Source organism: Ranitomeya imitator, chromosome 3 (assembly GCF_032444005.1).
Source record: "Ranitomeya imitator isolate aRanImi1 chromosome 3, aRanImi1.pri, whole genome shotgun sequence".
NCBI classification, from domain to species: domain Eukaryota; kingdom Metazoa; phylum Chordata; class Amphibia; order Anura; family Dendrobatidae; genus Ranitomeya; species Ranitomeya imitator.
In genome coordinates, this window is record NC_091284.1 from 10,594,389 (window position 1) to 10,738,567 (window position 144,179).

The window sequence follows — 144,179 nt, forward strand, 5'->3', positions numbered from 1 at the left end:
CAACATATTACCACCACGTTGTGACTGAATAGTACCAGACTGATCATTAATAAAAAAAAAACAATACCATCACCATAAGTTCCATTATACACAGGAGATCTGTACTTAGTATGCAGTGTCTGTGTACAGGTAATACAGTGATCACCAGTGACATTATACACAGGTCTATATATAGTGCCAGTGTACAGGTAAATACAGTGATCACTGGTGACAATATACACAGGAGCTCTGTATATAATGTATAGGTAATACAGTGATCACTGGTGACATACACAGGAACTCTGTATATAATGTACAGGTAATACAGTGATCACTGGTGACATACACAGGAACTCTGTATATAATGTACAGGTAATACAGTGATCACTGGTGACATTATACACAGGAGCTCTGTATATAGTGTACAGATAATATAGTGATCACCAGTGACATTATACACAGGAGCTCATAGTAACATAGTTAGTAAGGCCGAAAAAAGACATTTGTCCATCCAGTTCAGCCTATATTCCATCATAATAAATCCCAGATCTACGTCCTTCTACAGAACCTAATAATTGTATGATACAATATTGTTCTGCTCCAGGAAGACATCCAGGCCTCTCTTGAACCCCTCGACTGAGTTCGCCATCACCACCTCCTCAGGCAAGCAATTCCAGATTCTCACCGCCCTAACAGTAAAGAATCCTCTTCTATGTTGGTGGAAAAACCTTCTCTCCTCCAGACGCAAAGAATGCCCCCTTGTGCCCGTCACCTTCCTTGGTATAAACAGATCCTCAGCGAGATATTTGTATTGTCCCCTTATATACTTATACATGGTTATTAGATCGCCCCTCAGTCGTCTTTTTTCTAGACTAAGTAATCCTAATTTCGCTAATCTATCTGGGTATTGTAGTTCTCCCATCCCTTTTATTAATTTTGTTGCCCTCCTTTGTACTCTCTCTATATTACATACAGTGCATGGTGTCAGTGTATAGGTAACATACTGACTCACCAGTGACGTCTCTAGCTGAAGTCCTTCATATTTGCGTTTCTTTTTAATCCAGCGCAGACCGCCATCACTTATTTCAGCCAGGACTCGTCTCTGCATAAAATAGTTATCTAGAGCACCGCTTCCAGAGCACATTCCCCACTTTTTCCCTTTCTCCTACACATCTGACTACAGACGTTCACCCACCATTAATATATAATTGGTTATTATGCAACCCACCATTCCAAATATAAATTATAATCCGCCGCTGTGCCCCCACTATCTTTATATAGCCACTTTCCCCATTTAATATATAAATTAATTAGCACCTGTACTCTTTCCCCCAATTTACGAGTATTACCAGTCGCTTTATCCTCACCAACTCCACTATGTACCTCCCGCTCTAACCCTTACCCCGATTCATTAGTTACATGCCCCTTCTGCCCCAATTCATTGTCATGTCTTCTCTCTCTCCCACCCTCTATTCATTATCAACTGCTCTTCCCCACCCTCAAAATTCATTTGCTCTCCTCACCCCCACCTTCAATTCAATTGCTGTCCGCTGTCCCTCTCACTTGATGTGCAGTCCCCATCACCCCCACTTCATCATTTGCAGTCCACCTTGTTTCATTATTTAGTCCCCTATCCCTTCACTTCATCTGCAGTCCCCCTTACTTCATTTGCAGCCCCCTATCATTTCATCATGTGCAGTGCCCCCTCAAACACACTCCATCATCTGCAGTCTCACTCCCCCCCCCCACCTCACCCATTTAAAAAAAACAAAAATGTTTTTTTTATACTTACCTCAGTCGTTCCCGGGGCTTCTAGTGTTTTGAGCAGTGAGCAGCAGCTGGAATGTATGGGCTGTAGTCAGGACCTGCAGGGAGCCCACACATTCTAGCACATTCACTACTGAGACTGCTGGAATGTATGGGCTGTAGCCAGGACCTGCAGGGAGCCCACACATTCTAGCACATTCACTACTGAGACTGCTGGAATGTATGGGCTGTAGTCAGGACCTGACAGGGGCCCCTACATTCTAGCACATTCACTACTGAGACGGCTCGAATGTATGGGCTGTAGCCAGGACCTGCAGGGAGCCCACACATTCTAGCACATTCACTACTGAGACTGCTGCAATGTATGGGCTGTAGTCAGGACCTACAGGGAGCCAAAACATTCTAGCACATTCACTGAGACTGCTGCAATGTATGGGCTGTAGTCAGGACCTGCAGGGAGCCCACACATTCTAGCACATTCACTGAGACTGCTGGAATGTGTGGGCTGTAGTCAGGACCTGCAGGGAGCCCACACATTCTAGCACATTCACTGAGACTGCTGCAATGTATGGGCTGTAGTCAGGACCTGCAGGGAGCCCACACATTCTAGCACATTCACTGAGACTGCTGGAATGTATGGGCTGTAGTCAGGACCTGCAGGGAGATCATACATTCTAGCTACAGCCGAGCAGGAGCTGCGCAGCCGACTAGGAGCTGCGCAGCCGACTAGGTGAGACGGCCATGCACAGCTCCAAAAAGGCTTCCGGGCCTCAGAGCCGACGTGTGCGCCGCAGTGCACAGTATTTTAGTGCACAATGGGGCCCGATCAATAGAAGCACAACAGTGGGGCCCCGGATCTGCGGGCCCCTCTGTGTACTGCTGATGACTGGGCCCCATACAGCAGTAAGGGCTGTAATGCCCTCATGGCGGCCCTGTCAGATTTGCGATTCATCACTGAATATGACTTTCATCCAGTCATCCACAGGCCACAATTGCTTTTCCTTAGCCCATTGTAACCTTGTTTTTTTCTGTTTAGGTGTTAATGATGGCTTTTGTTTAGCTTTTCTGTATGTAAATCCCATTTCCTTTAGGCAGTTTCTTGCAGTTCGATCACAGACGTTGACTGCAGTTTCCTCCCATTCGTTCCTCATTTGTTTTGTTGTGCATTTCCTGTTTTGGAGACATATTGCTTTAAGTTTCTGGTCTTGATGCTTTGATGTCTTCCTTGGTCTACCAGTATGTTTGCCTTTAACAACCTTCCCATGTTGTTTGTATTTGGTCCAGATTTTAGACACAGCTGACTGTGAACAACCAACATCTTTTGCAACATTGCGTCATGATTTACCCTCTTTTAAAAGTTTGATAATCCTCTCCTTTGTTTCAATTGACATCTCTCGTGTTGGAGCCACAATTCATGTCAGTCCACTTGGTGCAGCAGCTCTCCAAGGTGTGATCACTCTTTTTTAGATGTAGACTAATGAGCAGATCTAATTTGATGCAGGTGTTCGTTTTGGGAATGAAAATTTACAGGGCGATTCCATAACTTTTTCCTCAGAATTGAGTGTTTTCATAATTTTTTCCACTATGCTTGGTTACAAAAAGTAACCATTACTGACTACCACATTTTTTGTTCTTGATTTCTTTTAGTGTTTCTTTAAGCCAGAAAGTTGGCATTTGAAATGACTTTAGTTTTGTGCCATGTCTGTGATCTGCTTTATTTCTACAAAATTAAACAACTGAATGAACATTGTCCAAGGCCGGTGATTCCAGAATTTTTGCCAGGGGTTGTAGATCAGCTGCTCACTGACTTGTTGCTGGTTCTCACCATTGCGAGTTGTAGTGTTTATAGCAGAAAGCTGCATTATCCGATATGTCATCAGATTTGTTCGGGATCACAAAACGTTACTGATGTGCATGCAGTGTGAATGCAGCTCTGGATGTGAGTGGAGCATAGAAGATAGAATGCAGCGATTGTTACAGCACTCGTTAATGGTCTGGAGACCCCCATGAACTTTGTTTTTTTTCCCTTCAAGTAAGGGGAGAGCAATTTTCTACAATTTGGCGTTTTCTGGATACGACCACACAGAAGCTGAGAAGTCAGAACTGATCTCAAGCAATGGGCACAGACAAATCTGCAAGGCTTTCTGTACCCCTCACTGTGCTTTTCCACATCCATTAGTTGTATGATAGCATTGACACAAGTCACAATACAAGCTGCAACCAGTGCGTGCACACACACACCTGACACGCGCACTGCAACCAGCACACACACCTGACACACACACACACCGCAACCAGCACACACCTGACACACACCGCAACAAGCACACACACCTGACACACACACACCTGACACACACACACCTGACACACACACACCGCAACCAGCACACACCTGACACACACACCGCAACAAGCACACACACCTGACACACACACCGCAACCAGCACACACCTGACACACACACACCGCAACAAGCACACACACCTGACACACACACCGCAACCAGCACACACCTGACACACACACCGCAACAAGCACACACACCTGACACACACACCGCAACCAGCACACACCTGACACACACACCGCAACAAGCACACACACCTGACACACACACCGCAACCAGCACACACCTGACACACACACACCGCAACAAGCACACACCTGACACACACACACCGCAACCAGCACACACACCTGACACACACACACCGCAACCAGCACACACACCGCAACCAGCACACACCTGACACACACACCGCAACAAGCACACACACCTGACACACACACCGCAACAAGCACACACACCTGACACACACACCGCAACAAGCACACACACCTGACACACACACCGCAACCAGCACACACACCTGACACACACACACCGCAACCAGCACACACCTGACACACACACACCGCAACAAGCACACACCTGACACACACACACCGCAACCAGCACACACACCTGACACACACACACCGCAACAAGCACACACACCTGACACACACACCGCAACCAGCACACACCTGACACACACACCGCAACCAGCACACACACCTGACACACACACACACACCGCAACCAGCACACACACCGCAACCAGCACACACACCTGACACACACACATACCTGACACATACACCGCAACAAGCACACACCTGACACACACGCCGCAACCAGCACACACACACGCCGCAACCAGCACACACACACGCCGCAACCAGCACACACACACGCCGCAACCAGCACACACACACGCCGCAACCAGCACACACACGCCGCAACCAGCACACACCTGACACACGCAGCAACCAGCACACACACACCTGACATACGCACTGCAACCAGCGCGCACACCTGACACACACGCCCCAACTAGCACACACCGCAACCAGCACACACACCTGACACACACACACACACCGCAACCAGCACACACACCGCAACCAGCACACACACCTGACACACACACATACCTGACACATACACCGCAACAAGCACACACCTGACACACACGCCGCAACCAGCACACACACACGCCGCAACCAGCACACACACACGCCGCAACCAGCACACACACACGCCGCAACCAGCACACACACACGCCGCAACCAGCACACACACGCCGCAACCAGCACACACCTGACACACGCAGCAACCAGCACACACACACCTGACATACGCACTGCAACCAGCGCGCACACCTGACACACACGCCCCAACTAGCACACACCGCAACCAGCACACACCTGACAAACACACCGCAACAAGCACACACACCTGACACATGCCGCAATCAGCACACACACCTGACACACACACTGCAACAAGCACACACACCTGACACACATGCCGCAAACAGTACACACACCTGACACGCCGCAACCAGCGCGCGCACACACACCTGACACACGTCGCCGGAATTGCACACACCTCACACACACGCCGCAACTAGCACACACACACACCTGACACACGCTGCAAGCATTGCACTAGTTTTTCTCTTCTTTCCTTTTTTTTGGCATTTCAGTTTTTTTTATTTCATTTCCAGACTAATCCTACTTTTCTTTTTTTATTTAATGCAAATTACAGAGACCAGGTAACTATTTCTGGAATTGTGTCACACAGAACAAAATGTATTTACAAAGAGGGAAAGAAGGGGCCGGGGGGCTGCAGAGGCGGCGCTGGACAAGAGGCATCAGAAGTGACAGAAAATAAAAAAAATTATATATATATATATTATAGAGCGTCACCGTGCCGCCGGGGCCGGGATACAGGGGTGGGGGGGGGGGGGGGCTGTTTTCAGTCATGAAGGCATTCAAGTAGTAATAATATCTCTGGCGGTGAGCGCAGGCACGGGGGCCACAGCTGGGGGGGGGAGGGGGACGTTTAGCTTTTCTTTTTGCGCACCCGGATGACGGGTGGACTTTTCCCGGCTGATTTAGGGCCATTCTCAGAGTCGCCCATCAGAAAACACATGCGGCAGCGATATTACAGGCAAAGCAAAATAAAAATCCACGCTGCAGGCGACATTCTGAGCATGTGCCGGCCGCCCCTTACCTCCCCGCACCGGCCGCCCCTTCCCACCATGCGCCGGCCGCCCCTTCCCTCCCCGCACCGGTCGCCCATTTCCACCATGCGCCGGCCGCCCCTTCCCTCCCCACACCGGCCGCCCCTTTCCACCATGCGCCGGCCGCCCCTTTCCTCCCCGCACCGGCCGCCCCTTTCCACCATGCGCCGGCCGCCCCTTTCCTCCCCGCACCGGCCGCCCCTTCCTCACCTCACAGCACATAAGACTTTGTCGTCATAAAAATTTAAAAAATAATATTATTGCATTTTTGCACGTGACAAAAAGAAACAAAACAAAATAAAAGACAAAGCAGCGACCACCGCGGCAGACCCCCAACTCCCCTCCCCCGTGCTGCCTGTGACCGTCCATTACATGCACTGTGCTTTTATCTGGGAGATGTCGCCCCTGCGGCACGGAGAAGAGTAGCGGAGAAGGGGCCGATCCAGAAAGTGTTAAAAACAAAAACATATATATATATATAGATGCGTATAACGGCAGACGGTGGGGTGAGAGGCGGCACAGTGCAGGCGGATGGGACAGCGGTGCCAGAAGCCAAGCTCTCCAACAACACGATATAGCATACAATGCAGTCTCGCACTCCAATCACATCCAAAGCTGCGGCAATCCCATAATGCATAACTAGAGCAGTCGCACTGCAGCTTTGGCTGTGACTAGAGAATAGGATATGACAGAAATACAGACGATTGCGGGATCGGACAGTTAATACTTTATCAATCGCTTGAAGGTCAAGGACTGAGACAAGGAGCAACAAGCCCCCCAAGCAGCTGAGCCCCCCGAGCAGCCGCACTACCGCCGAGGACTGGACGCGCAGAGCACACGCTGCTCCGCCGCTCACAAATGTACCGTAGTGTCAGGAACAGAGCGCCCCCGGGGGGAGGGTAAAACACCTGATGAGCGGCCCCCAGCGCGGCCTCTGGTGCCTCAGACCCCGGAGCATAAAGAACATGGAGGAGCGATCAGGCGGCTCCAGAATCTGCCACCAGCCGTCACATGTGCGTAATATAGGAGCTGCCCCTTTAAGAGAGAATTTGCTCGGATACATAGAAATGACCCTGGAGACCCTCGGGTTTACGGTCAGTGCCCCTTTATGGCAGCGGGTACATCAATGCAGGGCTGGGGGGCTTATCTCTAGATTCTGGGGTCACCCCCATAGTGGTGTGAGGCTCCAACCCTGACAAGCCCCGAATATCGGGATGGGGCCGCCCCATGGTAAATGGCCATTGTTCTCTATCCGAGTGCTACAGAACACGACATGGGGGCAATAATAGTCCAACAAAGAGTTAATGCCCGAGTGAGCTGCTCAGGGGTGGAGAAGAGCGGCCACGTTACATAATGAACCAATCAGAGCCAACCTTCTCTATGAGCAAGCCAATCAGAGAAGCCAGGAGAGCAGCCAATGAAAAGTCACATTCCCCACCCAGTCCTTCCCCCGCAGAACATTTGGCAAAATTAACAGGAAAACATAAAAACTGAGACGAGTCTGCGATCAATGGAGGGAAAACGAAGAAAAAATATAAAAAACAAAACTAGGCCGGACAGGCGGAGGAGCACCGGACAGGCGGAGGAGCACCGGACAGTCGGTGTGTGCAGCGAGGCGGGGCGGTCACGGGTCTCATAATAAGGCACTCCGAGATTCTATCCGGTGTGATGATGGAGGAGCCGAACCCGCTGAGGGCACAATGTACAGCAAAATGACAGACGGGGGCAGCGGCCAATCAGCAAGCCGTCCTCTGCTGCGGCCAATCAGCAAGCCGTCCTCTGCTGCGGCCAATCAGCAAGCCGTCCACTGCTGCGGCCAATCAGCAAGCCGTCCACTGCTGCGGCCAATCAGCAAGCCGTCCTCTGCTGCGGCCCGAGTGGAGGGGAGGGGGGAAGGGGGGAGAGCGGACCCCTCCCCTCGCACAAGAACACTCCTATGGAGTGAGAGTAAAAGCAAAAAAAAAAAAAAAAAAAGGAAAAAAAAAAAAGGGAAAAAAAAAATCTGAATCCTGCGGTATTTATAGATATTTTACAAGGTTAAATAACAATAATAATAATAATAAAAAACTGAACCACTAAAATCCGCGTGGGTGGCGCTTCCTTTACAGTTTATGTATATATATATATATTTTCTTTTTTTCTTGATAAATGTGGCCAGTGTTTGGTGGAAGAGTCCGGGGACAAGAGGGCGAGCGCGGCCCCTCTCTCCTTCCCCACCCTCTTGCTACTTTGCCCGTTTCCTTCTCGTCCGTGCGCAGAACATGCTTCAGGTATCGGCTCAGGTGGAGTTGGAGGCGGAGGCCGCGGCGGAGGTGTTGGTCGGCCCGCGGTCCCCGGGGTTCGAGTCTAAATGACAAAACAGAGAAATCAAAACAAATCACGTCCAGAAGACAGAGGGCCGAGCGAGACCCTCCCGGACCTGCACGTCCTCATGTTGGGGGGCCTCCACCACCCCACCGGGGCCGCACACTTCAGGGGAGTAACCGATTTCACACATTTATGGCAGATCCATAGGACAATGTGAAGAACGGGGTACGGCGGGGGTCTCATCGGTCTGAACAGGCTGCAATGATGACTCCTGTACTGCCCTAGACCACCAGGGCTGCGGAAAGTTAACCCCTCACGAGACCACACAACCAGGGATGTCGGCCCCCAGACCCTCACCGCCCTGCTGACTCCACATTGGTTTGGGAGCTGCATTCTCATTATGTTCAATGAAGACCACTGCAGCCAATCACACCTGGGGGCCCCCAACATCATGTCCGTGTTTACACCGTGCCCTCAGGGGCCACACAATGGCCATAGCTGAATAGCAACGCAGGGCTGGCATCTCACCTGATGTCGCCGTGGAACTCGTGGGGGTGGACACGGAGGCCTGGTTCCGGGCGTGGGCCGGGATTAGGATAGAGGATAGCGAGGGGTTACTGGACAGCTCTGGAAAAAAGAAAGACGGGTCAAAGGACGACGGAATGATAACATGGCGGGAAACGATACAGAACAGTGAGGGGAAGAAATAACCTCCAACCATCAGGGGTACAGAGATCCGGGACAGGAGTAAGGACTGTCAGCAGAATCATGAGCGCAGCTCTGGGGTATAAACCAGGAGGTAACTCAGGATCAGTAATGTAATGTATGTACACAGTGACTGCACCAGCAGAATAGTGAGTGCAGCTCTGGAGTATAATACAGGATGTAACTCAGGATCAGTAATGTAATGTATGTACACAGTGACTGCACCAGCAGAATAGTGAGTGCAGCTCTGGGTTATAAACCAGGAGGTAACTCAGGATCAGTAATGTAATGTATGTACACTGACTGCACCAGCAGAATAGTGAGTGCAGCTCTGGAGTATAATACAGGATGTAACTCAGGATCAGTAATATTATGTATGTACACAGTGATTGCACCAGCATAATAGTGAGTGCAGCTCTGGGTTATAAACCAGGAGGTAACTCAGGATCAGTAATGTAATGTATGTACACAGTGACTGCACCAGCAGAATAGTGAGTGCAGCTCTGGGGTATAATACAGGAGGTAACTCAGGATCAGTAATGTAATGTATGTACACAGTGACTGCACCAGCAGAATAGTGAGTGCAGCTCTGGGGTATAATACAGGAGGTAACTCAGGATCAGTAATGTAATGTATGTACACAGTGACTGCACCAGCAGAATAGTGAGTGCAGCTCTGGGGTATAATACAGGATGTAACTCAGGATCAGTAATGTAATGTATGTACACAGTGACTGCACCAGCAGAATAGTGAGTGCAGCTCTGGAGTATAATACAGGATGTAACTCAGGATCAGTAATGTAATATATGTACACAGTGCCTGCACCAGCAGAATAGTGAGTGCAGCTCTGGAGTATAATACAGGAGGTAACTCAGGATCAGTAATGTATGTACACAGTGACTGCACCAGCAGAATAGTGAGTGCAGCTCTGGAGGATAATACAGGATGTAACTCAGGATCAGTAATGTAATGTATGTACACAGTGACTGCTCCAGCAGAATAGTGAGTGCAGCTCTGGGGTATAATACAGGATGTAACTCAGGATCAGTAATGTAATGTATGTACACAGTGACTGCACCAGCAGAATAGTGAGTGCAGCTCTGGAGTATAATACAGGAGGTAACTCAGGATCAGTAATGTAATGTAATGTACACAGTGACTGCACCAGCAGAATAGTGAGTGCAGCTCTGGAGTATAATACAGGATGTAACTCAGAATCAGTAATGTAATGTATGTACACAGTGACTGCACCAGCAGAATAGTGAGCACAGCTCTGGAGTATAATACAGGATGTAACTCAGAATCAGTAATGTAATGTATGTACACAGTGACTGCACCAGCAGAATAGTGAGTGCAGCTCTGGGGAATAATACAGGATGTAACTCAGGATCAGTAATGTAATGTATGTACACAGTGACTGCACCAGCAGAATAGTGAGCACAGCTCTGGGGAATAATACAGGATGTAACTCAGGATCAGTAATGTAATGTATGTACACAGTGACTGCACCAGCAGAATAGTGAGTGCAGCTCTGGGGTATAATACAGGATGGGGGGAGGGTGGAGGTATTGGGGGGACGGTGCCGCCCGCTCCCTGTAGTTTGCACCCGGCACAGTCTCCACGACGCGGCGTCGCCGGTATCTACCTTGAGTGGTAAAGTTAAACAGTGCAGGCAATTCACGGCCATTGGGGAGCTTGAGGTTGGGGTCTCGCAGCTCGTCAAAGAAAGAATGTGCGCAGGCATCCAGCGGGGTGAGGCGGGCGGTGGGGGTATACTCCAGCAGCCGGCTGCACAGCGCTATGGCCTCCGGGGGAGTCCGGGCTCTGAACACCTGCAAAAAGACATAACCCTTTAAAAATAAAAAAAATAAATAAAAAAATAGATCTGACTGAGTGTGCGGCTTGTGATTCTTTGTCATGGAGCAGATGAGATGGAAAGGGGGCCGGGAACTGGTGGGGAGGTCAATGAGATGGAGCAAGGTGACAAACCCCCCCGCATTACCCAATAGTGGGGGTCCGAGGCTCCCTGCTGTATCTCACACGCCCACCCAGCGGCACCATGTGCAGCAGCCCCTACATGGGGTCTCGTCACACTCACCTACAGGGGGTCAGGCCCCCAGGAGCGCCATGCACAGGGGTCTGATGTATCACACAGGGGTTAAAGGACACCCAGAATTGCACCAGGGCCGTCAGCTGTCCCCTCCCGGACACAGTGCCCCCCACCTCTGGACAGCGTGCTCCCCCTCCTCTGGGCACCGAGCCCCCCAGACACCGTGCGCCTCACCCCCCGGACAACGTGCCCCCCCAGACACCATGCCCTCCCCCGGACACCGTGCCCCTCCTCTCCCCACACCGGGAGGCAGAGGTCAGACCCACCCCTACAGTCAGCGGTCAGGGAGGTCGGGGGTGGCTCGTCCGAGGGTCTCACCTTAGTCCAGGGGTGCGCCTTTATCTGGGGGAACTTGAACTCTGTGTAGTTGGGGTTCATTTCTCTGATCTGCTCCCGCGTTGGGGTACCCAGGACCTGCAAGAAAACACCATGAGATTAGACAGCAGCGGCCCAAGGTCCCATGGCAGGGTGCCCAGAACATGGGGGTGATCCCCCCACCAGAATTCATCAGAATACATGGCGGCGGCTGGAGGCCGTAACCTGATACCTAAGTGTCCAATATTTAGGTGACCCTCCTATGTGCAGACGGGCTGCGCTCACAGCAGCGTACACGGCCCATCATCCTAGAATGTGACCAGACCACCACATGGACCCCCACCCACCGCTCACTGGCACCAGAGAAGCCCACATCGCTGCCATGTGTTCTCCCGGCATGTCAGAGGACACAAGCCACAGTGTAGATCGGAGTCACTGCGGGGGATCTGAGATGTGCGCCAGTCACCGGGAAACCACAAAGGGGTCCGAAAACGCCGTCGCAGGGCACAGTATAGCCGTACCCCTACTAGTGTATCTCAGCTCGCACCTCAACTGCATGAGATACCGACCGAGACCGCACACAGTCCGGCTCTGCTACATCACGTCGCTCCTAGTGTATTAGTGCCCGACCCAGGCGAGACGTACACCAATATACCCCTACATGACGGTGTCTGTGCCCAGGGGGACATCTGCCCTACAGATAAGCCCCCAAAGGACGATGCTGAGAGAAGAGCGAGGCCCGAAAGAGGCCGACTGTGAGGAGAATAAAGTGGGATCACAGCAGGTTCAAGACCACCAGGGAGGAAGCGGCAGCCCCCTATGTGTTGCCTCACTGCCAGCAGAAGCATTGCAATACCGAAATGTGACACTAGAGGGCAGCACGGATAACTGTCCAGATATCAACAGGGAGCAATGGCCACCATCATACGGACCGGTGGCGGTGGCCCAGCGCGGGAAGGCGGAGGCCAGGAAATGACACCCTGGGAGGTCGCAGCGCTCACCTTGATAATTTCCACCAGCTGATCAACGCCGCTGTCACCGGGGAAGATGGGCTGACCCAGGAGAAGCTCTGCCAGCACGCAGCCCGCTGACCACACATCTAAGGAAGGAAAGAACAGTCGTCAGGTCTGACTGGTAGCAGCGCCACCATCTTGGAGTACCGCTTCCAATAAATGCCCGGGTGACGCATTGTGCCGTAGACTCCCAGCCTGCAGAGCTGTACTGAACTGCGGCGGTGTGTGCAGGATGAGGCGTTAGGGCGCCAGTGTACAGGCCTCCATGCTGTCGGCCCCCCTCTATCTGAACCAGCTGCGGCCTGGACAGGTGTAAAGAGTATGGATGCCGCAGGCAGGCGGGTGACTTCCATTATACGGGGTCAGCGATGTACAGGCTGCAGTGCCGGAGATGAGGAGTGGTCAGCAGCCATCACACAGGCGTCTCGCGGTACCCGCACCTCGTCCTGACCATCCTCCGATCAGGAACGCAGGGGCCCCGCTGTACAGGGAGCATCCCAACACCCACCCGCTATCAGTCACAATGAAGCCGAAATATCAGCGCACCCCAGATATGGCCCCTGCCTTACCTATGCTGGAGGTGTAGTCAGTGGCCCCAAAGATCAACTCTGGGGCCCTATAGTACCGAGAGCAAATGTACGACACGTTGGGCTCCCCGCGGACGAGCTGCTTCGCACTGAAAACAAAGAGAAAACGGTGATATTTAACCCCTTCGTGACAGACAATTTTTACAATTCTGACCACTGTCATTTTATGAGGTTTTAACTCTGGAACGCCCCAACGTATCCCATTGATTCTAAGAAAGTTTTCTCGTGACGTGACATATTGTACTTCATGATCGTGGTAAAAATTCTTCAATAGAACTTGCATTTATTTATGAAAAAAAATGAAAATTTGACAAAATTTTACAAACTTTTGCAATTTCCTAGCTTTTTATTTTTGTGCCCTTAAATCAGAGAGATAGGTCACACAAAATAGTTAATAAATAACATTTCCCACATGTCTACTTTACATCAGCACAATTTTGGATACAATTTTTTTTTGTTAGGACGTTATAAGGGTTAAAAGTTGACCAGTGATTTCTCATTTTTACAACAAAATCATTTTTTCTTTAGGGACCACATCACTTTTGAAGTCACTTTGAGGGGTCTATATGATAGAAAATACCCAAAAGTGACAGCATTCTAAAATCTGCACCCCTCAAGGTGCTCAAAACCACATTCAAGAAGTTTATTAACCCTTCAGGTGCTTGATGAGAACTAAAGCAATGTGGAAGGAAAAAATAAACATTTAACTTTTTAAATTTTTTTTTACTTAAGACCCAAGCTTTTTTATTTTCACAAATGTGTCAGGAGAAAAATGTACTCCAAAATATGTTGTGCAATTTCTCCTCAGTGCACCGATACCCCGTATGTGGGGGAAAGCCACTGTTTGGGTGCATGGCAGAGCTCGGAAGAGAAGGAGCACTGTTTGACTTTTTGAATGCAAAATTGTCTGGAATAGATGGCAGGCATGATGTTGCATTTAGAGACCCCCTGATGTGCCTAAACAGTGAAAAAAAAAACAATTCTAACTCCAACCCCAACACAGCCCTAAACCCAACACAGCCCTAACCCAAACACAGCCCTATACCCTTTCCTAACCCCAACACAGCCCTAACACCTACCCTAACCCCAACCCTAACCCCAACACAGCCCTAAACCCTTCCCTAACCCCAACACAGCCCTAAACCCTTCCCTAACCCCAACACAGCCCTAAACCACACCCTAACCCCAACACAGCCCTATATCCTTCCCTAACCCCAACACAGCCCTAAACCTTTCCCTAACCCCAACACAGCCCTAAACACTACCCTAACCCCAACACAGCCCTATACCCTTTCCTAACCCCAACACAGCCCTATACCCTTTCCTAGCCCCAACACAGCCCTAACACCTACCCTAACCCCAACACAGCCCTAAACCCTTCCCTAACCCCAACCCTAAACCCAACACAGCCCCAAACAGTACCCTAACCCCAACACAGCCCTAAACCACACCCTAACCCCAACACAGCCCTAAACCCTTCCCTAACCCCAACCCCAACACAGCCCTAAACGACACCCTAACCCCAACACAGCCCTAAACCCTTCCCTAACCCTAAACCCAAAACAGCCCCAAACAGTACCCTAAACCCAACACAGCCCTAAACCACACCCTAACCCCAACACAGCCCTAAACACTACCCTAACCCCAACACAGCCCTAAACCCTTCCCTAACCCCAACCCTAAACCCAACACAGCCCCAAACAGTATCCTAAACCCAACACAGCCCTAAACCACACCCTAACCCCAACACAGCCCTAAACCCAACACAGCCCTAAACCACACCCTAACCCCAACACAGCCCTAAACCCTAACCTAACCCCAACACAGCCCTAAACCCTTTCCTAACCCCAACACAGCTCTAACACCTACCCTAACCCCAACACAGCCCTAAACGCTTCCCTAAACCCAACACAGCCCCAAACAGTACCCTAAACCCAACACAGCCCTAACCCCTACCCTAGCACAGCCCTAACCCCTACCCTAACCCCGACACAGCCCTACACACTACCCTAAACCCAACACAACCCTAAACCACACCCTAACCCCAACACAGCCCTAACCCCTTCCCTAACCCCAACACAGCCCTAAACACTACCCTAACCACAACACAGCCCTAAACCCTTCCCTAACCCCAACAACACAGCCCTAAACACTACCCTAACCCCAACACAGCCCTACATTCCAAAAACCTGACCGGCACATCCAAACAGACTCAGTGTGAACAGATGCTGAACCTAGAGTCGCCAACTCGTATATAGTTAAGTAAATAAGGCAGTACACTGCAGCGCTAAAACATACAAACGTGAAAAACGAAATTTGAACTGCATTACTGCACTAGAAATATGAAAAATGAGAGCTTTTAGCGCATAAAAATGGCGATATACTATATACGAGTTGGCGACTCTAGGTTCAGCACCTGTTCACACTGAGTCTATGTTTGGATGTGCCGGTCAGGTTTTTGGAATGTATTCTTTAGCCTTCTGATCGTGCACTCCGCCTCCTAGCTTCAGGGGTTTTAATTACAGCAGGTCCAATACCCCTCCACAGAGAGAGAGAATTTTAGTCTAGTAAGAGGTTTTCACATGTACCCATTCAGATGGAGACGTTTATTCTCAGCGAGGTAAGGCAAGTTTAGGACCTGGTATAAGAGAGATGCCGAAAAGGGGCTACCAGGTACACATAAAATTGGCCATTTTTACGCGCTAAAAGCTCTCATTTTACATATTTCTAGTGCAGTAATGCAGTTCAAATTTCGTTTTTCAAGTTTGTATGTTCTAGCGCTGCAGTGTGCTGCCTTATTAACCCAACACAGCCCTAAACCACACCCTAACCCCAACACAGCCCTAAACCACCCCCTAACCCCAACACAGCCCTAAACACTACCCTAACCCCAACACAGCCCTAAACACTACCCTAACCCCAACACAGCCCTAAACACTACCCTAACCCCAACACAGCCCTAAACACTACCCTAACCACAACACAGCCCTAAACCCAACATAGCCCTAAACCACACCCTAACCCCAACACAGCCCTAACCCCTACCCTAAACCCAACAAAGCCCTAAACACTACCCTAAACCCAACAAAGCCCTAAACCATACCCTAACCAACACAGCCCTAAACACTACCCTAACGCCAACACAGCCCTAAAACCTTCCCTAACCAACACAGCCCTAACTGTTATGAAAGGTAATTCAGTACCACAATGGACATAGAGGTCAGCGCACATACAGTGACCTGGCAATAACCCAAAAAACAAGGACGAGCTCTGAGACGTGGGAACTCTGTTGACCGCAATCCCTAATCCTCTCCAACCACACTAAAGGCAGCCGTGGATTGCGCCTAACGCTCCCTAAGCAACTCGGCACGGCCTGAGAAACTAGCTAGCCTGAAGATAGAAAAAAAGCCTACCTTGCCTCAGAGAAATACCCCAAAGGAAAAGGCAGCCCCCACATATAATGACTGTGAGTTAAGATGAAAAGACAAACGTAGAGATGAAATAGATTTAGCAAAGTGAGGCCCAACTTTCTGAACAGAGCGAGGATAGGAAAGGTAACTTTGTGGTCAACACAAAACCCTACAAAAACCACGCAAAGGGGGCAAAAAGACCCTCTGTACCGAACTAACGGCACGGAGGTACACCCTCTGCGTCCCAGAGCTTCCAGCAAGCAGAAAAAAACAAATTGACAAGCTGGACAGAAAAAAACAGCAAACAAATAGCAAAGAGGAACTTAGCTATGCAGAGCAACAGGCCACAGGAACGATCCAGGAGGAAACAGGTCCAATACTAGAACACTGACTGGAGGCCAGGATCAAAGCACTAGGTGGAGTTAAATAGAGCAGCACCTAACGACTTCACCACATCACCTGAGGAAGGAAACTCAGAAGCCACAGTACCACTTTCCTCCACCAACGGAAGCTCACAGAGAGAACCAGCCGAAGTACCACTTGTGACCACAGGAGGGAGCTCTGCCACAGAATTCACAACACCTAACCCCTACCCCAAACCCAACACAGCCCTAAACCCTACCCTAACCCCAACACAGCCCTAAACCCTACCCTAAACCCAACACAGCCCTAAACCTAACCCTAACCTCAACACGATCCTAAACCCAACACTAACACAGCCCCTAACCTCAACACATCCCCTACCCCCAACACATCCCCAACCCAACCCTAACCACAGCTCTAAACCCAACACGAACAGCAAGCAATGGAAAGGATTTTTTAAAATTTTTATTATTTTTATCTAACTAATGGAGTGATAAACGGGGGATTGATTTACTATTTTTTTATTTTGATCAAAACGAACCAAGAGGAAAAATCTCCTATTGTTGCCTGGCATTGGCCATAAGATCCCGGCAGTGCACTACGCATGCGCATTCCATTTTCATTCCAGGAAGATACGTCAAGGGTCGGGAGAAGGCGAAGGTAGCGGGGGGGGGGCTCGGGGGACCCCATCTCTCTCTCCTCGGATATGCTAGATCATATCAGGGTGGAGTAAAATGAACTGAAAATCAGTGACGGGACAGTACAATCCGACCTGAATTATTTACTTTGAGGTCTCAGCTTCCCCCCAGTAGCTTAGACCCCGGAGATTTTCCAACAATGGTGGGCGCTATAACCATATTTCTCAGTGCTGACGAATAATTACCCTTAACTGCTGCTGTTAAAAGGTGCATCGGCGGTCATTAAGGGGTTAAAGAATATACCGGTCACATATCTCCTGTATATAACCCCTGACATCTGTACACATAGTATATACCGGTCACATATCCCCTGTATATAACCCCTGATATCTGTACACACTGTATATACCGGTCACATATCCCCTGTATATAACCCCTGATATCTGCACACACTGTATATACCAATCACATATCCCCTGTATATAACCCCTGATATCTGTACACACTGTATATACCGGTCACATATCCCCTGTATATAACCCCTGATATCTGTACACACTGTATATACCAGTCACATATCCCCTGTATATAACCCCTGATATCTGTACACACTGTATATACCGGTCACATATCTCCTGTATATAACCCCTGATATCTGTACACTGTATATACCGGTCACATATCCCCTGTATATAACCCCTGATATCTGTACACACTGTATATACCGGTCACATATCCCCTGTATATAACCCCTGATATCTGTACACACTGTATATACCGGTCACATATCCCCTGTATATAACCCCTGATATCTGTACACATAGTATATACCAGTCACATATCCCCTGTATATAACCCCTGATATCTGTACACACGGTATATACCGGTCACATATCCCCTGTATATAACCCCTGATATCTGTACACACTGTATATACCGGTCACATATCCCCTGTATATAACCCCTGATATCTGTACACATAGTATATACCAGTCACATATCCCCTGTATATAACCCCTGATATCTGTACACACGGTATATACCGGTCACATATCTCCTGTATATAACCCCTGATATCTGTACACACGGTATATACCGGTCACATATCCCCTGTATATAACCCCTGATATCTGTACACACTGTATATACCGGTCACATATCCCCTGTATATAACCCCTGATATCTGTACACTGTATATACCGGTCACATATCCCCTGTATATAACCCCTGATATCTGTACACACTGTATATACCGGTCACATATCTCCTGTATATAACCCCTGATATCTGTACACACTGTATATACCGGTCACATATCCCCTGTATATAACCCCTGATATCTGTACACACTGTATATACCAGTCACATATCTCCTGTATATAACCCCTGATATCTGTACACACGGTATATACCGGTCACATATCCCCTGTATATAACCCCTGATATCTGTACACACTGTATATACCGGTCACATATCCCCTGTATATAACCCCTGATATCTGTACACACTGTATATACCGGTCACATATCCCCTGTATATAACCCCTGATATCTGTACACACGGTATATACCGGTCACATATCCCCTGTATATAACCCCTGATATCTGTACACTGTATATACCGGTCACATATCCCCTGTATATAACCCCTGATATCTGTACACACTGTATATACCGGTCACATATCTCCTGTATATAACCCCTGATATCTGTACACACGGTATATACCGGTCACATATCTCCTGTATATAACCCCTGATATCTGTACACACGGTATATACCGGTCACATATCTCCTGTATATAACCCCTGATATCTGTACACACGGTATATACCGGTCACATATCTCCTGTATATAACCCCTGATATCTGTACACACTGTATATACCGGTCACATATCCCCTGTATATAACCCCTGATATCTGTACACACTGTATATACCGGTCACATATCCCCTGTATATAACCCCTGATATCTGTACACACTGTATATACCGGTCACATATCTCCTGTATATAACCCCTGATATCTGTACACACTGTATATACCAGTCACATATCTCCTGTATATAACCCCTGATATCTGTACACACTGTATATACCAGTCACATATCTCCTGTATATAACCCCTGATATCTGTACACACGGTATATACCGGTCACATATCTCCTGTATATAACCCCTGATATCTGTACACACGGTATATACCGGTCACATATCTCCTGTATATAACCCCTGATATCTGTACACACGGTATATACCGGTCACATATCCCCTGTATATAACCCCTGATATCTGTACACACTGTATATACCAGTCACATATCTCCTGTATATAACCCCTGATATCTGTACACACGGTATATACCGGTCACATATCTCCTGTATATAACCCCTGATATCTGTACACACGGTATATACCGGTCACATATCTCCTGTATATAACCCCTGATATCTGTACACACGGTATATACCGGTCACATATCTCCTGTATATAACCCCTGATATCTGTACACACGGTATATACCGGTCACATATCTCCTGTATATAACCCCTGATATCTGTACACACTGTATATACCGGTCACATATCTCCTGTATATAACCCCTGATATCTGTACACACGGTATATACCGGTCACATATCTCCTGTATATAACCCCTGACATCTGTACACTCTGTATATACCGGTCACATATCTCCTGTATATAACCCCTGATATCTGTACACTGTATATACCGGTCACATATCTCCTGTATATAACCCCTGACATCTGTACACACTGTATATACCGGTCACATATCTCCTGTATATAACCCCTGATATCTGTACACTGTATATACCGGTCACATATCCCCTGTATATAACCCCTGATATCTGTACACACGGTATATACCGGTCACATATCCCCTGTATATAACCCCTGATATCTGTACACATAGTATATACCGGTCACATATCCCCTGTATATAACCCCTGATATCTGTACACACTGTATATACCAGTCACATATCCCCTGTATATAACCCCTGATATCTGTACACACTGTATATACCGGTCACATATCCCCTGTATATAACCCCTGATATCTGTACACACGGTATATACCGGTCACATATCTCCTGTATATAACCCCTGATATCTGTACACACGGTATATACCGGTCACATATCTCCTGTATATAACCCCTGACATCTGTACACTGTATATACCGGTCACATATCCCCTGTATATAACCCCTGATATCTGTACACACGGTATATACCGGTCACATATCCCCTGTATATAACCCCTGATATCTGTACACACGGTATATACCGGTCACATATCTCCTGTATATAACCCCTGACATCTGTACACTGTATATACCAGTCACATATCTCCTGTATATAACCCCTGACATCTGTACACTGTATATACCAGTCACATATCTCCTGTATATAACCCCTGATATCTGTACACATAGTATATACCGGTCACATATCCCCTGTATATAACCCCTGATATCTGTACACACGGTATATACCGGTCACATATCCCCTGTATATAACCCCTGATATCTGTACACTGTATATACCGGTCACATATCCCCTGTATATAACCCCTGACATCTGTACACACTGTATATACCGGTCACATATCTCCTGTATATAACCCCTGATATCTGTACACTGTATATACCGGTCACATATCTCCTGTATATAACCCCTGACATCTGTACACACTGTATATACCGGTCACATATCCCCTGTATATAACCCCTGACATCTGTACACACGGTATATACCGGTCACATATCCCCTGTATATAACCCCTGATATCTGTACACACGGTATATACCGGTCACATATCTCCTGTATATAACCCCTGATATCTGTACACACTGTATATACCGGTCACATATCCCCTGTATATAACCCCTGATATCTGTACACACTGTATATACCGGTCACATATCTCCTGTATATAACCCCTGATATCTGTACACTGTATATACCGGTCACATATCCCCTGTATATAACCCCTGATATCTGTACACACGGTATATACCGGTCACATATCCCCTGTATATAACCCCTGATATCTGTACACACGGTATATACCGGTCACATATCTCCTGTATATAACCCCTGATATCTGTACACACTGTATATACCGGTCACATATCCCCTGTATATAACCCCTGATATCTGTACACACTGTATATACCGGTCACATATCTCCTGTATATAACCCCTGATATCTGTACACTGTATATACCGGTCACATATCCCCTGTATATAACCCCTGATATCTGTATACACGGTATATACCGGTCACATATCCCCTGTATATAACCCCTGATATCTGTACACATAGTATATACCGGTCACATATCCCCTGTATATAACCCCTGATATCTGTACACACTGTATATACCAGTCACATATCCCCTGTATATAACCCCTGATATCTGTACACACTGTATATACCGGTCACATATCCCCTGTATATAACCCCTGATATCTGTACACACGGTATATACCGGTCACATATCCCCTGTATATAACCCCTGATATCTGTACACTGTATATACCGGTCACATATCTCCTGTATATAACCCCTGATATCTGTACACACTGTATATACCGGTCACATATCTCCTGTATATAACCCCTGATATCTGTACACACTGTATATACCGGTCACATATCTCCTGTATATAACCCCTGATATCTGTACACTGTATATACCGGTCACATATCCCCTGTATATAACCCCTGATATCTGTACACACGGTATATACCGGTCACATATCCCCTGTATATAACCCCTGATATCTGTACACTGTATATACCGGTCACATATCCCCTGTATATAACCCCTGATATCTGTACACACTGTATATACCGGTCACATATCTCCTGTATATAACCCCTGATATCTGTACACACTGTATATACCGGTCACATATCTCCTGTATATAACCCCTGATATCTGTACACTGTATATACCAGTCACATATCTCCTGTATATAACCCCTGATATCTGTACACTGTATATACCGGTCACATATCCCCTGTATATAACCCCTGATATCTGTACACACTGTATATACCGGTCACATATCCCCTGTATATAACCCCTGATATCTGTACACACGGTATATACCAGTCACATATCTCCTGTATATAACCCCTGATATCTGTACACACTGTATATACCGGTCACATATCCCCTGTATATAACCCCTGATATCTGTACACACGGTATATACCAGTCACATATCTCCTGTATATAACCCCTGATATCTGTACACACTGTATATACCAGTCACATATCTCCTGTATATAACCCCTGATATCTGTACACACTGTATATACCGGTCACATATCCCCTGTATATAACCCCTGATATCTGTACACACTGTATATACCGGTCACATATCCCCTGTATATAACCCCTGATATCTGTACACACGGTATATACCGGTCACATATCTCCTGTATATAACCCCTGATATCTGTACACTGTATATACCAGTCACATATCTCCTGTATATAACCCCTGATATCTGTACACACTGTATATACCAGTCACATATCCCCTGTATATAACCCCTGATATCTGTACACACTGTATATACCGGTCACATATCTCCTGTATATAACCCCTGATATCTGTACACACGGTATATACCGGTCACATATCTCCTGTATATAACCCCTGACATCTGTACACACTGTATATACCGGTCACATATCCCCTGTATATAACCCCTGATATCTGTACACACTGTATATACCGGTCACATATCCCCTGTATATAACCCCTGATATCTGTACACACGGTATATACCGGTCACATATCTCCTGTATATAACCCCTGATATCTGTACACTGTATATACCAGTCACATATCTCCTGTATATAACCCCTGATATCTGTACACACTGTATATACCAGTCACATATCCCCTGTATATAACCCCTGATATCTGTACACACTGTATATACCGGTCACATATCTCCTGTATATAACCCCTGATATCTGTACACACGGTATATACCGGTCACATATCTCCTGTATATAACCCCTGATATCTGTACACACGGTATATACCGGTCACATATCTCCTGTATATAACCCCTGATATCTGTACACTGTATATACCGGTCACATATCCCCTGTATATAACCCCTGATATCTGTACACATAGTATATACCGGTCACATATCCCCTGTATATAACCCCTGATATCTGTACACATAGTATATACCGGTCACATATCCCCTGTATATAACCCCTGATATCTGTACACTGTATATACCAGTCACATATCTCCTGTATATAACCCCTGATATCTGTACACACTGTATATACCGGTCACATATCCCCTGTATATAACCCCTGATATCTGCACACATAGTATATACCGGTCACATATCCCCTGTATATAACCCCTGATATCTGTACACATAGTATATACCGGTCACATATCCCCTGTATATAACCCCTGATATCTGTACACTGTATATACCAGTCACATATCTCCTGTATATAACCCCTGATATCTGTACACACTGTATATACCGGTCACATATCCCCTGTATATAACCCCTGATATCTGTACACTGTATATACCGGTCACATATCCCCTGTATATAACCCCTGATATCTGTACACACTGTATATACCGGTCACATATCCCCTGTATATAACCCCTGATATCTGTACACACTGTATATACCGGTCACATATCTCCTGTATATAACCCCTGATATCTGTACACACGGTATATACCGGTCACATATCCCCTGTATATAACCCCTGATATCTGTACACACTGTATATACCGGTCACATATCTCCTGTATATAACCCCTGATATCTGTACACACGGTATATACCGGTCACATATCCCCTGTATATACCGTGTGTAGGATAGCATATAATCATGTATAATCGCACAGTAGAGCCGGTTATCACGTGTTGTGTGCTGTATCTTCGGCTCGGGTGCATCCTGGTACAACCCCCAACATCCTGTACTACATTGGGATTATAGTGATGAAAACATCTGAGAGTCAAAGTGACAAAGGCAAACTGCAGATTGGGGAGTATCAAGAGGATTTTGTAGTGCCTCCCCCATATCTGACACACGGGGCGGGGGGAGGGGTGGAGAAGGCCTCAGGCACAAAGGGGGGAGGGGGGGGGGGGGAGGCCTCAGGCACAAAGGGGGGAGGGGGGGGGGGGGAGGCCTCAGGCACACGGGGGAGGGGAGGGAGGCCTCAGGCACACGAGGGGGGGGGGGTGGAGAAGGCCTCAGGCACAAAGGGGGGAGGGGGGGGGGGAGGCCTCAGGCACAAAGGGGGGAGGGGGGGGGAGGCCTCAGGCACAAAGAGGGGAGGGGGGGGGCCTCAGGCACACGGGAGGGGAGGTCTCAGGCACAAGGGGGGGGGAGGCCTCAGGCACAAGGGGGGGAGGCCTCAGGCACACGGGAGGGGAGGTCTCAGGCACACGGGGGGGAGGCCTCAGGCACAAGGGGGGGGGAGGCCTCAGGCACATGGGGGGGAGACCTCAGGCACATGGGGGGGGAGACCTCAGGCACATGGGGGGGGAGGTCTCAGGCACAAAGGGGGGAGGCCTCAGGCACATGGGAGGGGGGAGGAGGTCTCAGGCACACGGGGGGGGAGGTCTCAAGCACACGGGAGGGGGAGGCCTCAGGCACATGGGGGGGAGGCCTCAGGCACACGGGAGGGGAGGCCTCAGGCACACGGGAGGGGGAGGTCTCAGGCACACGGGAGGGGGAGGCCTCAGGCACACGGGAGGGGGAGGCCTCAGGCACACGGGAGGGGGAGGCCTCAGGCACACGGGAGGGGGAGGTCTCAGGCACACGGGAGGGGGAGGTCTCAGGCACACGGGAGGGGGAGGCCTCAGGCACACGGGAGGGGGAGGCCTCAGGCACACGGGAGGGGGAGGCCTCAGGCACACGGGAGGGGAGGCCTCAGGCACACGGGAGGGGGAGGTCTCAGGCACACGGGAGGGGGAGGCCTCAGGCACACGGGAGGGGGAGGTCTCAGGCACACGGGAGGGGGAGGTCTCAGGCACACGGGAGGGGGAGGTCTCAGGCACACGGGAGGGGGAGGTCTCAGGCACACGGGAGGGGGAGGCCTCAGGCACACGGGAGGGGGAGGTCTCAGGCACACTGGAGGGGAGGTCTCAGGCACACGGGAGGGGGAGGTCTCAGGCACACGGGAGGGGGAGGTCTCAGGCACACGGGAGGGGGAGGTCTCAGGCACACGGGAGGGGGAGGTCTCAGGCACACGGGAGGGGGAGGTCTCAGGCACACGGGAGGGGGAGGTCTCAGGCACACGGGAGGGGGAGGCCTCAAGCACACGGGAGGGGGAGGCCTCAGGCACACGGGAGGGGGAGGTCTCAGGCACACGGGAGGGGGAGGTCTCAGGCACACGGGAGGGGAGGCCTCAGGCACACGGGAGGGGAGGCCTCAGGCACATTGGGGGGAGGCCTCAGGCACACGGGAGGGGAGGCCTCATGCACACTGGGGTTCCCTGGACACAGGGTTCTCATAGACCCCACATGTTCTGGTGACATCTCTGCTTGCTGTCTGTTACTTGGAGCACCACGTCCTGATCTCATGTCTCCGATCACAATCATGCCCTTAGATGACACAATGTATAACTCCCATTATCCGTGTCCTCAGGAGCGCACCGTCACATTCCCCAGACGACATACAAACTCCCATCATCCATCGCCTTCTGTCCATCTCTCTTACACCCGTTCCTGGATACAGGACTGCTGGCGCCCTGCGGTCACATTACAGGTGGGTACGGGGCGAGGTACAAGCGTCTTCTTACCTGCCAAAGTCACAAAGCTTCAGCACCGCAGTATCGGGGTCCAGCAGCAGGTTCTGTGGCTTTATGTCCCGATGGCAGATCCCAAAGGAATGGATGTAGGCTAAACTGCGGAACAGCTGATACATGTACAACTGCGGAGAAAAGACGACACGGACCAGCGTTACTGTAGGGTACGCACCACCCCCGCAATACTGCCGAGCGCCATCCTCGCCAGCCAAACCCCCCACAGTACTGCCAAGCGCCATCCTCGCCAACCGAACCCCCAATACTGCCGAGCGCCATTCTCGCCAACCGAACCCCCAATACTGCCGAGCGCCATCCTCACCAACCGAACCCCCCACAATACTGCCGAGCGCCATCCTCGCCAACTCAACCCCCCACAATACTGCCGAGCGCCATCCTCGCCAACCGAACACCCCCACAGTACTGCCGAGCGCCATCCTCGCCAACTGAACCCCCCACAATACTGCCGAGCGCCATTCTCGCCAACCGAACCCCTAATACTGCCGAGCGCCATCCTCACCAACCGAACCCCCACAATACTGCCGAGCGCCATCCTCGCCAACTCAACCCCCCACAATACTGCCGAGCGTTATCCTCGCCAACCGAACACCCCCACAGTACTGCCGAGTGCCATCCTCGCCAACTGAACCCCCAATACTGCCGAGCGCCATCCTCGCCAACCCAACCCCCCACAGTACTGCCGAGTGTCATTCTCACAACAGAACCCCTCCAAAATACAGCCGAGTGCCATCCTCACCAACCCAACCCCCCACAGTACTGCCGGATGCCATCCTCCTCCCAAACCGAACCCCCCACAATACTGCCGAGCGCCATCCTCGCCAACTCAACCCCCCACAATACTGCCGAGCGCCATCCTCGCCAACCGAACACCCCCACAGTACTGCCGAGCGCCATCCTCGCCAACTGAACCCCCCACAACACTGCCGAGCGCCATCCTCGCCAACTGAACCCCCCACAGTACTGCCGAGTGTCATTCTCACAACAGAACCCCTCCAAAATACAGCCGAGCGCCATCCTCACCAACCCCCCACAGTACTGCCGGGTGCCATCCTCCTCCCAAATGCCCCCCCCCCCCCCCCCACAGTACTGCCGGGCGCCATCCTCCCCCCAACCCCCCACAGTACTGCCGAGCGCCATCCTCCCCAACCACCCATAGTACTGCCTTGCGTCATGCTCCTCCCAGACCCCCCCCACCACAGTACTGCCAGGCGCCATCCTCCTCCCAACCCCCCCCCACAGTACTGCCGTGCGTCGTCATCCTCCCAACCCCCCACAGTACTGCCAGGCGCCATCCTCCTCCCAACCCCCCCACAGTACTGCCGTGCGTCGTCATCCTCCCAACCCCCCACAGTACTGCCAGGCGCCATCCTCCTCCCAACCCCCCCACAGTACTGCCGTGCGTCGTCATCCTCCCAACCCCCCACAGTACTGCCAGGCGCCATCCTCCTCCCAACCCCCCCACAGTACTGCCGTGCGTCGTCATCCTCCCAACCCCCCACAGTACTGCCAGGCGCCATCCTCCTCCCAACCCCCCCATAGCACTGCCGAGTGCCATTCTCACCAACCCAACTTCCCACAATACTACCACACATCATCCTCCCCAACCCCCCACAGCACAACCGAACACTCTCCACAATACTCCCAACCTCCATCCCAACAACTCACAATACATACTGCCAAGCGCCACCCTAACCCTCCCCATCCACTCCACCCCCATACTGCAGGCTGTCATTCTCATCCATTCAACCCTCTACAATATTGCCAAATGCCATCCTCACCCACCCAACCCTCTGAAATCCCTCAACACAGTCACTCTCACCCTCCTGACCCCAGAACCTTTTAAGTCTCTGCATATTTCCATTCAGCAAAAACAAGCAGAGATCTTAGAAATGGTGAAGAAACGAAACAAAGGTTAACCATTACCACCATTAAGCCTAATTTACATAAAATAACAGAAACTAGTTTAACAAGCTGTGAAAGAGACAAAAAAAAGCCAGCCTCCCAGTCCCCAGGCACCGAGGACAGCCTCCCAGTCCCCAGGACAGCCTCACAGTCCCCAGGCACCGAGGACAGCCTCCCAGTCCCCAGGCACCGAGGACAGCCTCCCAGTCCCCGGGCACCGAGGACAGCCTCCCAGTCCCCGGGCACCGAGGACAGCCTCCCAGTCCCCGGGCACCGAGGACAGCCTCCCAGTCCCCGGGCACCGGGGACAGCCTCCCAGTCCCCGGGCACCCGGGACAGCCTCCCAGTCCCCGGGCACCCGGGACAGCCTCCCAGTCCCCGGGCACCCAGGACAGCCTCCCAGTCCCCGGGCACCCAGGACAGCCTCCCAGTCCCCGGGCACCCAGGACAGCCTCCCAGTCCCCGGGCACCCAGGACAGCCTCCCAGTCCCCGGGCACCCAGGACAGCCTCCCAGTCCCCGGGCACCCAGGACAGCCTCCCAGTCCCCGGGCACCCAGGACAGCCTCCCAGTCCCCGGGCACCCAGGACAGCCTCCCAGTCCCCCAGGACAGCCTCCCAGTCCCCGGGCACCCAGGACAGCCTCCCAGTCCCCGGGCACCCAGGACAGCCTCCCAGTCCCCGGGCACCCAGGACAGCCTCCCAGTCCCCGGGCACCCAGGACAGCCTCCCAGTCCCCGGGCACCCAGGACAGCCTCCCAGTCCCCGGGCACCCAGGACAGCCTCCCAGTCCCTTTCAGGACAGTTCTGATGAGCGCTCCTGCAGATCCTGTGATGGCGAGTGTCACGATGTTCAGGGGCAGACTTTCCCCTTATCCTTCACCCGTCCCCTGTGAGGGCGCACACTCTGCGCCACATAAATCACCTTGACGTAGATCATGGGCAGCGCCTGCTTGGCTCGGCTGTAATGTCTGGCCACTCTGTACACAGTCTCCGGAACGTAGTCCAGCACCAGATTCAGGTACACCTCGTCCTTCTAGAAAGAGCAAGAAAAGCATCAACATAATGATTCTCACCTGAAGGGAGATCTGATGATCCAGAAAGTCTGATAATCAGGAGCGCAGAAATGTAGCGTAATGAGACCAGGAGCAGAACAAAGGCGGGTCAGAGATGGCAGCAAATATCAAAACATGGACGGAAATGTGGGCACTAATCCCAACAGCCTCCAGTCACCTCCTGGGATGGCCTCCAGTCACCTCCCCATGTGACACGGCCACCAGTCACCTCCTGGAACGGCCTCCAGTATCCCCCCCGTGGCATGGCCTCGACAGCTCCACCCCCCTGTGGTACGGCCTCCATACGACTCCCCCTCGCGGCACGGCCTCCCGTCTCCTCTCCTCCCCCCGTGGTTCGGCCTCCAGTCACCTCCCAGCACGGCCTCCAGTCACCTCCCCCTCGCGGCACGGCCTCCAGTCACCTCCCGGCACGCGGCACGGCCTCCAGTCACCTCCCAGCACGCGGCACGGCCTCCCGTCTCCTCCCCCCGTGGTACGGCCTCCAGTCACCTCCCGGCACTCACCTTCTCTCCACTGGAATAGAAGAAGTAGCGGAGCCGCACGATGTTGCAGTGATCCAGTTTCCTCATTATCTGAAGCTCTCGGTTCTGAAATATAAGAACATTGTCATTAATAATTTGTCATCTTAAAATGACCTGATGATGGGAGATGAGACCCCCGCCCGATATTATCTGCTACAATGTATCAGGAGCCAACAGAAGAAACAATGTCATCGAGCCGACATCAATGACCCAGCAGAGGTGACCGCACTACAGAAAGTAGCATCACCGCGGAGGAGTGCGGGAGGACCAGGACCCTAATGTGGCCCCATCACCGCGGAGGAGTGCGGGAGGACCAGGACCCTAATGTGGCCCCATCACCGCGGAGGAGTGCGGGAGGACCAGGACCCTAATGTGGCCCCATCACCGCGGAGGAGTGCGGGAGGACCAGGACCCTAATGTGGCCCCATCACCGCGGATGAGTGCTGGAGGACCAGGACCCTAATGTCGCCCCATCACCGCGGAGGAGTGCGGGAGGACCAGTACCCTAATGTGGCCCCATCACCGCACATGAGTCTGGAAGGACCAGGACCCTAATGTGGCCCCATGACCGTGGAGGAGTGCGGCAGGACCAGGACCCTAATGTGGCCCCATGACCGTGGAGGAGTGCGGCAGGACCAGGACCCCAATGTGGCCCCATGACCGTGGAGGAGTGCGGCAGGACCAGGACCCTAATGTGGCCCCATCACCGTGGAGGAGTGCGGGAGGACCAGGACCCTAATGTGGCCCCATCACCGTGGAGGAGTGCGGGAGGACCAGGACCCTAATGTGGCTCCATCACCGCACATGAGTCTGGAAGGACCAGGACCCTAATGTGGCCCCATCACCGTGGAGGAGTGCGGGAGGACCAGGACCCTAAAGTGGCCCCATCACTGCGGAGGAGTGCGGGAGGACCAGGACCCTAATGTGGCCCCATCACCGCGGAGGAGTGCGGGAGGACCAGGACCCTAATGTGGCCCCATCACCGCGGAGGAGTGCGGGAGGACCAGGACCCTAATGTGGCCCCATCACCGCGGAGGAGTGCGGGAGGACCAGGACCCTAATGTGGCCCCATGACCGTGGAGGAGTGCGGCAGGACCAGGACCCTAATGTGGCCCCATGACCGTGGAGGAGTGCGGCAGGACCAGGACCCTAATGTGGCCCCATGACCGTGGAGGAGTGCGGCAGGACCAGGACCCTAATGTGGCCCCATGACCGTGGAGGAGTGCGGCAGGACCAGGACCCTAATGTGGCCCCATGACCGTGGAGGAGTGCGGCAGGACCAGGACCCTAATGTGGCCCCATCACCGCGGAGGAGTGCGGGAGGACCAGGACCCTAATGTGGCCCCATCACCGCGGTTCGGGCTACAATTATGGTAATCGTGTCGTTGGAGAAGCTCATCTGGTTCTCGGCTTCAAGATGTAAAAGAAACTATTCACTGACAGCAAAGAGGACTTTTTTCAGGATTAATGAATGTTTCCAGGCTGCGCTGTCCGGTCTGATGCCCCGTCCTGAGGTCTGGAGCCGCTCACATCCTGCAGACATTATTAGCAGGCAACTAATTCAGAACGCGGACCCCCGTCAATGAATCATCAGATAACGACTCTCAGCCCCTGACTGCAGCCGCTAGCAGAAGACGACACCTTCATTCTGAAGGAAATTGGAAAAACAGAGGGAAGAAATGAAATGACAGAATTCCCAGCGCAGCGCTCATGTCATGGCTGCGGCGGGGCGGGGGTCTGCATCCTACGCACCGTCATCCTCCTACTATTTTAGGCCGATGACTCTGCCAAACCTATAAAAAGGCATTACAGCTGATAATGAGATACAAAGATAAAACTGAACCGACCGGAAAAGGCGGAATGGAGGAAAGGCCAGAACACGGCTCATGCCGGGGGCAACTGGGGCGATACAGTGCCTCGCCAGCAGAGGGCAGCAACACAGGAAGGGTTCCCAGACCCAGTGGCCGCCTCCACTACCTCCTGTCCTCTCCTGTCACCTCCACTACCTCCTGTCCTGCCGCTTCCACTACCTCCTGTCCTCTCCTGCCGCCTCCAACTCCTGCCGCCTCCACTACCTCCTGTCCTCTCCTGCTGCCTCCACTACCTCCTCTCCTGCCGCTTCCACTACCTCCTGTCCTCTCATGCTGCCTCCACTACCTCCTCTCCTGCCGCTTCCACTACCTCCTGTCCTCTCATGCCGCCTCCACCTCCTGCCGCCTCCACTGCCTCCTGTCCTCTCCTGCCGCCTCCACTACCTCCTGTCCTACCGCCTCCACTACCTCCTGTCCTCTCATGCCGCCTCCACTACCTACTGTCCTGCAGCCTCCACTACCTCCTGTCCTGTAGCCTCCACTAACTCTTGTCCTGCAGCCTCCACTAACTCCTGTCCTGCAGCCTCCACTACCTCCTGTCCTGCAGCCTCCACTAACTCCTGTCCTCTCATGCCGCCTCCACTACCTCCTGTCCTGCAGCCTCCACTACCTCCTGTCCTGTAGCCTCCACTAACTCCTGTCCTGCAGCCTCCACTAACTCCTGTCCTGCAGCCTCCACTAACTCCTGTCCTGCAGCCTCCACTACCTCCTGTCCTGCAGCCTCCACTACCTCCTGTCCTGCAGCCTCCACTAACTCCTGTCCTGCAGCCTCCACTAACTCCTGTCCTCTCATGCCGCCTCCACTACCTCCTGTCCTGCAGCCTCCACTAACTCCTGTCCTGCAGCCTCCACTACCTCCTGTCCTGCAGCCTCCACTACCTCCTGTCCTCTCATGCCGCCTCCACTACCTCCTGTCCTGCAGCCTCCACTACCTCCTGTCCTCTCATGCCGCCTCCACTACCTCCTGTCCTGCAGCCTCCACTACCTCCTGTCCTGTAGCCTCCACTACCTCCTGTCCTGCAGCCTCCACTACCTCCTGTCCTGCAGCCTCCACTACCTCCTGTCCTGTAGCCTCCACTAACTCCTGTCCTGCAGCCTCCACTACCTCCTGTCCTCTCCTGCTGCCTCCACTACCTCCTCTCCTGCTACCTCCACTACCTCCTGTCCTCTCCTGCCGCCTCCACTACTTCCTGTCCTCTCCTGCCGCCTCCACTACCTCCTGTCCTCTCCTGCCGCCTCCACTACCTCCTGTCCTCTCCTGCCGCCTCCACTACCTCCTGTCCTCTCCTGCTGCCTCCACTACCTCCTCTCCTGCCGCCTCCACTACCTCCTGTCCTCTCCTGCCGCCTCCACTACCTCCTGTCCTCTCCTGCCGCCTCCACTACCTCCTCTCCTGCCGCCTCCACTACCTCCTCTCCTCTCCTGCCGCCTCCACTACCTCCTGTCCTCTCCTGCCGCCTCCACTACCTCCTGTCCTCTACTGCAGCCTCCACTATGTCTGTCTCCAATACCTTCCTCCTTTATTTTCCTGTCCCGTGGCCTCTGCTACCTCCCTCTGTTCTCCTGTAATGCGGCCTCCACTACCTCCCTAAGGTTTCTGGTGTTGTGATCAAACGATTTATGGCTGCACTTCAGACAATGAGGGGCCGCAGATTCCTGGCTGCTTTGAAGTATAATCTATTTGGAGGAGCGGTAGCCGCTGTAGCCGGCTGTGGATTCCTGAATCACCTGCCAGAAAGCACATGTAAGGAGACCGGTTTAAGGGGGTCCGACACCCAAAAAATAACCCAGAACTTAGATAACATAGGCGCGAAACAGATATGAGCAACGTGTAATAACCCGGCACCGAGAATACAGAGAGCGAGTAATAACCCCGCACCGAGGATACAGAGAGCAAGTAATAACCCGTTACCGAGGATACAGAGAGCGAGTAATAACCCGTTACCGAGGATACAGAGAGCGAGTAATAACCCGGCACCGAGGATACAGAGAGCGAGTAATAACCCCGTTACCAAGGATACAGAGAGCGAGTAATAACCCCGCACCGAGGATACAGAGAGCGAGTAATAACCCGTTACCGCGGATACAGAGCGAGTAATAACCCCATTACCGTGGATACAGAGAGCGAGTAATAACCCGTTACCGAGGATACAGAGAGCGAGTAATAACCCGTTACCGCGGATACAGAGAGCGAGTAATAACCCGTTACCGCGGATACAGAGAGCGAGTAATAACCCGTTACCGAGGATACAGAGAGCGAGAAATAACCCCGCACCGAGGATACAGAGAGCGAGTAATAACCCGTTACCGAGGATACAGAGAGCGAGTAATGACCCCGCACCGAGGATACAGAGAGCAAGTAATAACCCGTTACCGAGGATACAGAGAGCGAGTAATAACCCGTTACCGAGGATACAGAGAGCGAGTAATAACCCGGCACCGAGGATACAGAGAGCGAGTAATAACCCGTTACCGAGGATACAGAGAGCGAGTAATAACCCGGCACCGAGGATACAGAGAGCGAGTAATAACCCGTTACCGAGGATACAGAGAGCGAGTAATAACCCGGCACCGAGAATACAGAGAGCGAGTAATAACCCCGCACCGAGGATACAGAGAGCAAGTAATAACCCGTTACCGAGGATACAGAGAGCGAGTAATAACCCGTTACCGAGGATACAGAGAGCGAGTAATAACCCGGCACCGAGGATACAGAGAGCGAGTAATAACCCCGTTACCAAGGATACAGAGAGCGAGTAATAACCCCGCACCGAGGATACAGAGAGCGAGTAATAACCCGTTACCGCGGATACAGAGCGAGTAATAACCCCATTACCGTGGATACAGAGAGCGAGTAATAACCCGTTACCGAGGATACAGAGAGCGAGTAATGACCCCGCACCGAGGATACAGAGAGCGAGTAATAACCCGTTACCGCGGATACAGAGAGCGAGTAATAACCCGTTACCGAGGATACAGAGAGCGAGAAATAACCCCGCACCGAGGATACAGAGAGCGAGTAATAACCCGTTACCGAGGATACAGAGAGCGAGTAATGACCCCGCACCGAGGATACAGAGAGCGAGTAATAACCCCGCACCGAGGATACAGAGAGCGAGTAATAACCCCGCACCGAGGATACAGAGAGCGAGTAATGACCCCGCACCGAGGATACAGAGAGCGAGTAATAACCCGTTACCGCGGATACAGAGAGCGAGTAATAACCCGGCACCGAGGATACAGAGAGCGAGTAATAACCCGTTACCGAGGATACAGAGAGCGAGTAATAACCCGTTACCGAGGATACAGAGAGCGAGAAATAACCCCGCACCGAGGATACAGAGAGCGAGTAATAACCCGTTACCGCGGATACAGAGAGCGAGAAATAACCCCGCACCGAGGATACAGAGAGCGAGTAATAACCCGTTACCGAGGATACAGAGAGCGAGTAATAACCCGTTACCGAGGATACAGAGAGCGAGTAGTAACCCGTTACCGAGGATACAGAGAGCGAGTAATAACCCCGTTACCGAGGATACAGAGAGCGAGTAATGACCCCGCACCGAGGATACAGAGAGCGAGTAATAACCCCGCACCGAGGATACAGAGAGCGAGTAATAACCCGTTACCGCGGATACAGAGAGCGAGTAATAACCCGTTACCGAGGATACAGAGAGCGAGAAATAACCCCGCACCGAGGATACAGAGAGCGAGTAATAACCCGTTACCGAGGATACAGAGAGCGAGTAATGACCCCGCACCGAGGATACAGAGAGCGAGTAATAACCTCGCACCGAGGATACAGAGAGCGAGTAATAACCTCGCACCGAGGATACAGAGAGCGAGTAATAACCTCGCACCGAGGATACAGAGAGCGAGTAATAACCCGGCACCGAGGACACGAACAGAGAACATTGCACGGATCTCAGCGCATTCATGTAATGTATGGACATACCAGGTTCTCCAGAGTTAGAGCTGCTCTGTGTAGGTGGTCTCTACACTGCACTTAGCAGCCCCTCTATTAAAGAGACAGTATCCTGAACACAACGCCTGCACCCGTGCCCTACTAGGGCAAATGGACTCTGTACAAGCAACTAAAAGTCGTCGATTCCTTTGTTTGGCGCCTGTAGTGCAGCATTGTACCTGCCGCATCCCCTGCAGATGAACCACGTGGCTGGCCACGGATGTCCTGGCTAATCAGGTGCTTGTCCATGTGTCAGGACCTGGGGTCATGTTCTGAAATGGGTCGTCAATGGCTCCTCAAGCAACAGAGCACCCGGGGTCGAGGCCCCTCAAGCGATAGAGCACCCGGGGGCCGAGGCCCCTCAAGCCATAGAGCACCCGGGGGCCAAGGCTCCTCAAGCCATAGAGCACCCGGGGGCCGAGGCCCCTCAAGCCATAGAGCACCCGGGGGCCGAGGCCCCTCAAGCCATAGAGCACACGGGGGCCAAGGCTCCTCAAGCCATAGAGCACCCGGGGGTCAAGGCTCCTCAAGTGACAGAGCACCTGGGGGCCAAGGCCCCTCAAGCCATAGAGCACCCGGGGCCGAGGCCCCTCAAGCCATAGAGCACCCGGGGGCCAAGGCTCCTCAAGCCATAGAGCACCCGGGGGCCAAGGCTCCTCAAGCCATAGAGCACCCGGGGGCCAAGGCTCCTCAAGCCATAGAGCACCCGGGGGCCGAGGCTCCTCAAGCCATAGAGCGTCCAGGGGCCAAGGCTCCTCAAGCCATAGAGCACCCGAGGGCCGAGGCTCCTCAAGCCATAGAGCACCCGGGGGCCGAGGCTCCTCAAGCCATAGAGTACCCGAGGGCCGAGGCTCCTCAAGCCATAGAGCACCCGGGGGCCGAGGCTCCTCAAGCCATAGAGCACCCGGGGGCCGGGGCTCCTCAAGCCATAGAGCACCCGGGGGTCGAGGCCCCTCAAGCCATAGAGCACCCGGGGGTCGAGGCCCCTCAAGCCATAGAGCACCTGAGGGCCGAGGCTCCTCAAGCCATAGAGCACCTGGGGGCCGAGGCTCCTCAAGCCATAGAGCACCCGGGGGTCGAGGCCCCTCAAGCCATAGAGCACCCGAGGGCCGAGGCTCCTCAAGCCATAGAGCACCCGGGGGTCGAGGCCCCTCAAGCCATAGAGCACCCGAGGGCCGAGGCTCCTCAAGCCATAGAGCACCTGGGGGTCGAGGCCCCTCAAGCCATAGAGCACCCGGGGGTCGAGGCCCCTCAAGCCATAGAGCACCCGGGGGCCGAGGCTCCTCAAGCCAAAGAGCACCCGGGGGCCAAGGCCCAGAAAATGACAATGACTACAACCAAGGGCCGCCACTGTCCGGGTCTTGCTGCAGCTATAAGGACGAGGGAAGATGTCTCCCACAATTGTAGTAACTGGAAGCAGGAGAGGAGAGGTCTGCAGCCCATCGACACTGTGGCCATTTTCCAGTCTGAACAGGAGCTGTGGACCAGTGGAGGAAGGGTCCTTTAGACATCAGTGATGGGGAAGGAGGCCACAGGGGCTATAAACAGAGGTATGAGTGCAGGGACCCCCACTGTGACATCTGCTCTATCCACATCAATCACCATAATGTGAGTACACAGCACCCGCCATATAGATGGTAACAATTCCTTTCATTGTACGGTCCGGCCATAATGTAATAAATCAGGTGTTCATGTAATGCTGCATGAAAAGGTCACCAACCAGTATATGTATGAGTACAGAGAGCTAGTAAATGCATAAAGGGTGTGAACAGATGATACGAGGGCACTGAAGAAATGCGTTTTTAGGGCACGCTTAAAACTGGATATTGGGGATTTAAAGAATTGTCCAGGGTAGTGCATTCCAAAGAATTGTCGCAGCACGTGAGAAGTATTTGAGACGGGAGTGGGTGGTTCAGATTATTGAGGATGTTAATCTTAAATCATTAGAAGAACGGAGGGCACGGGTAGGGAGGTAGACAGACGAGGGAGATGTAGGGTGGTGCTGAGCCGTGGAGAGGATGGGTAGGTGGTAGACTGAGGTGAGAGATGTAGGGTGGTTCTGAGTCGTGGAGGACACGGGAAGGGTGGTAGACAGAAGATGGAGGAGATGCAGGGTGGTGAGAGCCATGGAGGGCACGGGTAGGGTGGTAGACCGAGATGAGGGAGGAGATGTAGGGTGGTGCAGATCCATGGAGGGCACGGGTAGGGTGGTAGACCGAGATGAGGGAGGAGATGTAGGGTGGTGCCGAGCCATGGAGGGCACAGAAAGGGTGGTAGACAAGGGAGGAGATGTAGAGTAGTGCAGAGCCGTGGAGGGCACAGGAAGGGTGGAAGAAGGAGACGAAGGAGGAGAGGTAGGGTGGTGCTGAGCCATATAGAAGATGGGTAGGGTGGTAGACTGTGACATGGAAGGAGATGTAGGGTGGTGCAGAGCCATGGAGGGCACGGGTAGGGTGGTAGACAGACGAGGGAGGAGATGTAGGGTGGTGCTGAGCCATGAACAGGATGGGTAGGTGGTAGACCGAGGCGAGGGAAGAGAGGTAGGGTGGTGCTGAGCCATGGAGGGCACGGAAAGGGTGGTAGACAGACACGGGAGGAGATGTAGGGTAGTGCAGAGCCGTGGAGGGCACAGGAAGGGTGGTAGAAGGAGACGAAGGAGGAGAGGTAGGGTGGTGCTGAGCCATGGAGAAGATGGGTAGGGTGGTAGACTGTGACATGGAAGGAGATGTAGGGTGGTGCTGTAGAGCTTTGTGGGCAACTGCGATTAGTTTATATTGGACTTTATAGGATGGGTAACCAGTGTAATGACTGGCACAAGGTAGAGGCGTCGGTGTAACGGTTGGTGAGGAATATGATCCTGGATGCAGCATTCAGGACAGATTCGAGCGGGGAGAGTTTAGTAAGAGGGAGACCGATGAGTAGAGAGTTACAATAGTCCAGATGAGAATGAATAAATCCTGTATATACCTAGAGTTAATTTCCAAACCAGTCGCTAGCCTTCACAAGCTACTACTCTACGTTATCAGCCATTTCAGGAAGCGTCTGCAGGCTCTTTTCTGGGACAGAGGCCTCCCCTCCTGCTTGATCACAGAATGATTATCACTAGCGCTTCAACCATTGCTAAACACAATGGAGTGACCCCGAAATTCCTCTGTGACCAGCGGTCTCCATGGAACAGCGCCCCCTCAGGTGCGAGAAGTTATACGTCAGGGATCTATACCTTAGGAGTCACGTGACTGTGCCCGGGCAAGGAAGGGTTAATGTGTTCTGTGCCTGACATGTGACCTGAAATCCTTTGTCCCAGCTCCAGATCTGGGGGGATGTGGGGGCTTTGTCTGTCCTGACAGCTGTTCCCCTGCTACAATGTGTCTGATCCCAGCTGCTGCCACCTGGACCTCACCATGGCCTCTGGGCCATCATTAGGTGTGAGGCCTGGGAGAAAAAGGGAGGCCGCTGCGAGGCCTGGGAGAAAAAGGAGAGGCCGCTGAGGGGGCAAGGGAGAAAAAAGGGAGTCCACTGAGGGGCCTGGGAGAAAAAGGAGAGGCTGCTGAGGGGGCAAGGGAGAAAAAAGGGAGGCCACTGAGGGGCCTGGGGGGGGGGGGAAGGGAGGCCGCTGCGGGGCCTTGGAGAAATGGGAGGCCGCCGCGAGGCCTGGGAGAAAAAGGGAGTCTGCTGAAGGGCAAGGGAGAAAAAAGGGAGGCCACTGAAGGGCCTGAGGGGGGAAAAAAGGGAGGCCGCTGCGAAGCCTGGGAGAAATGGGAGGCCGCTGAGGGGCAAGGGAGAAAAAAGGGAGGCCACTGAGGGGCCTGGGGGGAAAAAAAGGGAGGCCGCTGCGAAGCCTGGGAGAAATGGGAGGCCGCTGCGAGGCCTGGGAGAAAAAGGAGACGCCGCTGAGGGGCAAGGGAGAAAAAAGGGAGGCCGCTGCGGGGCCTGGGAGAAATGGGAGGCCGCTGATGGGCAAGGGAGAAAAAGGGAGGCCGCTACGAGGCCTGGGAGAAAAAGGAGAGGCCGCTGAGGGGCATGGGAGAAAAAAGGGAGGCCGCTGCGAGGCCTGGGGGAAAAAGGGAGGCCGCTGCGAGGCCTGGGAGAAAAAGGAGAGGCCGCTGAGGGGCAAGGGAGAAAAAAGGGAGGTTGCTGCAAGGCCTGGGGGAAAAAGGGAGGCCGCTGCGAGGGCTGGGAGAAAAAGGGAGGCCGCTGTGAGGCCTGGGAGAAAAAGGGAGGCCGCTGTGAGGCCTGGGAGAAAAAGGGAGGCCGCTGTGAGGCCTGGGAGAAAAAGGGAGGCCGCTGTGAGGCCTGGGAGAAAAAGGGAGGCCGCTGTGAGGCCTGGGAGAAAAAGGGAGGCCGCTGTGAGGCCTGGGAGGAAAAGGGAGGCCGCTGTGAGGCCTGGGAGGAAAAGGGAGGCCGCTGAGAGTCTCAGGATCCTTGGGTGTTGCTGGATGGACCTGCTAACTAACTATGTTACTATGTTACTATGTTGCTTGGAGGAAATAGTCAAACCTTTACGGTGATTCCACAGAAATTGGTTTCGGTCAGCATGGAGAAGGAGATCACCCACATGGAGCTGCAGTGTGCGCTGTATGTCTACAGACCTGTCAGAGGAAAAGGAACTCTACTGCCAGGAACGTAGATTGTGACTCTGCTAGAGGAAAAGTCTGCAGGAGAGAAGATCTGCACTGACGCTCATCACAGAAGATGAGGATTTCCTGACAGAATCTCGTCAGAATGTTCCAAGAGAAGAACGTCTCAGTGTTCCTGCAGAAGAAGACAACTGGAAGCCTGTGACCCAAAGCAGAAGGGGGACTGACTTCCACCCTAGGCTTGTGCAGCGGGTTCGGGCGCTTTACTGACATTTTGTTAAAGTCTGGAGCCCTGGCACATGCAATGCTGTAATGCAGTGGACTCCGGGAAAATGGCTGCCGGAGGCGGTGCATGTGCAGATTGAGATCTCGGGCTTTCACAAAATGTCGGCGGAGCCCTCGCACCGCCGAACCTGCCGCACTAGCCTGGGATGAGAGTCAGATCATCGCCAGACCACCAAACTCCTCCTGCGACCCAGCTCCACCAGCGCTCCCAATCACACAATCCCCCCCGTAAGCTGAATTCGGACTGTAAGACGGACCCCCACTTGACGCACTCATTTTTTTTTCCTATTTTCCTTCTGAAAATTTGGGATGTATCTCATCATACGGTGCGTCTTAGGGTAAGTTCGCATAGGACGTTTTTGCTCCTTTTTTTTCTGCAGCAAAACCTGATCATCTTGGCAGGAAAGAAGATGCGTCAAAAACGCAGGTTTAGGTGTGTTTTTTGTGCTTTTTTCATGCGTTTTTCTTCTTTTTGTCCATGCTAATGTCCGCGGATTTTCAGCAGCAAAAATGCAGCAAATAATACCTGCGTTTTTGCTGCGTTTTTTTTCAACACCCGTTCAAGTCAATGGGTGAAAAAACGCAGCAAAAACGCTGAAAGCAGTGACATGCTCTATGTCCAAAAAAACGCAGCAAAGCACAAAATACTGATCACACAAACAACCAATGTGTGTGCATGAGATTTCTGAAATCTCATAGGCTTTGCTGGTATTGTAAAAAGCAGCTGAAAATTAGCATTAAAAAACCGCAGCAAAAATGCCCTGTGTGAATTTACCCTTATAGTCTGAAAAATTTGGTATGGAAGTACTTGGATAAGAATACAGTAATTAATTGTACCAAACAAGTCATGTCAGACTAATCTAATTTTATTCTATGATGGAATCACTGACTGGGTGGATCAGGGAAATGCAGTAGATATTGTATATCTCGACTTCAGAAAAGCATTTGATAAAGTATCTCACACCATCCTTATTGAAAATATTACCAAGTATGTGATTGACAAGGCTACGGTTCGGTGGATTTATAATTGGTTCAGTGGTCGTATTTAAAGAGTAGTAATAAATCGCTGCACATCCAGTTGAAAGTGTTTCAGGTGGTGACCACAAGGCTCTGTCCTGGGCCCAGTGTTGTTCAATATTTTATAAATGATCTAGATAAGTGAACTGAAGGTAAACTGATCAAATGTGCAGATGATGCAAAGCTAGGAGGGATAGCTAACACTAGAGAAGAACGAGAAAGGATTCAGAAGGATCTACATAAGCTTGATCAGCATGGTGGCTCAGTGGTTAACACTGCAGCCATGGGTTCAAATCTCACCAAGGACAACATCTGCAAGGAGTTTGTATGTTCTCCCCGTGTTTGTGTGCGTTTCCTCTCCAAACACAGTTCTAGGATGTAGTAGGAGAAGCAGAGAGTCTAGATCACGTGAAGTAATAATCTCCTCTACTCCTCCTTGGTCAGGCCTCATCTGGAATATTGTGTCCAGTTCTGGGCTCCATATTATATAAAAGACATTGAAAAACTGGAGCAAGTTCAGAAGAGAGCGACCAGGATGGTGAGCTGACTGCAAATTATGTCCTACGAGGAACGGTTACAGGATTTTGGAATGTTTAGCTGCAAAAAAGCGAAGAGGAGACTTAATAGCTGTCTACAAATATCTGAAGGGCCGTCACAGTGTAGAAGGATCATCATTATTCTCATTTACACAAGGAAAGACTAGAACATAGTAACATATAGTAACATAGTTAGTAAGGCCGAAAAAAGACATTTGTCCATCCAGTTCAGCCTATATTCCATCATAATAAATACCCAGATCTACGTCCTTCTACAGAACCTAATAATTGTATGATACAATATTGTTCTGCTCCAGGAAGACATCCAGGCCTCTCTTGAACCCCTCGACTGAGTTCGCCATCACCACCTCCTCAGGCAAGCAATTCCAGATTCTCACTGCCCTAACAGTAAAGAATCCTCTTCTATGTTGGTGGAAAAACCTTCTCTCCTCCAGACGCAAAGAATGCCCCCTTGTGCCCGTCACCTTCCTTGGTATAAACAGATCCTCAGCGAGATATTTGTATTGTCCCCTTATATACTTATACATGGTTATTAGATCGCCCCTCAGTCGTCTTTTTTCTAGACTAAATAATCCTAATTTCGCTAATCTATCTGGGTATTGTAGTTCTCCCATCCCCTTTATTAATTTTGTTGCCCTCCTTTGTACTCTCTCTAGTTCCATTATATCCTTCCTGAGCACCGGTGCCCAAAACTGGACACAGTACTCCATGTGCGGTCTAACTAGGGATTTGTACAGAGGCAGTATAATGCTCTCATCATGTGTATCCAGACCTCTTTTAATGCACCCCATGATCCTGTTTGCCTTGGCAGCTGCTGCCTGGCACTGGCTGCTCCAGGTAAGTTTATCATTAACTAGGATCCCCAAGTCCTTCTCCCTGTCAGATTTACCCAGTGGTTTCCCATTCAGTGTGTAATGGTGATATTGATTCCTTCTTCCCATGTGTATAACCTTACATTTATCATTGTTAAACCTCATCTGCCACTTTTCAGCCCAAGTTTCCAACTTATCCAGATCCATCTGTAGCAGAATACTATCTTCTCTTGTATTAACTGCTTTACATAGTTTTGTATCATCTGCAAATATCGATATTTTACTGTGTAAACCTTCTACCAGATCATTAATGAATATGTTGAAGAGAACAGGTCCCAATACTTACCCCTGCGGTACCCCACTGGTCACAGCGACCCAGTTAGAGACTATACCATTTATAACCACCCTCTGCTTTCTATCACTAAGCCAGTTACTAACCCATTTACACACATTTTCCCCCAGACCAAGCATTCTCATTTTGTGTACCAACCTCTTGTGCGGCACGGTATCAAACGCTTTGGAAAAATCGAGATATACCACGTCCAATGACTCACCGTGGTCCAGCCTATAGCTTACCTCTTCATAAAAACTGATTAGATTGGTTTGACAGGAGCGATTTCTCATAAACCCATGCTGATATGGAGTTAAACAGTTATTCTCATTGAGATAATCCAGAATAACATCCCTCAGAAACCCTTCAAATATTTTACCAACAATAGAGGTTAGACTTACTGGCCTATAATTTCCAGGTTCACTTTTAGAGCCCTTTTTGAATATTGGCACCACATTTGCTATGCGCCAATCCTGCGGAACAGACCCTGTCGCTATAGAGTCCCTAAAAATAAGAAATAATGGTTTATCTATTACATTACTTAGTTCTCTTAGTACTCGTGGGTGTATGCCATCCGGACCCGGAGATTTATCTATTTTAATCTTATTTAGCCGGTTTCGCACCTCTTCTTGGGTTAGATTGGTGACCCTTAATATAGGGTTTTCATTGTTTCTTGGGATTTCACCTAGCATTTCATTTTCCACCGTGAATACCGTGGAGAAGAAGGTGTTTAATATGTTAGAAGAAATGGAAGGAAACTGAATGGGAGGAGACACAGATTAGATATTAGAAAAAACTTTTTGACAGTGAGGGCGATCAATGAGTCTAACAGGCGGTCACGAGAGGTGGTGAGTTCTCCTTCAATGGAAGTCTTCAAACAAAGGTTAGACGGACATCTGTCTGAGATGGTTTAGTGAATCCTGCATTGAGCCGGGTGTTGGACAAGATGACCCCGGAGGTCCCTACCAGCTCTAACACTTTAGGATTCTATGGGAAAAAAAGGAGGCGGCTGCGAGGCCTGCGAGAAAAAGGAGGCGGCTGCGAGGCCTGCGAGAAAAAGGAGGCGGCTGCAAGGCCTGCGAGAAAAAGGAGGCGGCTGCGAGGCCTGCGAGAAAAAGGAGGCGGCTGCGAGGCCTGCGAGAAAAAGGAGGCGGCTGCGAGGCCTGCGAGAAAAAGGAGGCGGCTGCGAGGCCTGCGAGAAAAAGGAGGCGGCTGCGAGGCCTGCGAGAAAAAGGAGGCGGCGGCGAGGCCTGCGAGAAAAAGGAGGCGGCGGCGAGGCCTGCGAGAAAAAGGAGGCGGCGGCGAGGCCTGCGAGAAAAAGGAGGCGGCTGCGAGGCCTGCGAGAAAAAGGAGGCCACTGTGAGTCCTGGAAGAAAGGAGGTGGCTGCACCTCTCCCCTCCTGCTGTAAATCTGACGCCACCATCACCAGGGGCGGCCATGGTACTCGCATGAGCAGAGCGGTGTCGGCGGTCCGTCTGCTGCTTGCACGGTGACTTCTCCCGCGGTGTCGTGTCTCCGCTCAGGATCTGCACCTCCGGCTGTGATCACAGGTCACACGTCCTGGAAGGAGGAGCTGCATACTAAGAATCAGATGTCACCCAGCTTTCCTAAACCCCTGAAAGGCAAGTTACCTCAGCTCTGCAGGACTCAGAACAGGGAGAAGGGAAGAGGAGCAGAGACAAGAAAGCCATCACCCAGGATTACCAGCCCCTCAAGGAGCTGCGGCAACTCCCTGCAATAGTGAGGACAACGGCAGCCGAGATCCAGGCCGGACCAGCTCCGATGATGCTGGTGACGTACAGGGGCCCCGACAGAACGTCACCGGCCCGGAGCTAAAACGTGGCCATGGGGGAGCAGATTATAAGGAGCCACTGAGCAGATTCTGCCCTCCGCAGAGCTTCACCAGGGTCATAGCATGCCTGGAACACAAGCTTGAGACACTGAGCCCTCTCTGCTACAAGGAAAGACAAAGCTGCGGAGGAGGGAAGAGAGTCTGGGCCAATTCCGGCACGTCACAAATCACACAACGCCTATTGCACAACGTTTATATAAATAGCAGCGTCGCAGCCACCCACGCCAGCGCTGCAGCCAGACCATATCTCCAGAGATCACAAGCGCTGCAGCCAGTCCACATCTCCTGAGATCACCAGCGCTGCAATCAGTCCACGTCTCCTGAGATCACCAGCGCTGCAGCCAGACCACATCTCCTGAGATCACCAGCGCTGCAATCAGTCCAGGTCTCCTGAGATCGCCAAGGCTGCAATCAGTCCACGTCTCCTGAGATCACAAGCGCTGCAATCAGTCCCTGTCTCCAGAGATCACAAGCGCTGCAATCAGTCCACGTCTCCTGAGATCACAAGCGCTGCAATCAGTCCACGTCTCCTGAGATCACAAGCGCTGCAATCAGTCCCTGTCTCCAGAGATCACAAGCGCTGCAATCAGTCCAGGTCTCCGGAGATCGCCAGCGCTGCAATCAGTCCACATCTCCTGAGATCACCAGCGCTGCAATCAGTCCAGGTCTCCTGAGATCGCCAAGGCTGCAATCAGTCCACGTCTCCTGAGATCACAAGCGCTGCAATCAGTCCCTGTCTCCAGAGATCACAAGCGCTGCAATCAGTCCACGTCTCCTGAGATCACAAGCGCTGCAATCAGTCCCTGTCTCCAGAGATCACAAGCGCTGCAGCCAGACCACATCTCCAGAGATCACCAGCGCTGCAATCAGTCCCCGTCTCCTGAGATCACCAAGGCTGCAATCAGTCCACGTCTCCTGAGATCACAAGCGCTGCAATCAGTCCCTGTCTCCAGAGATCACAAGCGCTGCAATCAGTCCACGTCTCCTGAGATCACCAGCGCTGCAATCAGTCCCCGTCTCCTGAGATCACCAGCGCTGCAATCAGTCCAGGTCTCTGGAGATCGCCAGCGCTGCAATCAGTCCACATCTCCTGAGATCACCAGCGCTGCAGCCAGACCACATCTCCAGAGATCACAAGCGCTGCAGCCAGTCCACATCTCCTGAGATCGCCAAGGCTGCAATCAGTCCACGTCTCCAGAGATCACAAGCGCTGCAGCCAGTCCACATCTCCTGAGATCGCCAGCGCTGCAATCAGTCCATGTCTCCTGAGATCACAAGCGCTGCAATCAGTCCCCGTCTCCAGAGATCACAAGCGCTGCAGCCAGTCCACATCTCCTGAGATCGCCAGCGCTGCAATCAGTCCACGTCTCCTGAGATCACAAGCGCTGCAGCCAGTCCACATCTCCTGAGATCGCCAGCACTGCAATCAGTCCACGTCTCCTGAGATCACAAGCGCTGCAGCCAGTCCACATCTCCTGAGATCACCAGCGCTGCAATCAGTTCAGGTCTCCTGAGATCGCCAGCGCTGCAATCAGTCCACATCTCCTGAGATCACCAGCGCTGCAGTCAGTCCAGGTCTCCTGAGATCACCAGCGCTGCAATCAGTCCCCGTCTCCTGAGATCACAAGCGCTGCAGCCAGTCCACATCTCCTGAGATCGCCAGCGCTGCAGTCAGTCCACGTCTCCTGAGATCACCAGCGCTGCAATCAGTCCTCGTCTCCTGAGATCACAAGCGCTGCAGCCAGTCCACATCTCCTGAGATCGCCAGCGCTGCAGTCAGTCCACATCTCCTGAGATCGCCAGTGCTGCAATCAGTCCACGTCTCCTGAGATCACAAGTGCTGCAATCAGTCCATGTCTCCTGAGATCACAAGCGCTGCAATCAGTCCTCGTCTCCTGAGATAGCCAGCGCTGCAATCAGTCCCCGTCTCCTGAGATCACAAGCGCTGCAGCCAGACCACATCTCCTGAGATCACCAACGCTGCAATCAGTCCACGTCTCCTGAGATAGCCAGCGCTGCAGCCAGACCACATCTCCTGAGAGCACCAGAGCTGCAATCAGTCCACGTCTCCTGAGATCACAAGCGCTGCAGCCAGACCACATCTCCCGAGATCACCAGCGCTGCAATCAGTCCAGGTCTCATGAGATCACCAGTGCTGCAATCAGTCCAGGTCTCCTGAGATCACAAGCGCTGCAGCCAGACCAGATCTCCAGAGATCACAAGCGCTGCAGCCAGACCACATCTCCTGAGATCACCAGCGCTGCAATCAGTCCCCGTCTCCTGAGATCACCAGCGCTGCAATCAGTCCCCATCTCCAGAGATCACCAGCGCTGCAATCAGTCCCCGTCTCCAGAGATCACCAGCGCTGCAATCAGTCCCTGTCTCCTGAGATCACAAGCGCTGCAATCAGTCCACGTCTCCCGAGATCACCAGTGCTGCAGTCAGTCCAGGTCTCCTGAGATCACCAGTGCTGCAATCAGTCCAGTTCTGAGATCGCCAGTGCTGCAGTCAGTCCAGGTCTCCTGAGATCACCAGTGCTGCAATCAGTTCAGTTCTCCTGAGATCACCAGTGCTGTAGTCAGTCCAGTTCTCCCGAGATCACCAGTGCTGCAGTCAGTCCAGGTCTCCCGAGATCACCAGTGCTGCAGTCAGTCCAGTTCTCCTGAGATCGCCAGTGCTGCAGTCAGTCCAGGTCTCCTGAGATCACCAGTGCTGCAGTCAGTCCAGTTCTCCTGAGATCGCCAGTGCTGCAATCAGTCCATGTCTCCTGAGATCACAAGTGCTGCAATCAGTCCATGTCTCCTGAGATCACAAGTGCTGCAATCAGTCCATGTCTCCTGAGATCACAAGTGCTGCAATCAGTCCACGTCTCCTGAGATCACAAGTGCTGCAATCAGTCCATGTCTCCTGAGATCACAAGCGCTGCAATCAGTCCTCGTCTCCTGAGATAGCCAGCGCTGCAGCCAGACCACATCTCCTGAGAGCACCAGAGCTGCAATCAGTCCCCGTCTCCAGAGATCACAAGTGCTGCAATCAGTCCATGTCTCCTGAGATCACAAGCGCTGCAATCAGTCCTCGTCTCCTGAGATAGCCAGCGCTGCAGCCAGACCACATCTCCCGAGATCACCAGCGCTGCAATCAGTCCACGTCTCCTGAGATCACAAGCGCTGCAATCAGACCACATCTCCAGAGATCACCAGTGCTGCAATCAGTCCAGGTCTCCTGAGATCCCCAGCGCTGCAGCCAGACCACATCTCCTGAGATCACCAGCGCTGCAATCAGTCCCCGTCTCCTGAGATCACAAGCGCTGCAGCCAGACCACATCTCCTGAGATAACCAGCGCTGCAATCAGTCCCCGTCTCCTGAGATCACCAGCGCTGCAATCAGTCCCCATCTCCAGAGATCACCAGCGCTGCAATCAGTCCCCGTCTCCAGAGATCACCAGCGCTGCAATCAGTCCCCGTCTCCCGAGATCACAAGCGCTGCAATCAGTCCACGTCTCCCGAGATCACCAGTGCTGCAGTCAGTCCAGGTCTCCTGAGATCACCAGTGCTGCAATCAGTCCAGTTCTCCTGAGATCACCAGTGCTGCAGTCAGTCCAGGTCTCCTGAGATCACCAGTGCTGCAGTCAGTCCAGTTCTCCTGAGATCACCAGTGCTGCAATCAGTCCAGTTCTCCTGAGATCACCAGTACTGCAGTCAGTCCAGGTCTCCTGAGATCACCAGTGCTGCAGTCAGTCCAGGTCTCCCGAGATCACCAGTGCTGCAATCAGTCCAGTTCTCCTGAGATCACCAGTACTGCAGTCAGTCCAGGTCTCCTGAGATCACCAGTGCTGCAGTCAGTCCAGTTCTCCTGAGATCACCAGTGCTGCAGTCAGTCCAGGTCTCCTGAGATCACCAGTGCTGCAGTCAGTCCAGTTCTCCCGAGATCACCAGTGCTGCAGTCAGTCCAGTTCTCCTGATATCACCAGCGCTGCAGTCAGTCCAGGTCTCCCGAGAACGCCAGCGCTGAAGTTAGTCCAGGTCTCCTGAGATTGACACTCAGCATCGAGCACAACCAGCGTCTGCTCAGCCGAGCACTGCCCCCGCTTCACCCCACCGAGGTGCAGGCCCCAGAGCCGGACATAACAGGCAGGTATATGGTGGAATTTACACAGTTGCTTTTAGGAGCTGCAGCGAAAAATGCAAAAGCCACTCATTGTTTTACAATGCGAAGTTAAATATCTCTACTTGTAAAATTTAAGGAAAAAACCTATCACGAGGCAGGTAATGATGGCGGGCAGCTCTGGAGCACAGAGCATTTCATGAGAACTATGCAACGATTTTGGGGCGTAGCAGCATGTTCAGCAATCAATGAGGAGTCACACAGATCTGAATGAGATGGGTCCTGCGATCCGGTGCGGACATTTCACATCCCGCCCCCTACCCCCATGAAATCACACTAGTAGTGCCAGTAACACTGCGCACTAAGAGGCGGTGTGAAGCCCCCACCCAATGTGTGACACCGGACCCCAGAGTAACAGCGTGACCTGCCGGCCGCACTCACCTTGAACCTCTTGTCCTGTAGAACCTTTTTAATGGCCACCAGCTCGCCTGAGTCGCAGAGTTTGGCCTGGTAGACGACACCGAAGGAGCCATTGCCGATCACCTTGGTGTCCGTGTAGCTAACCTCCTGCTGCCGGTCCGGACCCTGCCCCGGGGTGGCCACCACAGTGGTGACCTTGCTGCCATCTTTGTCTCCTGGAAAAAACAAAATGACACAAGGTGGTTAGTGCCAACGTCAGGAAATAAAGAGCATGAAAGATTACTGCGGGACCCGGCCAAACCCCCCCCCCCCCCCCCCCCCCTGCCCAGGGTCCGACACCCCGTCTCCCGCCCAGGGCCCGGCCCCCCCCCCCCCCCCCCAATCTCCCGCCCAGGGCCCGGCACCCCCGTCTCCCGCCCAGGGCCAGCCCCCCCATCTCCCGCCCAGGGCCAGCCCCCCCCATCTCCCGCCCAGGGCCAGCCCCCCCCATCTCCCGCCCAGGGCCCGACACTCCCGTCCCCCGCCCAGGGCCAGCCCCCCCATCAAAACGCCGCCCCCCCCCCCCCCCATCTCCCGCCAAGGGCCCGGACCCCCGTCTCCCGCCTAGGGCCCGGCACCGTACTTCTGTGTGCATGGTGACCCTGACGCAGAAGTGACATGGTAACACGTAGTCCCAGTGATCGGTCCTCAGACCCCATCAGCCTGCAGAGGAGGTGCAGACGCTGACTGCCAGGGTACAGCGCGCTCCATGGGCACGGTCAATCACAGTGACTGACCGCCGTCTTGCCCAGCTTGGTGCTAATTAGCTGCATATCTGTTTCTTGGCACAGCTGGAAAATACCACAGCACCGCGCCCACCGCTAACCACAATCCCTGATTTATGTAAGGGGGCGAATCTGTCCACAGGACGAATAAGTCGTATATCTACAAATCTACCCTTTATGGAAGAGCAGCAAGATGAAAGACATATTTGAAATTCATAAGAAGTCCCATGTAGAGGACATAGCAAGCTGGTGGAAGATGAGACCAAAGGAAAAGTTAGGGGTGATATACAAAATGCTATGCGTGACGGAAAATGAACACAGCACATCACCCTGAAAAACACCGTTCCCACCGTCACACATGGTGGAGGCAGCATCCTGCTGTGGGGAGGCTTTTCTTCAGCAGGGGCAGAGAAAATTGTCAGATGTGATGGGAAGATGGATGGCGCTAAATACAGGACAATCCTGGAGGAAAACCTGTTAGATACTGCAGGAGACGTGAGACTGGGGCGTAGGTTCATCCTCCAGCAGGACAACGACCCTCAACATCCTGCCAGAGCTACAATGGAGGGTGCAGATCAGAGCAGATTCCTGTGTGTGATCGGCGCAGTCACCGTCCAGAGACAAATCTCAGAGAATCTGAGACAAGAGGTGAAAATCACTGATCACAGACGTCTCCATCCAATGTCACTGAGCGAGACGGGGAAAGAGGAAGGGAGAATGTCACCTGTAGATGAGCAAAGCTGGAGAGACAGACCCCAAAAGACTGCAGAGAAAGGAGGAGAGACAGACCCCAAAAGACTGCAGAGAAAGGTGGAGAGACAGACCCAAAAAGACTGCAGAGAAAGGAGGAGAGACAGACCCCAAAAGACTGCAGAGAAAGGAGGAGAGACAGACCCCAAAAGACTGCAGAGAAAGGTGGAGAGACAGACCCCAAAAGACTGCAGAGAAAGGAGGAGAGAGACCTCAAAAGACTGCAGAGAAAGGAGGAGAGACAGACCCCAAAAGACTGCAGAGAAAGGAGAAGAGAGACCTCAAAAGACTGCAGAGAAAGGAGGAGAGAGACCTCAAAAGACTGCAGAGAAAGGAGGAGAGACAGACCCCAAAAGACTGCAGAGAAAGGGGGAGAGACAGACCCCAAAAGACTGCAGAGAAAGGGGGAGAGACAGACCCCAAAAGACTGCAGAGAAAGGGGGAGAGACAGACCCCAAAAGACTGCAGAGAAAGGGGGAGAGACAAACCCCAAAAGACTGCAGAGAAAGGAGGAGAGAGACCCCAAAAGACTGCAGAGAAAGCTGGAGAGACAGACCCCAAAAGACTGCAGAGAAAGGGGGAGAGACAGACCCCAAAAGACTGCAGAGAAAGGGGGAGAGACAGACCCCAAAAGACTGCAGAGAAAGGGGGAGAGACAAACCCCAAAAGACTGCAGAGAAAGGAGGAGAGAGACCCCAAAAGACTGCAGAGAAAGGAGGAGAGACAGACCCCAAAAGACTGCAGAGAAAAGTGGAGAGACAGACCCCAAAAGACTGCAGAGAAAGGAGGAGAGAGACCCCAAAAGACTGCAGAGAAAGGAGGAGAGACAGACCCCAAAAGACTGCAGAGAAAGGGGGAGAGACAGACCCCAAAAGACTGCAGAGAAAGGGGGAGAGACAGACCCCAAAAGACTGCAGAGAAAGGGGGAGAGACAAACCCCAAAAGACTGCAGAGAAAGGAGGAGAGAGACCCCAAAAGACTGCAGAGAAAGGAGGAGAGACAGACCCCAAAAGACTGCAGAGAAAAGTGGAGAGACAGACCCCAAAAGACTGCAGAGAAAGGAGGAGAGACAGACCCCAAAAGACTGCAGAGAAAGGAGGGAGAGACAGACCCCAAAAGACTGCAGAGAAAGGAGGAGACACAGACCCCAAAAGACTGCAGAGAAAGGAGGAGAGACAGACCCCAAAAGACCAGAGAAAGGGGGAGAGACAGACCCCAAAAGACTGCAGAGAAAGGAGGAGAGAGACCTCAAAAGACTGCAGAGAAAGGAAGGAGAGACAGACCCCAAAAGACTGCAGAGAAAGGGGGAGAGACAGACCCCAAAAGACTGCAGAGAAAGGAGGAGAGAGACCTCAAAAGACTGCAGAGAAAGGAGGAGAGAGACCTCAAAAAACTGCAGAGAAAGGGGGAGAGACAGACCCCAAAAGACTGCAGAGAAAGGGGGAGAGACAGACCCCAAAAGACTGCAGAGAAAGGAGGGAGAGACAGACCCCAAAAGACTGCAGAGAAAGGAAGGAGAGACAGACCCCAAAAGACTGCAGAGAAAGGAGGAGAGACAGACCCCAAAAGACTGCAGAGAAAGGAGACAGACCCCAAAAGACTGCAGAGAAAGGAGACAGACCCCAAAAGACTGCAGAGAAAGGTGGAGGGACAGACCCAAAAGACTGCAGAGAAAGGAGGCAGACCCCAAAAGACTGCAGAGAAAGGGGGAGAGACAGACCCCAAAAGACTGCAGAGAAAGGGGGAGAGACAGACCCCAAAAGACTGCAGAGAAAGGGGGAGAGACAGACCCCAAAAGACTGCAGAGAAAGGGGGAGAGACAGACCCCAAAAGACTGCAGAGAAAGGAGGAGAGACAGACCCCAAAAGAATGCAGAGAAAGGTGGAGAGACAGACCCCAAAAGAATGCAGAGAAAGGAGGAGAGACAGACCCCAAAAGACTGCAGAGAAAGGGGGAGAGACAGACCCCAAAAGACTGCAGAGAAAGGGGGAGAGACAGACCCCAAAAGACTGCAGAGAAAGGAGGAGAGACAGACCCCAAAAGACTGCAGAGAAAGGGGGAGAGACAGACCCCAAAAGACTGCAGAGAAAGGGGGAGAGACAGACCCCAAAAGACTGCAGAGAAAGGAGGAGAGACAGACCCCAAAAGACTGCAGAGAAAGGAGAGACAGACCCCAAAAGACTGCAGAGAAAGGAGGAGAGACAGACCCCAAAAGACTGCAGAGAAAGGGGGAGAGACAGACCCCAAAAGACTGCAGAGAAAGGGGGAGAGACAGACCCCAAAAGACTGCAGAGAAAGGGGGAGAGACAGACCCCAAAAGACTGCAGAGAAAGGAGGAGAGACAGACCCCAAAAGACTGCAGAGAAAGGAGAGACAGACCCCAAAAGACTGGAGAGAAAGGGGGAGAGACAGACCCCAAAAGACTGGAGAGAAAGGGGGAGAGACAGACCCCAAAAGACTGCAGAGAAAGGGGGAGAGACAGACCCCAAAAGACTGCAGAGAAAGGAGGAGAGACAGACCCCAAAAGACTGCAGAGAAAGGAGAGACAGACCCCAAAAGACTGGAGAGAAAGGGGGAGAGACAGACCCCAAAAGACTGGAGAGAAAGGGGGAGAGACAGACCCCAAAAGACTGCAGAGAAAGGGGGAGAGACAGACCCCAAAAGACTGCAGAGAAAGGGGGAGAGACAGACCCCAAAAGACTGCAGAGAAAGGAGGAGAGACAGACCCCAAAAGACTGCAGAGAAAGGAGAGACAGACCCCAAAAGACTGCAGAGAAAGGAGGAGAGACAGACCCCAAAAGACTGGAGAGAAAGGGGGAGAGACAGACCCCAAAAGACTGGAGAGAAAGGGGGAGAGACAGACCCCAAAAGACTGCAGAGAAAGGGGGAGAGACAGACCCCAAAAGACTGCAGAGAAAGGGGGAGAGACAGACCCCAAAAGACTGTAGAGAAAGGGGGAGAGACAGACCCCAAAAGACTGCAGAGAAAGGGGGAGAGACAGACCCCAAAAGACTGCAGAGAAAGGAGGTCTTACAAAGTACTGACTATGGGGGGGCTGAATATTAACACACGGTAAATTGTCAGATTTATGTTTATAAAACACTTAGTAACATTGTATCATTTCCTTACACGTCACTAACATTTGATACTTTCCGTTATCACAAAAAAACAATAAAATAGATTCAAGTTTGTGGTGCAATGAGAGAAAATGTGAAAAGTTCACAGGGTACGGAGAGTTCTTCAAGCCACTGTGCATTGTTCCTGGAGGAAGGTATTTACTGAGACACAAGCGGATTTCCAATCAGCCTGAGAAGCGCTCGATGTCTGCAGAGGTCCCGGACCACCAGCTCTAACAGATCAGTGAATGAGAACATTCTCCTTTACATCTAGAGACTGAAATCCAGTATCTAAACCATAAATTACCATTGACTGACAGCAAGCAATGGTTGTGAAAATGGTGACCCGCAGAAACTGCTTAACTCCTGGACAAATCACCTGTGACCCCGGGAGCCTGCGACCTAATCTCCCTTCTACAGGGGCTTATTCACCTATAATATGAGACTGCTGGAGGGAAGCGAGAGAACACATGAAAACCATGGAAAAGCCGCGCTGATGTGGCCGCAGGAGGGGTGTGGAAGAGACCCCACTGCAGGGGTGTAATCAGACTCGTATGTGGACCGTGCCCATCCCCCAACCCAGGCTCCAGCGGTGTCTACACAATCTGTGAAGTCAGAGCAAAAGACCATAAACTGGAACCTGGAGTGAGGATGGGAACACATCGGTAGGGCTGAGAGCTGCGTACACCGAGAAATACCACCTGCACCCGGGCGTACATGCTGGCAGCCACCCCTGCACCGGGGCGTGCATGCTGGCAGCCACCCCTGCACCCGGGCGTACATGCTGGCAGCCACCCCTGCACCCGAACGTGCATGCTGGCAGCCACCCCTGCACCCGGGCGTGCATGCTGGCAGCCACCCCTGCACCGGGGCGTGCATGCTGGCAGCCACCCCTGCACCCGGGCGTGCATGCTGGCAGCCACCCCTGCACCCGGGCGTGCATGCTGGCAGCCACCCCTGCACCCGGGCGTGCATGCTGGCAGCCACCCCTGCACCCGGGCGTGCATGCTGGCAGCCACCCCTGCACCCGGGCGTGCATGCTGGCAGCCACCCCTGCACCCGGGCGTGCATGCTGGCAGCCACCCCTGCACCCGGGCGTGCATGCTGGCAGCCACCCCTGCACCCGGGCGTGCATGCTGGCAGCCACCCCTGCACCCGGGCGTGCATGCTGGCAGCCACCCCTGCACCCGGGCGTGCATGCTGGCAGCCACCCCTGCACCCGGGCGTGCATGCTGGCAGCCACCCCTGCACCCGGGCGTGCATGCTGGCAGCCACCCCTGCACCCGGGCGTGCATGCTGGCAGCCACCCCTGCACCCGGGCGTGCATGCTGGCAGCCACCCCTGCACCCGGGCGTGCATGCTGGCAGCCACCCCTGCACCCGGGCGTGCATGCTGGCAGCCACCCCTGCACCCGGGCGTGCATGCTGGCAGCCACCCCTGCACCCGGGCGTGCATGCTGGCAGCCACCCCTGCACCCGGGCGTGCATGCTGGCAGCCACCCCTGCACCCGGGCGTGCATGCTGGCAGCCACCCCTGCACCCGGGCGTGCATGCTGGCAGCCACCCCTGCACCCGGGCGTGCATGCTGGCAGCCACCCCTGCACCCGGGCGTGCATGCTGGCAGCCACCCCTGCACCCGGGCGTGCATGCTGGCAGCCACCCCTGCACCCGGGCGTACATGCTGGCAGCCACCCCCGCACCCGGGCGTACATGCTGGCAGCCACCCCCGCACCCGGGCGTACATGCTGGCAGCCACCCCCGCACCCGGGCGTACATGCTGGCAGCCACCCCCGCACCCGGGCGTGCATGCTGGCAGCCACCCCTGCACCCGGGCGTACATGCTGGCAGCCACCCCTGCACCCGGGCGTGCATGCTGGCAGCCACCCCTGCACCCGGGCGTACATGCTGGCAGCCACCCCTGCACCCGGGCGTACATGCTGGCAGCCACCCCTGCACCCGGGCGTACATGCTGGCAGCCGCCCCTCCTTCCCTCTGCCAGGACATTAAAAATGGGTTGTGCCTGGGTCATCCCGCAAGACAATGACCCAAAACATACAGCCAAGGCAACAAAGGAGTGGCTCAAAAAGAAGAACATTAAGGTGATGGAGTGGCCTAGCCAGTCTCCAGACCTTCATCCCATAGAAAACTTATGGAGGGAGTTGCCAAGCGACGGCCTCAAAATCTTAATGATTTAGAGATTATCTGCAAAGAGGAGTGGAGCAAAATTCCTCCTAAAAAGTGCGCAAACCTCATCATCAACTACAGAAAACGTCTGACTGCTGGGCCTGCCAACAAGGGTTTTACCACCAAGTATTAAGTCTTGTTTGTCAGAGGGATCAATACTTCTTTCTCACTGCAAAATGCAAATAAATGTATATAATTTACAATGTGATTTTCTGGATTTTATTTCTGATATTCTACCTCTCAATGTTAAAATTAAAATTATAGACTCTTCATGTCTATCAGTGGGCAAACATACAAAATCAGCAAGGGATCAAATACTTATTTCCTGCACTGTATGAGACTGACATACAACGGTCGGCAGCTGTGGATCAGTGACATCATCTGCAGATCATCTCACCACATTATAAATCCTCAGACAAATCTGCTCAAGAACAAAGCGTCTGCTGTCCGGCCACATTCCTGAGACATCAAACAAGCGGCGGTCCTGTGTACTCAAAACAGGAAGGAGAGCGGAGGGTCCGTGTGCGCTGCCAGGACGCCCCGGACCAGGACCAGTGTCCTACCATAGAGGTGCACATGGTGATAAGGGCCCCATAACCTGCCACGTGGAGTATGTGGCCCCTTCCTGCAGGAGAAGCGTTATCGGACTCCACCAAGAAGGTCCAGGGCAAACCTAAACTCTGCTGAGATCACCTGCGCCCCACGTGTAACACCCACGTGAGGCTCAGAGGCCCCGACATTGTGGGGTGATGGTCAGCGGCCATACTAAACCCTGGTATGGAGCCGTACAGACGATGCTACATGGGAAGAGCATGCAGTCACCATCCTCTGAAGACCAGAGAGTCTCCAGTCATGGAGGCAGCCTCCAGTCAGGTTGTCCTACCTATAGAGGAGCCCTACAAGATGTCTAGGGACCAGCGAGGAGACCCAGCTGCAGCACGGTGACCTCAGGGACCCGTGAGGAGAATCGGCTGCAGCACGGTGACCTCAGGGACCAGCGAGGAGACCCGGCTACAGCAAGGTGACCTCAGGGACCAGCGAGGAGACCCAGCTGCAGCACGGTGACCTCAGGGACCAGCGAGGAGACACGGCTGCAGCACGGTGACCTCAGGGACCAGCGAGGAGACCCGGCTGCAGCAAGGTGACCTCAGGGACCAACGAGGAGACCCGGCTGCAGCACCGTGACCTCAGGGACCAGCGAGGAGACCCGGCTGCAGCACGCTGACCTCAGGGACCAGCGAGGAGACCCGGCTGCAGCACGCTGACCTCAGGGACCAGCGAGGAGACAGGGCTGCAGCACGGTGACCTCAGGGACCAGAGAGGAGACACGGCTGCAGCACGGTGACCTCAGGGACCAGCGAGGAGACCCAGATGCAGCACGGTGACCTCAGGGACCAGCGAGGAGACCCAGCTGCAGCACGGTGACCTCAGGGACCAGCGAGGAGACACGGCTGCAGCAAGGTGACCTCAGGGACCAGCGAGGAGACCCAGCTGCAGCACGGTGACCTCAGGGACCAGCGAGGAGACACGGCTGCAGCACGGTGACCTCAGGGACCAGCGAGGAGACCCGGCTGCAGCAAGGTGACCTCAGGGACCAACGAGGAGACCCGGCTGCAGCACCGTGACCTCAGGGACCAGCGAGGAGACCCGGCTGCAGCACGCTGACCTCAGGGACCAGCGAGGAGACCCGGCTGCAGCACGCTGACCTCAGGGACCAGCGAGGAGACAGGGCTGCAGCACGGTGACCTCAGGGACCAGAGAGGAGACACGGCTGCAGCACGGTGACCTCAGGGACCAGCGAGGAGACCCAGATGCAGCACGGTGACCTCAGGGACCAGCGAGGAGACCCAGCTGCAGCACGGTGACCTCAGGGACCAGCGAGGAGACACGGCTGCAGCACGCTGACCTCAGGGACCAGCGAGGAGACAGGGCTGCAGCACGCTGACCTCAGGGACCAGCGAGGAGACACGGCTGCAGCACGGTGACCTCAGGGACCAGCGAGGAGACCCGGCTGCAGCACGCTGACCTCAGGGACCAGCGAGGAGACAGGGCTGCAGCACGGTGACCTCAGGGACCAGAGAGGAGACACGGCTGCAGCACGGTGACCTCAGGGACCAGCGAGGAGACCCAGCTGCAGCACGGTGACCTCAGGGACCAGCGAGGAGACCCAGCTGCAGCACGGTGACCTCAGGGACCAGCGAGGAGACACGGCTGCAGCACGTTGACCTCAGGGACCAGCGAGGAGACAGGGCTGCAGCACGGTGACCTCAGGGACCAGCGAGGAGACCCAGCTGCAGCACGGTGACCTCAGGGACCAGCGAGGAGACCCAGCTGCAGCATGGTGACCTCAAAGACCAGCGAGGAGAACCGGCTGCAGCACGGTGACCTCAGGGACCAGCGAGGAGACCCGGCTGCAGCAAGGTGACCTCAGGGACCAACGAGGAGACCCGGCTGCAGCACCGTGACCTCAGGGACCAGCGAGGAGACACGGCTGCAGCACGGTGACCTCAGAGACCAGCGACGAGACCCGGCTGCAGCACGGTGACCTCAGGGACCAGCGAGGAGACCCGGCTGCAGCACGGTGACCTCAGGGACCAGCGAGGAGACCCAGCTGCAGCACGCTGACCTCAGGGACCAGCGAGGAGACAGGGCTGCAGCACGGTGACCTCAGGGACCAGAGAGGAGACACGGCTGCAGCACGGTGACCTCAGGGACCAGCGAGGAGACCCAGCTGCAGCATGCTGACCTCAGGGACCAGCGAGGAGACCCAGCTGCAGCACGGTGACCTCAGGGACCAGCGAGGAGACACGGCTGCAGCACGCTGACCTCAGGGACCAGCGAGGAGACCCGGCTGCAGCACGCTGACCTCAGGGATCAGCGAGGAGAACCAGCTGCAGCACGCTGACCTCAGGGACCAGCGAGGAGACACGGCTGCAGCACGCTGACCTCAGGGACCAGCAAGGAGACCCGGCTGCAGCACGGTGACCTCAGGGATCAGCGAGGAGAACCAGCTGCAGCACGCTGACCTCAGGGACCAGCGAGGAGACACGGCTGCAGCACGGTGACCTCAGGGACCAGAGAGGAGACACGGCTGCAGCACGCTGACCTCAGGGACCAGCGAGGAGAACCGGCTGCAGCACGGTGACCTCAGGGACCAGCGAGGAGACACGGCTGCAGCACGCTGACCTCAGGGACCAGCGAGGAGACACGGCTGCAGCACGGTGACCTCAGGGATCAGCGAGGAGAACCAGCTGCAGCACGCTGACCTCAGGGACCAGCGAGGAGACACGGCTGCAGCACGGTGACCTCAGGGATCAGCGAGGAGAACCAGCTGCAGCACGCTGACCTCAGGGACCAGCGAGGAGACACGGCTGCAGCACGGTGACCTCAGGGACCAGCGAGGAGACACGGCTGCAGCACGGTGACCTCAGGGACCAGCAAGGAGACCCGGCTGCAGCACGGTGACCTCAGGGACCAGCGAGGAGACACGGCTGCATTACGGTGACCTCAGGGACCAGCGAGGAGACACGGCTGCATTACAGTGACCTCAGGGACCAGCGAGGAGAACCAGCTGCAGCACGCTGACCTCAGGGCACAGCCGCCAGATGGGGCACACAGCATACAGTACTGCACGGAGGAAAAGCCCTCAGCACCCATTTTACAAGACACAATGCCCCAAGCTGTCCCACGGATACTGCTGGAAACAGTCAGCAAGACTGCACACCCTCACCCACCTAGCAGTCGGAGCTCCTAGAATGGTGACAGTCTAGAGCCCGGTGCGAAGAAACCAAGACACTGATCAAGCAGGGAGTACAGGGGCAAGACAGCCAGGGTTGGTATCGCCCGGATGTCCGGACCTGACACGGGGCAGGCGGGGGAGACGCTCCGCTACATGACTGATCGTATACGACTGACTCCACTGATATCATCTCGGCAGGCACAGACACTCGCTTACAGCCAGACGTCACACACCCTGAAGCTTAGTGCAAGCTACTGCTCCTTGTTATCAGCCATTCCTGGCTGGGTGGCTGCAGCACTTCTCAGCCCTCTCCTGTTGCATTGCTCAAGGTTGCGCCCTGGACCCGGTGGAGGCTCCATCCTTGACCCCAGAGCTATAGCCGCAGATTACTGGGTAATTTTTAACTGAATTAGTGGAATGATTACCAGTGGGTGAGAGGGAACATATGGGGGTGGGCATTATAAACCACCTCACATGCCCGGGGCTACGCAGGGTCAGGCAGGAGTGGGACGTGCCGTGACGGAGCAGGACGGAAATCCCAAAAAATCTCACCACAGCAGTGACAGATGCAACTATTATTCCCATCATTATCATCTCTCTGCTCACGGGCTTGTGACAGTGCGCGGCCGTCTGCACTGATACAATGTAAAGGATTTCATTACTAAGCTTCACTTATATCATGAGACGAGCAGGATACCCCCTTTACCCTCCACACACAGACCCCACACTGCACAGGGGGGTCTGCCATCCTCACATTCACTGGTACAGCTGCAGTATACATATATACCCCCTCTGGCACAAGATCCAGTCCTAGATTATCAGCCGGATAACAGGGATCTGTGCAGAGGAAGGCTGTAGGGCAGGGGGACACAACCTGTTCTCTTATCAGCCATTTCAGGTGCAGGAGAGGCTGACAGCAATATTTACTGATAGAATAAAGCCTCCCTGCTAGGGGCGCTGGGGAATGAAGCCCACATCTGGGCTCTGGGCATCACATGCTCTACAAATACCCCTCCTGGACCTTCAGAAACGCCACTTTCCTTGGAGTCATCAACTCTGCCCGGCACAGAGAATTCCAAGAAATGAGTCCAATCCCTAACAGAAAACATCTGCGGAGGAGAGAGCGAGGCTTCAACCGCCTGTGAGAGCGAGCCAGTCAGCCAGCAGGGCTTCACCCGCCTGCGAGAGCGAGCCAGCCAGCAGGGCTTCACCCGCCTGCGAGAGGGAGCCAGCCAGCAGGGCTTCACCGGCCTGTGAGAGGGAGCCAGCCAGCAGGGCTTCACCCGCCTGCGAGAGGGAGCCAGCCAGCAGGGCTTCACCGGCCTGTGAGAGGGAGCCAGCCAGCAGGGCTTCACCCGCCTGTGAGAGGGAGCCAGCCAGCAGGGCTTCAACCGCCTGCGAGAGCGAGCCAGTCAGCCAGCAGGGCTTCACCCGCCTGCGAGAGCGAGCCAGTCAGCCAGCAGGGCTTCACCCGTCTGCGAGAGCGAGCCAGTCAGCCAGCAGGGCTTCACCCGCCTGCGAGAGCGAGCCAGTCAGCCAGCAGGGCTTCAACCACCTGCGAGAGCGAGCCAGTCAGCCAGCAGGGCTTCACCCGCCTGCGAGAGCGAGCCAGCCAGCCAGCAGGGCTTCACCCGCAGTCAGCCAGCAGGGCTTCACCCGTCTGCGAGAGCGAGCCAGTCAGCCAGCAGGGCTTCACCCGCCTGCGAGAGCGAGCCAGTCAGCCAGCAGGGCTTCAACCACCTGCGAGAGCGAGCCAGTCAGCCAGCAGGGCTTCACCCGCCTGCGAGAGCGAGCCAGCCAGCCAGCAGGGCTTCACCCGCAGTCAGCCAGCAGGGCTTCACCCGCCTGCGAGAGCGAGCCAGTCAGCCAGCAGGGCTTCACCCGCCTGCGAGAGCGAGCCAGCCAGCCAGCAGGGCTTCACCTGCCCGCAAGAGCGAGCTAGCCAGCTAGCAGGACTTCAGCCGCCTGCGAGAGCGAGCCAGCCAGCAGGGTTTCACTCGCCTGCGAGAGCGAGCCAGCCAGCAGGGTTTCACCCGCCTGCGAGAGCCAGCCAGCCAGCAGGGCTTCACCCGCCTGCGAGAGCCAGCCAGCCAGCAGGGCTTCACCCGCCTGCGAGAGCGAGCCAGCCAGCAGGGCTTCACCCGCCTGCGAGAGGGAGCAGCCAGCAGGGCTTCACCCGCCTGCAAGAGGGAGCCAGCCAGCAGGGCTTCACCCGCCTGGAAGAGGGAGCCAGCAGGGCTTCACTCGCCTGCGAGAGCCTGCCAACCAGGCTTCACTAGTCTGTCTGCTAGGGCGCCAATAAAACCCTGGCCCGTCAGCACAATACAGTCCAATCACACAGTCAGACTGCACCCGGTGATGAAGTGGTTTCTGCCCTCTAACTACATCCCAGACTGGCGCATTGGGAATGGTGGGATACATGGCCTTGAACCGCGGAACCTAACCGTATTACTCCACCTGCATGGCAGCGCGCCCCACCGCCCCAATCCACAACAGCCTCAGAGATGGGGGGGGGGGGGGGGCGGGAGCATGGGACCTCCAATAAGAAGGAGTCACCCCAGCAACTGGCGGCTCAGTATAACATCACCCACATGAGGCATCTGCTGCGTGGCTGCCATCTCCCAATCTCCTGTCTGGTTGCTAGGGACTGATACATTGTAACAGCTGGATGTTTCTATGGTGTTGTCAGGCAGCGAGTGTTATCACATGGTATATAAACCTCAGACAGGTTCCCGCCTGTTGTGGAGCGGCTGCCATATTTGTGACAAGCAGTAAAGCGCTGCCGCAATGTTAGGGGGGCAGAGGAGAAGGTGCCCATCTGTAAACCCACAAATACTGCTTACAGAGAGGAACAGGATCCAACTCCACAGGAGTCATCCCATCCTACCCCGAGGATCATCACTTCATGTACATCTGACCTTCATTTGCAAGTATAAGAGGGGAAAAAAAAAGGATCAGGCATGCTGAATTTCAATATGCCCGATCCATTCTTCTCATCAAGGAAGATAAGCCGCCTCCGACCTATTTCCCTCTCCCCATTGAAAACATTCAGCCGAATCAAGCATGCATGTGTATGCCGAGGATGGAGGGAATCATGGTGGACTGCGACTATCACAAGCTAAAGGCTGGTTTTGGCGAAACTATGTGGCCGATAACAACAAGTCACATGCAGTGGGAAACCATTGTGGATTTTATGAAGGGGCTTCTCAGAAGTTGCACCTTGTGGACGCATTCCTCGGTTTTCCCAACAAAATGGCGCCCCAAGCCGACCAACGGTGAGGAGGACTGCGTTCACATGGACAGATCTGTGCCGCAGCTTCCCGGTAGGGGAAGAACCCGAGTGCAGGGAAAAGTAAAGAAGACAAGAAGAGTGCAGGCTGCGGCCCCTTTATTCTCAAGATCGATAGTGTTTACACCACCACTGTTCATGAAGTGATGGCGAGTCCTATCCACTGGAGCCTTCCCTTCTGCTTACCATGGACCATAATGGAAGCAGTCACATGCAAGCCGTACTACAGGACAATGAGCTCATACACCGCTCTTGCATTTGTCTACAATTTTCAATACTGTGCATCACTTGTTCATCAAAACGGTTCTTCCCGTCCTCCTCTGACCCCTTCCGGCAGAACAGATCTTCCCATCCTCCTCTGACCCCTTCCGGCATAACTGTTCTTCCCGTCCTCCTCTGACCCCTTCCGGCATAACGGTTCTTCCCATCCTCCTTTGACCCCTTTCAGCAGAACGGTTTTTCCCATCCTCCTCTGACCCCTTCCGGCATAACTGTTCTTCCCGTCCTCCTCTGACCCCTTCCGGCATAACGGTTCTTCCCGTCCCCCTCTGACCCTTTCCGGCAGAACAGATCTTCCCATCCTCCTCTGACCCCTTCCAGCATAACTGTTCTTCCCGTCCTCCTCTGACCCCTTCCGGCATAACGGTTCTTCCCATCCTCCTTTGACCCCCTTCAGCAGAACGGTTTTTCCCATCCTCCTCTGACCCCTTTCGGCAGAACAGTTCTTCCCGTCCTCCTCTGACACCTTCCGGCATAACGGTTCTTCCCATCCTCTTCTGACCCGTTTCACCAGAATAGTTTTTCCATCTTTCAGAAGATTCTTCATTCCCTACTCTGATTTTTTTTTTTATATATATATTACCGTAATTCTTCAATTTCTAATTCTTCACATCATAGAGCTCACACCAATTTTTGTGACAGTGAAGTCCTGTGAATTGAACCACAAAAATGCAGCTCTACAAATCTGCAGCATAGCCCAGGCCTGATGTACCTGGAGAAATGCACCTGTACTGGCAACATGTGCTGCGTACCCACTGAACCTGCTGGTGCACATGTCACAATGATCCCCTTGTTTACAGCCTGACTCACTGCTCAGTGACTGGGTGTAATGTGGTGCACATGGGTTACGGATCATCCCGGCTGAGGTCACAGCACTTCACACATTCTTCTGACAGATCGCAGGAGAAGAACGCCACCCAGTCATTGTGTGCCGACAAGTGGCATCCAGCTCAGATGCCGAACCAGGAGCACCATGCGGTGACCATCACCGGCCTCAGTCTACGCTCCACAACCACCCCCAAAAGCCTCCAGGAGGGACACATTCACATAATGTCAAATACTGGAGGCAATAAGATCGGAAACTCCACGTAAATCACATACCAGGAATTGATCTAGACCTAAGCTGAGCAGCCTCCTCCTCCAGAATAAACCGAGAGGCCACCTCCTCCTCCTCCAGAATAAACCGAGAGGCCTCCTCCTCCTCCAGAATAAACCGAGAGGCCGCGGCCTCCTCCTCCAGCATAGACCGAGAGGCCGCGGCCTCCTCCTCCAGCATAGACAGAGGCCTCCTCCTCCAGCATAGACAGAGGCCTCCTCCTCCAGCATAGACAGAGGCCTCCTCCTCCAGCATAGACAGAGGCCTCCTCCTCCAGCATAGACAGAGGCCTCCTCCTCCAGCATAGACAGAGGCCTCCTCCTCCAGCATAGACAGAGGCCTCCTCCTCCAGCATAGACAGAGGCCTCCTCCTCCAGCATAGACAGAGGCCTCCTCCTCCAGCATAGACAGAGGCCTCCTCCTCCAGCATAGACAGAGGCCTCCTCCTCCAGCATAGACAGAGGCCTCCTCCTCCAGCATAGACAGAGGCCTCTTCCTCCAGCATAGACAGAGGCCTCCTCCTCCAGCATAGACAGAGGCCTCCTCCTCCGCCATAGACAGAGGCCTCCTCCTCCGCCATAGACAGAGGCCTCCTCCTCCGCCAGGAGAGTATCTTACGCCTTCAGCAGATCCATGTCCTTTATATCTCGACAAATAATTCCAGATGTGAGGAGACGCGGTGCAGAACTTCCCGGCATCCTCAGCCGAGCAACCAAAGTGTCATTAATAGTGATGAGAGAACGTGCTCAGCTGAGGATGAGATCGTCCTATGCTCGGGTGTTATCCGAGTATCTCAGGCGTGCTCGTATATTATCATCGAGTGCCTGCGAGTATCTCGGGCGTGCTCGTATATTATGATCGTGTCCCTGTGAGTATCTCGGGCGTGCTCGTATATTATCATCGAGTGCCTGCGAGTATCTCGGGCGTGCTCGTATATTATCATCGAGTGCCTGCGAGTATCTCTGGCGTGCTCGTATATTATGATCGAGTCCCGGCGAGTATCTCGGGCGTGCTCGTATATTATGATCGAGTCCCGGCGAGTATCTCTGGCGTGCTCGTATATTATGATCGAGTCCCGGCGAGTATCTCGGGCGTGCTCGTATATTATGATCGAGTCCCGGCGAGTATCTCGGGCGTGCTCGTATATTATGATCGAGTCCCGGCGAGTATCTCGGGCGTGCTCGTATATTATGATCGAGTCCCGGCGAGTATCTCGGGCGTGCTCGTATATTATGATCGAGTCCCTGTGAGTGTCTCTGGCGTGCTCGTATATTATGATCGAGTCCCTGTGAGTATCTCGGGCGTGCTCGCATATTATGATCGAGTCCCTGTGAGTATCTCGGGCATGCTCGCATATTATGATCGAGTCCCTGTGAGTATCTCGGGCGTGCTCGCATATTATGATCGAGTCCCTGCGGCTGTTAGACTGAACCCATACAGAGACTGTGTAACAAACAGGCGATCTTGCAGCAGCAGGGAATAGAACATAATACACGAGCACACCCGAGAAGAAGACTTTATCCGAGCACGCCCGAGAAGAAGACGGTATCCGAGCACGCCCGAGAAGAAGACGGTATCCGAGCACGCCCGAGAAGAAGACGGTATCCGAGCACGACCGAGAAGAAGACGGTATCCGAGCACGCCCGAGAAGAAGACGTTATCCGAGCACGCCCGAGAATAAGACGTTATCCGAGCACGCCCGAGAATAAGACGTTATCCGAGCACGCCCGAGAATAAGACGTTATCCGAGCACGCCCGAGAATAAGACGTTATCCGAGCACGCCCGAGAATAAGACGTTATCCGAGCACACTCGTTCATCACTAGTCATTAACCTTTTCCTTTATTTAAGACCCAGAAAGGCCTCCTGACCACTTCATTAATACGTGAGGCACCGGCATCAGCAGAAGGGGTGGACAATTAATAGAGCCGACCTCTGCACTCATGGACACAGTCACCAGGAGAGATGGATTCTGCCTGCCCCGGGGTTGTAGATTCGGATCACTGACCCAGGAGCCTGGCGATGACTATACCCCAATAATGGGGGAAATACAATTCTGCTCCCCCCAGCTCCATGTGACCAGCGCCCTTATGGGGCGACTACACAGACCTCTGGACTATACAATGAGGACTCTCCGTCCTCCTCTGACCTGGCGGCAGGGGTACTAGAGGCAGCAGGTGACATACCCAGCGGAGGGGTCCGGTCATTGGCCTGGGTGATCCTTGTCACACAGGTCTGAGTACGGGGGAGGGGAGGCGGATGACACAGGACCACAGATCAGGGGGTAATAGGAATCATGGCTTCTTAACTCTTTGGAAACTTCACTCTAGTTTTGGTGGGAGGACCTGGTGGTGGTCTTCTCTGAGGGAGAGAAGCGGAAAGGGAATAACAGGAAGTCCATTCACTGGAACAGCAGATAATCAGCCGAGATTACAAATTAACCCTTCACACGAACCTCCCAGCTCACACTGCATTTGTGCGAAGAAACCAGTTTTCTTTTCCACCAGAGCAGCAGAACTGACGCAACAAACTAATCCAACTACAATGGGGTCCGCCAGGTTACATGGAGTAAAGCGAGGCTGTGCAGGCCCATGATGTCCTCTGCGGTGGTCCGTACAGTAGGAGGTTACTGGAGATCATTCATTATATGGACACCTCTATGTGGTCACAACTTGTGGGGCTTTCATCCTACTAAGCTCAATGTGTGAAGGAGACGAGTGGAGAAACAATTCCAAGAATTGCAGATTTGCAGCCGGGCCGGATGGTCCGATCAGTCTCCACCGAGCTGTACGTTATCTCCTGGATGTGGCAGTCACTGTTCTCAGCCGCGCTCAATGCCCGGAGTCCAGCAGAGCTGCTCCTGTCCGTCCTGCAGAGCAATCAATGCCCAGAACACCGAGGCCTGTACGGCGGGCACAGCACGGAATACGGCTGCTTTATAGCCACATCATCACTTTTCCATGCTGTCGAGCTGCACGATTTTGGAGACCATCAATCGTTTCTATAGGGCAGTTGTTAAAAAGCCGTCCTGAAGAGCCGAGAGGACCGAGACCAGAACCCCGGCCTGGGCTGGTCAGCGCAAGGAAATATGTCCTATTCATGTACGAGGTGACATCATCAGCTACATTCAGAGACAACAATACACCACCTGCAGCGACATCATCAGCTCTATGCACCGGCGCAGTGACATCATCAGCTCTATGCACCGGCGCAGTGACATCATCAGCTCTATGCACCGGCGCAGTGACATCATCAGCTCTATGCACCGGCGCAGTGACATCATCAGCTCTATGCACCGGCACAGTGACATCATGGGCTCTATTCTTACACCAGGTGACATCACACCGGCTGCAGTGACATCATGGGCTCTATTCTTACACCAGGTGACATCACACCGGCTGCAGTGACATCATGGGCTCTATTGTTACATCAGGTGACATCACACAGGCTGCAGTGACATCATCGGCTCTATTGTTACACCAGGTGACATCACACAGGCTGCAGTGACATCATCGGCTCTATTGTTACATCAGGTGACATCACACAGGCTGCAGTGACATCATGGGCTCTATTCTTACATCAGGTGACATCACACAGGCTGCAGTGACATCATGGGCTCTATTCTTACATCAGGTGACATCACACAGGCTGCAGTGACATCATGGGCTCTATTCTTACATCAGGTGACATCACACAGGCTGCAGTGACATCATGGGCTCTATTCTTACATCAGGTGACATCACACAGGCTGCAGTGACATCATGGGCTCTATTCTTACATCAGGTGACATCACACAGGCTGCAGTGACATCATGGGCTCTATTCTTACATCAGGTGACATCACACAGGCTGCAGTGACATCATGGGCTCTATTCTTACATCAGGTGACATCACACAGGCTGCAGTGACATCATGGGCTCTATTCTTACATCAGGTGACATCACACAGGCTGCAGTGACATCATGGGCTCTATTGTTACATCAGGTGACATCACACAGGCTGCAGTGACATCATCGGCTCTATTCTTACATCAGGTGACATCACACAGGCTGCAGTGACATCATGGGCTCCAGTTATCGCCGTCCACTCCAGTTGCAGAGCTCTGGTCTCCTGAAGGTTATGAACTGGTTTAGAAACAGAATAAATGACTAAAATAGCAGAGGGCACAGCAGAGACTATTACATAGAGGGCGGAGCAGAGACTATTACATAGATGGCGGAGCAGAGACTATTACATAGATGGCGGAGCAGAGACTATTACATAGATGGCGGAGCAGAGACTATTACATAGATGGCGGAGCAGAGACTATTACATAGATGGCGGAGCAGAGACTATTACATAGATGGCGGAGCAGAGACTATTACATAGATGGCGGAGCAGAGACTATTACATAGATGGCGGAGCAGAGACTATTACATAGAGGGCGGAGCAGAGACTATTACATAGAGGGCGGAGCAGAGACTATTACATAGAGGGCGGAGCAGAGACTATTACATAGGGGCGGAGCAGAGACTATTACATAGAGGGCGGAGCAGAGACTATTACATAGAGGGCGGAGCAGAGACTATTACATAGAGGGCGGAGCAGAGACTATTACATAGAGGCGGAGCAGAGACTATTACTTAGAGGGCGGAGCAGAGACTTACATAGAGGGCGGAGCAGAGACTATTACATAGAGGGCGGAGCAGAGACTATTACATAGAGGGCGGAGCAGAGACTATTACATAGAGGGCGGAGCAGAGACTATTACATAGGGGGCGGAGCAGAGACTATTACATAGGGGGCGGAGCAGAGACTATTACATAGGGGGCGGAGCAGAGACTATTACATAGAGGGCGGAGCAGAGACTATTACATAGGGGGCAGAGCAGAGACTATTACATAGAGGGCGGAGCAGAGACTATTACATAGAGGGCGGAGCAGAGACTATTACATAGGGGCGGAGCAGAGACTATTACATAGGGGCGGAGCAGAGACTATTACATAGGGGCGGAGCAGAGACTATTACGTAGGGGGCGGAGCAGAGACTATTACATAGGGGCGGAGCAGAGACTATTACATAGAGGGCGGAGCAGAGACTATTACATAGGTAGCGGGCTTCCAGGACAAAGGCGGAAATGTGACTCCGGAATGACACTCCAGTAATGATGTGATCCAGTCCTCGCCTGGGAGTGATCCGAGACCTCGGACCGATCACCAATACATTACTGATCATAAATGACGGCTCAGTGCAGGTGAGGAGATGGGGGACTGGAGAGGCCTCATCACTGGGGACCCCACAAAGACTGATAGAGAAACTACAACTCCCAGCATGCACTGAGAGCCACAGACTACATTATATACAGTTCTAGCTGTCTGGGCATGCTGGGAATTGTAGTCTCCAAACATCTAGGGGTGAGAGGGTGAAAGGCTGCACAGCATTGCTCCACAGTGTGTGCACGAGTAGCCGGCTCCGTCCCAGCGCACACACAGGGCCAAAATGGGTAAAGTGCTGCGGAAATACCAAGCGATACCCGGTGCAGAACAACACGGCCGGCGTATGTGCGACACCCAGTGTAGACGGCACAGAACACCGCGACCAGTGCACTATTCTACAGAAGTCAGAGCTGTAATCTCCCAGCATCCCCCGCTCACTATTCTACAGGAGTCAGAGCTGTAATCTCCCAGCATCCCCCGCTCACTATTCTACAGGAGTCAGAGCTGTAATCTCCCAGCATCCCCCGCTCACTATTCTACAGGAGTCAGAGCTGTAATCTCCCAGCATCCCCCGCTCACTATTCTACAGGAGTCAGAGCTGTAATCTCCCAGCATCCCCCGCTCACTATTCTACAGGAGTCAGAGCTGTAATCTCCCAGCATCCCCCGCTCACTATTCTACAGGAGTCAGAGCTGTAATCTCCCAGCATCCCCCGCTCACTATTCTACAGAAGTCAGAGCTGTAATCTCCCAGCATCCCCCGCTCACTATTCTACAGGAGTCAGAGCTGTAATCTCCCAGCATCCCCCGCTCACTATTCTACAGGAGTCAGAGCTGTAATCTCCCAGCATCCCCCGCTCACTATTCTACAGGAGTCAGAGCTGTAATCTCCCAGCATCCCCCGCTCACTATTCTACAGGAGTCAGAGCTGTAATCTCCCAGCATCCCCCGCTCACTATTCTACAGGAGTCAGAGCTGTAATCTCCCAGCATCCCCCGCTCACTATTCTACAGGAGTCAGAGCTGTAATCTCCCAGCATCCCCCGCTCACTATTCTACAGGAGTCAGAGCTGTAATCTCCCAGCATCCCCCGCTCACTATTCTACAGGAGTCAGAGCTGTAATCTCCCAGCATTCCCAGCTCACTATTCTACAGGAGTCAGAGCTGTAATCTCCCAGCGTCCCCCGCTCACTATTCTACAGGAGTCAGAGCTGTAATCTCCCAGCGTCCCCCGCTCACTATTCTACAGGAGTCAGAGCTGTAATCTCCCAGCGTCCCCCGCTCACTATTCTACAGGAGTCAGAGCTGTAATCTCCCAGCATCCCCCGCTCACTATTCTACAGGAGTCAGAGCTGTAATCTCCCAGCATCCCTCGCTCACTATTCTACAGGAGTCAGAGCTGTAATCTCCCAGCGTCCCTCGCTCACTATTCTACAGGAGTCAGAGCTGTAATCTCCCAGCATCCCCCGCTCACTATTCTACAGGAGTCAGAGCTGTAATCTCCCAGCATCCCCCGCTCACTATTCTACAGGAGTCAGAGCTGTAATCTCCCAGCATCCCCCGCTCACTATTCTACAGGAGTCAGAGCTGTAATCTCCCAGCATCCCCCGCTCACTATTCTACAGGAGTCAGAGCTGTAATCTCCCAGCATCCCCCGCTCACTATTCTACAGGAGTCAGAGCTGTAATCTCCCAGCATCCCCCGCTCACTATTCTACAGGAGTCAGAGCTGTAATCTCCCAGCATCCCCCGCTCACTATTCTACAGGAGTCAGAGCTGTAATCTCCCAGCATCCCCCGCTCACTATTCTACAGGAGTCAGAGCTGTAATCTCCCAGCATCCCCCGCTCACTATTCTACAGGAGTCAGAGCTGTAATCTCCCAGCATCCCCCGCTCACTATTCTACAGGAGTCAGAGCTGTAATCTCCCAGCATCCCCCGCTCACTATTCTACAGGAGTCAGAGCTGTAATCTCCCAGCATCCCCCGCTCACTATTCTACAGGAGTCAGAGCTGTAATCTCCCAGCATCCCCCGCTCACTATTCTACAGGAGTCAGAGCTGTAATCTCGCAGCATCCCCCGCTCACTATTCTACAGGAGTCAGAGCTGTAATCTCCCAGCATCCCCCGCTCACTATTCTACAGGAGTCAGAGCTGTAATCTCCCAGCGTCCCCCGCTCACTATTCTACAGGAGTCAGAGCTGTAATCTCCCAGCATTCCCAGCTCACTATTCTACAGGAGTCAGAGCTGTAATCTCCCAGCATCCCTCGCTCACTATTCTACAGGAGTCAGAGCTGTAATCTCCCAGCATCCCCCGCTCACTATTCTACAGGAGTCAGAGCTGTAATCTCCCAGCATCCCTCGCTCACTATTCTACAGGAGTCAGAGCTGTAATCTCCCAGCATCCCCTGCTTGCTCAGTGTCTGAGCAGATCTCTCTGTGTGGATTTGTAATCTGGGGACGAACATTTAGCCTTTTTTTTTTAATTTTGCACTTTGGTTCCGTTTAATAATCACAGACTAAAGATGAGCGGAGCGCGGAAGGTCACAGAATCCTTGTCAGCTGGAGAAACCGCAAATCAGCAGCGATGGAACCGGCCTGTGAATCCCCGGATACTAGGAGGAACGGCGCAGCCAGAAAGAGGGACGGGGGCTTCCAGATAGAATCCAGGGGCCAACACCGCTCTGGACGTCAGACTACAGGGGGTTAAAGATGGATGAACGGTTGGGGATGACGTCATGGTTTTTCTGTGTCTATCATCACGTTGCTTATTTTGTCTTTGCAGATTTGAAGCTTCATATCATCGTCAGAAACTTTTGAGCTTTTGCTGCACTTTTCACACAAATGACTGGGAAAAAAAAAAAATTCACCAAAAACGTGCGAAGAAATGTCGCTTTTAATGCAACGTTTTTCCTGTAAAGAAACATTCTTGATGCAGAAATGTCTGCAGCAAATACCGTATATGAATTTAAGAAAAAAGTACATGCAAAAAAACGGTTGGAACTCCACAAAGTTTTTCACAAAAAATGTATCAAATTTTATTTGCACACAAGAAATGCTACACACAATTAAAAAACATTTAAAAATTACTCCAAAGAGTAAAAAACTCCAAACTTCCACATTGAAATATATGTAATCCGGCCATGAGCTGATTATCTGCACCAAATAAATAACATAATACAAATGCTGCATATACTGTTTAACAGGAAAGATTTTTCCATATACGTGGGACCCTTTTTGAAGGCACTGTCTAGATGGAAGTGGACCTCACCATATGCCAGTATAAAGTGATGAGCACTCTGGCGATGTTGTCCGCGATAGGTACAATCAGAATGTGTGTATATACCATAATCTAAAGCACCCTGTTAGTTTGCCCAAGAGATGCTCACACATAACTCAAACGACATAATAGATCACAGGTACAGTTGGCAAAGAGAGGCAATAAACGACAGTTATATACTTTACCCTAACCGGTCCACTACAGTCACCCCCTGGTCCCTAGAGCAGCGGTGCAGCCAGAGCGTGGAAGAGTACAGAACCCACGCGTTCCGGCACACACGGTGTCTTTCTCAAGGTGAGTGCATTTCATAGATGCGGTGCTGGCTATTTAAGCTATCTAGATTAGAGTTACCTTAGCGGCAGGTGTGAGTAACGCCTCATGGCAGTGGCATCCATGCTGTCAGCGCTGACCCGGAAGTGTGGCACAAGGGTCATGTTGTATCATGGCGCCTGCGCGATCGTCCTCTGCTCTGTGCGGTTATGCCTTCTAGAGGCAGAAAGTCCCATGAATGTATGCGCTTGCGCGCTGGGGAGCTATGTCCCTTGGTGTAGAGATAAGCGCCTGCGCTCTGGGAGTGCGAGTGCCTGTTCCCTTTTGCGCTTGCGCAAGGTCTGTGATCCTCTATTCACATATGGACCACAGTATTTTGTGCACTTGTCACCCATTATGCGCTTGCGCTGAATAAAGCAGGCGCTCCATATTCGTATGCGCTTGCGTACTAAAGACCGGTCGCTTAGTGCAGATCTTAAATGCTGCGCATTGAGGGGGAAAAAATCATTATCCCCTTCTGCGCCTGCGCAGAGTCCAATACCGTCTGCATACGTAATTTGGATAGCACAATGAATCTTATTCATATATGCCTGCACCTCTAGACCATTAGTCCTATATTATCATGAGCTGGCATATTGAAAATCATGAGCTTAATCCAATATGACGGGTTTCAGGCTAAACACAAAGTTTTATCCACACGTTAACGCACATTTTGGAATATATGAAGGACAAATGATTTCCAAGAAGTGCGTAATTCCATGGGCGAAGTGCCAAAAACTATACCACAAATATAACTTCCCCGTGCCCATAGGACATCACAAAGAAAAGGGGGTCATGATCCCCAATGTTTCTGTCCCAGAAACGTTCTTTGAGCAGCACATTATAAGTCTTGTTCCACTGGGCATACATATCCTAATAGAGAGAAACATACAGATGTACGGTACCCTATAAATTTCAATGTGGAAGTTTGGAGTTTTTTACTCTTTGGAGTAATTTTTAAATGTTTTTAAATTGTGTGTAGCATTTCTTGTGTGCAAATAAAATTTGATACATTTTTTTGCGAAAAACTTTGTGGAGTTCCAACCGTTTTTTTTGCATGTACTTTTTTCTTAAATTCATATACGGTATATATATTACATGCCTGGTAGTGAACCCAGAATATTTAGTGATAGGATTTTTTTGGATGGTGCCCACTTGTTTAAAACTTTGTCTGCAGCAAATACTTAACGTGTGCACAAACCCTTATATACCGGAAAACTAAAAAGGACGCGACTCCGGCCGCACTCTCTCCATTAGCGATGCTGCTCAATGAAGGCTATTGCTCCCTGTTATCACTCATTTCTGGGACAAGCCCACAGTAGGAAGGGAATACAATCCCCACGGTGAGTAGACTCATGTGAAATCTGATTAGGGGATATGATCCCGATGAAAGCGGCGGTCACATTATTGGGGGAATCTGCTGACTGGGACGGTCCTGGGCCGCGGAGCCGATACAGGACTTCTGCACAAATAATCTGCCAATGTTCGCAGCACAGAGGGGGCTGGAGAAGAGGCCGCCATCCACATCAGTGACGCTTCTCCCCCACAGAACCATCACAAGGAAACAACGACTGCAGACAGGTAGCAGATCCACAGGGTGCCCGCGCCTCCGCTGACCCGCTCACTGCCTCCATCAGTCCTATAGAGACTACTGGGAACAGAATTCCCGAAATATAACCCAACAGAGAGTTCTGGGCGCTTGTATAATGTGAACGGTGACACCAGGGCCTCTCCCCGGGATATGTGAGCCCCCACACCCGGGGTACGGAGCCTGCACACATCCCCCCTAGACCTCCTGAATCATTAATGGGGAATATGCAGCAAAAGAAATCCATCAGCCGCAGACCCAGCGACCGAGGCTCGCCGGCACCAGAGGAGGACCATGCCGCCACTCAGGACTGGCGGAGAAGCCCCCAATAACCACTACCCAGAATGCAACTGTCAGCCCCAGGGGACACGAGGCGGGACTGTCATATACACCAGCAGTGAGATTCATGCAGTGCATGGGGATGATCAGGGTTAACCCTTTCTATGCCGGTCCCATCCCCGCAGTACAGCAGGGGCGGCCTCTGGGCACGAATGATCAGAAAATGAATGAAGAGCGCGCAGTGTGCCCGCAGGAATCGCGGCTGCAGAGTGTAATGTGGCTTTTGCAGGGTTTCAGACACATAAAAGGAGTCATTTGGAGTGAATGAGGGGCGGATTCCTGTGCGGCTGGGGGGGGGGGGGGTAGTCCTCTCCAGAATGGCAGATCTGCAGCTATGGGGGTCACCATTCTCTCTGCCTATTGAAGGTGAAAAAGGGTGGGGCGGCTGGGAGGAAGACTGCTGGAAAATGGTGCTCATGTAATGGAGGAGAGGGCGGCCGTGCGGCAGCCTGCATGTAAGGTGGGGCAGACGGACAGCTGCAGGTCCTGCACAATGCACGGCCGGCGGAGCAGGAACTGTGCAGCTGCCATCATCTGCTCTGCTGCAATGGCGGATCCTCGGGGGAGGGGGGGGGACAGGGTGCGACAATCTACGGACGGCGACAGACAGGCGCTAAACCCCAGATCCGCAGTGTGCGGCTACTAAATAGCAAAACGGGCAACCTAGTGACTAGTATGGGGGATAGAACAGCCGGGTCCATAGATGCTGCAGGATACAATGGAGCAGAAGACTGCAACAATGTATCAGCAGCTCCAGACCAGTCCAAGCAGCAGCGGCCCCTGCCAAGGCAGATGGGACGGACCCCTGTGCCCCCACGTATATAGGATACATCAGAGTAGGAGGTGAGGGGCCCGGATCACAGGATGGCGCAGCCCCCCAGAGATGAAGATATGGGGTACTCACGGCTCACTTTCATGCTGCCGAATGATGAGGGTTGTTGTACGGGTTTGCAGCTCTCTGCGAAGGAAGTGGTTCTCGGCCTCCCCGACATTCTGCTGCTGCTTCTCTCTGTTCCTTATGAAAGCCGGATAGAGGACAAACACATGAAGACCCCGGCGGCCAAGACACCTCGGACCCCTCTCTGCAATACGGGGGGTCGGAATCAGCAGCGAGCCTGATACAGTCAGCGAATCCTCCGCCCGTCACTCCTTCTCCAGCATGCCACACACTCCGGCAGATGTGGGGGGTCACAGGCCCATGGGGGGCACACGGCCAGGATTACCGGGGGGACCCCGCAAGCAGGAGCGACGCGGCCTGAGGGGGCACTAACCCAGCAGAAAGGAGATCGGGAGCCCTGGCAGGAACGTGGGGGTCCGCATATGATACTGGGGGCTCTGACAAGCCAGGGGGGGTGACAGCAAAGGTAACACTGGGGGTCCAAGGCTCAGTAACACTGCAGAACAGTAATACGGGGGGCTCGGTACTATGGGGGCGTCTTATGGGGAGCCCTCTAGATTGGGATCATTAATATTGGGGTCCCTCTGATTTTAGGGTCTCTACTTTAAGGGATCCTTAATTATTAGGAGTGCTCTGCAGTAATAATGGGGGTCCCTCTATTATACGGGGTCTCTACACTAATATTGGGGGTCCCTCTATTATACGGGGTCTCTACACTAATATTGGGGGTCCCTCTATTATACGGGGTCTCGACACTAATATTGGGGGTCCCTTTCTGTTATTAAAGGATCTCACTGTATTATTACACGTCTGCTTGTATTATTGGGGGTCCCTTTGTATTAGTGGGTCCCTCTCTGTATTATTAGGGGCTCCTATCTGTTATTGGGGGTCTCCCTGTATTATTAGGGGTCCCTTTCTAATATAGGGGGGGGTCTCTCTGAATTATTAATCCTTTTCTGTTATAGCGGGGGGGATCTGCCTGTATTATTAGGGGTCTCTTTATTATTGTGGGGTCTCCCTGTATTGTTAGGCGTCCCTTTCTGTTATTGGGGGTCTCCCTGTATTAATAGGGGCTCCTTTCTGCTATTGGGGTCTCTGTTTTATTAGGGGTCCCTTTCTGTTATTGGGGGGCTCCTTTCTGTGGTCGGGGTCTCTGTATTAGGGGTCCCTTTCTGTTATTGGGGGGGTCTCTGTATTATTAGGGTTCCCTGTCTGTTATTGGGGGGTCTCCCTGTATTATTAGGGGCTCCTGTCTGTTATTGGGGGGTCCCTTACTGTTATTGGGGGGTCTCTCTGTATTATTAGGGGTCCCTTTCTGTTATTGGGGGGTCCCTCTATTATTAGGGGCTCCTTTCTGTTATTGGGGGGTCTCCTTGTATTATTAGGGGTCCCTTTCTGTTATTGGGGGGTCTCCCTGTATTATTAGGGGCTCCTTTCTGTTATTGGGGGGTCCCTTTCTGTGGCCGGGGTCTCCCTGTATTATTAGGGGTCCCTTTCTGTTATTGGGGGGGTCTCCCTGTATTATTAGGGGTCCCTTTCTGTTATTGGGGGGTCTCCCTGTATTATTAGGGGTCCCTTTCTGTTATTGGGGGGTCTCCCTGTATTAATAGGGGTCCCCTTCTGTTATTGGGGGGTCTCCCTGTATTAATAGGGGTCCCTTTCTGTTATTGGGGGGTCTCCCTGTATTGTTAGGGTGTCCTTTCTGTTATTGGGGGGTCTCCCTGTATTATTAGGGGTCCCTTTCTGTTATTGGGGGGTCTCCCTGTATTATTAGGGGTCCCTTTCTGTTATTGGGGGGTCTTCCTGTATTAATAGGGGTCCCCTTCTGTTATTGGGGGGGTCTCCCTGTATTAATAGGGGTCCCTTTCTGTTATTGGGGGGTCTTCCTGTATTAATAGGGGTCCCCTTCTGTTATTGGGGGGGTCTCCCTGTATTAATAGGGGTCCCTTTCTGTTATTGGGGGGTCTCCCTGTATTAATAGGGGTCCCTTTCTGTTATTGGGGGGTCTCCCTGTATTGTTAGGGTGTCCTTTCTGTTATTGGGGGGTCCCTTTCTGTGGTCGGGGTCTCCCTGTAGTATTAGGGGTCCCTTTCTGTTATTGGGGGGTCTCCCTGTATTAATAGGGGTCCCTTTCTGTTATTGGGGGGTCTTCCTGTATTAATAGGGGTCCCTTTCTGTTATTGGGGGGTCTCCCTGTATTGTTAGGGTGTCCTTTCTGTTATTGGGGGGTCTCCCTGTATTGTTAGGGTGTCCTTTCTGTTATTGGGGGGTCCCTTTCTGTGGTCGGGGTCTCCCTGTATTATTAGGGGTCCCTTTCTGTGGCCGGGGCCTCCCTCTCCTCACAGCCGGGATGGAGGACGGCTCAGGCCGCAGTCTGCGCTCATGGCGGCTTCCTCAGGCCCCGGAGCCCTCACAGCGCTGCAGACAATGCACCGGCGGTGGTTTCGGCCTCCGCTCACGTCAGGTGACGGCCGGCGGCGCTCGCTGGCTCCGTGCTTCCTGTCACCGCCGCGGACAGTGTGAGTCTCCGGTTCCTCTCCGCCCTCAGCTCGCTCTCTTTCCCTTTGTCACTCTCCGTCCGTCTGAGCGCATTTGCCTGTCGGGTTTCTCCTGCAATGCTCTCCTCCTCCCTCCTCCCCTGATGACGTAGCGCTCGGCGCATAGAGCGCAGTTACGGAGCGCAGAGTGCGCAGGAAGAGATGGAGAATAGGAGCAGAGGCGGGCCGCGCAGCCAGAGCCTTCATGACGTCACACGCCCTCCTCACTCCGCCCTCATCACTCGCCAGCGCTCAGGTTCCAATCAGGAGGCAAGACAGTGAAAAGGGGGCGGTGCCGATTACTAACCAGTAACGACAGTCGTCAGGTTCCCGTCTGCTCCCTCACGGGCTCCTCCTCCGTAGCTGACTGCTAACGATGTTCTACGCTGATTGGCTCATATGTAACCATTCTAGGAATCTCACCCAATGGTAACACAAACCCGCCTCTTTATGTTTATAAGTCAGTTGCTGATTGGTTACTCATCTGCCCGTCTTAATTAACACCTCAGGGTAAGGGCGAGGCGAGCCAGGAATGAAAAGTGTCTTCTGATTGGTCGGAAAAAGCATTTGCAGCTGGGGTAGAAGCGGAAGTGGGTGTGGCCAGTTCCTTTTAAGACGCCGGAAGTGTGACCTTTCACTTTTTGTCGGCGGCCTGATTGAAGTAGAGTTGCTATGGAAACAGTGTGGCTGATGGGTGGCCTCCATGTTGTCATCTTTAGGGTGTGCTGTAAGTTTATCGCCTTGTTCTGTCCCACAAGTTTCTGTAGGTCCCTGTGTCCTCACAGGTCATATGTGAACAGTCACCTCAGTGATGGATGGCGGCTAAGACTGACAAGTGGGCGGGGGATGGACAGGAGGATGCGCCGAGCCCGGCGGGGGACGGACAGCAGGAGGCGCCGAGCCCGGCGGAGGACGCGCCGAGCCCGGCGGGGGACGGACAGGAGGACGCGCCGAGCCCGGCGGGGGACGGACAGGAGGACGCGCCGAGCCCGGCGGGGGACGGACAGGAGGACGCGCCGAGCCCGGCGGGGGACGGACAGGAGGACGCGCCGAGCCCGGCGGGGGACGGACAGGAGGACGCGCCGAGCCCGGCGGGGGACGGACAGGAGGACGCGCCGAGCCCGGCGGGGGACGGACAGGAGGACGCGCCGAGCCCGGCGGGGGACGGACAGGAGGACGCGCCGAGCCCGGCGGGGGACGGACAGGAGGACGCGCCGAGCCCGGCGGGGGACGGACAGGAGGACGCGCCGAGCCCGGCGGGGGACGGACAGGAGGACGCGCCGAGCCCGGCGGGGGACGGACAGGAGGACGCGCCGAGCCCGGCGGTGGACGGACAGGAGGACGCGCCGAGCCCGGCGGTGGACGGACAGCAGGACGCGCCGAGCCCGGCGGTGGACGGACAGGAGGACGCGCCGAGCCCGGCGGTGGACGGACAGGAGGACGCGCCGAGCCCGGCGGTGGACGGACAGGAGGACGCGCCGAGCCCGGCGGTGGACGGACAGGAGGACGCGCCGAGCCCGGCGGTGGACGGACAGGAGGACGCGCCGAGCCCGGCGGTGGACGGACAGGAGGACGCGCCGAGCCCGGCGGTGGACGGACAGGAGGACGCGCCGAGCCCGGCGGTGGACGGACAGGAGGACGCGCCGAGCCCGGCGGTGGACGGACAGGAGGACGCGCCGAGCCCGGCGGTGGACGGACAGGAGGACGCGCCGAGCCCGGCGGGGGACGGACAGGAGGACGCGCCGAGCCCGGCGGGGGACGGACAGGAGGACGCGCCGAGCCCGGCGGGGGACGGACAGGAGGACGCGCCGAGCCCGGCGGGGGACGGACAGCAGGAGGCGCCGAGCCCGGCGGGGGACGGACAGGAGGACGCGCCGAGCCCGGCGGGGGACGGACAGGAGGACGCGCCGAGCCCGGCGGTGGACGGACAGGAGGACGCGCCGAGCCCGGCGGTGGACGGACAGGAGGACGCGCCGAGCCCGGCGGTGGACGGACAGGAGGACGCGCCGAGCCCGGCGGTGGACGGACAGGAGGACGCGCCGAGCCCGGCGGGGGACGGACAGGAGGACGCGCCGAGCCCGGCGGGGGACGGACAGGAGGACGCGCCGAGCCCGGCGGGGGACGGACAGGAGGACGCGCCGAGCCCGGCGGTGGACGGACAGGAGGACGCGCCGAGCCCGGCGGTGGACGGACAGGAGGACGCGCCGAGCCCGGCGGTGGACGGACAGGAGGACGCGCCGAGCCCGGCGGTGGACGGACAGGAGGACGCGCCGAGCCCGGCGGTGGACGGGCAGGAGGACGCGCCGAGCCCGGCGGGGGACGGACAGGAGGACGCGCCGAGCTCGGTGGGGGTGGGCCAGTGGATACACTGAGCCCAGAAAGATGGGTTATTGACTGGTTCACATGAGCGGTGTTCTCAGCCCGTATACAGACTGCGATGCCAGTACTGATCCCGGGTCTCCTAACCGGAGCGTGCCGCCTCCTGTGTCCACAGTTCTGTGTTTGGGTTCGGAGCTTCGCTTTCAGTCTCTATGGACCGTGAGTCCCGTGTGGACCCAGCCTGAAGCCGATGGCTGCCTCGTGTGCAGATTGTGGAGAGACGTCCGCACTTCATCACTGCTGTTCCGCAGTAAAGGATTTCTTAATTGACGTTGGATCCCTGATGCCAAACTTCACTTTCATAATGCACCGATGAGACGCCGGAGGGAGACTAGAATAATAGCAACACATACAAATGTCACTAATAAAGGAGCAGCTCCAGTAAGGGAATGTGAGCAGCTACTACTACTAATAATCTTTATATTAATCTTTATATAGCGCCAACATATTCCGCAGCGCTTTACAGTTTAACAGTTTCAAACACAACAGTCATAAGAAACAACATTAACAATACAATAAAGCAACATAATCTGGCCCTGCTCGTGAGAGTTTACAATCTACAATGAGGTGGGGGAAATACAAAGTACAGGTGTGTATTTACAATGATGTATTTACACTGAGGGTCCGGCCATCTTCAGGGAATGGGGGATAGATGGAGATAGTGAATGGGCTACATACGCGCCCTTACTCATAAAATGACTTATTAGGGAACGTGACGGGCCGCTCTGAACAAATGTGTTTTGAGGGAGCTCCTAAAACTATGCAAATTGTTGATGGTCCTAAATATCTTGAAGTAGAGCATTCCAGAGGATTGGCGCAGCACGGGAGAAGTCGGGAGTGGGAGGTACGGATTAGTGCAGAGGTTAGTCGACAGTCGTTTGCAGATCGCAGAGGTCGGTTCGGCCAATAGAAATGAGTGAGAGATGTAAGGTGGGGCCGCACTGTGGAGAGCTTTGTGGGTGAGAACAAGTACTTTGAATTGAATCGTAACCAGGATATTCCTGACAGAGGTTCTAGAATGGCTAAAAGGTGGTGAGCAGAGAAGGTACCTGCTGGGAGAGGTGAACATGCACAGATTCCACCATGTGTCAGTAAATATATCACCTGCCCCATCCACCACCCAATGCGGAAATACTCAAAATTCAAACTGACTCATCTGCAGTGAAAGCCATCATAAATACATGAAATAGCTCTCATCTACTGATCTGGAGTTACATTCTGTATTTTACTCCAGAGCTGCACTCACTATTCTGCTGGTGCAGTCACTGTGTACTTACATTACATTACTGATCCTGAGTTACATCCTGTATTATACTCCAGAGCTGCACTCACTATTCTGCTGGTGCAGTCACTGTGTACATACATTACATTACTAATCCTGAGTTACATCCTGTATTATACTCCAGAGCTGCACTCACTATTCTGCTGGTGCAGTCACTGTGTACTTACATTACATTATTGATGCTGAGTTACATCCTGTATTATACTCCAGAGCTGCACTCACTATTCTGCTGGTGCAGTCACTGTGTACATACATTACATTACTGACCCTGAGTTACATCCTGTATTATACTCCAGAGCTGCACTCACTATTCTGCTGGTGCAATCACTGTGTATATACATTACATTACTGATGCTGAGTTACATCCTGTATTATACTCCAGAGCTGCACTCACTATTCTGCTGGTGCAGTCACTGTGTACATACATTACATTACTGATCCTGAGTTACATTCTGTATTACACCCCAAACGTAAAGAGTACAAACTGCATGGGTCTCTTTTTTCTATTAAAGGGATATATATTGGCACCGCTCCGGGCTAGAGATATAAGAATTATATATTCTGGATGTCCATCGAGGGATCTATAACTCCCTGAAATCGCTAGAAGCTAAACCCAACGAGTGCAAAGTGCGGGTTTCTCCGTAAGCCGGTCATGTAAGTACGCCTTGTTTACACTTAAAAGAATCGCCCCAACGTGGTGCACCTCTTGATCCTGGTGTCTTTCGTATATGAGATTCATACATCGAGCTAGGTAGAAAAATGGTTGCCATAACACTAAGTAAAAAAGGAGGTTTCGGCCTCTAAGCGAGGTCACCACAGTGGGAGTGCCTTGGGTTTAGGCTGGGCAATAAGTGAGGGAAGCAAGCAGTCTTCACGTTTCTTTGTCCGGGGTCTAGCTGCTATACAGATGTGTGCTATGCGTCTAGATGTGTGCCCATCCTCCACAGCACACGGTCGGCCATGAGATAAGATGACATAACAAAATGTAAGTGTTTATTTTCAACTTTAATCCCATTTTATTTGTAATTGTGTTGTACATATGATATTTGTCTTGATATCTTTTTATACCTCTGTGAACACTGCCTACCTTTTTTGGCGTACAATATAAAATTACTAGCTTGTCTCTCCTTGCTTTATAACGTACGGTCATGTCCTCTAAAGTGAATTACGCTACTAATCTGGGTTGGCTCCGGACCTGTTAATAATTAAGAAATCGGAGCTGGTGGCAGCAGAATTTGTCCTGTGCAATTGGGAGGCTTTGTAGCGACAGCAGCGTTGATAATTATTGTTCCCGCCTGAGTGGGAGTAGTTATATCGCCCACGCTGCAGTGTGCCCAATAGCCAGTACATAGCAGGCAGCCTTTCTGGCAACTAATTACACTAGGTGGAGTACCCTGACTGACCTGAGGGTAAGGGGGGCGCCAGAGAAATGCAAGTTCCAAACCAGAAGTGGTATATAGATAAATTCCCTTCAGAAAGAACCAGGGGCTACCAAACAACCCCGGTTCGTGACAAATTGGTGTGAGTGGTGGGGATGATAAAGGTATCCTCCCCGTGAGCCATGACGTATTCGTGGCAGCGCGGTGAGATTCCTGCCATATTGGTGGCAGAGTGGAGGGATAATAGAGCATTAGTGATCTGGTTTGAGCAATCATTCCTCTCACTAAAAACTTGCACAGCTCTTGCGAGGACTTGGCGCAAAAAAAGTTTTGGAGAAAAGGTCAGTGTTTACTAGTCCTGACTGAGACAATAGTGTGTACTTGAGATTACCCCCTGCCTTTCTTTTCATTTTTCTATCCTATCTTTAATTTGGCAATGATGGCCGCAAAAGGAGAAGCCTGGTACACCCAGCAGAAGAGGGACACTCTTGTTGGAGTATGCACGTACCACGGCCTGGACCCGCATGGCAAAACCAAGGCTCAATTTGTCACGGAACTGGTGCAATTTGAAGCAGACCAAGCCCGGTCTCAGAGCCCAGTGGCCACAGCAGCCAGCACAAGCGAAAATGGTGCTGTAGCAGAGTTCCAACTACTGAATGCTGGCCCTACTTGCAGCCAGGGCGGATTGGACCCCAACCTGCTGGCGGCCTTGGAACAACTCCCTGCCGACGACCATGATGGATGTCTGCAGCTGATCCAGCAATACCATGGGAGGCGGAGAGAGCCGAGCAGCAAGCGTTGCGAGAGCACCAGCTGGAGTAAGCCCGACTCCAGGGGCCGAGGTCGTCCCTGTCCAACGGCGAGCCCAACAGTGCTCAGACCCCTAAACCCCGACCAGAGCACTTTCCTGTGATGGAAAAGGACAGGGACTTGGACACTTTTTTGAGGGTATTTGCGAAAGCCTGCAGACAGTACCGGCTGCCTGGGAACGAATGGGCTCGATACCTGACCCCAGGGCTAAGAGGCAAAGCTCTGGAGGCGTTTGCTGCTCTCCCTCCAGACCAAGATGAAGACTGAGGCCATCAAGCAGGCCCAGATATCAAAGTACCAGCTTACACCTGAGGTTTACCGTAGAAAGTTCCGGACCCTCCAACGTGGCCCACACGACAGTTACAGCGATGTGGCGCATGGACTCGGGACCCACTTTGACCAGTGGACCCAAGAACTGTCAGTGACCACCTTTGCACAGCTGGGAGACCTGATGATCAAAGACCAGTTCTTACATCTTTGCCCAGCTGAGGTGCAACAGTTCGTGATGGACAGAGAACCCAAAGACGTGACGAAAGCAGCGCAGATTGCCAACGCCTATGAGGCCAATTGTAGATCAGAAGTGCGGAAGCCAGTCACCACCAGCTGGAGGGGGTAAGCCTGCAACCAATGTCAGTGCCCCTGCCAGCCAACACACCAGAGGCCGTGTCCCTGTTGCCAACAGCATCAGACCTACCACCGACCTTCGCCAGTGTTTTTCCTGCAAACGGACTGGTCATATCAGCGCCAACTGTCCGGAGAAGCAGAGGAATACCCCCAGCTAAGGCCCCAGGGCCTAATGCAGCAGTTCTTTTGGTGGGTGGTGTGGTTGGGACATGATGTGCAGCACGTCACTGTCGCTACAGGCTCAAGGACACTGGGGCTGAACGAACCCTCATTCGACCCGAACTGGCGGCCCCTGAAGAGATCATTCTGAGGAAAACCCTGACTGTCACCAGGATTGGGGGCATCCACTGTCCCCTGCCAATGGCCCGGGTGTATATAGATTGGGGTGTCGGGAGCGGGGTGAAGGAAGTGGGGCTGTCCGATAACTTACTCACTGATGTTTTATTGGGGACTAATTTAGGGCGGATGGTTGCATATTATGTCCCTGACTCTCCTCCCTGATTGAATGCTGATAGTGATGGGAAATTGCATGTGTTACCTGACAATGCTTTACCGTTTAGTGATTTACCTGATAACCATTTTTCCGAAAATGCTGAGGGTAATACTGATGATGCTGATGATGAAAATATGCATGTTTTACCTGATAACCATTTATTTCCTAAGAATGATGTGTTCACAGGTGCAGGAGCGCTCAGCCACGTCACTCTGAGGGGTGGGATGGCTGGGGAACCCCTAACAGGAGCAAGGAAGGTGCTCAGGGAAATGGGGAGATGCATGGGAACCGTGAGGAAGGTGATGCCTTGCAACTGACCAGTGCCACCGAGGGAGGTAACTGGCCCATAAGTAGCACCGCTCCTGTGAGGTGGATAGAGAAGTAGTACCCATAGCAGCGCCGGCTGATGGGTCTGTGGAAATCCTTGGGGAGACAGCTTACGTAGCTGCTGTGACCCGCAGTCAGAGTGCCCGAAATGAAGATAACGTTCTGCCTTTTGGACCCTCCTCAGTCACAGGCGTGACTGAACCAGAGATGGACCCAGAGCAGGTCCGAGAGGGTTCCCGTGGGGAATGGACCCTGACGTCGCTTCTGGCTGCCCCTAGCCAGGAGTTCCAGGCCGCTCTGCACTCACTTGCGACCCTGGAGATTTTGAGTCACCTCGCCGGGACGCCCACCTCCGTGACTGATAAGGAGACGGTGTTCTGGGAACGAGGAAGGTTGTAACGGGAGACAGTACCTGGAAAATCCCAAAAGGAGTGGTTGAGGGAAAGACAGCTGGTCGTCCCGCATCGATACAGGGGTGAGTAGTTGTTCTAGATTGCCCATGAGATCCCGCTCGCTGGACACTTAGGGATCAGAAAAACTAAGGCCCGGCTGACTCAAAACTTCTATTGGCCCAAGATGGGGACAGATGTGACAAACTACTGCTGCTCCTGTATCACCTGTCAAAGAGTGGGGAAGGTGGGGCCTGCCCTTAAGGCTCCCCTGATCCTTTTGCCAGTGATAGAGGAGTCTTTCCAGAGGATCGCAGTGGATATTGTGGGCCCACTGGCCGTCCCCAGCAGCTCTGGAAAGCAATACATCCTCACTGTGGTAGACTACGCTACCCGGTACCCAGAGGCAGTGGCTCTGTCCTCAACTAGGGCAGATAAGGTAGCGGATGCCCTGTTGGCCATCTTTTCACAGGTAGGATTTCCCAGGGAGATGCTTACTGATCAAGGGCCCCAATTCATGTCTCGCCTAATGGAGGCTCTCTAAGAGAATACAGGCGAAGCATCTGGTATCGAGTGTGTATTGCCCACAGACCAATGGCTTGTGTGAGCGCTTCAATGGTGCCCTCAAACAGATGCTACGCATGCTGGTTGAGACCCAAGGACGCGACTGGGATTGGTACTTCCCACACCTGCTATTCGCTTACCAAGAGGTTACGCAGGCCTCGACGGGGTTCTCCCCCTTCGAGCTCCTGTTCGGCAGACGATTCTGTGGGTTCCTTGGCTAAGGGAATCCTGGGAAGAGGAGCCGAACTCTTCTGAAGTGTCCATAGTGGTGTATGTCATGCAGTTTCGTGACAAAATGCAGACCTTGACGCAGTTGGTGCATGACAACATGACGTAGGCTCAGGCTTATGAGAAGCACTGGTATGACCTGGACGCCCGGGAATGGACCTAACACGTGAGTCAAAAGGTGTGGGTGCTGCCCCCCTACCAAAGGCTAAGCTTCAGGCAGCCTGGGAAGACCCATAAGTCATCCACGGACAGCTCAGCCAAGTCACCTACGTGGTCATGTTTGACCATTCTCGGGGTAGGCGAAAGGCCTTTCACATCAACATGAAGAAGACTCATCACGAAGTGAAGCCTACGTCCTCCTAGTCTGCAGCTTGCCCGAAGACGAGGAGGAAGACCCCCCCTCCTGGTCGTGCTGGCCCAAGCCAAGGCCGGTGGGTTCATCGAGGACGTGGAGGTAAGTGCTTTTTTTAACCAAACCTCAGTGGTCGTAGTTGCGGACCATGCTGGAACCCTTCCGGGTCGTGTTTTCCAACTGACCTGGAAGGACTGAGTTAGCAGTCCACAAGGTGGACACCGGGAATCATGCCCCACTATGGCGTACACCGTATCGGATCTCCGATGAGGTGCAGCAGGTTATGCGCCAGGAGATAAATGAGATGTTACAGCTGGGGGTGATTCAACAGTCAAAGAGCGTGTGGGCCTCACCTGTAGTTCTTGTGCCAAAGAATGATCGGTCCACCCGGTTCTGCGTGGACTACAGGGGGCTCAACACCATCACAGCCTCTGACGTGCACCCAATGCCGCGCATCGAGGAGCTGCTTGAGCGGTTAGTTTGCGCAAAATGTCTGACCTTAATGGATCTGAGTCGGGGATACTGGCGGATTCCCCTGAGCCCTGAGCGCAGGAGAAGTCCGCCTTTATCACACCGTTTGGACTGTACGAGTCCACGGCCATGCCCTTCAGCATGAAGAATGCCCCTGCCACTTTCCAGAGGATGGTCATCCACCTGCTTCAGGGAATGGAGACGTACACGTTGGCGTATTTGAATGACATTGCCATCTTCAGTTCCTCCTGGGACAAACACATGCAGTATCTTCAGGAGGTGCTCAGGTGAATTCACCAAGCCGGGAATTGGGAATGGGAATATGCCATGTTTGAGTATCACCCTAAAAGTTCCATGGCTTACAGACACGCTGTGGGCCTTTCCAACCCCCCTCTTCCCACTCTGCCTGAGTGTGTAACCTAAAACCCCTCATTTCCCTCCTCTCTCAAGAATTTATATGGCTCTATGCTGTGGACAGACAAGTCTCCCTTCCCTACTCATTCCCCCTTCCCACCTGGTACTGGTTAAAACTGGTATAGAAAGCCTTAGCTTCTATTGTTCTTTCAAGGTCATATATATATTGGCACCAATCAGGGCTAGATTTATAAGAATTATATTTTCCGGATGTCCATCGAGGGATCTATAACTCCCTGAAATCGCTAGAAGCTAAACCCAACGAGTGCAAAGTGCGGGTTTCTTTGTAAGCGGGTCATGTAAGTACGCCTTGTTTACACTTAAAAGAATCGCCCCGATGTGGTGCACCTCTTGCTCCTGGTGTCTTTCGTATATGAGATTCATACAGTGAGCTAGGTAGAAAAATGGTTGCCATAACACTAAGTAAAAAAGGAGGTTTCAGCCTTTAATCGAGGTCACCACAGGGGGAGTGCCTTGGGTTTAGGCTGGGAAATAAGTGAGGGAAGCAAGCAGTCTTCACGTGTCTTTGTCCTGGGTCTAGCTGCTATACAGATGTGTGCTATGCATCTAGATGTGTGCCCATCCTCCACAGCACAAGGTCGGCCATGAGATAAGATGACATAACGAAATGTAAGTGTTTATTTTCAATCTTAATCCCAATTTATTTGTAATTGTATTGTACATATATTTGTTCTCTTTATAATATCTTTTTATACCTCTGTAAACACTGCCTACTAGTTATGAGCGAGGGTACTTGTTGTTTGGGTTTTCCCGAGCACGCTTGGGTGACCTTTGAGTATTTGTTATTGGTCGGAGATATAGTTTTCATCGCCTCAGTTGCATGATTTATGGCGGCCAGACATGCTGAATACATGTGAGGAATGCCTATTTGTTAGGGAATTCCCACATGTATTCAGCGTATCAGCGTATCTGGAAGTAAATCATGCAACTGAGGCGATGAAAACTATGTCTCCGAGCAATAACAAATACTCGGAGGTCACCCGAGCGTGCTCTGGAAAACCCGAGCAATGCGTACACTCCCTCATCACTACTGCCTACCTTTTTTGGAGTAAAATAAAAAATTAATAGCTTGTCTCTCCTTGCTCTATAACGTACGGTCATGTCTTCTAAAGTGAATTATGCTACTAATCTGGGTTGGCTCCGGACCCATTAATAATTAGGAAATCGGAGCTGATGGCAGCAGAATTTGTCCTGTGCAATTGGGAGGCTTTGTAGTAACTGCGGCGTTGATTATTATTCCCGCCTGAGTGGGTGTAGTTATATTGCCCTCACTGCAGCGTGCCCAATAGCCAGTACATAGCAGGCAGCCTTTCTGGCTACTAATTACATTACCTTAGGTGCAGTACCCTGACTGATCTAAGGGTAAGGGGGTCGCCAGAGAGCTGCAAGTTCCAATCCGGAACTAGGAAGTGGGATATAGATAAATCCCTTTCAGAAAGAATCAAGGGCTACCAAACAACCCCGGTTCGTGACAAATTGGTGAGTGGTGGGGATGATAAAGGTATCCTCCCCGTGAACTGTGACATTGGTTGCTGCGCAGTGGGATTCCTGACATGCGGGATTCTTTTTTTCTTAAGAAAAAAAGACGGGGGGCTCCACTCATGCCTATATTTCCACAAACTGAATCAGATCACGGGCCGGGATCCATATCTGCTCCTTCTCATCCCGCACTTCTTTAATCAGACCTGGTGATGCCATTTGGGTTGATGAATGTGCCCACCGTTTTTCGGCACTTTGTAAATGACATCTTTAGTCACCTTGTAGGTACATTTGTGGCTGTCTTTCTGTATGACATTAATTTTTTCATCTGATCTTGAGTCACATCAGGTGCATGTCAGGCAGGTCTTACACATACTCGGAGACAATCAATTTTATAGGTCAAATCCGTAAAGTGTATGTTTCTCGGTTGATGAGATTCCTTTCCACGGTTATGTGTTGTCATCCACCGGTTTTCGCATGGATCTGGCGAACTTCTGAGCGATATTGGACTGGGATTGTGCTGAAGATTTTCAAGGCGTTACAAAGGTTTTTGAGCTTCGCCAACTACTTTCGTAAGTTCATCAAAAACTTTTCAGTAGTAGCCAAACCTTTTACGGATATGACCAGCAAGGGGACGGACTTGGTGTCTATATGCTCGGATCTGGAATGAAAGGTTGTTGACGCTCAGGGGAATGACCAGTTCCTAAACTATTCCCATTAGTTCACTGAAACGTGTGGATTCACCGCATTCTATACATTCTATTGATGAAGTTTCTCTTGCGGAGGCGTGCCCCATGTCAGTCTCCGGGTCATTCACAGGATGCATAGTGGACATGAGTTTTCTAGAAATCCCGTCCACTATGCTGCCGCAGCTGGCTGCTGTGGGTTTGACGCTGCATAAATACGCAAACCCGCAGCAATTACTGATCATGGGCACATACCCTTACAAACTTTTTCCTAAGCCTCCCATCTAGAAGGGCAAAGCAAGAGCAGTGGATCAGAATCTTCTCATACTGGAGCTTGGGGAGAGGCTGACTTGTCCCGGCTGTCACTCCTCTCCACCTAGAGTCTTCGCCGAGATAGACTTCCATGAAAAATTATATAGACGGAACTGAGGTTTCTGGATGGTGAAGGACACAGTTGCCCCCTATCTTCTGGGGAGGACGTCCCCGAAGGGCACCACGAGCTGAAGGATCCTTGTGACATACAAAGATAAGAAATTAACACACAGCGACAGTGAGAACGCGAATCAAGATAAATCTCACCCGTACAATGTATTGGGCGCAGTGATTCCGCACGGTTCAATGAACACATGCACAATCACCTGCGTTCAAAAGCCAGCAGCGCTTTGGACGGAGCGAACATGTGCTGCATCCAAAGCGCAGCCAATTACTGACCGAGTGCACACACCCTTCCAGGCTAATTAAGGTCTTAAACCTTGGTCAAAGCTATCTGGGCACACAAATCTCCAAAGGTGCCCAAACTTTTGCATCGGCCCATTTTCAAATACTTTTTTTGGTGTGCCTAAAATACAAAGTAAATGCGTCATCTGTAACTTTAGGCCTTTTAGATAATTTCATCTTCAACTTGCGTAACTGTTCACAATAACAGTCATTTTAACTGGGGGTGCACAGACTTTTACATGCACTGTATGTGTTCATTTCCAGACAGTCCGGCCTTTTATGCTTTTTGTGATTTAGTTCTGGTTTTGCCTAAAATTCATGCACCAATAACTTTGTAGCCACGATTCATCATTTGTGGTTTTAAGGTCACTTACCATTTGTTTTTTTCTCCTGTGGAATTTGCTGACCTTTTTTGTACCAAATTCCTAAGTCATGCACGTGGTTCGTAAATTTTGTGCAAAGTAAAAAATGATTCGTTTCTGGGGGGTTTTAGCAGAAAAAAAAGTTGCTCCAAATTTTGCGACTTTTTAAAAAGTTGAACGTAAAGAATCAGCTGAAAACATCTGGAATCACTAAACTCTGCCCACAAGCGGAACACAAGAAAAATAGGCGAGCACATATAAAATGGACTTTAAAAACGCACAAATAGAATAATGACCTGGGTGCGGATGAGACAACGGTAGTGAGGAATCGGGACCCGAGTGTGTTTCCATATGTGCAGTGATGATGGCGGACACAGCACCTTATAGATTAGTGATGGACAGCTCCAGAGTCCTCTTCTGCGACAGGCCCCCATGGACCCAACGATTGTTATTAGTAATGAAGTTGTAGAATTATTTTTTTTCTTGCAGAGAGCGCCACTTGTATGTGCAGGATGTACACGGTACTGCAGCTCTGTACTGACAGTTCTCCATTACACCAGGTAGTTCAGGAGTGCGCTCTGCAGCGGTGGAAATGCGTCAGTACCTTCCTGGAGGAGATCAGTGTCAGACATAGCTAGACGTCACCGCTCGTCCTGACTGATCATCACAGGAGGCCGCACTCGCCTTCACGTGCAGCTGACATTGATTTCAGCTTGGGAATAGATTTCACCTCCCACATTTGTGACGAGCCACCTCTGTATCTGTGTCGTCCCCCCACACCCGGTATCTGTGTCCCCCCACACCCGGTATCTGTGTCCTCCACCACCACCCGGTATCTGTGTGTCGTCCCCCCACACCCGGTATCTGTGTCCCCCACCACCACCCTGTATCTGTGTCCTCCACCACCACCTCTGTATCTGTGTCGTCCCCCCACACCCGGTATCTGTGTGTCGTCCCCCCACACCCGGTATCTGTGTCCCCCCCACACCCGGTATCTGTGTCCTCCACCACCACCCGGTATCTGTGTGTTGTCCCCCCACACCCGATATCTGTGTGTCGTCCCCCCACACCCGGTATCTGTGTCCCCCCACACCCGGTATCTGTGTCCTCCACCACCACCCGGTATCTGTGTGTTGTCCCCCCACACCCGATATCTGTGTGTCGTCCCCCCACACCCGGTATCTGTGTCCCCCCACACCCGGTATCTGTGTCCTCCACCACCACCCGGTATCTGTGTGTTGTCCCCCCACACCCGATATCTGTGTGTCGTCCCCCCACACCCGGTATCTGTGTCCCCCCACACCCGGTATCTGTGTCCTCCACCACCACCCGGTATCTGTGTGTCGTCCCCCCACACCCGGTATCTGTGTCCCCCACCACCACCCTGTATCTGTGTCCTCCACCACCACCTCTGTATCTGTGTCGTCCCCCCACACCCGGTATCTGTGTGTCGTCCCCCCACACCCGGTATCTGTGTCCCCCCACACCCGGTATCTGTGTCCCCCCCACACCCGGTATCTGTGTCCTCCACCACCACCCGGTATCTGTGTGTTGTCCCCCCACACCCGATATCTGTGTGTCGTCCCCCCACACCCGGTATCTGTGTCCCCCCACACCCGGTATCTGTGTCCCCCCACACCCGGTATCTGTGTCCTCCACCACCACCCGGTATCTGTGTGTTGTCCCCCCACACCCGATATCTGTGTGTCGTCCCCCCACACCCGGTATCTGTGTCCCCCCACACCCGGTATCTGTGTCCTCCACCACCACCCGGTATCTGTGTGTTGTCCCCCCACACCCGATATCTGTGTGTCGTCCCCCCACACCCGGTATCTGTGTCCCCCCACACCTGGTATCTGTGTTTCCCCACACCCGGTATCTGTGTCCCCCCACACCCGGTATCTGTGTCCCCCCACACCCGGTATCTGTGTCCCCCCACACCCGGTATTTGTGTCCTCCACCACCACCCGGTATCTGTGTCCCCCCACACCCGGTATCTGTGTCCCCCACCACCACCCGGTATCTGTGACCCCCCCTCACCCGGTATCTGTGTCCCCCACCACCACCCGGTATCTGTGACCCCCTCACCCGGTATGTGTGTCCCCCACCACCACTGAGTATCTGTGTCCCCCACCACCATGTATCTGAGTGTCGTCCCACTACCACCCGGTATCTGTGACCCCCCCCCCCCCTCACCCGGTATCTGTGACCCCCCCCCCCTCACCCGGTATCTGTGACCCCCTCACCCGGTATCTGTGTCCTCCACTACCACCCGGTATCTGTGACCTCCCCCCTCACCCGGTATCTGTGACCCCCCCCTCACCCGGTATCTGTGACCCCCTCACCCGGTATTTGTGTCCCCCACCACCACCACCCGGTATCTGTGACCCCCTCACCCGGTATTTGTGTCCCCCACCCCCTGGTATTTGTGTCCCCCACCACCACCCTGTATCTGTGACCCCCCCTCACCCGTATTGTGACCCCCCTCACCCGGTATCTGTGACACCCTCACCCGGTATTTGTGTCCCCCACCACCCGGTATCTGTGACACCCTCACCCGGTATTTGTGTCCCCCACCACCCGGTATCTGTGACCCCCTCACCCGGTATTTGTGTCCCCCACCAACACCCGGTATTTGTGTCCCCCACCAACACCCGGTATCTGTGTCCCCCACCACCCGGTATTGTGACCCCCTCACCCGGTATTTGTGGCCCCCACCCCTTGGTATCTGTGTCCGCCACCTTCTGCGCCTCAGACCGTAATCATACTTGACTGTAATGCGCCTCAGAGTACAGAGCGTCCAGTGACTGCACCAAAAATCCAAGATTACTCAATGTTTAGCCCCGAGGGATAATCTGCTGTAATCATTCCTGAAATCCGCACACTTTATAATAGAACTCCTCCTGCTGACAACCAGCGTGCACTGTGGGAGAGGTTGTCAGCCCCGTCCCCTGGTGATGACATCACTGATGATGTCAGACATGTGGCCACACTTCTTATACTACAGCTCCAGCTCATCATTTACAACCCCCAATTTAACCCCTTCAAGTCGCGGCCCTTATTCGTTTTTCTGTGTCCGTTTTTCGCTTCCCTCCTTCCCAGAGCCATAACGTTTTTATTTTTCGGTCAATATGGCCATGTGAGGGCTTATTTTTTGCGGGACGAGTTGTTCTTTTGAATGACACCATTGGTTTTACCATGTCTAGTACTAGAAAACAGGAAAAAAATTCCAAGTGTGGTGAAATTGCAAAAAAAAGTGCAATCCCACACTTGTTTGGCTTTTTTGCTAGGTTCACTAAATGCTAAAACTGAGCTGCCATTATGATTCTCCAGGTCACTACGAGTTCATCGACACTAAACATGTCTAGGTTACGTTTTATCTAAGTGGTGTACCCGTAGTGTCTCCATTTTTCAGGATCTCGGGTCGGGTGAGGACTTATTTTTTGCGCGCCGAGCTGACGTTTTTAATGATGCCACTTTTGTGCAGATACATTCTTTTGATCGCCCTTTATTGCATTTTAATGCAATGTTGCGGCAACCAAAAAAAACAATTCTGGCGTTTAAATTTTTTTCTCGCTACGCTGTTTAGTGATCAGGTTAATGCTTTTTTTTTTTACTGATCGGGGGATTCTGAACGCGGCAATACCAAATATGTGTATGTTTGATTTTTCTTTTTATCATTTTATTTTGGATGGGGCGAAAGGGGGGGGCGACTTAAACTTTTATATATTTTTTATTTTTTTCATATTTTTTAAAAACTTTTTTTTTTTTCTACTTTTCCCATGCTTCATTATCCTCCATGCGAGGCTAGAAGCTGGCACCACTCGATCAGCTCTGCTACATAGCAGCGATCATCAGATCGCTGCTATGTAGCTGAATTGCAGGCTTGCTAAGAGCACCAACCACAGGGTGGCGCTCACAGCAGGCCGGCATCAGTAACCATAGAGGTCTCAAGGATTTCTATGGTTAATATCCTGACGCATCACTGACCCCCGATCACGTGACGGGGCTCGGCGATGCAAGCATTTCCGTCCGCGCGGCCGGAAGCGGTAGTTAAATGCGTTTGACAGCGGCATTTAACTGGTTAATAGCGGCAAGTGGATCGCGATTCCACCTGCCGCTATTGCGCACACATGTCAGCTGCACAAAACAGCTGACATGTCGCGACTTTGATGTGGGCTCAACGCCGGAGCCCACATCAAAGGGGGAGACACGACATGCGCCGTACTAGTACGGGGCATGTCGTGAAGGGGTTTAAAAAAAGTTAGGCAGCTGTGTAAGATGTAAAGACACCAACAATGCAGTGACTTGGAAATATCTCATCTCCACACTTTATCACTCAAATCAGAAGTTGCACGTTTCTTTATTTAATTTGAAAAAATGATCTAACTTAGAAATTGATTAGTGATGAGCGAGTGTACTCGTTGCTCGGGTTTTCTCGAGCACGCTCCTGTGGTCTCCGAGTATTTGCAACTGCTCGGAGATTTAGTTTTTGTTGACTCAACTGCATTATTTACAGCTGCTAGGCAGCCTGAGTACATGTGTGGGTTGCCTGGTTGCTAGGGAATCCCCACATGTATTCAAGCTATCAGCTGTAAATCCTGCAGCTGAGGCAACGAAAACTAAGTCTCCGAGCAGTTACAAATACTCGGAGACCACCCGAGCGTGCTCGGCAAAACCCGAGCAACGAGTAAACTCGCTCATCCCTAAAATTGATGGCAGCAACAAATCTCATAATAGTTCGGACATCAACCAAAGGTTGTAAAAGTAAGTGGTCTAAAGAAAAACAGTGAGAGGGTCAATGTCCAACTAAGTCACATGACTGTGTATAAAGAACACGTGAGAGAGGCAGAGTCTCTCCGGAGTAAAGATGGTCGGAGGTCACCAATCCAAGAACAACTCAGGATAAAAATTGACAAACAACTTCAGAGTAATGGTCCTCGGTATAAAATAAGAAAGACTGAATATCCCCATCTAAACTGCTCAAAAAAATAAAGGGAACACTAAAATCCCACATCCTAGCTATCACTGAATGAAATATTTCAGATGTAAATCTTTATTCATTATATAGTGGAATGTGTTCAGAACAATAAAACCTAAAAATGATCAACGTAAAACACAGCTAATATCCCACGGAGGTCTGGAGTTGGAATGATGCTCAAAATCAAAGTGGAGAATGAAGTTACAGGCTGATCCAACTCCAGTGGAAATGCCTCAAGAAAAGGAAATGATGCTCAGTAGTGTGTGTGGCCTCCATGTGCCTGTATGACCTTCCTACAACGCCTGGGCATGCTCCTGATGAGGCGACGGATGGTTTCCTGAGGGATCTCCCAGACCTGGACTAAAGCATCCGCCAACTCCTGGACAGTCTGTGGTGCAACGTGTTATTGGTGGATGATGCAAGACATGATGTCCCAGATTTGTTCTATTGGATTCAGGTCTGGGGAACAGGCGGGCCAGTCCATAGCTTCAATGCCTTTATCTTGCAGGAACTGCTGACACACTCCAGCCACATGAGGTCTGGCATTGTCCTGCATTAGGAGGAATCCAGGGCCAACTGCACCAGCATATGGTCTCACAAGGGGTCTGAGGATCTCATCCCGGTACCAAATGGCAGTCAGGTTACCTCTGGCGAGCACATGGAGGGCTGTGCGGCCCTCCAAAGAAATGCCACCCCACACCATTACTGACCCACTGCCAAACCGGTCACGCTGAAGGATGTTGCAAGCAGCAGATCGCTCTCCACAGCATCTCCAGACTCTTATCACGTCTGTCACATGTGCTCAGTGTGAACCTGCTTTCATCTGTGAAGAGCACAGGGTGCCAGTTGCGAATTTGCCAATCCTGGTGTTCTGTGGCAAATGCCAAGTGTCCTGCACGGTGTGCGCACAAACATCGGGCACTCAGACCATCCTCATGGAGTTGGTATCTAACCATTTGTGCAGACACATGCATATTTGTGGCCTGCTGGGGGTCATTTTGCAGGGCTCTGGCAGTGCTCCTCTTGTTCCTCCTTGCACAAAGGCTGAGGTAGCGGTCCTGCTGCTGGGTTGTTGCCCTCCTACGGCCCCCTCCACGTCTCCTGGTGTACTGGCCTGTCTCTTGGTAGCACTTCCAGCCTCCTGGACACTATGCTGGCAGATACAGCAAACCTTGCCACAGCTCGCATTGATGTGCCTTCCTGGATGAGCTGCACTACCTGAGCCACTTGTGTGGGTTGTAGAGTCCGTCTCATGCTACCACAAGTGTGAAAGCACAACCAACATTCAAAAGTGACCAAAACATCAGCCAGAAAGCATTGCTACTGAGATGTGGTCTGTGGTCCCCACCTACAGAACCACTCCTTTATTGAGGGTGTGTTGATAATTGACAATTTCCATTTGTTGTCTATTCCATTTACACAACATCATGTGAAATTGATTGTCGACCAGTGTTGCTTCGTAAGTGGACAGTTTGATTTCACAGAAGTTTGATTTACTTGGAGTTATACTCAGTTATTTAAGTGTTTCCTTTATTTTTTGAGCAGTGTATATCAAAAAAATATTATTAGAGGAGTCTGGCAAAATCCATGTGCACAATGTACAAGGCCGATGGCCAGTATTGGAGCCTCGGGATCTCTGGGCTTTCAGGCCACACTGCACTAAATGCAGGCAGTATCCCATGGTGAAAATCACTGTATGGGTTCAGCAAACTTCCAGAAATCATCTTCTGTTATCACTAGATGCTGTGCAATCCGCAAATGCAAGTGACCGCTCCATCATGTGAGGAGGAAGCCAAATATCGGCACAGTCCAGAAATTATGCTATCTTTGGGACAAAGCTCATTAAAATGAGCAGAGGCAAAATAGAAAGCTGTTCTGTGGTTGGATGAATCAGAATGTGAGATTTTTATCGTAACCCCATCCACCGTGTCTTATGAACTTAGGAGGAGAGGGACCATCCAGCTTGTTATTGAGGAGAGGGATCATCATTGAGCTTGTTATCGAAGAGCGGGACCATGCAGCTTGTAATCGAGGAGAGGAACCATCCAGCTTCTTATCGGGGAGAGGAACCATCCTACTTATTGAGGATAGGGACTATCCAGCTTATCAAAGAGAGGGACCATTCAGCTTGTTATTGAGGGGAGGAACCATCAGGCTCGTTATTGAGGACAGGGACCATCCAGCTTGTTATGGAGGAGAATGCACAGTTCACATCTCTGTATTGGGGCATTACTACCTATGGAAGTCCAGCCTAGGCTCCCCAAGTAGCCACTCGGTGCGAGAACAACATCTGCTCCATCCAGACAGCATTTATTTCAGTGTAGACCTTGTATATTTCAGCAGGGCAATGGTAAACCCAATACTGTATCCATCACAGCAGCACGGCTCAGCAGAAGAATTTAGCGGGTGAAGCAGCCACCTGCAGTTTGTTACTTTCACTAATAGAAAACATTTGGGGCATTTCAGCCTTCTTTTCTGCTCGCTTTCTACAACTGAACATGGACAAAACAGAATTCATCATCTTTCCCCCATCTCACTCTACCCCTCCACCAGACCTATCCATCAATGTCAATGGCTGCTCACTATCCCCAGTCCCACACGCCCGGTGCCTCGGGGTGATCCTCGACTCTGCCCTCTCTTTCAAGCCACATATCCAAGCCCTTGCCTCCTCCTGTCGTCTCAAACTCAAAAATATTTCCCGGATCCGTGCTTTCCTTGACCGCAACACTGCAAAAACGCTAGTGCATGCCCTTATCATCTCCCGCCTCGACTACTGCAACCTCCTACTCTCTGGACTCCCCTCTAGCACTCTGGCACCGCTCCAATCCATCCTACACTCTGCTGCCCGACTAATCCACCTGTCCCCCCGCTATTCCCCAGCCTCTCCCCTGTGTCAAGCCCTTCACTGGCTTCCTATCGCCCAGAGACTCCAGTTCAAAACCCTCACACTGACATACAAAGCCATCCACAACCTGTCTCCTCCATACATCTGTGACATGGTCTCCCGGTACCTACCTACACGCGACCTCCGATCCTCCCAAGACCTCCTTCTCTACTCCCCTCTCATCTCTTCTTCCCATAACCGCATCCAAGACTTCTCCCGTGCTTCCCCCATACTCTGGAACTCTCTACCCCAACACATCAGACTTGCGCCTACCATAGAAACCTTCAAAAAGAACCTGAAGACTCATCTCTTCCGACAAGCCTACAGCCTGCAGTGATCCTCAACCTACTGAACAGCTGTACAGCCAGCTCTTCCCTCTCCTAGTGTATCCTCACCCACCCCCTGCAGACTGTGAGCCCTCGCGGGCAGGGTCCTCCCTCCTTATGTACTCGTGTGCCTTGTTATCTGCTCATGTTTAATGTATTTGTCTATATTTGCCCCGTATTCACATGTAAAGCGCCATGGAATAAATGGCGCTATAAAAATGTATAATAATAATAATGATAATAATTATAAAACAAAAAATTCAACAAAGACTCCAAACTAAGAAGCAGCGAGAATCAGACAAGATGGGGATAACGTTCCTGTGAAAAATATGGGGGGATTTAAGTCATGCTCATCAACTGTATCATATCATACTACACTCCTTCAACATGTGTAGCTGTAACAGAACACCTGGCTCAGCAGATGGCCCAGCCTTCTCAGCTTCAAAGAAGAAAGCTTGCACCTGACTCAGCTGGTGGTAAAGCCTCAAAAGGCTGTGATGACAAATCTCACATCCTGAGCCAGATAAGCTCAGGACAAGGGCTTGCTTGCAGTATAGAGTCATGCTGAATCGAAGCTGCCAAGGAACATTTCTAGAAGCATACTTCATGAGGAGAATGTGGACTTATCGTACATCCTAGCCACACACCAGTTGCATTTTTTAGATCTCTGGAATGTGCCAAATGCCTTCCAAGGTCTCGATCCATTTTAGCACCCCAGGGTGGGGAGATACTTTGGCTAGTAGGAGCCAGGTAGTAAAGCTGTGTTTTGGTCTCACCGCAAAGCAGGGACACGGAGATCCAATGGCGCCAAAAACACCTCCCTAGGACTGCCCAATAAGGAATTATGACCCATCTTAGGTTTTGGAGTTTTTAGCTGTTAGATGCAAGGGGAGGTCCAGTCCAGGAGAGGAGTGACCCCCAAGGAGTTAAGTGACGTCAGGCAGAGTGACGAGGTGTGGGTTCCTTACATGTGGTGACAGTGGTGAGATTCTGCGTGATATCTCTGGTGCCATCCTTCATGTGTGGTGGCAGCATGGTGGGATTGAGATAATAGAGTGTGTAAGTGTGGGGCCCATTTTTCCCAGACACTAAGGACTACAAGCAGCAGCTTTTTGCCACTGGGGTCTTAAGATCAGCTAAGTACTAGATAGTCGGAGTGCAAATACTGTAAGGTGTGCGTGCATCAGGTTGTAGCTCTGTGTCCGTGACCATAGATTGCAAAGATTGCCGGTGGCACCAGGGGCAGAGCCAGGGAGATGGCAAATACTGCAGATGGTGGGGAGGAGGTGGAAGATGATGTTGCTCAAGCAGAGCTGGAGTCCAGCCCAGGCTCCCTAAGGAGCCACTCTGCAGCAGTCAGTCCCACAGTGGGTCGCTCACCACCTGTCCGTCCTCCAAGCCAGGTGGGCTCAGATACCCTCCTGCAAGCTATCCTGGTCAGATTTGAATCTGGAGACCAGTCCTCCTACAAGACTCTCATGGCAGCAGCAGAACGTTGTGAGAAAACTGAGCGCAAACACCAGCGACAAATGCTCCAGCCACAGAGCGCAGAGAGTTGCAAGTCCCCTGAGATCCAGGTCCCGAAGCTACGGGCAGAGGACTTTCCCCCTTGCTGTAAAAAAGAGGGGACATAAACACTTTCTTGCTGGCATTTGAAAAAACTTACAATACCATCTGTCTGAGGACCAGTAGGTCTGGTTCTTAACCCCTCGCCTCATGAGTAAGGCCCTGGAAATCTTTTGGTATCTGCCTAGCATGACCACCCTGAGCTATGAGGATATCAAACACTCTCTGGTCCGGCAGTATAACTTCATTTTGAGACATACCGGAAAAAGCTACGGCGTATGCATCTGGTTCCTGCAGACAACTGGGTGGATCACATGCAGTTCCTACTGAGAGCACTTGACCAATGAACCACAGGATTGGAGCGCACCACCATCCAGCAGCTGATGCAACAGCGACAATTGCCGGCGACTACAACAACAAAAAGCTGCTGGAGAAGGAGTAAGATGAAAGTGGTGCCTGCGGTCCCTGCCCCCAAGCCAAAGAGGGCACCTGCCCATGTTTCCCTCTCCACGTTGGTGGGGGAACTCCAACTATATCATGTCTGCAAACAGCCGGGACACTTCAAAGCCATGTGTCCCCAGCACCAGAAGGGCCTGTCCCAGTAAACGTCCACTGTTTTTTGTGTAGGTGAGAGTGGCGGAAAGTCCCTTGACAACTTTCAGCCCGTGACCATAGGCCAAGGCATGGCTATGGGACTGCGGGACACCAGCGCTGAGATGACTCTTGTGCGGCCTGAGCTGGTGTCCCCTGCATGATTTGGTACCCGGGAAAACCCTCGCTGTTTCTGGGATTGGAGGAGTTTAACCGCCGCTGCCTGTCGACAAGGTGTATTTGGACTGGGGCGCCGGGGAGGGAGTGCGGGAGGTGGGGGCAAGTGTTTTGCTTGGGACAGACTAGGTAGTGTCCCGGTATGTGGACACTGATCCCCGAAGGCCTGATCGTCCAGACCACGTAATGTCCACCCCTGTTGATGTCAAAGTGATTAACATGCCTACTGATGGGCATGTGGAGGTGGGTGACTTACTGTGTCCCTTACCCCTCAAGATGAAGGGTGAGGGGGAAGATCAATCAAGCAACCTGTAATAATGCCTCCAGAGTGTGGCCAGACGGCATGCTGGAACTAGTTAACCTTGGGCTGCTCTTTCATCTCGATCCACGAATCCATACGTTCGTGTTCTTGGCTGAACTTTCCATGCTACCGTGGCTGGTTTGTGGCCTGATATAATCCCATTAATAGGCTGGGCTTATATCTAACTAGGAACTGGTAGCAGTCCTACCGGGCTGACTAGGCGCTGTTTCACTAGTGATGGTGAAAGAGGTCTCTCAGCCTGTCAGGGTTGTGAGCGAGTGTGGTGCCACGTCAGCAACTGCATGGGCCACACCCTCTCCCTCCACTTGCCTCTCTTGGCCCATGTGGACAGGGGGTGTCTGTATAAAACTATGCCAAGCTGACTTTTTTTGTCCCCAAGGGGTGCAGAATATCATGTTGGTGCAAGTGAGGAGAGAGTAACACGTGATCCCTCGGACGTAATAGTGACATCAGGCGTGGTGGCGAGGGATGGATTCTTCACATGTGATGGCAGCGGTGGGATTCTGCGTGATCTCTCTGGTGCCATCCTTCACATTTCCTCTCCCAAAGCTCCAGTGATTATCTCCTCATCTTCTGGTGTTTACAGACTGTTGTAAGAAGAAGAGAGGATGCTTGACAATGGTGTACATGGCCCAGGCAAAATGGTGGACACTGCTCAGGTTACAATGGCGGACACGGCCTAGGTTACATTTACGGACATGGCTCGAGCACAATAGCGTATGGCCAAAGGCACAAGGGGGGACAATGCCCCAGGCAGAATGGTGGGGCACGGCCCTGGAACAATGGCGGACACACCCCAGGCACAATGGAGGGCATGGCCCAGGCACAATGGCGGACACGGCCCAGGCACAATGGCGGACACGGCCCAGGCACAATGGCGGACACGGCCCAGGCACAATGGCGGACACGGCCCAGGCACAATGGCGGACACGGCCCAGGCACAATGGCGGACACGGCCCAGGCACAATGGCGGACACGGCCCAGGCACAATGGCGGACACGGCCCAGGCACAATGGCGGACACGGCCCAGGCACAATGGCGGACACTGCCCAGGCACAATGGCGGACACTGCCCAGGCACAATGGCGGACACGGCCCAGGCACAATGGCGGACACGGCCCAGGCACAATGGGAGACACGGCCCAGGCACAATGGGAGACACGGCCCAGGCACAATGGCGGGAACGGCCCAGACACAATGGCGGGAACGGCCCAGACACAATGGCTGGAACGGCCCAGACACAATGGCGGGAACGGCCCAGACACAATGGCGGGAACGGCCCAGACACAATGGCGGGAACGGCCCAGACACAATGGCGGGAACGGCCCAGACACAATGGCGGGAACGGCCCAGACACAATGGCGGGAACGGCCCAGACACAATGGCGGGAACGGCCCAGACACAATGGCGGGAACGGCCCAGACACAATGGTGGGAATGGCCCAGGCACAATGGGAGACACGGCCCTGGAACAACTGTTTCCTACACAAGTTAATTCGGATGAAATGGAAAAATGTCTGACTTTGAACTTCTGATTTGTTCTGTGTGATAAGAGATTTCCAGATCATTGCTTCTCGTCCTCTTTACATGTTACACAGCGGCCGACTTTTTTGGAATTTGGGTTGTATTACTGCTGACAACCAGCATGTACAGTACAGACCAAAAGTTTGGACACACCTTCTCATTTAAAGATTTTTCTGACGTTGGAGAGAATGTGAGTGAGGATGTTGGGGATGAGAGGCTAAAGGTGGTTTCCCAATTTAAATACCTTGGAATATGGATTTCGGTGCCAATTGAGGAGTTCCTGCAAAGGAATTTGACTCCTGTTATGGGGGTACTCAAGGCGAAGGTAGATGCCTGGAATAAACTACATCTATCGGTCGTCGGTAGGGTAAACCTTATTAAAATGGTCCTGATGCCAAAAATTCTATATGTTCTACATAACGCACCAATTTGGATTCCTCGGGGGAAGTTCAGGCAGATTAATGCCCTCTTTAGAAGTTTGATATGGGAAAGACAATATCCACGTATTAGCCTGGAGACGCTTCAGCGACCCAAGGAAGATGGTGGATTGGCTTTGCCCAACCCGGAAATATACTTCCTTGCGGCCCAGAGCCAGCATTTTAAGGGCTGGGCGCGAGGGGCGTCATCCAGTGCAGTACAACATCTAATGGAAGAGGTGACGGACCGACGACCGGTGGTCAGGTGTTTGGAGGATGGCTCCTTGGGCGCTTTGGGGAGAGTATACCCAACCCTGTTCCTGATTCGCAAATTATGGAATAGACTAAGGCAGATTCGCGGGGTTACAGGGTTGACTAGATTCACACCGATATGGTCTAACAACAATTTAAAGGAATTTGAGGCCTTGGGAGGACTGATGGAATGGCAGAATAAGGGAATTTGCTTTGTTCACCAGATAATCCAGCAGCAGACATTGAAGTCCTTTTCCCAATTGCAGGTAGAGTTTGGGCTACGGTCCACAGGGGTATATCAGTATGCGCAGATGAGACATGCCTTTAGAGCTCAGAATAAGAAGGCTGATATCAGGGTTCAAGATGATATAGTGTTGGAGTATGTGTGTGGTGACGGGACTACAAGGGGAGTTATTTCCACTCTGTATAAGGACCTTATGCACACGTTTTTGTTAGATTTCCCTATAAAGGCGAGAGCTAAGTGGGAGAGGGACGTAGGGCCGATGGAAAATGAAACCTGGGAATCGGTGATGGAGTGGGTTCCGCGACTATCCTTGAGTGAACCATATAGACTCTCGCAGCTATATATTCTGCATAGAGTATATAAATCTCCGGAAGTGCTATACAAAGCGGGATTGCGTGCCAATTCTGAGTGCCCGAGGTGTGCGAGTGAGAATGCAGGAATATATCACATGATGTGGACGTGTCCGAGACTGGCTGCCTATTGGGTGGTGGTTTTGAGCCGAGTTGAAGTAGCGTATAAGTGTAGAGTTCTTAGAGACCCGATAGTATGCGTGCTGGGATATGTGGAAGAAATTGGAGTTGACAATACTTGGAAGATTGCAATCGCTAGGCTACTATACATGGCCAGGAAAGTAATAGCACGAAATTGGATAAATGCTGAACCACCTGCGAGAAGGGAATTTCTCCAATATGTTCAACATGGTCTAAAATTGGAAAAGGGGGTGTACAAAAAAAGGGGGAAAATAGAAATGTTTAATAAAATGTGGTCTCCTTGGCTTGAATTGGATTGAGGAGTATAGGCGTCGTGTTTCCTAAGACCTGGATGAGGATAAATTACACGAGGCAGAAGGGCCTCAGTGGGGTGAAGATTGAGACTGAGCTGTCTTAGGGGGGAGGGAGGTAGTTGGGGTAATGTTGGGGTTTATTAAATAAGAAAATGTGTATGTGATATATTGCAATGTAAATGGCATTCTGATGTTCTTCTTGATATTGTTAATAAAAATCTATTTAAATAAAAAAAAAAAAAAGATTTTTCTGTATTTTCATGACTATGAAAATTGTACATTCACACTGAAGGCATCAAAACTATGAATTAACACATGTGGAATTATATACTTAACAAAAAAGTGTGAAACAACTGAAATTATGTCTTATATTATAGGTTCTTCAAAGTAGCCACCTTTTGCTTTGATGACTGCTTTGCACACTCTTGGCATTCTCTTGATGAGCTTCAAGAGGTAGTCACCAGGAATGGTTTTCACTTCACAGGTGTGCCCTGTCAGGTTTAATAAGTGGGATTTCTTGCCTTATAAATGGAGTTGGGACCATCAGTTGTGTTGTGCAGGAGTCTGGTGGATACACAGCTGATAGTCCTACTGAATAGACTGTTACACTATATGGATACTTTTTATCTGTGATTCTGATGAAAAACAGACATGTGAGTGGACAGAAGCTAGCAGGGCGGTGCCATCTTATAGGACACGTCAGAATACTTAGGGGACAATGTTAACAGATACTGGTGGTGCGTCATGACGTCGTGTAAATAATGTCTTCCATCTCAAAGAAGCATGGCACTCTCCCATTTCTTTTTAAAAATGGACATTTCTCTGTGACTTTCTTTTTTTTTTTTTTCGCAGACACACTGTCTACAAAAAGCCTGAACATGTGAATATAAACTTTAATGGGTTCTACCCACATACATGATTCACAGACATCTGAATAGCGCCTGAGGGTTAATGCTGCTGAGATTGTGCTGAGACTTCCTGCTGGGAGAGGGGGACAAAGAGCTGATCAGAAAGTTGAGGATTGTATTTCCATGGGCAAATTACATTATTTTTTTTTAGGGGAAAAAATGCTCTTTGGACTGGAAGCCCTGCAGTGGAAAGTTTATTTTTATTGTTCTTGTTCATTATTCCTCTGCTCCTGGTTCAGGGGAAAACCAAATCCGCCTACTGATTTCCATGTATGGCTCCTACACAGGTCACAATTCACAAAGTCATAAATGACCAGCCAGGACACATTGCTGTCTCTCTAGACAAATGTCAGCCTTCGGTCAGAAAGGGAGAGGGGGAATCACAACTGGTTTCACCATCAAACAAAGGTTGGTGTAAGGTCCTCTTTAAAGTTTATGACCATGCGCGTGGTGCGGAGCTGATCCGGCAACCCGTACCGCCGGTCTGTGGTTTCCGTGTCCGTGTTGCAGCTGTCGCTGGAGTCGCACGTATGTGGTGAACACATGTCGCAGTACTGTCTGTGGCAGTAGCACAGAGTCTCCTCTGAGCTACTGGAGTCTGACTCTGAGCAGAGGGTCTGGGGTCTGAAGGTTTCTGTGACTATATGGTTCCAGCGATTAGCATGGCTGGAGCCATTTGACTTCTCTGGTGGCTCTGATAATTTGGTTATCCATAGGTCACCATTTTCTTGGCCACACGAGTCCACGGTCTTCATTGGATCTGAAGGATGATGGGAACGTTCAAGGTTTGGTTCATCCAGTCTTCTATCACCCGGGTCATCACTTAGAGGGTTTGACCTATTATGTCTGTTGCTGATACCAATGAGACAGTTGGTTGGAGAAAATATGGGCGTAGAGTACTGCGAGGTGGTGGAGACGTTCCTGCGGCCATATCCATGCCCTCTCCTCCTCCGTGTTATGTATGGGGATAAGCTGATGCAGACATTTCGGAACCCTTCGGGGGGATGTGGTATGGGCTCTCGTTGGACGCTGTGACTGGCACGTCTCTGCCTTTGAGGAGACCCCTGATTACACCCTGACAGGGTCTCCACGCTGAGCTCCTTGAGGATCTCTTGAAGCTTCTCACTGCTGACGTAGTTCACCTTTCTGGATAGTTGCTCCCAGGCCTCGGTCGGGCCGTCCACCGATCTCTCAACGTACTCCCTATGAGACTTCGTGACGCTGTCCACAAAACTGAAGTTTCTGGAGACTGACGCAAGGTCACTGTCTGCTCTTGGTCCTGCGGATAGGACAACGTCATGGAAATCGTCTCTCGCCTCACCAGGGAGCCTTATGTCTTCATCCTTGCAGTTCACATCAGCGTGGATGACCATGCTTTGGGTTACGTCATCGTCTTGGCCGGCGGTCAGGGGTCCCTTGCCTTCCGGATTAGCAGTGGTCTCTGTAGTGGCCTTGTACTGATTGAGGGTCAGCGTGGAGGTGGAGATGGCAGAGACCTGTGTAATCTCCATGCTGGATTCTGACTTCAGGAGCTCCACCAGCTTCTCCTTGGCGTTGGTCACCTGCTCCTGGAGACTTTCTATCACTGCATTCTTCTGTCATGTGAAACAAACAGAGAGAAAGCCATTTACTGACAGGACAGAGGTCAGCGTAAAGTGTTTACTAGGCTTAATACAGAAAAGATAAATATGTTTGTACCGTGTTAGCCAATAGATAGAAAAATATGTAGAATTGAGAGTCCTCAGTGGTTGATACCTTTTAATGGCGAACTGAGAAGATGGTAACAAATTGCAGCTTTCGAGACTACACAGGTCTCTTCATCAGGCAAAGACTAATACAAAATCTGAAGAATCACATATTTATTATCACATAAATATGTGATTCTTCAGATTTTGTATTAGTTTATATCTGATGAAGAAACCTGACTAGTCTCGAAAGCTGCGATTTGTTACCTTTTAATGGCCAACTGAGAAGATGGTATCAACCACTGAGGACTCTCAATTCTAAATACAAGGCTTAAGATATTTATGGCATAGGCATGACATAGGTCATCCATGTCTAAATAGCGGAGGTGCAGCACCCAGCCCCCTCAGCAAGCAGCAGCGACCTGGGGCATCAGCGACCTGGGGCATCAGCGACCTGGGGCATCAGCGACCTGGGGCAGCAGCGACCTGGGGCACCTCAGCTCTGGACACATTCACTTCAATAGGGGCTGCAGTACCCCAGAACGAGCACTACAGTGAGCAGCGCTGTGCTGTCTGAGAGCGACGGAGGTGACTGACACCACAGATATGATATGGAGGATCAATCCTAGGCATAAACCCCTCTAATTACCAGGCAATGAAACACTTTCTCATATATGTTGTATCTCAATCCATTACTTGTTTTAAACATCTCTGCTGTCTGTCAGTGAATAGGAACATTCCTGTTTATATTCAGAAGCTAAAAACCCTTTCCTGGCCTAGATGTTCTCACAGCTGAACATTTGTTGCAATGCATCCCATCTAGGAAATCCTCCGCACAGCTGTAGCACAGATCTCTCCTGTCCTGATATTCTGCAAGGTTCCTCCTCCATTAACGCAGGGGCAGACAACACATTGGTGCAGCCGCACGGGGCCTGAGAGGCAAGGGGGCAACTGATATGATATACTACATCCACCCCCGCACTAACATATTGTATCACGTCACTTTCCAGCCTTCACTTCTGACATTACGACCCCAGAATAATTCTGGGTATCCATCAGGGGCGTAATGACCACAGTGGTCTTGACTGCGCCCGTGCAGGTGGGGTATTGGTGCTGCCTATACCAGCAGAGGCTTCAACTGGATTTGCATCCTTGGACACATCCAGTTGAAGTGTATTATTTGCACAGACCCATCGGGTCCTTGTACAGCAATACAAGCTGCCGGCCAATCAGAGACCAGCAGCTGACGTTATGGCCTGGATGGGGCCCTGTTATGTTTGCTAATGACAGGTGTTATGAAGGCAATCCAGAAACACAGTGTGCTTAGCGATCAGAGCGCACACAGTGATCTGACAAATACCCAAAAATACAAGAACGAGCTCTGAGACGTGGAAACTCTGTAGACTGCACACCTGATCCTATCCTAAACACAACTAAAAGCGGCTGTGGATTGCGCCTAACAACTACCTAGGCAACTCGGCACAGCCTAAGAAACTAGCTAGCCTGAAGATAGAAAAATAGGCCTGACTTGCCCCAGAGAAATTCCCCAAAGGAAAAGGCAGCCCCCCACATATAATGACTGTGAGTAAGATGAAAAGACAAAACGTAGGGATGAAATAGATTCAGCAAAGTGGGGCCCGATATTCTAGGACAGAGCGAGGACAGTAAAGCGAACTTTGCAGTCTACAAAAAACCCTAAAGCAAAACCACGCAAAGGGGGCAAAAAAAACCCACCGTGCCGAACTAACGGCACGGCGGTACACCCTTTGCGTCTCAGAGCTTCCAGCAAAACAAGAGACAAGCTGGACAGAAAAAAAGCAACAAAAAAGCAAAAAGCACTTAGCTATACAGAACAGCAGGTCACAGGAACAATCAGGAGAAGCTCAGATCCAACACTGAAACATTGACAAGGAGCAAGGATAGCAGCATCAGGCGGAGTTAAGTAATGAAGCAGTTAACGAGCTCACCAGAACACCTGAGGGAGGAAGCTCAGAAGCTGCAGTACCACTTGTGACCACAGGAGTGAATTTAGCCACAGAATTCACAACAGGGCCCACAATAAAGGACATATATAGTGGATTTTAAAATGTATTGCTCCCCTGGTGAAAATTACAGTTATTGTGAACAGATAAGCAATGTGAAGGTGAAATGATCTCCTAAAGGCCTCAAGTAAAAGAGGACACATTTTCGGTATATTTTAGGCAAATATATATATTATTTTAAAAATTAGAAAAAGAAAATGTGTTCTCAGATAACTTTGATCGAGGTTTCAGATCTTAATTAGCCTGTTAGGGTTATGGCTTGGTCACCATCATCGTTAGGAAAGGCCAGGTGATGGAAATTTCCCAGCTTTATAAAAACCCAGCCTCCTCTAACCTTGTGCCAAAAAATAGCAGCCATGGGTTCTTCTAAGCAGCTGCCAAGAACTCTGAAAATTGAAATGGTGGAGGCCACAAAGCAGGAGAAGGCAATAAGAGAATAGCAAAGTGATTTCAAGTTGTCCTTTCCTAGAGCGGTAAATCAGAACCCTCCCTGACTGCAGAAGACCTTCAGAAAGATTTAGCAGACTCCGGATTTGTGGTACATTGTTCTACTGTTCAGAGACACCTGCACAAATATGGCCTTCATGGAAGAGTCATCAGAAGAAAACCTCTCCTGCGTCCTCACCATAAAATTGAGCATCTGAAGTATGGAAAAGAACATCAAACCTGATGCATTTGGGAACAAATCCGGTGGGTCGATTGTTGTGAATTCTGTGGTCAGGCTCCCTCCTGTGGTCATGAGTGGTACTTCGGCTGGTTCTGTCCATGAGCTTCCTTTGGTGGATGTGAGTGGGGCTGCTGCTTCTGAGTTTCCTTCCTCAGGTGACAAGGTTAAGTCGTTAGGTGCTGTTCTATTTAACTCCACCTAGTTCTTTGTTCCTGGCCTCCAGTCAATGTTCCAGTATTGGTCTTGCTCTCTCCTGGATCGTTCTTGTGGCCTGTCTGCCCTGCATAAGCTAAGTTCTGCTTGTGTTACTTTTGTTTGCTATTTTTTCTGTCCAGCTTGCTATATTGGTTTGTTTAGCTTGCTGGAAGCTCTGGGACGCAGAGGGAGCACCTCCGTACCGTTAGTCGGTGCGGAGGGTCTTTTTGCGCCCTCTGCGTGGTTGTTTGTAGGTTTTTGTGCTGACCGCAAAGCTATCTTTCCTATCCTCGGTCTATTCAGTAAGTCGGGCCTCACTTTGCTAAAATCTATTTCATCTCTGTGTTTGTATTTTCATCTTTACTCACAGTCATTATATGTGGGGGGCTGCCTTTTCCTTTGGGGAATTTCTCTGAGGCAAGGTAGGCTTATTTTTCTTTCTTCAGGCTAGCTAGTTTCTCAGGCTGTGCCCGAGGCGCCTAGGTCTGGTCAGGAGCGCTCCACGGCTACCTCTAGTGTGGTGTGATAGGATTAGGGATTGCGGTCAGCAGAGTTCCCACGTCTCAGCGCTCGTCCTATGTTATTAGTAACTATCAGGTCACTTTGTGTGCTCTTAACCACCAGGTCCATTGTGGTTCTGAATCACCTGTTCATAACAATACTGGAGGCCCAAAGTACTAATGCTTCTCAATAGAGGGAAAAGAGAAGTTCTGAGACCATTTTTTTTCTTTGCACTGTGTTTTGTCTTTCTTTTCCCCTAGACATTTGGGTGGTTCAGGACACAGGTGTAGTGATGGACATAAAAGGCCTGTCTTCTTGTGTGGATCATCTCACTGCAAGAGTACAAAATATTCAAGACTTTGTGGTTCAGAATTCTGTTAGAACCAAGAATTCCTATTCCTGATTTGTTTTCTGGAGATAGAGCTAAGTTTCTGAGTTTTAAAAATAATTGTAAACTATTTCTGGCTTTGAAACCCCGCTCCTCTGGTGACCCAGTTCAACAAGTTAAGATCATTATTTCTTTATTACGTGGCGACCCTCAAGACTGGGCATTTTCCCTTGCGCCAGGAGATCTTGCATTATGTGATATTGATGCGTTTTTTTCTGGCGCTCGGATTGCTGTATGATGAACCTAATTCAGTGGATCAGGCAGAGAAAAATTTGCTGGCTCTGTGTCAGGGTCAGGATGAGGTAGAGATATATTGTCAGAAGTTTAGGAAGTGGTCTGTGCTCACTCAATGGAATGAATGTGCGCTGGCAGCAATTTTCAGAAAGGGTCTCTCTGAAGCCCTTAAGGATGTCATGGTGGGATTCCCTATGCCTGCTGGTCTGAATGAGTCTATGTCTTTGGCCATTCAGATCGATCGACGCTTACGTGAGCGTAAAACTGTGCACCATTTGGCGGTATTATCTGAGCATAAACCTGAGCCTATGCAATGTGATAGGACTTTGACCAGAGCTGAACGGCAATAACACAGACGTCGGAATCGGCTGTGTTTTTACTGTGGTGATTCCACTATGTCTGCCACCATTGGTACGGTACAGTCGAAATTTCTTTTGTCCGTTACTTTGATCTGCTCTTTGTCATCGTATTCTGTCATGGTATTTGTGGATTCAGGCGCTGCCCTGAATTTGATGGACTTGGAGTATGCTAGGCGCTGTGGGTTTTTCTTGGAGCCCTTGCAGTGTCCTATTCCATTGAGAGGAATTGATGCTACGCCTTTGGCCAAGAATAAGCCTCAGTACTGGACCCAACTGACCATGTGCATGGCTCCTGCGCATCAGGAGGATATTCGCTTTTTGGTGTTGCATAATCTGCATGATGTGGTCGTGTTGGGGTTGCCATGGCTACAAGTCCATAACCCAGTATTGGATTGGAAATCTGTCTGTGTCCAGCTGGGGTTGTCAGGGGGTACATGGTGATGTTCCATTTCTGTCTATTTCATCATCCACCCCTTCTGAGGTCCCAGAGTTTTTGTCAGATTACCGGGATGTATTTGATGAGCCCAAGTCCAGTGCCCTACCTCCGCATAGGGATTGTGATTGTGCTATCGATTTGATTCCTGGTAGTAAATTTCCTAAAGGTCGACTGTTTAATTTGTCTGTGCCTGAGCACGCCGCTATGCGGAGTTACGTAAAGGAATCCTTGGAGAAGGGTCATATTCGCCCGTCGTCGTTGCCATTGGGAGCAGGGTTCTTTTTTGTGGCCAAGAAGGATGGTTCGTTGAGACCTTGTATTGATTACCGCCTTCTAAATAAAATCACAGTCAAATTTCAGTACCCCTTGCCGCTGCTGTCTGATTTGTTTGCTCGGATTAAGGGGGCTAGTTGGTTCACCAAGATAGATCTTTGTGGTGCGTATAATCTTGTGCGTATTAAACAGGGCGATGAATGGAAAACAGCATTTAATACGCCCGAGGGCCATTTTGAGTACCTGGTTATGCCATTCGGGCTTTCCAATTATCCATCAGTATTTCAGTCCTTTATGCATGACATCTTCCAAGAGTACCTGGATAAATTCCTGATTGTATACTTGGATGATATTTTGGTCTTCTCGGATGATTGGGAATCTCACGTGAAGCAGGTTAGAATGGTGTTCCAGGTCCTGCGTGCAAATTCTTTGTTTGTGAAGGGGTCAAAGTGTCTCTTTGGTGTTCAGAAGGTTTCATTTTTGGGTTTCATTTTTTCCCCTTCTACTATCGAGATGGACCCTGTTAAAGTTCAGGCCATTTATGATTGGACTCAGCCGACATCTCTGAAGAGTCTGCAAAAGTTCCTGGGCTTTGCTAATTTTTATCGTCGCTTCATCAATAATTTTTCTAGTATTGCTAAACCGTTGACTGATTTAACCAAGAAGGGTGCTGATGTGGTCAATTGGTCTTCTGCTGCTGTGGAAGCTTTTCAGGAGTTGAAGCGTCGTTTTTCTTCTGCCCCTGTGTTGTGCCAGCCAGATGTTTCGCTCCCGTTCCAGGTCGAGGTTGATGCTTCTGAGATTGGAGCAGGGGCTGTTTTGTCGCAAAGAAGTTCTGATGGCTCGGTGATGAAACCATGTGCCTTCTTTTCCAGGAAGTTTTTGCCTGCTGAGTGTAATTATGATGTTGGCAATCGAGAGTTGCTGGCCATGAAGTGGGCATTCGAGGAGTGGCGTCATTGGCTTGAAGGAGCTAAGCATCGCGTGGTGGTCTTGACTGATCACAAGAACTTGACTTATCTCGAGTCTGCCAAACGGTTGAATCCTAGACAGGCTCGTTGGTCGCTGTTTTTCTCCCGTTTTGACTTTGTGGTTTCGTACCTTCCGGGCTCTAAGAATGTGAAGGCGGATGCCCTGTCTAGGAGTTATGTGCCCGACTCTCCGGGTTTGCCTGAGCCGGCGGGTATTCTCAAAGAGGGGGTAATTTTGTCTGCCATGTCCCCTGATTTGCGGCGGGTGCTGCGAAAATTTCAGGCTAATAGACCTGACCGTTGCCCAGCGGAGAAACTGTTTGTCCCTGATAAATGGACGAGTAGAGATATCTCTGAGGTTCATTGTTCGGTGTTGGCTGGTCATCCTGGAATCTTTGGTACCAGAGATTTGGTGGCTAGATCCTTTTGGTGGCCGTCTCTGTCGCGGGATGTGCGTTCGTTTGTGCAGTCCTGTGGGATTTGTGCTCGGGCTAAGCCCTGCTGTTCTCGTGCCAGTGGGTTGCTTTTGCCCTTGCCGGTCCCGAAGAGGCCCTGGACACATATCTCTATGGATTTTATTTCGGATCTCCCCGTCTCTCAAAAGATGTCGGTCATCTGGGTGGTTTGTGATCGCTTCTCTAAGATGGTCCATTTGGTACCCTTGTCTAAATTGCCCTGATTTGGTGCCATTGTTTTTCCAGCATGTGGTTCGTTTACATGGCATTCCGGAGAACATCGTTTCGGACAGAGGTTCCCAGTTTGTTTCGAGGTTTTGGCGAGCCTTTTGTGATAGGATGGGCATTGATTTGTCTTTTTCCTCGGCTTTCCATCCTCAGACAAATGGCCAAACTGAACGAACCAATCAGACCTTGGAAACATATTTGAGATGTTTTGTTTCTGCTGATCAGGATGATTGGGTGTCCTTTTTGCCGTTGGCTGAGTTCGCCCTTAATTATCGGGCCAGCTCGGCTACTTTGGTTTCGCCGTTTTTCTGCAATTCTGGTTTCCATCCTCGTTTCTTTTCAGGGCAGGTTGAGTCTTCGGAGTGTCCTGGTGTGGATACTGTGGTGGATAGGTTGCAGCAGATTTGGACTCATGTAGTGGACAATTTGACATTGTCCCAGGAGAAGGCTCAACGTTTCGCTAACCGCAGGCGCTGTGTGGGTCCCCGACTTCGTGTTGGGGATTTGGTTTTGTTGTCGTCTCGTTATATTCCTATGAAAGTTTCCTCTCCTAAGTTTAAGCCTCGTTTCATTGGTCCGTATAGGATTTCTGAGGTTCTTAATCCTGTGACTTTTCGTTTGACCCTCCCAGCTTCTTTTTCCATCCATAATGTATTCCATAGGTCATTGTTGCGGAGATACGTGGCACCTGTGGTTCCATCCGTTGATCCTCCTGCCCCGGTTTTGGTTGAGGGGGAGTTGGAGTATATAGTGGAGAAGATTTTGGATTCTCGTATTTCGAGACGGAAACTCCAGTACCTGGTTAAGTGGAAGGGTTATGGTCAGGAAGATAATTCCTGGGTCTTTGCCTCTGATGTTCATGCTGCCGATCTGGTTCGTGCCTTTCATTTGGCTCATCCTGGTCGGCCTGGGGGCTCTGGTGAGGGTTCGGTGACCCCTCCTCAAGGGGGGGGGGGTACTGTTGTGAATTCTGTGGTCAGGCTCCCTCCTGTGGTCATGAGTGGTACTTCGGCTGGTTCTGTCCATGAGCTTCCTCTGGTGGATGTGAGTGGGGCTGCGGCTTCTGAGTTTCCTTCCTCAGGTGACGAGGTTAAGTCGTTAGGTGCTGTTCTATTTATCTCCACCTAGTTCTTTGTTCCTGGCCTCCAGTCAATGTTCCAGTATTGGTCTTGCTCTCTCCTGGATCGTTCTTGTGGCCTGTCTGCACTGCATAAGCTAAGTTCTGCTTGTGTTACTTTTGTTTGCTATTTTTTCTGTCCAGCTTGCTATATTCGTTTGTTTTGCTTGCTGGAAGCTCTGGGACGCAGAGGGAGCACCTCCGTACCGTTAGTCGGTGCGGAGGGTCTTTTTGCGCCCTCTGCGTGGTTGTTTGTAGGTTTTTGTGCTGATCGCAAAGCTATCTTTCCTATCATCGGTCTATTCAGTAAGTCGGGCCTCACTTTGCTAAAATCTATTTCATCTCTGTGTTTGTATTTCCATCTTTACTCACAGTCATTATATGTGGGGGGCTGCCTTTTCCTTTGGGGAATTTCTCTGAGGCAAGGTAGGCTTATTTTTCTTTCTTCAGGCTAGCTAGTTTCTCAGGCTGTGCCCGAGGCGCCTAGGTCTGGTCAGGAGCGCTCCACGGCTACCTCTAGTGTGGTGTGATAGGATTAGGGATTGCGGTCAGCAGAGTTCCCACGTCTCAGAGCTCGTCCTATGTTATTAGTAACTATCAGGTCATTTTCAGTGCTCTTAACCACCAGGTCCATTGTGGTTCTAAATCACCAGTTCATAACAGTCGATGAAGATAAAATGGAACTCTCTGACCACAATGATCAGAGGTATGTGTGGAGAAAAAGGGGCACAGAATTACAAGAAAAGAACATCTAGCCAATCATTAAGCCTGGAGGAGGATCAATCATGATTTGGGGTTGTGTTGCAGCCAATGGCACAGGAAATATTTCATGGTTAGAGAGAAGAATGGATTCAATGACATTTCAACAAATTCTTCATGCAAACATAACACCATCAGTAAAAAAGCTGAAGGTGAAAAGAGGAAGAGGATGACTGCTACACATGGATAATGATCCACGTCAGAATCCACAATAGATAACCTCAAAAGAGACAAGCTGAAGGTTTTACAATGGCCCTCACAGTCCCCTGATCTGAGCATCATTGAAAATCATTATCTAGACATCAAAATAGCAGAGGATGGAAGACGACTCAGGAATCTCACAGAACTGGAGTAATTCTCCGAGGAAGAATGGATAAAAGATACTTGCAAAAGGGGGTGCTACTAGGTACTAGCCATGCAGGGTGCCCAAACTTTTGCATCAACCCACTTTTCCTTTTTGTAATTTTTAAAATGTAAAAGATGAAAAAATATATTTATTTTTTTGTTTAAAAGTAAATGCATCATCTGTAACTTTAGGCCTGTTAGATCATTTCATCTTCAACTAGCTTAACTGTTCACAATAACAGTAATTCTGACCAGGGGTGCACAGACTTTTACATGTATACCAGGATGGGAGATACTGTATATATACTAGGACGGGGCACATCCAACTCTAGTTACACCACTAGTGTCTATAGATCAGTTACATCTGGGCCGGGGGTGCCGAGGCCGGGCTGGGGGGGTGCCGAGGCTGGGCTGGGGGGTGCCGAGGCCGGGCTGGGGGATGCCGAGGCCGAGCTGAGGGTGCAGAGGATGGGGGTGCGAAGGCCGGGCTGGGGGGTGCCGAGGTCGGGCTGGGGGGTGCCGAGGCTGGGCTGGGGGATGCTGGGGGGTGCGATGGCCGGGCTGGGGGGTGCCGAGGCCGGGCTGGAGGTGCCGATCCTGAGCTGGGGGGTGCCGAGGCCGGGCTGGAGGTGCCGAGGCCCAATCAAGGCCTGGGCGCGTGGGTCAGACTCGCCTCGGTCAGCAGCCGTCTCATGGAGGTGTTCTCTCCCAGCAGCTGGTAGATTTGCTCTTCGCTGTACATAGACCTCATGCTCTTGCAGGGACTGGCGAAGTACTTGGCCATCTGCACGGTGCTCTGACTCGGGTCTTCTTGAAACTGCTTCCATTGCAAAAGCTGCGGGACAGAATAGAGCCATGTGTTATCAGAAATTCATTCAGACCCTCAGAATAGGGGGAGGGGAGCCAGCACACAGGGGACCACAGACATTCGCTGATTTGCAGCTGCAAACACTAGTTGCACCCATAATAAGACTAAAGATACTTTATGTAAACCCAATCAATGCCAATGCAAGTTCTAGAGAGGCAGCGCATGACCCCGAAACAGAAAACTCTGCCCCCTCTGGCCAGGCACCAGGTATTACACGGTGTGTGTTTTCTTGCAGTGCTCCTTTAACACACTGGTTCTGAAGTACACTGGGTACACACCAGAAAGATGTCACCTCTGTACCCTGCCTGTTATAATGGGGGCTCAAAGTATCAACATCCAAGTCCACACAGTAAAGAGGGGGCTGCCGCCCCAGAAGTCCACTGGAGCTTAACAGAGCGGCCCCCCAGGGTAGCGGATCAGGTAGCGCCCATTCTGAGGACTTCTCCTGTTTCGGATCATCAAGTTGGGGGAGTATTGATTGGACAGGAGGTTTTGGACTTTGCTTTACATATGGAGACTGGCTTGTGGCATAAAACTGCCCTATCTTCCCTTCCTGAACCCGTAGTGTTGGGTGTGAGCTGCTGATCGTCAGTGGTTTTCCTTCTGTGGCGGGTGTGATAGATAAATCTCCGGGTCCGGATGGCATACACCCACGAGTACTAAGAGAACTAAGTAATGTAATAGATAAACCATTATTTCTTATTTTTAGGGACTCTATAGCGACAGGGTCTGTTCCGCAGGACTGGCGCATAGCAAATGTGGTGCCAATATTCAAAAAGGGCTCTAAAAGTGAACCTGGAAATTATAGGCCAGTAAGTCTAACCTCTATTGTTGGTAAAATATTTGAAGGGTTTCTGAGGGATGTTATTCTGGATTATCTCAATGAGAACAACTGTTTAACTCCATATCAGCATGGGTTTATGAGAAATCGCTCCTGTCAAACCAATCTAATCAGTTTTTATGAAGAGGTAAGCTATAGGCTGGACCACGGTGAGTCATTGGACGTGGTATATCTCGATTTTTCCAAAGCGTTTGATACCGTGCCGCACAAGAGGTTGGTACACAAAATGAGAATGCTTGGTCTGGGGGAAAATGTGTGTAAATGGGTTAGTAACTGGCTTAGTGATAGAAAGCAGAGGGTGGTTATAAATGGTATAGTCTCTAACTGGGTCGCTGTGACCAGTGGGGACCGCAGGGGTCGGTATTGGGACCTCTTCTCTTCAACATATTCATTAATGATCTGGTAGAAGGTTTACACAGTAAAATATCGATATTTGCAGATGATACAAAACTATGTAAAGCAGTTAATACAAGAGAAGATAGTATTCTGCTACAGATGGATCTGGATAAGTTGGAAACTTGGGCTGAAAGGTGGCAGATGAGGTTTAACAATGATAAATGTAAGGTTATACACATGGGAAGAAGGAATCAATATCACCATTACACACTGAACGGGAAACCACTGGGTAAATCTGACAGGGAGAAGGACTTGGGGATCCTAGTTAATGATAAACTTACCTGGAGCAGCCAGTGCCAGGATCATGGGGTGCATTAAAAGAGGTCTGGAAACACATGATGAGAGCATTATACTGCCTCTGTACAAATCCCTAGTTAGACCGCACATGGAGTACTGTGTCCAGTTTTGGGCACCGGTGCTCAGGAAGGATATAATGGAACTAGAGAGAGTACAAAGGAGGGTAACAAAATTAATAAAGGGGATGGGAGAACTACAATACCCAGATAGATTAGCGAAATTAGGATTATTTAGTCTAGAAAAAAGACGACTGAGGGGCGATCTAATAACCATGTATAAGTATATAAGGGGACAATACAAATATCTCGCTGAGGATCTGTTTATACCAAGGAAGGTGACGGGCACAAGGGGGCATTCTTTGCGTCTGGAGGAGAGAAGGTTTTTCCACCAACATAGAAGAGGATTCTTTACTGTTAGGGCAGTGAGAATCTGGAATTGCTTGCCTGAGGAGGTGGTGATGGCGAACTCAGTCGAGGGGTTCAAGAGAGGCCTGGATGTCTTCCTGGAGCAGAACAATATTGTATCATACAATTATTAGGTTCTGTAGAAGGACGTAGATCTGAAGATTTATTATGATGGAAAATAGGCTGAACTGGATGGACAAATGTCTTTTTTCGGCCTTACTAACTATGTTACTATGTTACTATGTGCTCACAGACCCTGGAGGAGAGAAGCTGCAGCTGCATCCCCCTCCTCCCTCCGCCATGCACATGGATGTAATGATGGCGGCAGGGAGATGCCCCAGGGTCTTCTACACATGTCTATCAGGATTCCCGGCTCAGGCCGTGTTTCATTGTCAGGATCTTTCCGTCTAGTTATGTTTCATTGTATTATTCGGGCAGTTCTGATTGTGCGGATGGTCCTTCATACATCACATCCGATCATGGCCAACTCCTCCTGTACTGACAGTGAGAGGAAATCGCTGTGACGGGGCTGTCCACTAGCAGAAAAACATGGCTGCGGAAAGAGCGCCCCATGTGTCCATGGTTGTGTGAGGTATTACTGCTGAGCTCCATTCTCTTTTCTGGAGCTGCAGTATCCCATAGAGCCTGTAGTCAGGGGTGGCGCTGTGGGGTGAGCGATCCTGGACAGCTTCAGTAAGGGCCCTGGTCCTCGCTCCATCTCCTTTATCAGTGGTCCCCAACTCCGGTCCTCAAGAGCCACCAACAGGTCATGTTTTCAGGAATTCCTTAGTATTGCACAGGTGATGGAATTATCACCTGTGCAATACTAAGGAAATCCTGAAAACATGACCTGTTGTGCGGTCTTGAGGACCGGAGTTGGGGAGCACTGTCCTATATCATCTCTAAGCTGCACAGGTCTAGTCAGGAATAACATGGTCTCCGAGGCCGGCGGTATGGCGACGATGACCCTGCTATTATGGTGGGGTAAGAACCATTCCTGTATTGTCTCATGTGGCTCCCTGCAGATAGGATGGGACATGAGGAGGTCTCTGCAGCCCGGAGCCATCACAATACCTGTATACAATCACTGCTAGAAGGAATCATCTGCTCTGATCACTGCAGAAACCCGCTAGGTCATACGCTCCGAATCAGACATATGGATGATGCTGGAAGGATGCGAGAAGGATGCAACAAGTATCAATGCTGATGTCAGCGCAGCCGCCCAATGCACAATATCTTATCCCGTGAGGTGTTCTGCTGCCGCCTACTGGACACATGAGCATCCGACATCTGCTTCTCCCTCTGGGCTGCTCCCCAAAGAAACTGTCCAGAACCAGCAGCATCACACACATATATAATAACAGGGGACTGGAAACGCGTAGTGTGGCATCATGTCCCTATAATTACAGGTTGTGCATGTACCTGTAGTGACATGAAGGAGCCAGAATCTGTAACAATACTGTACAAATACTATAATGCTGCCCCTATGTACAAGAATATAACTACTATAATACTGCCCCTATGTACAAAAATATAACTACTATAATGCTGCCCCTATGTACAAGAATATAACTACTATAATACTTCCCCTATGTACAAAAATATAACTACTATAATACTGCCCCCTATGTACAAGAATATAACTACTATAATACTGCCCCTATGTACAAGAATATAACTACTATAATACTGCCCCTATGTACAAGAATATAACTACTATAATACTGCTCCCTATGTACAAGAATATAACTACTATAATACTGCTCCTATGTACAAGGATATAACTACTATAATACTGCCCCTATGTACAAGAATATAACTACTATAATACTGCTCCTATATACAAGAATATAACTATAACTACTATAATACTGCACCTATGTACAAGAATATAACTACTATAATACTGCCCCTATGTATAAGAATATAACTACTATAATACTGCTCCTATGTACAAGAATATAACTACTATAATACTGCCCCCTATGTAAAAGAATATAACTACTATAATACTGCCCCTATGTCCAAGAATGTAACTACTATAATACTGCTCCTATGTACAGGAATATAACTACTATAATACTGCCCCTATGTACAAGAATATAACTACTATAATACTGCTCCTGTGTACAAGAATATAACTACTATAATACTGCTGCTATGTACAAAAATATAACTACTATAATACTGCTCCTATGTGCAAGAATATAACTACTATAATACTGCCCCTATATACAAGAATATAACTACTATAATACTGCCCCTATGTGCAAGAATATAACTATTATAATACTGCCCCCTATGTACAAGAATATAACTATTATAATACTGCTCCTATGTACAAGAATATAACTACTATAATACTGCCCCTATGTACAAGAATATAACTACTATAATACTGCCTCTATGTGCAAGAATATAACTACTATAATACTGCTCCCTATGTACAAGAATATAACTACTATAATACTGCTCCCTATGTACAAGAATATAACTACTATAATACTGCTCCTATATACAAGGATATAACTACTATAATACTGCCCCTATGTACAAGAATATAACTGCTATAATACTGCTCCTATGTACAAGAATATAACTACTATAATACTGCTCCCTATGTACAAGAATATAACTACTATAATACTGCTCCTATGTACAAGAATATAGTTACTATAATACTGCTCCTATGTACAAGAATATAACTACTATAATACTGCCACTATGTACAAAAATATAACTACTATAATACTGCTCCTATGTACAAGAATATAACTACTATAATACTGCCCCTATGTACAAGAATATAACTACTATAATACTGCCTCTATGTGCAAGAATATAACTACTATTATACTGCTCCCTATGTACAAGAATATAACTACTATAATACTGCTCCCTATGTACAAGAATATAACTACTATAATACTGCTCCTATATACAAGGATATAACTACTATAATACTGCCCCTATGTACAAGAATATAACTGCTATAATACTGCTCCTATGTACAAGAATATAACTACTATAATACTGCTCCCTATGTACAAGAATATAACTACTATAATACTGCCCCTATGTACAGGAATATAACTACTATAATACTGCTCCTATGTACAAGAATATAACTACTATAATACTGCTCCTATGTACAAGAATATAGTTACTATAATACTGCTCCTATGTACAAGAATATAACTACTATAATACTGCCACTATGTACAAAAATATAACTACTATAATACTGCTCCTATGTACAAGAATATAACTACTATAATACTGCCCCTAAGTACAAGAATATAACTACTATAATACTGCCTCTATGTGCAAGAATATAACTACTATAATACTGCTCCCTATGTACAAGAATATAACTACTATAATACTGCTCCCTATGTACAAGAATATAACTACTATAATACTGCTCCTATATACAAGGATATAACTACTATAATACTGCCCCTATGTACAAGAATATAACTGCTATAATACTGCTCCTATGTACAAGAATATAACTACTATAATACTGCTCCCTATGTACAAGAATATAACTACTATAATACTGCCCCTATGTACAGGAATATAACTACTATAATACTGCTCCTATGTACAAGAATATAACTACTATAATACTGCTCCTATGTACAAGAATATAGTTACTATAATACTGCTCCTATGTACAAGAATATAACTACTATAATACTGCCACTATGTACAAAAATATAACTACTATAATACTGCTCCTATGTACAAGAATATAACTACTATAATACTGCCCCTATGTACAAGAATATAACTACTATAATACTGCCTCTATGTGCAAGAATATAACTACTATTATACTGCTCCCTATGTACAAGAATATAACTACTATAATACTGCTCCCTATGTACAAGAATATAACTACTATAATACTGCTCCCTATGTACAAGAATATAACTACTATAATACTGCCCCTATGTACAGGAATATAACTACTATAATACTGCTCCTATGTACAAGAATATAACTACTATAATACTGCCCCTATGTACAAAAATATAACTACTATAATACTGCCCCTATATACAAGAATATAACTACTATAATACTGCTCTTATGTACAAGAATATAACTACTATAATATTGCTCCTATGTAAGAGAATTTAACTACTATAATACTGCCCCAATGTACAGGAATATAACTAATATAATAATGCCCCTATGTACAGGAATTATAACTACTATAATGCTGTCCCTATGTACAGGAATATAACTACTATAATACTGCCCCTATGTACAAGAATATAACTACTATAATACTGCTCCTATGTACAAGAATATAACTACTATAATACTGCTCCTATGTACAAGAATATAACTACTATAATACTGCCCCTATGTACAAGAATATAAATACTATAATACTGCCCCTATATACAAGAATATAACTACTATAATACTGTCCCTATGTACAGGAATATAACTACTATAATACTGCTCCTATGTACAAGAATATAACTACTATAATACTGCCCCTATGTACAAGAATATAACTACTATAATACTGCCCCTATGTACAAGAATATAACTACTATAATACTGCTCCTATGTACAAGAATATAACTACTATAATACTGCTCCTATGTACAAGAATATAGTTACTATAATACTGCTCCTATGTACAAGAATATAACTACTATAATACTGCCCCTATGTACAAGAATATAAATACTATAATACTGCCCCTATATACAAGAATATAACTACTATAATACTGTCCCTATGTACAGGAATATAACTACTATAATAATGCCCCTATGTACAGGAATATAACTACTATAATACTGCCCCTATGTACAAGAATATAACTACTATAATACTGCTCCTATGTACAAGAATATAACTACTATAATACCGCTCCTATGTACAAGAATATAACTACTATAATACTGCCCCTATGTACAAGAATATAACTACTATAATACTGCCCCTATGTACAAGAATATAACTACTATAATACTGCTCCTATGTACAAGAATATAACTACTATAATACTGCTCCTATGTACAAGAATATAGTTACTATAATACTGCTCCTATGTACAAGAATATAACTACTATAATACTGCCCCTATGTACAAGAATATAAATACTATAATACTGCCCCTATATACAAGAATATAACTACTATAATACTGTCCCTATGTACAGGAATATAACTACTATAATAATGCCCCTATGTACAGGAATATAACTACTATAATACTGCCCCTATGTACAGGAATATAACTACTATAATACTGCCCCTATGTACAAGAATATAACTACTATAATACTGCCCCTATATACAAGAATATAACTACTATAATACCGCTCCTATGTACAAGAATATAACTACTATAATACTGCCCCTATGTACAAGAATATAACTACTATAATACTGCCCCTATGTACAAGAATATAACTACTATAATACTGCCCCTATGTACAAGAATATAACTACTATAATACTGCTCCTATGTACAAGAATATAACTACTATAATACTGCCCCTATGTACAAGAATATAACTACTATAATACTGCCCCCTATGTATAAGAATATAACTACTATAATACTGCTCCTATGTCAAGAATATAACTACTATAATACTGCCCTTATGTACAAGAATATAACTACTATAATACTGCTCCTATGTACAAGAATATAACTACTATAATACTGCCCCTATATACAAGAATATAACTACTATAATACTGCTCCTATGTACAAGAATATAACTACTATAATACTGCCCCCTATGTATAAGAATATAACTACTATAATACTGCCCCTATGTACAAGAATATAACTACTATAATACTGCTCCCTATGTACAAGAATATAACTACTATAATACTGCCCCTATGTACAGGAATATAACTACTATAATACTGTCCCTATGTACAGGAATATAACTGCTATAATACTGCTCCTATGTACAGGAATATAACCGCTATCATACTGCCCTGTGTGCTATATGACGCGGTTTGGTCGGCGGTGTAGGACAGGTGTGTCTGGGATAACGTCTGGGTGTGGACAGTTTTACCTGCGGGATGAAGATGAGGCAGGTGATGGTTGTCGTGCAGAGGAGGACGCTGCCGGCCGTCACCCCATAGACCAGGCTGGGCCAGTTATAGAAGAAGCGTGACACTAATAGGACGACCCCAGTGGCCACCATCACCAGGCTGCTGCCCACCATGATCACCAGGGACTGGTTCACCGGAGGAGTGCTGATATTCTTGGTCAGACCGGCCAAATATGTACCGTAAACCAGAAACATGGCCTGCAAGGCACAGAAGAGAGGAGTTCAGAGGGAAGAAGCGAATCACAGGGAGCATTGTATAACCTGGATTCTTCTGCAGCTGTGTTCATCCTGGGCCTCCTGGTTCATGAAGAGGCTGCCAGGATCACAGCTCACACCCGTACATGACGGATGGAAGGATTTGATATAAAATAATGGAGCACCTTGAATCCGAGCAGTAGAGCGGTCCAGAAGTCCATGTACTTGGAGGAGCAGAGCCGAGTCCTGGAGACGTCACAGAACGTGGCCCGATCCGCAGCCTGGGGAGGGCGAGAAGTGGACGACTGACGTTACATGGATCATTGTAATATTCTGCAAAAAATAAAGGGGTGGCTGGACCTGGGGTAAGGACAGGGGTAGAGCGAGACCCCCCACAGGACCCCTCGAATTCAGGTCTGACAGGGAACTTGCAGGCGTCAATGATTTAAAGGGCCAGTCAGGTCCACAAGATCAGTCAGTGGGAACTTTCTCTTTTACATTCAGCAGCTGAGAACCGAGATGGACTTAAAGGAATCTTCCCATGTTTAGAGGACGTCACCCACCCTGAGGTTCGGGAGTAAATCACTGGTCCCCTGGGTCTAATCTGGGGGCTTTTAATTCCCCCATTAGAATAAAGCGATGGCTGAGCTCTTCCGGTTATTCTCTATGGAACTGTCAGAAAAAGGTGATCGCAGACAGCGACTATCCCCAGCAGGTCCGTAGTCAATGGTCGGAGCGGACCCCAGGACCACCTAACTGGGCACTGCAGAGCCCCCCTCTCTGCATCAGTGGAGGTCTTGGCAGTCAGACCACCAGAAATAAGTTATCTAAAGAGTGAGGATTTGTTATAAAGTCACTTTGTAACAATATGATCAGAATGTATCAGTGGAGACAGAATCTATCAGCCGGAGAGAAACATTAAAGTCTCTGGATGGAAGGCGGGCAGTGAGTGCTTGCTGTCAGTGAATAAACGCATAGATCTCGAAAAGGGCGAGAAATGAAGCGATAAGTCCGTATTAGAGCTGCGGCTTTGTGTCTTTGTGCGAGGTCAGCACTGCTGTGCGGCCTGAGACTGTTACCATGACTAGTACTACAAGCAGTGATCTCACGGGTGCGTCACCTTAATGCCAGCGCTCACATTCTGGGCACAGATCACGGGGTCCGATAACACCCAGGTGAGGAGCAGCAGAGCGTCAGCGACCAGCAGCGCGGCCTCCAGTCCCAGCAGCGTGATGTCCTTTATGATCTATAGGGGAAGGAACAATCCGTCATCAGTATGTAAGAACTGCACCGCCTCATCAGGATCACACTGGATAGAAAAAGTCTACACACCCCTGGTAAAATGCCAGGTTTTCATCATGTAATACATCTTACCAAGGAGAATCATTTCAAAACTTTCCCCACCTTTAATGTCCTCTCTAATCTGGATAAATCCATTGAGACAAAAAAAAATGAAAACATTATAATGGGGAAAATAAAAATGCAAGCACAATATTTGAGTCTGGTTGTAAATGTGAGCACCCTCCTATAATCAGGACTGGGGTTGTGCACAGAATCGAGCACATTTCCCCTCATGTTACATTGTATTCTGATTAACCCCAGAGGAAGTGTCGCTGACATTTTCTGGTCCTAAACAGCTGACAACACAGCAAAGGATCTCCATGTGGAAAGTCAAGAGAAGGTGCAAGATCTACCGTGGATCGCTGAAGATTTATCAAGAAGAGGCTGAAATTTAGCACAACAGTGATGTTACTTAGAACTGGACTCAAAAGATGATGAAAAGACAAGAAGAAAATTGGTCCTGATTAATAATAATAATAATAATAATAATAATAATAATAATAATAATAATTTTGTTTCTATAGCACCATCATATTCCGCAGTGCTTTACAAATTATAGAGGGGACTTGTACAGACAATAGACATTACAGCATAACAGAAATACAGTTCAAAACAGATACCAGGAGGAATGAGGGCCCTGCTGCTCGCACACTACAAACTATGAGGAAAAGGGGAGACAGGAGAGGTGGATTATATTCTACGTGTGACCACAATCTACCGTATTCTTATGTCCGGCCTGTGCAGTTGGGTGGAAAGACAGAAACCTTTTCCTACATAGAAAGACATCCAAGCTGGCGATGTTCTACAAAACCTTCATGACGCCAGCCTGGAGCATGTGGTGAATGTTTCATGTCTAATGGGACCAAGGGGAAACTCTTTGGTCGTAATTTAAAAAGGTTCAAAGCTGACACTGGGCATCACCAGAAAATCACCATTCCCACAGTTAGGCATGGTGGAGATAGCATTATGCTTTGGGGATTTTTTTTTCTGCAGCTGAAATTGAGGCTTTAGGCTTTTAGTCAGTCCAAATAGCAGTCAATTTTGCAACAAAACTTTCCGGCCTCTGCTAAAAAGCTGAAGATACATTTCAGCGACAACGACTCTAAACGACCTGCAAATAACCAAAAGAACGGCTTCACCAGAAGAAGATGGAAATTTAGGAATGGCCGAGCCTAGACTTGAACCCAAGTGACAATCTGTACTGACCTGAAGAGGGCGCTGTACACAGGAGATGACCCTGATACATATGTAGCTACTGCAAGGACATGCGGGCAAAGATCGCCAATTCTGATAGACCCCAACCCAGAAGTCTGAATGCTGCCAGAAATTCACAGGGGACTGCAACAAAGTATGTGTAAGGGCGTGCAAATTTATGCAACCACAATATTTTACCTTTATATCTTTTCCAACCCAATATATATATATATATATCTACTGCTCTAAAAAATAAAGGGAACACTTAAACAGAATATAACTCCAAGTAAATAAAACTTCTGTGAAATCAAACTGTCCACTTAGGAACAACACTGCTGACAATCAATTTCACATGCTCAATAAAGGAGTGGTTCTGTAGGTGGGGACCACAGACCACATCTCAGTACCAATGCTTTCTGGCTGATGTTTTGGTCACTTTTGAATGTTGGTTGTGCTTTCACACTCGTGGTAGCATGAGACGGATTCTACAACCCACACAAGTGGCTCAGGTAGTGCAGCTCATTCAGGATGGCACATCAATGCGAGCTGTGACAAGAAGGTTTGCTGCGTCTGTCAGCGTAGTGTTCAGAGGCTTGAGAAGCTACCAGGAGACAGGCCAGTACACCAGGAGACGTGGAGGGGGCTGTAGGAGGACAACTACCCAGCAGCAGGACCGATACCTCAGCCTTTGTGCAAGGAGGAACAAGAGGAGCACTGCCAGAGCCCTGCAAAATGATCTCCAGCAGGTCACAAATGTGCATGTGTCTGCACATACTGTTAGAAACCGACTCCATGAGGATGGTCTGAGGGCCCGACATCCACAGATGGGGTTGTGCTCACAGCCCAACATCGTGCAGAACCCTTGGCATTTGCCATACAACACCAGGATTGGTAAATTCGCTCACTGGCGCCCTGTGCTCTTCACAGATGAAAGCAGGTTCACACTGAGCACGTGTGTGGGGTGGCATTTCTTTGGAGGGCCGCGCAGCCCTCCATGTGCTCGCCAGAGGTAGCCTGACTGCCATTAGGCACCAAGATGAGATCCTCAGACCCCTTGTGAGACCATGTGCTGGTGTGGTTGGCCCTGGGTTCCTCCTAATGCAGGACCATGCCAGACCTCATGTGGCTGGTGTGTGTCAGCGGTTCCTGCAAGATGAAGGCATTGAAGCTATGGCCTGGCCCGCCCGTTCCCCAGACCTGAATCCGATTGAACACATCTGGAACATCATGTCTCGCTCCATCCACCAACGTCACTTTGCACCACAGACTGTCCAGGAGTTGACGGATGCTTTAGTCCAGGTCTGGGAGGAGATCCCTCAGGAGACCATCCGCCGCCTCATCAGGAGCATGCCCAGGCATTGTAGGGAGATCATACAGGTCACACACACTACTGAGCATCATTTCCTTGTCTTGAGGCATTTCCACTGAAGTTGGATCAGCCTGTAACTTCATTTTCCACTTTGCTTTTGAGCATCATTCCAAATCCCGACCTCCATGGGATATTAGTTGTGATTTACGTTGATCATTTTTAGGTTTTATTGTTCTGAACACATTCCACTATGTAATGAATAAAGATTTACAACTGAAAAATTTCATTCAGTGATATCTAGGATGTGGGATACGCAGTAAAACGGCAGTGACCCAAGCAAGTTGAAACAAAACGTTCCTTTATTGTGTTTCTTCACACAGTCTATTAGCAATACACAGTAACCGGCTTTAGTTTGCAGTCCCTACACAGTGTTTTCACAACTATTTGCTCTACAATAAACCAAATTTTGCTTTCCCACAAATAGGGGGCAGTGTTGGTCTTGGAAGCAGACAGAGCAGTTGTCTGCAGAGGTCTTTCTGTGTGGAGCAACATAGGGGCAAAAGGAACTGACACCCTGCGTCCCGAGCTGTCTTGTGTTTGCCAGGCTGAAATCCGGAGGATAGCGTGAGGTGCACGGCGTGAGTAAAGAGACTTGGTATCGGCGGGCGGTCGCCCCAGGGAAACTGGGCAAAGGGAAGTCTGGCCTGTGTAGGGACTATCACAGAAAGTGTGATCAAACAGTAACCCAATGATCTCACAATGGTACTATATAAAATATATATTTTATTGAACATTTGTTAATAACATTAAAAACATATGAATCACTACATGAAAAAAGGTGCAAATCCTCAACAATAAGAGGGACTATATAGCCTGAGTGACACCACTAAACCAGGCCCAACATACAATTTAAACAAAGTATCGCATCATGCTGTAAAATACAAGGTAATAGGGTTTAACCTGTATGGTCTATCCTAGCATGGAATCCTCTAGGAATCTCAATGTAGTTACCAATACATACTAGAATATCCCCAGTTGGGAAATATGAAGACCCATATCATGGTTATAACCCCCCATCTTGTATTAAAAGATCTGACAGCTTGTATAGACCGGTATATTACCTCTGAAGTAGACCTGGTGTGTGCTCCTCGGCGTCCCTCTGCCCCGATGCGCGTTTCGCAGTAGCTTCTTCTGCTTCCTTTTGCCCCTATGTTGCTCCACACAGAAAGACCTCTGCAGACAACTGCTCTGTCTGCTTCCAAGACCAACACTGACACCCCTCCACCTATACTACAGGACTTTTAATCAGTCACTGCTTCACTATTCTAATTACAGCCACACCTGTGTCTGCAATACGCCCTAATGGCCTCACTAGGTAATAGGGTTTAACCTGTATGGTCTATCCTAGCATGGAATCCACAGCCACACCTGTGTCTGCAATACGCCCTAATGGCCTCACTAGGTAATAGGGTTTAACCTGTATGGTCTATCCTAGCATGGAATCCTCTAGGAATCTCAATGTAGTTACCAATACATACTAGAATATCCCCAGTTGGGAAATATGAAGACCCATATCATGGTTATAACCCCCCATCTTGTATTAAAAGATCTGACAGCTTGTATAGACCGGTATATTACCTCTGAAGTAGACCTGGTGTGTGCTCCTCGGCGTCCCTCTGCCCCGACGCGCGTTTCGCAGTAGCTTCTTCTGCTTCCAAGCAGAAGAAGCTACTGCGAAACGCGCGTCGGGGCAGAGGGACGCCGAGGAGCACACACCAGGTCTACTTCAGAGGTAATATACCGGTCTATACAAGCTGTCAGATCTTTTAATACAAGATGGGGGGTTATAACCATGATATGGGTCTTCATATTTCCCAACTGGGGATATTCTAGTATGTATTGGTAACTACATTGAGATTCCTAGAGGATTCCATGCTAGGATAGACCATACAGGTTAAACCCTATTACCTTGTATTTTACAGCATGATGCGATATTTTGTTTAAATTGTATGTTGGGCCTGATTTAGTGGTGTCACTCAGGCTATATAGTCCCTCTTATTGTTGAGGATTTGCACCTTTTTTCATGTAGTGATTCATATGTTTTTAATGTTATTAACAAATGTTCAATAAAATATATATTTTATATAGTACCATTGTGAGATCATTGGGTTACTCTTTGATCACACTTTCTGTGATAGTCCCTACACAGGCCAGACTTCCCTTTGCCCAGTTTCCCTGGGGCGACCGCCCGCCGATACCAAGTCTCTTTACTCACGCCGTGCACCTCACGCTATCCTCCGGATTTCAGCCTGGCAAACACAAGACAGCTCGGGACGCAGGATGTCAGTTCCTTTTGCCCCTATGTTGCTCCACACAGAAAGACCTCTGCAGACAACTGCTCTGTCTGCTTCCAAGACCAACACTGACACCCCTCCACCTATACTACAGGACTTTTAATCAGTCACTGCTTCACTATTCTAATTACAGCCACACCTGTGTCTGCAATACGCCCTAATGGCCTCACTATGCCTCTGCGCATTCTGGAGAGCACAAACAGCGCCCACTAGCTGTAACAGGGGTCACTGCCTCAAATATATAAATACTAGATGGCAGCCCGATTCTAAAGAATCGGGAGTGTAGAATCCATATATATTTTATTTATTCAAATGTAAGAATAATAAAATTAATAAATAATAGTAAGAAAGAACAAAAAATGGCTGCACTCACCAGCTCTTGACTTGACAATTCTTGTTATTTAAGGTACAGTTACACAGGATCCATGAACATGCTTATGAGGGGAGGGATGAAAGACATCAGACGACAACTTTGCGTGTTGTGGCAAATGCCACAACAACGGTTCTTTGCTTAAGAACAATAATGTAAATAATAAATAATATGTCGGCGTCTTTTTGCTCTGCATTATTAGTATACTTTCTATCAGACCTAATCTTACGTGCGCCATCAGCAGCTTTGGGCTCTGTGTCATTAGTATCCTTACTATTAGAGCTCATGTTGGCTAAGCTAAACAGCTTTAAGCGTGGTGGTGGCAAACAACAGGTTAATAAGAGGCAGTGTCAGGTAGTAGGAAAATAGCCAGTTAATAATAGGCAATAGTTCTTTGCAGGAATGCAGATATTAATAAATAGGCAGTTTATATTGCAGAGAAATTGCTGGGCAATAATGGACAATGTCCTTATGTGGCAAATAATAGAGCAATATACCCAATGTGGCAAAGAAGAGGTTAATAAACGGCAGTCTCTCAGTATAACAGTCAGTGAATAATAGGCAGTATATGGAGAAAACACCAAACAAAAGTTCAAAATTGGTGTGAAAATGTCACTGAACCACTTCACAACTAAATATATATAGTTTTGGTAAATGGTATTATCATTTTTTTGACGAAATTCGGCAGGAGCTTGAAGAGCAACGTCACTGGGCCCGCCTCCACGCAGTAGAAACTTGCTGTGAGGTAAAAATTCAAAAATCACACCAAAATGGCGGGCGGAGTGTGTCACAGTACGGCACGTTTCTGATTGGTCGCTCGCAGCAGGCGGCAACCAATCAGACACTGGACACTGTTGACGTCACTTATCTCCGGACATTATCTCCGGACATTAGCTCCGGACATTAGCTCCGGACATTATCTCCGCACATTAGCTCCGGACATTAGCTCCGCACATTAGCTCCGGACATTAGCTCCGGACATTAGCTCCGGACATTAGCTCCGCACATTATCTCCGGACATTAGCTCCGCACACTAGCTCCGGACACTAGCTCCGGACATTAGCTCCGCACATTAGCTCCGGACATTAGCTCCGGACATTAGCTCCGGACATTAGCTCCGGACATTAGCTCCGCACATTAGCTCCGGACATTAGCTCCGGACATTAGCTCCGCACATTATCTCCGGACATTAGCTCCGCACACTAGCTCCGGACACTAGCTCCGGACATTAGCTCCGGACAAAGCCACGGAAGTTGGCACAAATTGCAGGAAGTAGTATTCTAGGCAATTATATATTAGATATATTTCCACTTCCTGGGAGTTTTTTTTAATATTATTACTACTCATTTTTATAGCGCCATTTATTCCATGGCGCTTTACATGTGAAAAAAGGGGCATAAATAGACAAGTACAATAAACATGAGCAATACAAGCCACACACAAGTACATAAGGAGGGAGGACCCTGCCCGCGAGGGCTCACAGTCTGCAAGGGATGGGTGGAGATACAGTAGGAGAGGGAAGAGCTGGTCGTGTGGCAGTTCAGCAGACTGAGGATCACTGCAGGTTGTAGGCTTGTTGGAAGAGGTAGGTCTTCAGGTCCTTTTGAAGGTTTCCGTGATAGACAAAAGTCTGATATGATGGGGTAGAGCGTTCCACAGTTTGGGGGAAGCGTGGGAGAATCTTGTATGCGGTTGTGGGAGGAAGAGATAAGAGGGGAGTAGAGAAGGAGATCTTGTGAGGATTGGAGGTTGCAATCTTGCCTTGTGCAGGCATGTACTACGGAGGACAGAGAATGAACTTCAATCCAATATTGCAGCAAGCATGCAGCCAGCGGGTAAGGAAAGGGTGAATCAAAAACCCCGCCACCATGGCTGAAGATTGTTCCCTCCAAATTCAGGTGACAGTGTCCCTTTAATAAGGTGGATTTCCATGTTTCAGAAAACCCCTTTCTCTTGGCTGCAGACTGCTTTGTAAAACAAACTCTCATTTACTCTCGGAGGCCAGTGCTGAGTCTCTGTCACCGGTCCCAGTGTCTGTTGTAGTCTGCAGTGCTGAAATCATGTCGCTGCTGCCAGAAACAGAGGTCAGCAGCTCTGCTTGAGTGTAAGGCACGAACCGCCGAGCTTACCGATTGGCTACACTATCAACGTCCATGCAACAGCCAATACGACACCGGAGCAGCGTCGGGGACTCAGGTCTGGACCTGGGGAGGGTGTTTGTTTAAAACAATCTGCAACCAGGCAAGAGGAGTTTTCCAAAACTCATTTGATCATATTTACACTTGTATTATCTAACAGAGACAATAAAAACACCGACATGTGGATGAAAACAATGACAATTCTAAATACACCGGACATGGTAACCTGCTAAGCATGGCACACATTGGGAATTGTACAATATAAAATCTCCTGCAACTTTGCTTTACTTAATTATTTAGGATGGAATATTATATAGTTAATTTTTAAGACTACCAGTCCGAGGCTGCCCCTTTTATTTAACGGAAATATGGCAGAAGGACTTCACTCTCCCCTAAACTATTTATTTGTACATGCAGCCCCTAAAAGACGAGTCCAGAAATTCCTTAATCAGTGTTTGAATTGAAATGCAAATGAAGCCGAAGAGCCCTGGCACATCCGACGCCCCTCACTCCAGCTCCACACCCCGTCCTGCACTGCCAACTACCCATTGCAGATCCGCCGCCCCTCACTCCAGCTCCACACTCCGTCCTGCACTGCCTACTACCCACGGCAGATCCGATGCCCCTCACTCCAGCTCCACACCCCGTCTTGCACTGCCTACTACCCACGGTAGATCCGACGCCCCTCACTCCAGCTCCACACCCCGTCCTGCACTGCCTACTACTGCGTGACTGACAGATGACACAAGGATGGAAGACGGCGGATGACAATGTGGATGAAGATTAAGGCTATGTGCATACGTCAGGATTTCTTGCAGAAATTTTCCTGACAAAAACCGGACATTTCTGCCAGAAATCCGCATGTGTTTTTTTTTGCGTTTTTCATGCGTTTTTGGTGCGTTTCCCAAATGCATAGAATAGTGGGAAAAACGCAGAAAATCCGCAAAATTAATGAACATGCTGCTTTTTTACTTTTGTGCACAAAACATGCAGAATGCATTCTAAATTATAGGATGCATAATGTATGCGTTTTTAATGAGTTTTTATAGCGTTTTTATTGCGAAAAAACCTGAACATCTGCACATAGCCTAAGAGTTTTATGGATGAAATTCCGATGTTTTGACATAAGCCCATCTGACCCCAGCCTAGCACTTAGATTTTGCCCTACATTTAGGAAATGATGAGAACAGGACACCTGACTGTGCCCTGCGGAATATCTACTACTCAATCCTAATGAATAAGTTTTACTTCTCCCACAGGGAGTCTTGGCTGTAGGGCTTCAATGTTCCTGTAGTCACTATACACAAGAAAATGTAATTTGAAGAACAGTATTCCCATGTGATAATGCACAGATATTCTGTTTTTCTGACAGTCGGCTTTGTAGGCTCCTAGTTCTATGTGACATCTTATAAAATTAGCAGATGATTGCACCTTTATAACACCTCTCTTGTGTGTTATTAGCTTTGCTTATATTTTTGTGCAAACGTTTCCAATCTAAGAATTCTTTTAAAAATAGAAGTGTTAATAGTTTATTTTTAGAACTTAACAAAATGTCAAGTGAATGAACACAAGATAAATCTAAATAAAATCAATATTTGTCATGACTGCCTCCTGGCTTCCAAACAGCATTAAGGCATCAATTCTTCCAGGTCCAGTTGTACACAGTTTTGTAGGAATTCAGCAGGAAGGTTGTTCCAAACAGTTTGGGGAAGCACAGATCTCCTGTGGATGTAGGGTTGTGCCGATCCCTCCGTCACAGACTCGATGAGGTTCAGATCCGGGCTCTGTGGGGCACATCGCATCATTTTCAGGGCTCATTCTTCTTCTTTATGCTGGAAATAGTTGTTAATAATATTGCCTGCATCCTTCAGCTAATCCCAAGGGTATCTATTTGTAAATCCCAAAGACTATCGCAAACACATATTGTCCACAGGGTGTATAGAACCCCAAGCTTCCTTTTCAGAATAGGTGTACACCCAAAAGTAAATTAGATTGCCCTATGGTAAGTATGGTAACGAGAATGGTCACTTAACTTTGGGAAGGGAGCTTTGGATTTTGTGGAGAGATTATTTGAGGTCAGACTAGAACCAGAGCCCAGAAGATTCGTATACTGGGTCTTTTGGGGGAAAATATAGATATAGACTCCAATGGCTCTGAGCATCTCAAGGATTCTTTTTCAGGCACGTAAACTAATGGCATATCAATGGCTAGAGCCAAACCCTCCAAACTTAATGAAATGAAATATAAAATTAATATTATTATATTTATGGAGAGAGTAGTGTATCAAGAGAAAAGCCATGCATAAATGAGTCAATGTCCCGATTTGCCTTCCTACATACTAATAAGAGATCGAGAGATCCTTTCTATTCTCTGTCCTCTTACACATAGCCCTTGAGAAAAAGGAAAAAAGAAGAAATATTGGACTTAGAACCCTATGACAGAACAGTTAATGAGAATCAGCTCTTGGATAGATGGATTTTGTCTCTACTCAAAGGCTATGCAACACTAAGTCACTTCTCACGGACAAGCCGTGAGTCGGGAGAGTCGAGGAGTCTGAGGTTAAAAGCCACAAGGGTACGTTGTAAAGAGAGGTAAGAGACAAAGTCGTAGTCGGGTAATGGTCCGAGGTCAAAATACCAAATATGGAGTATCTCCTGTGAGCTCCAGCAAAGTTAAATATTCTGCATGGCCGCGAGGATACACAAATCGCCAAAACGTTCATATAGGACCCTGAATGTTGTGAGTTCTGTTTTTGGGCTCCCTCTGGTGGTTACTTATGGTACTGGGTGACTTGTCTTTCCTGGGTTTCTGGGTTCCACCTGTACCATCAGCATATGGGAGTTTCCTATTTAACCTGGCTTTGCTGGCATTTCCTCGCCGGTTATCAATGTATCCAGTGTGTCTTGTTACCTCTGCTCCCTGCTCCTAGTACCTTCTGGACAAGCTAAGTTTGGATTTTCCTGTTTTGTGTTTTGCTTAATTTGGTTTTTAGTCCAGCCTGCAGATATGTGATTCTCTGCTGCTGGTTGCTCTAGTGGGCTGAAATTGCTTTTCATGTACCATGAGTTGGCACATGAGTTCAAGTAATTTCAGGATGGTTTTTTGAACAGTTTTTCGCTGACCGCGCAGTTCACTTTTGTATCCTCTGCTATCTAGCTTTAACAGGCCTCATTTTGCTGAAACTGTTTTCATACTACGTATGTGCTTTCCTCTCATTTCACCGTCATTATATGTGGGGGGCTGCTATTTGCTGTGGGGTATTTCTCTGGAGGCAAGAGAGGTCTGTGTTTCTTCTGATAGGGGAAGTTAGATCTTCGGCTGGAGCGAGACGTCTAGGATCATCGTAGGCACGTTCCCCGGCTACATTTATTTGTGTGTTAGGTTCAGGGTCGCGGTCAGCTCAGGTTCCATCGCCCTAGAGCTTGTTTGTATCTGTGCTTGTCCTTTTTGTGATCCCCTGCCATTGGGATCATGACAGTATAACCGGACCACAAAGTGTTAATTGTATTGGCTGAAGTAGGAGGATAAGTAGTCTGAGGAAGTTTTTTTTTTTTTCCCCCTCAGAGTTTGCTGCCTAGCCTTATTGCAGCCTGGCTACTTCCTCCTCCTCTTAATCTTTGAATGGCTCTGATCTCAGCTGTTTATCATGGACGTCCAGAGTTTGGCTTCCAGCCTGAATAATCTTGCCACTAAGGTTCAAAATATACAGGATTTTGTTGTACATGCTCCTATGTCTGAACCTAGAATTCCTGTCCCAGAGTTTTTTTCTGGAGATAGATCTCGTTTTCTGAATTTTAGGAACAATTGCAAGTTGTTTCTTTCTTTGAAATCTCGCTCCTCTGGAGACCCTGCTCAGCAAGTCAAGATAATTATATCTTTCCTGCGGGGTGACCCTCAGGATTGGGCATTTGCATTGGCACCAGGGGACCATGCGTTGCTTAAGGCAGATGCGTTTTTTCTGGCATTGGGTTTGCTCTATGAGGAACCTAACCAAGAGATTCAGGCTGAAAAAGCTTTGTTGGCCCTCTCTCAGGGGCAAGATGAAGCAGAAATTTATTGTCAAAAATTTCGGAAGTGGTCGGTACTTACTCAGTGGAATGAGTGCGCTCTGGCTGCAAAGTTTAGAGATGGCCTTTCTGAGGCCATTAAAGATGTTATGGTGGGGTTCCCTGCGCCTGCTGGTCTGAATGAGTCTATGACTATGGCTGTTCAGATTGATCGGCGTTTACGGGAGCGCAAACCTGTGCATCATTTGGCGGTGTCGTCTGAACCGTCACCTGAGATAATGCAATGTGATAGAATTCAGTCCAGAAGTGAACGGCAAAAGTATAGGCGGAAAAAAGGGTTGTGCTTTTATTGTGGTGATTCAGCTCATGTTATATCAGCATGCTCTAAACACACAAAAAAGGTTGATAAGTCTGTTGCCATTAGTACTTTACAGTCTAAGTTCATTCTGTCTGTGACTCTGATTTGTTCATTATCATCCATTTCCGTCGATGCCTATGTGGATTCAGGCGCTGCCCTGAGTCTTATGGATTGGTCATTTGCCAATCGCTGTGGGTTTAGTCTGGAGCCTCTGGAAGTCCCTATTCCTTTGAAGGGAATTGACTCTACACCTTTGGCTATGAATAAACCTCAGTACTGAACACAAGTGACCATGCGTATGACTCCCGTTCATCAGGAGGTGATTCGCTTCCTGGTACTGTATAATTTGCATGATGTTCTAGTACTTGGTCTGCCATGGTTACAAACTCATAATCCAGTCCTTGACTGGAAATCAATGTCTGTGTTAAGCTGGGGTTGTCAGGGGGGTCATGATGATGCACCTCCGATTTCTATCGCTTCATCTACTCCTTCTGAGATTCCTGTGTTTTTGTCTGACTATCGGGATGTTTTTGAGGAGCCTAAGCTCAGTTCGCTTCCTCCTCACAGGGATTGCGATTGTGCTATAAATTTAATTCCAGGCAGTAAATTTCCTAAAGGTCGTTTGTTCAATCTGTCAGTGCCAGAGCATACTGCTATGCGGGATTATGTTAAGGAGTCCTTGGAAAAGGGACATATCCGTCCATCTTTGTCCCCTTTGGGAGCAGGTTTTTTTTTTCGTGGCCAAAAAAGATGGTTCCTTGAGGCCTTGTATAGATTATCGTCTTTTGAATAAGATTACCGTAAAATATCAGTATCCTTTGCCATTGTTGACTGATTTGTTTGCTCGCATTAAGGGGGCTAAATGGTTCACTAAGATTGATCTTCGGGGTGCGTATAATCTTATACGAATAAAGCAAGGTGATGAGTGGAAAACCGCATTTAATACGCCTGAGGGCCATTTTGAGTATTTGGTAATGCCTTTTGGACTTTCTAATGCTCCTTCAGTCTTCCAGTCCTTTATGCACGATATTTTCCGTGAATATCTGGATACATTTATGATTGTGTATTTGGATGATATTTTGGTTTTTTCTGATGACTGGGAGTCTCATGTTCAGCAGGTCAGGAAGGTGTTTCAGGTCCTGCGGGCCAATTCCTTGTTTGTAAAAGGCTCAAAGTGTCTCTTTGGAGTCCAGAAGATTTCTTTCTTGGGGTATATTTTTTCCCCTTCTACTATTGAGATGGATCCCGTCAAGGTTCAGGCTATTTGTGACTGGACGCAGCCTACATCTCTTAAGAGTCTACAGAAGTTCTTGGGTTTTGCTAATTTCTATCGTCGTTTTATAACTAATTTTTCTAGTGTTGTTAAGCCTTTGACGGATTTGACTAAGAAGGGTACTGATGTTGCTAATTGGTCTCCTGCGGCTGTGGAGGCCTTTCAGGAACTTAAGCGCCGGTTTTCTTCTGCTCCTGTGTTGCGTCAGCCAGATGTTTCGCTCCCTTTTCAGGTTGAGGTTGATGCTTCCGAGATTGGAGCGGGGGCGGTTTTGTCACAGAGAAGCTCCGATGGCTCAGTGATGAAGCCATGCGCGTTTTTTTCTAGAAAGTTTTCGCCGGCTGAGCGGAATTATGATGTTGGTAATCGGGAACTTTTGGCCATGAAGTGGGCATTTGAGGAGTGGCGTCATTGGCTAGAGGGTGCTAGACATCGTGTGGTGGTCTTGACTGATCACAAAAATTTGATTTACCTTGAGTCTGCCAGGCGTCTGAATCCTAGACAGGCTCGTTGGTCACTGTTTTTCTCTCGTTTCAATTTTGTGGTTTCATACCTGCCAGGTTCAAAGAATGTGAAGGCGGATGCTCTTTCTAGGAGTTTTGTGCCTGACTCCCTTGGAAATTCTGAGCCCTCTGGTATCCTTAGGGATGGGGTGATTTTGTCTGCTGTCTCCCCAGACTTGCGACGTGCTTTGCAGGAGTTTCAGGCGGGTAAACCTGATCGTTGTCCGCCTGAGAGACTGTTTGTTCCGGATAATTGGACCAGTAGAGTCATCTCCGAGGTCCATTCTTCTGCGTTGGCAGGTCATCCTGGAATATTTGGTACTGGAGACTTGGTGGCCAGGTCTTTTTGGTGGCCTTCCTTGTCGAGGGATGTGCGTTCTTTTGTGCAGTCTTGTGAGGTTTGCGCTCGGGCTAAGCCTTGCTGTTCTCGGGCCAGTGGATTGTTGTCACCTTTGCCTATCCCGAAGAGGCCTTGGACGCACATTTCCATGGACTTTATTTCGGATCTCCCTGTCTCTCAAAAAATGTCCGTCATCTGGGTTGTGTGTGATCGCTTTTCTAAAATGGTTCATCTGGTACCCTTGCCTAAGTTGCCTTCCTCCTCTGAGTTGGTCCCTCTGTTTTTTCAGAATGTGGTTCGTTTGCATGGGATTCCTGAGAACATCGTTTCTGACAGGGGATCCCAGTTTGTGTCTAGATTTTGGCGGACGTTCTGTGCTAAGATGGGCATTGATTTGTCCTTTTCGTCTGCATTCCATCCTCAGACGAATGGCCAGACTGAACGAACTAATCAGACCTTGGAAACTTATTTAAGGTGTTTTGTTTCTGCTGATCAGGATGACTGGGTTACCTTTTTGCCGCTGGCCGAGTTTGCCCTTAATAATCGGGGTAGTTCTGCTACCTTGGTTTCTCTTTTCTTTTGTAATTCGGGGTTTCATCCTCGTTTTTCCTCTGGTCAGGTGGAACCTTCTGATTGTCCTGGAGTGGACATGGTGGTGGATAGGTTGCATCGGATTTGGAGTCATGTGGTGGACAATTTGAAGTTGTCCCAGGAGAAGGCTCAGCAGTTTGATAATCGCCGTCGCCGCGTGGGTCCTCGACTTCTTGTTGGTGACTTGGTGTGGTTGTCTTCTCGTTTTGTTCCTATGAAGGTCTCTTCTCCTAAGTTCAAGCCTCGGTTCATCGGTCCCTATAGGATCTTGGAAATTCTTAACCCTGTGTCGTTTCGTTTGGATCTCCCGGCATCGTTTGCTATTCATAATGTGTTCCATCGGTCGTTGTTGCGGAAGTATGAGGTACCTGTTGTTCCTTCGCTTGAGCCTCCTGCTCCAGTGCTGGTGGAGGGAGAATTGGAGTATGTTGTGGAGAAGATCTTGGATTGGAGAAGATCAGAAATAAAATCCATAGAGATATGTGTCCAAGGCCTCTTCGGGACCGGCAAGGGCAAAAGCAACCCACTGGCACGAGAACAGCAGGGCTTAGCCCGAGCACAAATCCCACAGGACTGCACAAAAACACGCACATCCTGCGACAGAGACGGCCACCAAAAGGATCTAGCCACCAACTCTCTAGTACCAAAGATTCCAGGATGACCAGCCAACACCGAACCATGAACCTCAGAGATAACTTTATTGGTCCACCTATCAGGGACAAACAGTCTCTCCGCTGGACAACGATCAGGTTTATTAGCCTGAAATTTTTGCAGCACCCGCCGCAAATCAGGGGAGATGGCAGACACAATTACTCCTTCCTTGAGGATACCCGCCGGCTCAGACAAACCCGGAGAGTCGGGCACAAAACTCCTAGACAGAGCATCCGCCTTCACATTTTTAGAGCCCGGAAGGTACGAAATCACAAAGTCAAAACGGGCAAAAAACAGCGACCAACGAGCCTGTCTAGGATTCAACCGCTTAGCAGACTCAAGATAAGTCAAGTTCTTATGATCAGTCAAGACCACCACGCGATGCTTAGCTCCTTCAAGCCAATGACGCCACTCCTCGAATGCCCACTTCATGGCCAGCAACTCTCGGTTGCCCACATCATAATTTCGCTCAGCAGGCGAAAACTTCCTGGAAAAAAAAGCGCATGGTTTCATCACTGAGCAATCAGAACCTCTCTGCGACAAAACAGCCCCTGCTCCAATCTCAGAAGCATCAACCTCGACCTGGAACGGAAGAGAAACATCTGGTTGACACAACACAGGGGCAGAAGAAAAACGACGCTTCAAGTCTTGAAAAGCTTCCACAGCAGCAGAAGACCAATTGACCAAATCAGCACCCTTCTTGGTCAAATCGGTCAATGGTTTGGCAACACTAGAAAAATTGCAGATGAAGCG

The 144,179-nt window shown here is 50.4% G+C and overlaps 3 protein-coding genes across 4 annotated transcripts in view; 1 reads left to right on the forward strand and 2 right to left on the reverse strand.

The window, feature by feature from the left end:
• Window positions 1-8,466: 8,466 nt before the first annotated feature.
• Window positions 8,467-77,958, reverse strand: GSK3B (glycogen synthase kinase 3 beta). Of its 2 annotated transcripts, none has more exons than XM_069760467.1 (11): window positions 76,754-77,958; window positions 49,950-50,143; window positions 30,120-30,203; window positions 29,466-29,576; window positions 26,617-26,747; window positions 13,341-13,447; window positions 12,760-12,857; window positions 11,762-11,857; window positions 10,979-11,183; window positions 9,157-9,255; window positions 8,467-8,667 (listed from the first exon to the last, which is right to left on the reverse strand). In XM_069760467.1, exons 1-11 carry the CDS (start codon window positions 76,839-76,841, stop codon window positions 8,600-8,602), a joined length of 1,281 nt encoding a protein of 426 aa, XP_069616568.1. In that variant the 5' UTR covers window positions 76,842-77,958; the 3' UTR covers window positions 8,467-8,599. The 2 variants fall into 2 exon arrangements, with proteins under 2 accessions (XP_069616568.1, XP_069616569.1); XM_069760468.1 differs by having other exon boundaries at window positions 10,979-11,165; window positions 76,754-77,531.
• Window positions 77,959-80,099: 2,141 nt separating this feature from the next.
• LOC138671515 (basic proline-rich protein-like) lies at window positions 80,100-81,656 on the forward strand. The gene has a single exon (XM_069759689.1). It carries the CDS (start codon window positions 80,100-80,102, stop codon window positions 81,654-81,656), a length of 1,557 nt encoding a protein of 518 aa, XP_069615790.1.
• A 25,279-nt stretch (window positions 81,657-106,935) lies between these two features.
• GPR156 (G protein-coupled receptor 156) overlaps window positions 106,936-144,179 on the reverse strand; it is a 189,935-nt gene continuing 152,691 nt past the window's right edge. The window contains exons 6-10 of the mRNA XM_069760469.1: window positions 128,118-128,243; window positions 127,183-127,278; window positions 126,764-127,000; window positions 118,563-118,724; window positions 106,936-108,829 (exon numbers count right to left, since the gene is read on the reverse strand). Coding sequence (XP_069616570.1) covers window positions 107,633-108,829; window positions 118,563-118,724; window positions 126,764-127,000; window positions 127,183-127,278; window positions 128,118-128,243 — 1,818 coding nt within the window. The 3' untranslated portion in view covers window positions 106,936-107,632. The remainder of the gene's footprint in view (window positions 108,830-118,562; window positions 118,725-126,763; window positions 127,001-127,182; window positions 127,279-128,117; window positions 128,244-144,179) is intronic.

What these genes read in the sequence shown, in the direction of transcription:
- GSK3B (XM_069760467.1), bottom strand. Translation starts at nt 76,841, where the DNA reads ATGTCGGGGAGGCCGAGAACCACTTCCTTCGCAGAGAGCTGCAAACCC. An exon ending in TACAGGACAAGAGGTTCAAG is followed by an intron (nt 30,204 to 49,949) that starts GTGAGTGCGGCC and finishes CTTATATTTCAG; the next exon opens with AACCGAGAGCTTCAGATAAT. An exon ending in AGGCGCACCCCTGGACTAAG is followed by an intron (nt 11,184 to 11,761) that starts GTGAGACCCTCG and finishes TTATTTTTAAAG; the next exon opens with GGTTATGTCTTTTTGCAGGT.
- LOC138671515 (XM_069759689.1), top strand. Translation starts at nt 80,100, where the DNA reads ATGGCGGCTAAGACTGACAAGTGGGCGGGGGATGGACAGGAGGATGCG.